This window comes from Ranitomeya imitator, chromosome 4 (assembly GCF_032444005.1).
Source record: "Ranitomeya imitator isolate aRanImi1 chromosome 4, aRanImi1.pri, whole genome shotgun sequence".
In the NCBI taxonomy this organism is placed as follows: Eukaryota; Metazoa; Chordata; class Amphibia; order Anura; family Dendrobatidae; genus Ranitomeya; species Ranitomeya imitator.
This window is the reverse complement of record NC_091285.1, coordinates 149,835,316-149,979,494: the sequence shown is the minus strand read 5'-3', so window position 1 is coordinate 149,979,494 and position 144,179 is coordinate 149,835,316. Positions and strand designations below refer to the sequence as shown.

The 144,179-nt window shown below is 45.0% G+C and overlaps 1 protein-coding gene across 1 annotated transcript; it reads right to left on the bottom strand.

Moving 5' to 3' along the window:
• Positions 1 to 64,442: 64,442 nt before the first annotated feature.
• NDFIP1 (Nedd4 family interacting protein 1) lies at positions 64,443 to 125,386 on the bottom strand. Its single transcript, XM_069764045.1, has 8 exons — positions 125,143 to 125,386; positions 84,296 to 84,383; positions 81,342 to 81,472; positions 80,332 to 80,419; positions 78,510 to 78,634; positions 75,841 to 75,907; positions 75,105 to 75,210; positions 64,443 to 67,487 (listed from the first exon to the last, which is right to left on the bottom strand). Exons 1-7 carry the CDS (start codon positions 125,173 to 125,175, stop codon positions 75,107 to 75,109), a joined length of 636 nt encoding a protein of 211 aa, XP_069620146.1. The 5' UTR covers positions 125,176 to 125,386; the 3' UTR covers positions 64,443 to 67,487; positions 75,105 to 75,106.
• Positions 125,387 to 144,179: the final 18,793 nt, after the last annotated feature.

Genomic DNA, 144,179 nt, shown 5'->3' with positions numbered 1-144,179 from the left:
AAGCCAGAAACAGTTTACAATTATTTTTGAAACTCAGAAATTTTGCTCTATCTCCAGAAAACAAATCAGGAATAGGAATTCTTGGTTCTAACATAGAATTCTGAACCACAAAGTCTTGAATATTTTGTACTCTTGCAGTGAGATGATCCACACATGAAGACAGACCTTTAATGTCCATCACTACACCTGTGTCCTGAACCACCCAAATGTGTAGGGGAAAAAAAAGGCAAAACACAGTGCAAAGAAAAAAAAATGGTCTCAGAACTTCTTTTTTCCCTCTATTGAGAAGCATTAGTACTTTGGGCCTCCAGTACTGTTATGAATAGGTAATTCAGAACCACAATGGACCTTGAAGTTCAGAGCACACAAAGTGACCTGACAATAACCAAAAGAAATAGGACAAGCTCTGAGACGTGGGAACTCTGCTGACCGCAATCCCTAATCCTATCCAACCACACTAGAGGCAGCCGTGGATTGCGCCTAACGCTCCCTATGCAACTCGGCACAGCCTGAGAAACTAGCTAGGCCTAAGATAGAAAAATAAGCATACCTTGCCTCAGAGAAATACCCCAAAGGAAAAGGCAGCCCCCCACATATAATGACTGTGAGTAGAGATGAAAATATAAACGCAGAGATGAAATAGATTTAGCAAAGTGAGGCCCAACTTACTGAACAGACCGAAGATAGGAAAGATAACTTTGCGGTCAACACAAAACCCTACAAACAACCACGCAGAGAGGCAAAAAGACCCTCCGCACCGACTAACGGTACGGAGGTGCTCCCTCTGCGTCCCAGAGCTTCCAGCAAGCAAGAAAAACCAATTAAGCAAGCTGGACAGAAAAAATAGCAAAACAAAAATAACACAAGCAAAACTTAGCTTATGCAGAGCAGACGGCCACAGGAACGATCCAGGAGGAAGCAAGACCAAAACTAGAACATTGACTGGAGGCCAGGAGCAAAGCACTAGGTGGAGTTAAATAGAGCAGCACCTAACGACTTCACCACATCACCTGAGGAAGGAAACTCAGAAGCCGCAGTACCACTCGTGACCACATGAGGGAGCTCTGCCACAGAATTCACAACAGTTATGGCATTTGTGGATTCAGGCGCTGCCCTGAATTTGATGGACTTGGAGTTTGCCAGGCGCTGTGGTTTTTTCTTGGAGCCCTTGCAGTATCCTATTCCATTGAGAGGAATTGATGCTACGCCTTTGGCCAAGAATAAGCCTCAGTACTGGACTCAATTGACCATGTGCATGGCTCCTGCACATCAGGAGGATATTCGCTTTTTGGTGTTGCATAATCTGCATGATGTGGTCGTTTTGGGGTTGCCATGGCTACAGGTCCATAATCCAGTGTTGGATTGGAAATCTATGTCTGTGTCCGGCTGGGGTTGTCAGGGGGTACATGGTGATGTTCCATTGTTGTCAATTTCGCCTTCCACTCCTTCTGAAGTCCCTGAGTTTTTATCAGATTACCGGGATGTATTTGAAGAGCCCAAATCCGGTGCCCTACCTCCTCATAGAGATTGCAATTGTGCTATTAATTTGATTCCTGGTAGTAAGTTTCCTAAGGGCCGACTGTTTAATTTATCTGTGCCAGAGCATGCCGCTATGCGGAGTTATATAAAGGAATCCTTGGAGAAAGGTCATATTCGCCCGTCGTCATCACCGTTGGGAGCAGGGTTCTTTTTTGTGGCCAAGAAGGATGGCTATTTGAGACCTTGTATTGATTACCGCCTTCTTAATAAGATCACAGTCAAATTTCAGTATCCTTTGCCGCTGCTGTCTGATTTGTTTGCTCGGATTAAGGGGGCTAGTTGGTTCACCAAGATAGATCTTCGAGGGGTGTATAATCTTGTGCAAATTAAACAGGGAGATGAATGGAAAACAGCATTTAATACGCCCGAGGGCCATTTTGAGTACTTGGTTATGCCATTCGGGCTTTCTAATGCTCCATCTGTGTTTCAGTCCTTTATGCATGACATCTTCCGAGAGTACCTGGATAGATTCATGATTGTATTTTTGGATGACATTTTGGTCTTTTCGGATGATTGGGAGTCTCATGTGAAGCAGGTCAGAATGGTGTTCCAGGTCCTTCGTGCGAATTCCTTGTTTGTGAAGGGGTCAAAGTGTCTCTTTGGAGTTCAGAAGGTTTCATTTTTGGGCTTCATTTTTTCCCCTTCTACTATCGAGATGGACCCTGTTAAAGTTCAGGCCATTTATGATTGGACTCAGCCGACATCTGTGAAGAGCCTGCAGAAGTTCCTGGGCTTTGCTAATTTTTACCGTCGTTTCATCGCTAATTTTTCTAGTATTGCTAAACCGTTGATTGATTTGACTAAGAAAGGTGCTGATGTGGTCAGTTGGTCCTCTGCAGCTGTAGAGGCTTTTCAGGAGTTGAAGCGTCGTTTTTCTTCTGCCCCTGTGTTGTGCCAGCCAGATGTTTCGCTCCCGTTTCAGGTCGAGGTTGATGCTTCTGAGATTGGAGCAGGGGCTGTTTTGTCGCAAAGAAGTTCTGATGGCTCGGTGATGAAACCATGTGCCTTCTTTTCTAGAAAATTCTCGCCTGCTGAGCGCAATTATGATGTTGGCAATCGAGAGTTGTTGGCCATGAAGTGGGCATTCGAGGAGTGGTGACATTGGCTTGAAGGAGCTAAACATCGCGTGGTGGTCTTGACGGATCACAAGAATTTGACTTATCTCGAGTCTGCCAAACGGTTGAATCCTAGACAGGCTCGATGGTCGCTCTTTTTCTCCGGTTTTGATTTTGTGGTTTCATACTTTCCGGGATCTAAGAATGTGAAGGCTGATGCCCTGTCAAGGAGTTTTGTGCCTGACTCTCCGGGTGTTCCGGAGCCAGCGGGTATTCTTAAAGCGGGGGTAATTTTGTCTGCCATCTCCCCTGATTTGCGGTGCGTGCTGCAGAAGTTTCAGGCTGATAGACCTGACCGTTGTCCTATGGAGAAACTGTTTGTCCCTGATAGATGGACTAGTAGAGTGATCTCTGAGGTTCATTGTTCGGTGTTGGCTGATCATCCTAGAAAATTTGGTACCAGAGATTTGGTGGCTAGATCCTTTTGGTGGCCTTCTTTGTCACTGGATGTGCGTTCTTTTGTGCAGTCCTGTGGGACTTGTGCTCGGGCTAAGCCCTGCTGTTCTCGTGCCAGTGGGTTGCTTTTGCCCTTAGCGGTACCGAAGAGGCCCTGGACGCATATTTCCATGGATTTTATTTCTGATCTCCCTGTTTCTCAAAGGATGTCGGTCATTTGGGTGGTTTGTGATCGCTTTTCTAAGATGGTCCATTTGGTACCCTTGTCTAAATTGCCTTCCTCCTCTGATTTGGTGCCATTGTTTTTCCAGCATGTGGTTCGTTTGCATGGCATTCCAGAGAACATCGTCTCGGACAGAAGTTCCCAGTTTGTTTCGAGGTTTTGGTGGTCCTTTTGTGCTAAGATGGGCATTGATTTGTCTTTTTCTTCGGCTTTCCATCCTCAGACTAATGGCCAAACCGAACGAACTAATCAGACTTTGGAAACATATCTGAGATGCTTTGTTTCTGCTGATCAGGATGATTGGGTGTCCTTCTTGCCTTTGGCTGAGTTCGCCCTTAATAATCGGGCCAGCTCGGCTACTTTAGTTTCTCCTTTTTTGTGTAATTCTGGTCTCCATCCTCGTTTCTCTTCAGGGCAGGTTGAGCCTTTGGACTGTCCTGGTGTGGATACGGTGGTGGACAGGTTGCAGCAGATTTGGACTCATGTGGTGGACAATTTGACATTGTCCCAGGAGAAGGCTCAACGTTTCGCTAACCGCCGGCGCTGTGTTGGTCCCTGACTTCGTGTTGGGGATTTGGTTTGGTTGTCGTCTCGTCATGTTCCTGTGAGGGTTTCCTCTCCTAAGTTTAAGCCTCGTTTCATTGGGCCATATAAGATTTCTGAAGTTCTCAATCCTGTGTCATTTCGTTTGGACCTTCCAGCTTCTTTTGCCATCCATAATGTGTTCCATAGGTCGTTGTTGCGGAGATACGTGGCGCCTATGTTTCCCTCCGTTGATCCTCCTGCCCCGGTGTTGGTTGAGGGGGAGTTGGAGTATGTGGTGGAAAAGATTTTGGATTCTCGTGTTTCGAGATGGAAACTCCAGTACCTGGTCAAGTGGAAGGGTTATGGTCAGGAAGATAATTCCTGGGTTTTTGCCTCTGATGTTCATGCTGCCGATCTAGTTCATGCCTTTCATTTGGCTCATTCTTATCGGCCTGGGGGCTCTGGTGAGGGTTCGGTGACCCCTCCTCAAGGGGGGGGGTACTGTTGTGAATTCTGTTGTCGAACTCCCTCCTGTGGTCGTGAATGGTACTTCGGCGAGTTCTGTCCATGGACTCCCTCTGGTGGCTGTGAGTGGAGCTGCTGCTTCTGGGGTTCCTTACACAGGTGACGTGGTTTATCCTTTGGTTGGCTGCTCTATTTAACTCCACTCAGATCGTTACTCCATGCCAGCTGTCAATGTTCCTGCATTGGTTCAGTTCGCTCTTGGATCTTTCTGGTGACCTGTCTTCTCCAGCAGAAGCTAAGTTCCTGATAGTTATTATTTGTTCATTGTTTCCTTGTCCAGCTGTTATCATGATTTTGTCTTGCTAGCTGGAAGCTCTGGGATGCAGAGTGGCATCTCCACACCGTTAGTCGGTGCGGAGGTCTTTTTGCACACTCTGCGTGTTTTTTTGTAGTTTTTTGTGCTGACCGCAAAGATACCTTTCCTATCCTCTGTCTGTTTAGTAAGTCTGGCCTCCCTTTGCTGAAACCTGTTTCATTTCTGCGTTTGTGACTTTCATCTTTACTCACAGTCAATATATGTGGGGGGCTGCCTTTTCCTTTGGGGAATTTCTCTGAGGCAAGGTAGGCTTATTTTCTATCTCTAGGGCTAGCTAGCTCTTAGGCTGTGAAGAGGCGTCTAGGGAGTGTCAGGAATGCTCCACGGCTATTTCTAGTTGTTGTGATAGGATTAGGGCCTGCGGTCAGCAGAGCTCCCACATCCCAGAGCTTGTCCTGTGTGAGTTTAACTATCAGATCGTGCCGGGTGCTCCTAACCACCAGGTCCATAACAGAACCCTATTCCTTTAAGGGGCATTGATGCTACACCGTTGGCTAAAAATAAACCTCAGTTTTGGACACAGCTAACCATGCGCATGGCGCAAGCCCATCAGGAAGATTGTCGTTTTCTGGTGTTGCATAATTTGCATGATTATATTGTGCTGGGTTTTCCATGGTTACAGCTACATAATCTGGTGTTAGATTGGAAATCTATGTCTGTGACTAGTTGGGGTTGTCAGGGGGTTCATGGTCACGTTCCTTTGATGTCAATTTCCTCTTCCCCCTCTTCTGAAACTCCTGAGTTTTTGTCAGATTTCCAGGATGTATTTGATGAGCCCAAATCCAGTTCCCTTCCACCACATAGGGACTGTGATTGTGCTATTGACTTGATTCCAGGTTGTAAGTTCCCTAAGGGCCGACTTTTCAACCTGTCTGTGCCAGAACATGCCGCCATGCGGAGCTATATTAAGGAGTCTTTGGAGAAGGGGCATATTCGGCCATCTTCTTCACCATTGGGAGCAGGTTTTTTTTTTGTTGCCAAGAAGGATGGCTCCTTGAGACCCTGTATTGATTATCGCCTCTTGAATAAGATCACGGTCAAATTTCAATATCCGTTGCCTTTGCTTACTGATTTGTTTGCTAGGATCAAGGGGGCTAGTTGGTTTACTAAGATTGACCTTCGAGGGGCATATAATCTTATTCGTATTAAGCAGGGTGACGAATGGAAAACTGCATTTAATACCCCCAAAGGCCATTTTGAATACCTTGTGATGCCATTCGGACTCTCTAATGCTCCATCTGTGTTCCAATCCTTCATGCATGATATCTTTCGGAGTAACTTGATAAATTCATGGTTGTATATTTGGATGATATTTTGATTTTTTCCTATGATTGGGAGTCTCATGTGAAACAGGTCAGGATGGTATTTCAGATCCTCCGTAATAATGCTTTATTTGTGAAGGGGTCAAAGTGCCTCTTTGGAGTGCAGAAGGTTTCTTTTTTGGGCTTCATTTTTTCTCCAGCATCTATAGAAATGGATCCGGTTAAGGTTCAGGCCATTCATGATTGGATTCAGCCCACATCTGTGAAGAAATTCTTGGGCTTTGCTAATTTTTATCGTCGTTTCATTGCCAACTTCTCCAGTGTGGTTAAACCTCTGACTGATTTGACGAAGAAAGGCGCTGATGTGACGAATTGGTCCTCTGCGGCTGTTTCTGCCTTTCAGGAGCTTAAACGCCGATTTACTTCTGCCCCTGTGTTGCGTCAGCCGGATGTTTCTCTTCTATTTCAGGTTGAGGTTGACGCGTCTGAGATTGGGGCAGGGGCCGTTTTGTCTCAGAGGAATTCTGATGGTTCCTTGATGAAACCGTGTGCCTTCTTTTCTCTGAAGTTTTCGCCTGCGGAACGCAATTATGATGTCGGCAATCGGGAGTTGTTGGCTATGAAGTGGGCATTTGAGGAGTGGCGACATTGGCTTGAGGGGGCCAAGCACCGTATTGTGGTCCTGACCGATCATAAGAATCTGATTTACCTCGAGTCTGCCAAACAGCTGAATCCTAGACAGGCTCGATGGTCCCTGTTTTTCTCCCGTTTTGATTTTGTGGTCTTGTACATTCCTGGTACTAAGAATGTTAAGGCGGATGCCCTCTCTAGGAGTTTTTTTCCTGATTCCCCTGGTGTTCTTGAGCCGGTCGGCATTCTGAAGGAAGGGGTGATTCTTTCTGCCATCTCCCCTGATTTACGACGGGTTCTTCAGGAGTTTCAGGCTGATAAACCTGACCGCTGTCCAGTGGGGAAACTGTTTGTTCCTGATAGATGGACTAGTAAAGTGATTTCTGAGGTTCATTGTTCTGTGTTGGCTGGCCATCCTGGGATTTTTGGTACCAGAGATTTGGTTGGTAGGTCCTTTTGGTGGCCTTCTTTGTTGCGGGATGTGCGTTCTTTTGTGCAGTCCTGTGGGATTTGTGCGCAGGCTAAGCCTTGCTGTTCCCGCGCTAGTGGGTTGCTTTTGCCTTTGTCGATCCCTGAGAGACCTTGGACGCATATTTCTATGGATTTTATTTCAGATCTTCCGGTTTCCCAGAGGATGTCGGTTATCTGGGTGGTTTGTAACCGGTTTTCTAAGATGGTTCATATGGTACCTTTGCCTAAATTGCCTTCCTCTTCTGATTTGGTTCCATTGTTTTTCAGCATGTGGTTCGTTTGCATGGCATTCCGGAGAATATTGTGTCCGATAGAGGTTCCCAGTTTGTTTCTAGGTTTTGGCAGGCCTTTTGTGCTAGGCAGGGCATTGATTTGTCTTTTTCTTCCGCATTTCATCCTCAGACAAATGGCCAGACCGAGCGAACTAATCAGACTTTGGAAACTTATTTGAGATGCTTTGTGTCTGCTGATCAGGATGATTGGGTGGCTTTCTTGCCATTGGCCGAGTTTGCCCTTAATAATCGGGCTAGTTCTGCTACCTTGGTTTCGCCTTTTTTTTTTGTAATTTTGGTTTTCATCCTCGTTTTTCTTCAGGGCAGGTTGAGCCTTCTGATTGTCCTGGTGTGGATTCTGTGGATGACAGGCTGCAGCAGATTTGGGCTCATGTGGTGGACAATTTGGTGTTGTCTCAGGAGGAGGCTCAACGTTTTGCTAACCGTCGTCGGTGTGTTGGTTCCCGGCTTCGGGTTGGGGATTTGGTCTGGTTGTCTTCCCATCATGTTCCTATGAAGGTTTCTTCCCCTAAGTTCAAGCCTCGGTTTATTGGTCCTTATAGGATTTCTGAGATTATCAATCCAGTGTCTTTTCGTTTGGCCCTTCCAGCTTCTTTTTCCATAATGTGTTCCATAGATCTTTGTTGCGGAAGTATGTAGTGCCCGTTGTTCCCTCTGTTGATCCTCCGGCCCCGGTGTTGATTGATGGGGAGTTGGAGTATGTGGTTGAAAAGATTTTGGATTCTCGTTTTTCGAGGCGGAGGCTTCAGTATCTGGTCAAATGGAAGGGTTATGGCCAGGAGGATAATTCTTCGGTTGTTGCCTCCGATGTTCATGCTGACGATTTGGTTTGTGCCTTTCATTTGGCTCGTCCTGATCGGCCTGGGGGCTCTGGTGAGGGTTCGGTGACCCCTCCTCAAGGGGAGGTACTGTTGTGAATTCTGCTCTTGGGCTCCCTCCGGTGGTTATGAGTGGTAGTGCTGCGGTAGTTGGATCACAGCATTTATCAGGTGTATCTATTTTTTGCAATTTGGGCTGGGCTATATAGCCTTGCTTGATCCTTTAGTCAGTGCCAGTTGTCCATTGTTTTTGGAGGATTCACATCTCTTCTGGTCTCTCGCGTTTGCTGTGCTTTTCTTCAAAGATAAGTCCTGGCTTTGTTTTTGCTGTCCACCTGCTGTGGACCTTATAGTTCTGTGCATTTTCATGTTTTTACCAGAACCAAACCAAAGAATGGTAGCCGTGCGGCACTAGAACCACAACCATTTTTTCTTCTGATATTTTCATGTTTTTGTCTTGTCCAGCTTAGTCTGTGAAGGATTTTTTTCAGCCTAGCTATTTCTCTGGAGATGCAGATATACCCTCCATGTCTTTAGTCAGATGTGGTGTTTTGTATTTTCTGTGGTGGATATTTTCTAGTGTTTTAATACTGACCGCATAGTACTCTGTTCTATTCTTTCTTTTTAGCTAGTTGTTGTGAATTCTGTGGCGGAGCTCCCTCCTGTGGTCACAAGTGGTACTTCGGCTGATTCTCTCTGGGAGCTTCCGTTTGTGGAGGAAACTGGTACTGCTGCTTCTGAGTTTCCTTCCTCAGGTGATCTGGTGAGGTCGTTAGGTGCTTCTCTACTTAACCCCACCTAATGCTTTGATTCATGCTTCCTGTCAATGTTCCAGTGTTGGACTTGTGTTTCTCTGGATCATTCCTGTGGCCTGCTGCTCTGCATAGCTAAGTGCTTCTTTGCTATTTGTTGCTATTTTTTCTGTCCAGCTTGTCTATTTGTTTTGCTGGAAGCTCTGGGACGCAAAGGGTGTACCTCCGTGCCGTTAGTTCGGTACGGAGGGTCTTTTTGCCCCCTTTGCGTGGTTTTCTTTAGGGTTTTGTGTAGACCGCAAAGTTATCTTTCCTATCCTCGTTCTGTCTAGAATATCGGGCCTCACTTTGCTGAATCTATTTCATCCCTACGTTTGTCTTTTCATCTTACTCACAGTCATTATATGTGGGGGGGCTGCCTTTTCCTTTGGGGTATTTCTCTGAGGCAAGGTAGGCTTATTTTTTCTATCTTCAGGCTAGTTAGTTTCTCAGGCTGTGCCGAGTTGCATAGGGAGCTTTAGGCGCAATCCACAGCTGCCTCTAGTTGTGTTTGGAGAGGATTAGGGATTGCGGTCTGCAGAGTTCCTACGTCTCAGAGCTCGTTCTATTATTTTGGGTTATTGTCAGATCACTGTATGTGCTCTGACCTCCATGTCCATTGTGATACTGAATTGCCTCGCATAACAGTACAGAAAGCCAAAAGTACTAATGATTCTCAATAGAGGGAAAAAAGAAGTTCTGAGACCATTTTTTTTTCTTTGCACTGTGTTTTGCCTTTTTTTTCCCCTAGACATTTGGTTGGTTCAGGACACAGGTGTAGCGATGGACATTAGAAGTCTGTCTTCATTTGTGGATCAGCTCTCGGCAAGAGTACAAAAGATTCAAGACACTATTGATCAGAAATCTATGTTAGAACCAAGAATTCCTATTCCTGATTTGTTTTTTGGAGATAGAACTAAGTTTCTGAGTTTCAAAAATAATTGTAAGTTATTTCTGGCCTTGAAACCTCGTTCCTCTGGTGATCCTGTTCAACAGGTTTTGATTATTATTTCTTTTTTGAGCGGCGACCCTCAGGACTGGGCATTTTCTCTTGCGCCAGGAGATCCTGCATTGAGTAATATCAATGCGTTTTTCCTGGCGCTCGGATTGCTGTACGATGAGCCTAATTCAGTGGATCAGGCAGAAAAGAATTTGCTGGCTCTTTGTCAGGGTCAGGATGAGATAGAGGTATATTGCCAGAAATTTAGAAAATGGTCAGTGCTCACTCAATGGAATGAATCTGTGCTGGCAGCTATGTTCAGAAAGGGTCTCTCTGAAGCCCTTAAGGATGTCATGGTGGGATTTCCTATGCCTGCTGGTTTGAATGAGTCTATGTCTTTGGCTATTCAGATCGGTCGACGCTTGCGTGAGCGTAAATCTGTGCACCATTTGGCGGTATTACCTGAGCTTAAACCTGAGCCTATGCAGTGCGATAGGACTTTGACCAGAGTTGAACGGCAAGAACACAGACGTCTGAATGGGCTGTGTTTCTACTGTGGTGATTCCACTCATGCCATCTCTGATTGTCCTAAGCGCACTAAGCGGTTCGCTAGGTCTGCCACCATTGGTACGGTACAGTCAAAATTTCTTCTGTCCGTTACCTTGATCTGCTCTTTGTCATCATATTCTGTCATGGCGTTTGTGGATTCAGGCGCTGCTCTGAATTTGATGGACTTGGAATATGCTAAGCGTTGTGGGTTTTTCTTGGAGCCCTTGCAGTGTCCTATTCCATTGAGAGGTATTGATGCTACGCCTTTGGCCAAGAATAAGCCTCAATACTGGACCCAGCTGACCATGTGCATGGCTCCTGCACATCAGGAGGATATTCGCTTTCTGGTGTTGCATAATCTACATGATGTGGTCGTGTTGGGGTTGCCATGGCTACAAGCCCATAATCCAGTATTGGATTGGAAATCCATGTCGGTGTCCAGCTGGGGTTGTCAGGGGGTACATGGTGATGTTCCATTTTTGTCAATTTCGTCATCCACCCCTTCTGAGGTTCCAGAGTTCTTGTCTGATTACCGGGATGTATTTAATGAGCCCAAGTCCGATGCCCTACCTCCGCATAGGGATTGTGATTGTGCTATCAATTTGATTCCTGGTGGTAAATTCCCAAAAGGTCGACTGTTTATTTTATCCGTGCCTGAGCACACCGCTATGCGCAGTTATGTGAAGGAATCCCTGGAGAAGGGGCATATTCGCCCGTCATCGTCGCCATTAGGAGCAGGGTTCTTTTTTGTAGCCAAAAAGGATGGTTCGCTGAGACCTTGTATAGATTATCGCCTTCTTAATAAGATCACTGTTAAATTTCAGTACCCCTTGCCTTTGTTATCTGATTTGTTTGCTCGGATTAAGGGGGCTAGTTGGTTCACCAAGATTGATCTTCGTGGTGCGTATAACCTGGTGCGAATCAGGCGAGGCGATGAATGGAAAACTGCATTTAATACGCCCGAGGGTCATTTTGAGTATCTAGTGATGCCATTCGGACTTGCCAATGCTCCATCAGTGTTTCAGTCCTTTATGCATGACATCTTCCGAGAGTACCTGGATAAATTCCTGATTGTGTACTTGCATGACATTTTGATCTTCTCGGATGATTGGGAGTCTCATGTGAAACAGGTCAGCACGGTTTTTCAGGTCCTGCGTGCTAACTCTATGTTTGTGAAGGGATCAAAGTGTCTCTTTGGTGTGCAGAAGGTTTCATTTTTGGGGTTCATCTTTTTTTCCCCTTCTACTATCAAGATGGATCCTTTTAAGGTCCAAGCCATCCATGATTGGACTCAGCCGACATCTCTGAAAAGTCTGCAAAAGTTCCTAGGCTTTGCTAATTTTTATCGTCGCTTCATCTGCAATTTTTCTAGTATTGCCAAACCATTGACCGATTTGACCAAGAAGGGTGCTGATTTGGTCAATTGGTCTTCTGCTGCTGTGGAAGCTTTTCAAGAGTTGAAGCGTCGTTTTTCTTCTGCCCCTGTGTTGTGTCAACCTGATGTTTCTCTTCCGTTCCAGGTCGAGGTTGATGCTTCTGAGATTGGAGCAGGGGCTGTTTGGTCGCAGAGAGGTTCTGATTGTTCTGTGATGAAACCATGCGCTTTTTTTTCCAGGAAGTTTTCGCCTGCTGAGCGGAATTATGATGTGGGCAACCGAGAGTTGCTGGCCATGAAGTGGGCATTCGAGGAGTGGCGTCATTGGCTTGAAGGAGCTAAGCATCGCGTGGTGGTATTGACTGATCATAAGAACCTGACTTATCTCGAGTCTGCTAAGCGTTTGAATCCTAGACAGGCTCGTTGGTCGCTGTTTTTCTCCCGTTTTGACTTTGTGATTTCGTACCTTCCGGGCTCTAAAAATGTGAAGGCAGATGCTCTGTCTAGGAGTTTTGTGCCCGACTCTCTGGGTTTATCTGAGCCGGCGGGTATCCTCAAGGAAGGAGTAATTGTGTCTGCCATCTCCCCTGATTTCGGCGGGTGCTGCAAAAATTTCAGGCTAATAAACCTGATCGTTGTCCAGCGGAGAAACTGTTTGTCCCGGATAGGTGGACAAATAAAGTGATCTCTGAGGTTCATTGTTCGGTGTTGGCTGGTCATCCTGGAATCTTTGGTACCAGAGAGTTAGTGGCTAGATCCTTTTGGTGGCCGTCTCTGTCGCGGGATGTGCGTTCTTTTGTGCAGTCCTGTGGGATTTGTGCTCGGGCTAAGCCCTGCTGTTCTCGTGCCAGTGGGTTGCTTTTGCCCTTGCCGGTCCCGAAGAGACCTTGGACACATATCTCTATGGATTTTATTTCAGATCGTCCCGTCTCTCAAAAGATGTCAGTCATTTGGGTGGTCTGTGATCGCTTTTCTAAGATGGTCCATCTGGTACCCTTGTCCAAGTTGCCTTCCTCCTCTGATTTGGTGCCATTGTTCTTCCAGCATGTGGTTCGTTTGCATGGCATTCCAGAGAATATTGTTTCTGACAGAGGTTCCCAGTAGAGTTGAGCGACCTTGACCTTTTTAGAGTCGAGCCGGGTTTCGCGAAACCCGACTATCTCAAAAGTCGGGTCGAGTGAAATCGGCCGATTATGACGTAAAGTCGGGATCGACCGAAACACGAAACCCAATGCAAGTCAATGGGGCAGCATAGTCGGCAGTGAGTGGGGGCCAGGAAAACACCTAGAGTGCCCATTTTAATGTCAAAACCATCCATTCTTCTTAATGAAGCTTGTCAAGCGTAATTTACCTTATAATAATTGGAAGGCATTTGAAATTGGGGGTCATTTGGCTAAAGTTGTGGTGGGTAGGGCTGGTTCAAGTAATTAGTGGGCCCAGGAAATCTGGACCACGTCACGGCAGTGGAGCAGGGAGAGGTAAGTATTTCAACTTTGCAAGTGCTGTGAACCTGAGCAAGCAGGGGGGGCCCACTCGTTGGCATTGGCACTGGCACAGGGCCCCTCAAAGTACAGCGGTGTGTTTGCACGGCGGGGGCGCCTCCCACCGGCAGCAACACTTTTGCGTACTATGAGAGGCCCTGTGCCAGTGACGTCGCCAACTAGTATTCCTCCCCCCACCTGATGAAGGAACCTGCACTTTCATCTGCACCTTCCTCTTTGTCCCCGTGTAAGGTGGTATGGTATGCGGGAAGAGCAACCTGACTTTCAGCAGGGTCACAATGTTGTTGTGTAGCGTGCACGGGGAATGTTGCGTTATGGGTCAATGTACCAGCAGACTCATCTATCACTGGCTGGGCAATGGGCAGGATGAGGAGGAAACACAGATATAGGCCCAAATAATAAAGTGGGCTAAATGCAGTTCAAAATTGGTAACACAGGAATAACCAGGGGGCATTGCAGTGGAGGACAACTGGAATGAGAGGCTGACACAGAGAGTAGGCCCAAATCAGTAAGTAGTCGAAATGCAGTTCAAAATTGGCAACCGTAGTAAACAGGCGGCACAGCTTTGTTCAGTGGAGGAGAACAGCAAGGAGTGGCAGACACCGATAGTAGGCCCCAACCCAACTAGTAGGCCAAATGCAGTCTAACATTAACAACTACTTAACGAGCGCCTGAAAACAGAATTTCAGGACAGGAAACCAGGAGAACAGCAAGGAGCGGCAGACACTGTTAGTAGGCCCCAAACCAACTAGTACGCCAAATGCAGTTGTTCCATTTAACCACAATTTAACGAGAGCCTGAAGATAGAAGCTCAGGAAAGGCAACCTGGAGAACACCTTGGAGTGGAACACACCATCTCTCTCCACCCCATACCCATTTTGTAGGCCTAATGCTGTGTAGTTTTCTACAACTACTAAACGAGAGTCGGAAGATCGAAGCAATGGCGAGGAAACCTGGAGAACACCTTGGAGTGTAACACACCATCTCTCTCCACCCCATACCCATTTTGTAGGCCTAATGCTGTGTAGTTTTCTACAACTACTAAACGAGAGTCGGAAGACCGAAGCAATGGCAAGGCAACCTGGGGAACACCTTGGAGTGTAACACACCATCTCTCTCCACCCGATACCCATTTTGTAGGCCTAATGCAGTGTATTTTTCTACAACTACTAAACGAGAGTCGGAAGACCGAAGCAATGGCAAGGCAACCTGTGGAACACCTTGGAGTGTAACACACCATCTCTCTCCACCCGATACCCATTTTGTAGGCCTAATGCAGTGTAGTTTTCTACAACTACTAAACGAGAGTCGGAAGATCGAAGCAATGGCGAGGAAACCTGGAGAACACCTTGGAGTGTAACACACCATCTCTCTCCACCCCATACCCATTTTGTAGGCCTAATGCTGTGTAGTTTTCTACAACTACTAAACGAGAGTCGGAAGACCGAAGCAATGGTAAGGCAACCTAGGGAACACCTTGGAGTGTAACACACCATCTCTCTCCACCTGATACCCATTTTGTAGGCCTAATGCAGTGTAGTTTTCTACAACTACTAAACGAGAGTCGGAAGACCGAAGCAATGGCAAGGCAACCTGGGGAACACCTTGGAGTGTAACACACCATCTCTCTCCACCCCATACCCATTTTGTAGGCCTAATGCAGTGTAGTTTTCTACAACTACTAAACGAGAGTCAGAAGATTGAAGCAATGGCAAGGCAACCTGGGGAACACCTTGGAGTGTAACACACCATCTCTCTCCACCCGATACCCATTTTGTAGGCCTAATGCAGTGTAGTTTTCTACAACTACTAAACGAGAGTCGGAAGACCGAAGCAATGGCAAGGCAACCTGGGGAACACCTTGGAGTGTAACACACCATCTCTCTCCACCCGATACCCATTTTGTAGGCCTAATGCAGTGTAGTTTTCTACAACTACTAAACGAGAGTCGGAAGACCGAAGCAATGGCAAGGCAACCTGGGGAACACCTTGGAGTGTAACACACCATCTCTCTCCACCCGATACCCATTTTGTAGGCCTAATGCAGTGTAGTTTTCTACAACTACTAAACGAGAGTCGGAAGATCGAAGCAATGGCGAGGAAACCTGGAGAACACCTTGGAGTGTAACACACCCTCTCTCTACACCACGGAAGGGCTGATTCTTAGGAAGGAAGGCTGTCGGAAAGAAGCAGGGCGCGTCCGAGGGTGATTATATTCTTATTAGGTATATACTCACCCTCGGACGCGCCCTGCTTCTTTATTTGTAATGAATGTTTATTTGCAATGTGGTTTTGACTTACTCTATTTTTTTGGTAAATAATGATTTTATTATTTTCATTGTTTTGCATCTTCTTGGCAATAATATAAAGAAGACGCGACAGGACAACACTCGGTGGATGCCATATCTGTGTTTTAAATTGAAAAAAACTTTCAGTTAACTACTTGCAGGAGAAAGTTATTGTAGCTGGTGGCCATTTTTAGTACTGTACCAGATTTTTGTTGTATGTGTTTGTTTTTAATGTTAAAATGTCTGCATTTGATATCTCTCCAGTATTTTCTTTTTTATAAGCAAAATACTTATTTTTATATTTTCTGATGTTGGTTCAAGGGGTACACGGGCAGCAGTAGACAGGTCAGTGGAGGCCTAGTGGAAGGAGGGACCGCAGACAGGCTTCGAAGCCCTAACATAATAAATTGGGCTGGCTGTAGGCAATTTAAAATTGGTTCCAGGGGAACCCGGGCAGTAGACAGGTCAGTGGAGGCCTAGTGGAAGGAGGGACCGCAGACAGGCTTCGAAGCCCTAACATAATAAATTGGGCTGGCTGTAGGCAATTTAAAATTGGTTCCAGGGGAACCCGGGCAGCAGTAGACAGGTCAGTGGAGGCCTAGTGGAAGGAGGGACCGCAGACAGGCTTCGAAGCCCTAACATAATAAATTGGGCTGGCTGTAGGCAATTTAAAATTGGTTCCAGGGGAACCCGGGCAGCAGTAGACAGGTCAGTGGAGGCCCAGTGGAAGGAGGGACCGCAGACAGGCTTCGAAGCCCTAACATAATAAATTGGGCTGGCTGTAGGCAATTTAAAATTGGTTCCAGGGGAACCCGGGCAGCAGTAGACAGGTCAGTGGAGGCCTAGTGGAAGGAGGGACCGCAGACAGGCTTCGAAGCCCTAACATAATAAATTGGGCTGGCTGTAGGCAATTTAAAATTGGTTCCAGGGGAACCCGGGCAGCAGTAGACAGGTCAGTGGAGGCCTAGTGGAAGGAGGGACCGCAGACAGGCTTCGAAGCCCTAACATAATAAATTGGGCTGGCTGTAGGCAATTTAAAATTGGTTCCAGGGGAACCCGGGCAGCAGTAGACAGGTCAGTGGAGGCCTAGTGGAAGGAGGGACCGCAGACAGGCTTCGAAGCCCTAACATAATAAATTGGCCTGGCTGTAGGCAATTTACAATTGGTTCCAGGGGAACACGGGCAGCAGTGGCCTGGTCAGTGTAGTAGTAGTGGAAAAACGGGCCGCAGACAGGCTTCGAAGGCCTAACATAACAAAAATTAGGATGTAGGCAATTTACAATTGGTTCCAGGGGAACACGGGCAGCAGTAGACAGGTCAGTGGAGGCCTAGTGGAAGGAGGGACCGCAGACAGGCTTCGAAGCCCTAACATAATAAATTGGCCTGGCTGTAGGCAATTTACAATTGGTTCCAGGGGAACACGGGCGGCAGTAGACAGGTCAGTGGAGGCCTAGTGGAAGGAGGGACCGCAGACAGGCTTCGAAGCCCTAACATAATAAATTGGCCTGGCTGTAGGCAATTTAAAATTGGTTCCAGGGGAACCCGGGCAGCAGTAGACAGGTCAGTGGAGGCCTAGTGGAAGGAGGGACCGCAGACAGGCTTCGAAGCCCTAACATAATAAATTGGGCTGGCTGTAGGCAATTTAAAATTGGTTCCAGGGGAACCCGGGCAGCAGTAGACAGGTCAGTGGAGGCCTAGTGGAAGGAGGGACCGCAGACAGGCTTCGAAGCCCTAACATAATAAATTGGGCGGGCTGTAGGCAATTTAAAATTGGTTCCAGGGGAACCCGGGCAGCAGTAGACAGGTCAGTGGAGGCCTAGTGGAAGGAGGGACCGCAGACAGGCTTCGAAGCCCTAACATAATAAATTGGGCTGGCTGTAGGCAATTTAAAATTGGTTCCAGGGGAACCCGGGCAGCAGTAGACAGGTCAGTGGAGGCCTAGTGGAAGGAGGGACCGCAGACAGGCTTCGAAGCCCTAACATAATAAATTGGCCTGGCTGTAGACAATTTACAATTGGTTCCAGGGGAACACGGGCAGCAGTGGCCTGGTCAGTGTAGTAGTAGTGGAAAAACGGGCCGCAGACAGGCTTCGAAGGCCTAACATAACAAAAATTGGGATGTAGGCAATTTATAATTGGTTCCAGGGGAACACGGGCAGCAGTAGACAGGTCAGTGGAGGCCTAGTGGAAGGAGGGACCGCAGACAGGCTTCGAAGCCCTAACATAATAAATTGGCCTGGCTGTAGGCAACTTACAATTGGTTCCAGGGGAACACGGGCGGCAGTAGACAGGTCAGTGGAGGCCTAGTGGAAGGAGGGACCGCAGACAGGCTTCGAAGCCCTAACATAATAAATTGGGCTAGCTGTAGGCAATTTAAAATTGGTTCCAGGGGAACCCGGGCAGCAGTAGACAGGTCAGTGGAGGCCTAGTGGAAGGAGGGACCGCAGACAGGCTTCGAAGCCCTAACATAATAAATTGGGCTGGCTGTAGGCAATTTAAAATTGGTTCCAGGGGAACCCGGGCAGCAGTAGACAGGTCAGTGGAGGCCTAGTGGAAGGAGGGACCGCAGACAGGCTTCGAAGCCCTAACATAATAAATTGGGCGGGCTGTAGGCAATTTAAAATTGGTTCCAGGGGAACCCGGGCAGCAGTAGACAGGTCAGTGGAGGCCTAGTGGAAGGAGGGACCGCAGACAGGCTTCGAAGCCCTAACATAATAAATTGGCCTGGCTGTAGGCAACTTACAATTGGTTCCAGGGGAACACGGGCGGCAGTAGACAGGTCAGTGGAGGCCTAGTGGAAGGAGGGACCGCAGACAGGCTTCGAAGCCCTAACATAATAAATTGGGCTAGCTGTAGGCAATTTAAAATTGGTTCCAGGGGAACCCGGGCAGCAGTAGACAGGTCAGTGGAGGCCTAGTGGAAGGAGGGACCGCAGACAGGCTTCGAAGCCCTAACATAATAAATTGGGCTGGCTGTAGGCAATTTAAAATTGGTTCCAGGGGAACCCGGGCAGCAGTAGACAGGTCAGTGGAGGCCTAGTGGAAGGAGGGACCGCAGACAGGCTTCGAAGCCCTAACATAATAAATTGGGCGGGCTGTAGGCAATTTAAAATTGGTTCCAGGGGAACCCGGGCAGCAGTAGACAGGTCAGTGGAGGCCTAGTGGAAGGAGGGACCGCAGACAGGCTTCGAAGCCCTAACATAATAAATTGGGCTGGCTGTAGGCAATTTAAAATTGGTTCCAGGGGAACCCGGGCAGCACTAGACAGGTCAGTGGAGGCCTAGTGGAAGGAGTGACCGCAGACAGGCTTCGAAGGCCTAACATAAGAAAAATGTCAATACAATGGTATTGACAGTGCCAGGCATTGAAGGATGTCAGCGCATAGACTAAACATTGGTGGAGCTGTGAGAGAAAATTTTGCAAGTGGTAGAGCACTGTTTGACCTGGGGGGGACTGTCTTGTGGCCGGCGGTACAGGCCCAGGGCCCCTCATATTACAACGGTGTGTCTGACGTTGGGCGCGCACCACCACCGCCAGACACTTTATTGTACTATGAGGGACCTAGTGGCAGTGCCGTCGACCAAAAGCGGGCACACCCACCTCTTCAGACAAACAGTACTCTCACGGGTGCTGGCGCCAAGTGGCGATACCACGGCCCCGTGTGGGGACTTTGGCCATTTAGGGAGGTGTTAACATGTCGGATGCTGGACAATCAGGTGCTGCAAATTACGAGATTGGAAAAGTCGTTCAGAATAGTCCACAGGCAAGACCTTTACATAGGAAAGCTAGGTGTCAGCCGGGCAAGGTGGGGCAAAAGATTTCGAAATCCAGTTGTGGTTCATTTTAATGAAGGTTAGATCATCTACATTTTGGGTAGCCAGACGAGTCCTTTTTTCTGTTAGTATTGAACCTGCAGCACTGAATACTCTTTCTGATAGGACACTAGCTGCCGGGCAAGCAAGCTCCTGCAATGCATATTCTGCCAATTCTGGCCAGGTGTCTAATTTTGATGCCCAGTAATCAAATGGGAATGACGGTTGAGGGAGAACGTCGATAAGGGATGAAAAATAGTTAGTAACCATACTGGACAAATGTTGTCTCCTGTCACTTTGAATTGATGCTGCAGTACCTGTCCTGTCTGCGGTCATAGCAAAATCACTCCACAACCTGGTCAGAAAACCCCTCTGGCCAACGACACTTCTGATTTCTGCCCCTCTAACACCTCTGGTCTGCTGGCCCCTGCAGCTCGTGTTAGAACGATCACGGGCGCTGTGTGCAGGGAATGCCAGAAGCAAACGGTCAACAAGAGTTGATTGTTTGGTTGCTAATATTAGTTCCAAGTTCTCATGTGGCATTATATTTTGCAATTTGCCTTTATAGCGAGGATCAAGGAGGCAGGCCAACCAGTAATCGTCATCGTTCATCATTTTTGTTATGCGTGTGTCCCTTTTGAGGATACGTAAGGCATAATCCGCCATGTGGGCCAAAGTTCCAGTTCTCAAATCTGTGGTTGTGCTTGGTTGAGGGGCAGTTTCAGGCAAATCCACGTCACTTGTGTCCCTCCAAAAACCAGAACCCGGCCTTGCCGCGCCAACAATTTCCACTGGCCCCGGAAAAGCTTCCTCATTAAAAATATAATCATCCCCATCATCCTCCTCGTCCTCCTCCTCCTCTTCGCCCGCTACCTCGTCCTGTACACTGCCCTGGCCAGACAATGGCTGACTGTCATCAAGGCTTTCCTCTTCCTCAGCTGCAGACGCCTGATCCTTTATGTGCGTCAAACTTTGCATCAGCAGACGCATTAGGGGGATGCTCATGCTTATTATGGCGTTGTCTGCACTAACCAGCCGTGTGCATTCCTCAAAACACTGAAGGACTTGACACATGTCTTGAATCTTCGACCACTGCACACCTGACAACTCCATGTCTGCCATCCTACTGCCTGCCCGTGTATGTGTATCCTCCCACAAAAACATAACAGCCCGCCTCTGTTCACACAGTCTCTGAAGCATGTGCAGTGTTGAGTTCCACCTTGTTGCAACGTCTATGATTAGGCGATGCTGGGGAAGGTTCAAAGAACGCTGATAGGTCTGCATACGGCTGGAGTGTACGGGCGAACGGCGGATATGTGAGCAAAGTCCACGCACTTTGAGGAGCAGGTCGGATAACCCCAGATAACTTTTCAGGAAGCACTGCACCACCAGGTTTAAGGTGTGAGCCAGGCAAGGAATGTGTTTCAGTTGGGAAATGGAGATGGCAGCCATGAAATTCCTTCCGTTATCACTCACTACCTTGCCTGCCTCAAGATCTACAGTGCCCAGCCACGACTGCGTTTCTTTCTGCAAGAACTCGGACAGAACTTCAGCGGTGTGTCTGTTGTCGCCCAAACACTTCATAGCCAATACAGCCTGCTGACGTTTGCCAGTAGCTGCCCCATAATGGGAGACCTGGTGTGCAACAGTGGCAGCTGCGGATGGAGTGGTTGTGCGACTGCGGTCTGTGGACGAGGTCTCGCTTCTGCAGGAGGACGAGGAGGAGGAGGAGGAGGGGGTGCGAATGGCTACAGCCAACTGTTTCCTAGACCGTGGGCTAGGCAGAACTGTCCCAAACTTGCTGTCGCCTGTGGACCCTGCATCCACCACATTTTCCCAGTGTGCCATGATGGAGACGTCACGTCCCTGGCCATGCCTACTGGTCCATGCATCTGTTGTCAGGTGCACCTTTGTGCTCACAGATTGCCTGAGTGCATGGACGATGCGCTCTTTAACATGCTGGTGGAGGGCTGGGATGGCTTTTCTGGAAAAAAAGTGTCGACTGGGTAGCTCGTAGCGTGGTACAGCGTAGTCCATCAGGGCTTTGAAAGCTTCGCTTTCAACTAACCGGTAGGGCATCATCTCTAACGAGATTAGTCTAGCTATGTGGGCGTTCAAACCCTGTGTACGCGGATGCAAGGCTAAGTACATCCTTTTTCTAACCATAGTGTCATGTAGGGTGAGCTGGACTGGAGAGCTGGAGATCGTGGAACTAGCGGGGGTGCCGGTGGACATGGCAGACTGAGAGATGGTGGGAGATGGTATTGTTGCCGCCGGTGCCCTAGATGCAGTGTTTCCTACTACGAAACTGGTGATTCCCTGACCCTGACTTCTTTGGCCTGGCAAAGAAACCTGCACAGATACTGCAGGTGGTGCAGAAAATGGTGGCCCTACACTGCCGGAAGGGATGTTGCGTTGATGACTAGCTTCATTGGCCGAGGGTGCTACAACCTTAAGGGACGTTTGGTAGTTAGTCCAAGCTTGCAAATGCATGGTGGTTAAATGTCTATGCATGCAACTTGTATTGAGACTTTTCAGATTCTGCCCTCTGCTTAAGGTAGTTGAACATTTTTGACAGATGACTTTGCGCTGATCAATTGGATGTTGTTTAAAAAAAATGCCAGACTGCACTCTTTCTAGCATCGGATACCTTTTCAGGCATTGCAGACTGAGCTTTAACCGGATGGCCACGCTGTCCTCCAACAGGTTTTGACTTTGCCACGCGTTTTGGGCAAGATACGGGCCCGGCAGATGGAACCTGTTGCGATGTTGATGCCTGCTGCGGCCCCTCCTCCTCCACTTCAGAACTGCTGCCGCCTGCACCCTGTTCCCCCAATGGCTGCCAATCGGGGTCAAGAACTGGGTCATCTATTACCTCTTCTTGTAGCTCGTGTGCAACTTCGTCTGTGTCACCTTGTCGGTCGGTGGTATAGCGTTCGTGATGGGGCAACATAGTCTCATCAGGGTCTGATTCTTGATCAGCACCCTGCGAGGGCAATGTTGTGGTCTGAGTCAAAGGACCAGCATAGTAGTCTGGCTGTGGCTGTGCATCAGTGCACTCCATGTCAGATTCAACTTGTAATGGGCATGGACTGTTAACTGCTTCACTTTCTAAGCCAGGGACGGTATGTGTAAAGAGCTCCATGGAGTAACCCGTTGTGTCGCCTGCTGCATTCTTCTCTGTTGTTGTTTTTGCTGAAGAGGACAAGGAAGCGACTTGTCCCTGACCGTGAACATCCACTAACGACGCGCTGCTTTTACTTTTACCAGTTTCACGAGAGGAGGCAAAAGAGCTAGAGGCTGAGTCAGCAAGATAAGCCAAAACTTGCTCTTGCTGCTCCGGCTTTAAAAGCGGTTTTCCTACTCCCAGAAAAGGGAGCGTTCGAGGCCTTGTGTAGCCAGACGACGAACCTGGCTCCACAGCTCCAGACTTAGGTGCAATATTTTTTTTCCCACGACCACCTGATGCTCCACCACTACCACTACCCTCATTACCAGCTGACAATGAACGCCCCCGGCCACGACCTCTTCCACCAGACTTCCTCATTGTTTTAAAAACGTTACCAAACTAACGGTATTTGTTGCAGTCACACAACTTACACGGTGAGCTATAACTTCAGTATGATTTAGCTACCCCTTTACAGGTGGGTGAGACCACAACGAAAATCAGGCACAATGTTACACACTCTGTTGTTGGTGGCAACAAATGAGATGCCACACACGCAGGACTGTCACTGAAGCGCAAATGTAAATATTAATCTCCCACTGATTTGTGTTTTTTTTTTTTAAAAAGGAGACTTTAGAAAAAAAAAAAAATAAAAAAAAATGATTTTTTAAGGAAGAATTTATAAACCAAATAAAATGAAATGATTTTTTCAGGGAGAATTTAGAAAACAAATAAAACATAAAATAGCCTTTCTAGGGCCCAGTGAGTGAGAGAGGACGCACACAGGAGTCAGGAGTGGCACACAAGCCCAGAGGCCAATATTTATCTCCCACTGATTGATTTAGTGATTTTTTCAGGTAGATTATGGAACCCAAATCAAGCAAAAAAATTAATAGGCTTTCTATGGCCCACAATTGGAGAGAGAGAGATGGCACACCCAGGAGTCAAGACTGGCACACAAGCAGAAAGGGCAATATTAATCTCCCACTGATTTGTTTTTTTTTTGTTTTTTTCAGGGAGACTTTAGAAAAAAAAAATACAAAAAAAATGATGTTTTTCAGGAATAATTTAGAAACCAAATAAAATAAAATGATTTTTTTCAGGGAGAATTTAGAAAACAAATAAAACAAAAAATGGGCTTTCTAGGGCCAACTGAGTGAGAGAGGACGCACACAGGAGTCAGGAGTGGCACACAAGCCCAGAGGCCAATATTTATCTCCCACTGATTGATTTAGTGATTTTTTCAGGTAGATTTTGGAACCCAAATCAAGCAAAAAAATTAATAGGCTTTCTATGGCCCACAATTGGAGAGAGAGAGATGGCACACCCAGGAGTCAAGACTGGCACACAAGCAGAAAGGGCAATATTAATCTCCCACTGACTTGTTTTTTTTTTTTTTTTCAGGGAGACTTTAGAAAAAAAAAAAAAATGATTTTTTTTCAGGAATAATTTAGAAACCAAATAAAATAAAATGATTTTTTCAGGGAGAATTTAGAAAACAAATAAAACAAAAAATAGGCTTTCTAGGGCCCACTGAGTGAGAGAGGACGCACACAGGAGTCAGGAGTGGCACACAAGCCCAGAGGCCAATATTTATCTCCCACTGATTGATTTATTGATTTTTTCAGGTAGAATTTAGAACCCAAATCAACCAAAAAAATAAATAGGCTTTCTATGGCCCACTATTTGTGAGAGAGATGGCACGCTCAGGACTGGCACACAAGCCCAGAGGCCAATATTAATCTCCCACTTTTTTTTTTTTTTTCCAGGGAAAATTTATAAACCCAATAAAAAAAATAATAAACAGGCTTTCTATGGCCCACTATCTGAGAGAGAGAGATGGCACGCTTAGGACTGGCACACAAGCCCAAAGGCCAATATTAATCTCCCACTGATTGATTTATTGATTTTTTCAGGTAGATTTTGGAACCCAAATCAAGCAAAAAAATAAATAGGCTTTCTATGGCCCACTGAGTGATGGCACACACAGGAGTAAGGAGTGGCACACAAGCCCTGAGGCCAATATTTTTCTCCCACTGATTGATGTAGTGATTTTTTCAGGTAGATTTTAGAACCCAAATCAAGCAAAAAAATAAATAGGCTTTCTATGGCCCACTGAGTGAGAGATGACACAGACAGGGATGGCACTCTAGCAGAAATGCCAATCTTAATTTCCCACAAACAAACAAAAAAAAAAAGGAACTGTCCTTCAATTACTATCTCCCTGCAGTAATCTCAGCCAGGTATGGCAGGCAGCAATAAGGAGTGGACTGATGCACAAATTAAATAAAAAGTGTGGACAAACAAACAAGATAGCTGTGCAGAAAGGAAGGAACAAGAGGATTTGTGCTTTGAAAAAAGCAGTTGGTTTGCACAGCGGCGTACACACAGCAATGCAGCTATCAGGGAGCCCTTTAGGGCAGCCCAATGAGCTACAGCGCTGAGGGGAAAAAAAAAAAATGTAGCTTCCACTGTCCCTGCACACCGAAGGTGGTGTTGGGCAGTGGAAATCGCTACAGCACAAGCGGTTTGGTGGTTAATGGACCCTGCCTAACGCTATCCCTGCTTCTGACGAAGCGGCAGCAACCTCTCCCTAGGCTCAGATCAGCAGCAGTAACATGGCGGTTGGCGGGAACGCCCCTTTATAGCCCCTGTGATGCCGCGGACAGCAAGCCAATCACTGCAATGCCCTTCTCTAAGATGGTGGGGACCAGGACCTATGTCATCACGCTGCCCACACTCTGCGTTTACCTTCATTGGCTGAGAAATGGCGCTTTTCGCGTCATTGAAACGCGACTTTGGCGCGAAAGTCGCGTACCGCATGGCCGACCCCGCACAGGGGTCGGATCGGGTTTCATGAAACCCGACTTTGTCAAAAGTCGGCGACTTTTGAAAATGTTCGACCCGTTTCGCTCAACCCTAGTTCCCAGTTTGTTTCAAGGTTTTGGCGAGCCTTTTGTGGTAGGATGGGCATTGACTTGTCTTTTTCCTCGGCTTTTCATCCTCAGACTAATGGCCAGACCGAACGAACCAATCAGACCTTGGAAACCTATCTGAGATGCTTTGTTTCTGCCGATCAGGATGACTGGGTGTCCTTTTTGCCTTCGGCTGAGTTCGCCCTTAATAATCGGGCCAGCTCAGCTACCTTGGTTTCGCCATTTTTCTGCAATTCTGTGTTCCATCCTCGTTTCTCTTCAGGGCAGGTTGAGTCTTTGGACTGTCCTGGTGTGGATACTGTGGTGGACAGGTTGCAGCAGATTTGGACTCATGTAGTGGACAATTTGACCTTGTCCCAGGAGAAGGCTCAACGTTTCGCTAATCGCAGACGCCGTGTGGGTCCCCGACTTCGTGTTGGGGATCTGGTTTGGTTATCTTCTCGTCATATTCCTATGAAGGTTTCCTCTCCGAAGTTTAAACCTCGTTTCATTGGTCCTTATAAGATTTCTGAGGTTATTAATCCTGTGTCTTTTCGTCTGACCCTCCCAGATTCTTTTTTCATACATAACGTCTTCCATAGGTCATTATTACGGAGATACGTGGCACCTATGGTTCCATCTGTTGACCCTCCTGCCCCGGTTTTGGTGGAGGGGGAATTGGAGTATATTGTGGAGAAGATTTTGGATTCTCGTGTTTCAAGACGGAAACTCCAGTATCTGGTTAAATGGAAGGGTTATGCTCAGGAGGATAATTCCTGGGTTTTTGCCTCTGATGTCCATGCTCCCGATCTTGTTCGTGCCTTTCATGTGGCTCATCCTGGTCGGCCTGGGGGCTCTGGTGAGGGTTCGGTGACCCCTCCTCAAGGGGGGGTACTGTTGTGAATTCTGTGGCGGAGCTCCCTCCTGTGGTCACAAGTGGTACTTCGGCTGATTCTCTCTGGGAGCTTCCGTTTGTGGAGGAAACTGGTACTGCTGCTTCTGAGTTTCCTTCCTCAGGTGATGTGGTGAGGTCGTTAGGTGCTTCTCTACTTAACCCCACCTAATGCTTTGATTCATGCTTCCTGTCAATGTTCCAGTGTTGGACTTGTGTTTCTCTGGATCATTCCTGTGGCCTGCTGCTCTGCATAGCTAAGTGCTTCTTTGCTATTTGTTGCTATTTTTTCTGTCCAGCTTGTCTATTTGTTTTGCTGGAAGCTCTGGGACGCAAAGGGTGTACCTCCGTGCCGTTAGTTCGGTACGGAGGGTCTTTTTGCCCCCTTTGCGTGGTTTTCTTTAGGGTTTTGTGTAGACCGCAAAGTTATCTTTCCTATCCTCGTTCTGTCTAGAATATCGGGCCTCACTTTGCTGAATCTATTTCATCCCTACGTTTGTCTTTTCATCTTACTCACAGTCATTATATGTGGGGGGCTGCCTTTTCCTTTGGGGTATTTCTCTGAGGCAAGGTAGGCTTATTTTTTCTATCTTCAGGCTAGTTAGTTTCTCAGGCTGTGCCGAGTTGCATAGGGAGCTTTAGGCGCAATCCACAGCTGCCTCTAGTTGTGTTTGGAGAGGATTAGGGATTGCGGTCTGCAGAGTTCCCATGTCTCAGAGCTCGTTCTATTATTTTGGGTTATTGTCAGATCACTGTATGTGCTCTGACCTCCATGTCCATTGTGATACTGAATTGCCTCGCATAACAGCTAGTATGGCTTCCTATGCTAAATCCTGATTTAATTTCTGCGTATGTTATTTCCCTCTCCTCTCACAGTCAATATTTGTGGGGGGCTGTCTTTCCTTTGGGGATTTTCTCTGAGGCAAGACAGGTTTCCTGTTTCTGTCTTTAGGGGTAGTTAGTTCTTAGGCTGTGTCGAGGGGTCTAGGGAGTGTTAGATACCCCCCACAGCTACTTCAAGTTGCGCTGTTAAGTTCAGGGTTTGCGGTCAGTACAGGTACCACCTTCTCCAGAGTACGTCTCATGCTGCTCCAAGGCCACCAGATCATAACAAACAATGTCCCCAATTCTGACTCCAATACACTTATAATGTCCCATTTTCTGGCTGAAAATAATAATAATATTCCATTCTAATATTCCATTGAGCATATTATGGTCACATTATAGCAAAAATGTCTCCCATTTTGTCCCAAGACCGTAATAATTTCTCATATTCTAGTCCCAAAATGGTAACAATATTGCGCATTCTGGCCCTATACAGTAATAATATCCGTCATTCTGGCCCCGATAAAGTATTTATATCCATCTCTGTGCCGCCAATATTGTAATAACTCCACCCATTCTAGCCCCATATAGTAATAAAATACCCAATTTTGTCCCCAATTTAGTAATAACATTCCTTATTCTGGCCAATATGTAGTAAAGATTTTCTCCATTTGGTCTCAATATAGTAAAAATGTCCAATATTCTGGCCGCAATATAGTAATTATGTTCCATATTCTGTGCCCAGTATAGCAATAATATCCACATGACTGGCCCCACAATAGTAATAAAATCTCATATTCAGGTCCCAATATGGTAATAATGTCTCAAATTCCGGCCCCAATATAGGAACAACGTCCCTATTATGACAATGTTCTCGTAGCAATTAGATTTTTTTTTTTAAATGATTCTTGTTACTTATTCATTGCTCCAACAAAAAGCAGCTACTTCTTTTTCCTCTATAGCAGATGTACAAAGGGATGCCAACATTAATTGTTGGCCTCTAGTATAGTGGTGGTATGTATAGGTATTATGGTGCAGGGAACAGATGGCTCTCTACTCTTCTATAGCTTCATCTGGATGTGTGTTTGAGGATACACATGATCCAGCTAAAGATAGTGCCAGTGTAACAGGGATCTGGCCATGGGTGAGGGACTCATTTTCCACTCCTCAGACTGCTACAGAAAAATGAGGTCCTGATTCAGTGTGTGTGTCAATAAGGAAACCACCATAGTAGCTTGTAAACGCAAAGTCCTTTTTACTAACAACCAAACTGATATACAGAGAATAATAGGATGTGAGCTTGCCATGTTGTTCTGTACAATACAGAGGCACATTGCTGAGATACAGGTTACTCTACAGTAGAATTGCAGGATAGGTGGAGGACTTCCATTTTTTCCCAGTGTAGCTCCACTTTAAGCTGTGTTTATTTCTTTGGCTACTATTCCCACTTCTTGGGAATCAAGTAACGATGTGCCACTTTCTGTCACCTTACTCAGCGTAACTACAGCCCTGCAGCTTTCAAGACCTGGCCGACACTAGTGCAGCGCCCCAGAGTCTTGGTCGTTGCAGTAATGTTATTCTTCCACCAGGGGGGAGTGAAGTTATGTCTGAAGGCAATGAAGGAGATCTTCTGTCCAGGTATCACAACCACAACACACACTTCACACTCCAGTCTGCCAGGGGGAGCTATGCTTCTATCTACTAGGGCACTCCTCACACTTGGGTAAAACTGGTGGGTTGTTTAGGAAGTTAGACAGACAGTCCCGACCGAGTTTGGCAGAGGCTGGTTGGAGTGGGTTCCAGCCAGCTCCAGACTGCGGCCTGCGGAAGGCGAGGGTACACGGAGCTGCGCCTGCATCCCATGCGGCAGCTTCCCAAGAAAGAGAAATTGAAAGGAATTGTGTTGCAGTGAGTGAGAAACAAAGTCATAGCAAAAGGAGAGGAATATCAGAGGGAGACCAGCCAGGAGCAGGCTGCCTCCTTCCGAAGCGCAGTACATGTAGCCAGAACACCGAGGGAGTAAGGATCTCTATGCTTTACTTCAGAGACTGGCAGGACCGTTGATTCCATGTTGGCTGCCCGACTATATACCCAGGAGGCACGGTGGCAACTTGTGGGGCCCGGGGCATCTCTAGGGTCCCTATAAAAAGCCTCAGGCCATCAGTCATACGGGTTTGTCCTATCCGTCAGGGGGACAGAGAGAAAGGGACTTAACATCTGCAATAGTTGTGAGGGCCTCACCGAGTTGCTCAGCAGGGAGGAACTACAACACTCAGGCGCTAGAGGAAGGCTACTGAATTCCACCTGAAAAAGGGGACTCTGGATTTGTCTTCAGACCGGCTGGACTCTGCCTACCCTGTGGTCCCTACCCTGGACTGTGGATGCTGAAGCCTTCAGTAAAGGTAAAGAGACTGCAACCTTGTGTCCTCGTTATTCACTGCGCCTCACACCATCCACCAACCACCATCTACACTCTGGGAAGCCCTGGGGACATACTTCACCTGTGGGAAGGTATACCATCTAGCTGCCATAACATCACCCCAGCGGACCCCTAAACAGTGTCGGTCACCCTGACCGAATACCACAGGTGGCGTCACGAACATTATCCCTTTAAAGACCTTTCCCCCAATTTACAACGGACGTTCCCCTAGGGCCACGGACCGGGTCAGCCACCGTGACATCCCCACTGAGAACCGAAAGACCCGGTTCCGAGTAACCCCACTGCCCTACTGGGGGCGATCCGATCCACTAGTACGTTCCCCAGAATCCCTTAGGGAACTCCAAAAAGCTATTGGCTGAATATTTCCTGGACTCTCCTGCTTACAGAAGACCACTGCCACTGTTTGGTTCTTCTCTTGGTGTTTCTTGGGCTTTCTGCTCTCTTTGCTCACACACCAAGTGAAGATCACCTTTTCTGAGAGTGTCCTTTCCTCTTAATTTTTTCTTCACACTCACTACACAAATTGAAACCAGAAACTAACCCACAGGTCCCTATTACTCCTCCCCAACCCTGGGCTGGCCCTACAATTAACCCTGTGATACCCAACTAAACAGGAATTGTAACCACAGGCGGATAACACATAGAAACAGTACATTTAAAATAACAGGAGTTTTTCAGAGAGGTAAAACGTCATCCTCTCTACGATCACCAGCATCAACGGTCCCATCTGCTTTGGTCCCAGTTGCATCCTGCTCAGAGGCTCACAGAGGATTCCTTGGTCCCTCGGTGAGTCAGTCCAACTCTGTTTTCCAATATGTATTATGATAGCCTTGAGCTTTTGGATGCCATAGCTATGTTGATGTGCTGTGTAAAGGAGCAGAAAAAAAAGTTTAAAAAGGAAGATAAGGTCAACCATATATTTCCTATCTCTATATTGTTTTCTTGTATATTATGCATATACAGTGCAAAAGTTTTAGGCAGACATGGAAATGTTGCAAAGGATACTTTCAAAAATAGGAATGCTAATAATTGTGTTAAACATGTTCATTTTAATCAATTAACAAAATGCAAAGGGAATGAATAAGAAAGAAATCTAAATTAAATCAATATTTGGTGTGATCAGCCTTTGCCTTCAAAACAACATGAATTATTCTATGTAAACATGTATAAAGTGAGGATTTTTTTAGTCTTATAGTCAGGTGCTTGAATATCAAATTATATCAAACAGGTGTAAGATTATGATAATATTCACCTTTTTCATATGGAGTGTGAAACACTGTCATTAACTGAAACAGAAACATTTGTGTAGGAGAGAGAAAGGTAGGTAAGGAAAAGCCAAACTCTGCCACAAATGGGAGATAGTGGAAGTAACTTTCATGTCACAGCTCAAACACCATGGCAAGACTGAACACACAAGGTATCGCCAATGAAATATTTCAAAGCAGACTGGAGTTTCAAGATGTGCTGTTCAAGCTCTTTTAAAGATGCACTAAGAAACGGGCAATGTTGAGGTTTGCAAACACACAGTGGTCGGCCAAGGAAACATAGTGCAGTAGATGAAAGATGCTTCATGCTTGCTTCCCTTCTAAATCAGAAGATGACCAGGAGTGCCATCAGTTCAGAGCTGGCAGTAACCAGAGGGACCCAGTTACATCCATCTACCGTTCAGAGTAGTCTTTCCAAAAGTGGTCTTCATTGGAGAATTGAAGCCAAAATGTCACAGCTTTCACATGGAACCAAGGCTAAGTGACTCAACTATGCATGAAAACATAGAAACTGGGGTGGAGAAAAATGGCAGAAGGTGCTCTTGACTGATGAACCATGATTTGAAATATTTGGCTGTGACAGATGCAGTTTGTTCACCGAATGGCTTGAAATTGGTATAATAATGGCTCCAAGCAACAGTGAATCATGATGTATGTTTCTTGCAAGTTTGAGGTTGCATTTCAGCTAATAAAGTTGTTTTTTTTCAAAATTAATGGGTTTCTGTCACACATATGGGTAGTGGACCCAATGTACCACAGGCCGAGCTTACCTAGGAGGGGCATAGCTAAGTGACTACCTGGTTTTTGCTAGCCCTCGTGATGGTGGCGTTACACTTAAGCTACAGGTAGCTGCCAGGTACCACTCCTAGGCTGTCCATGGTACTGCAGCTGCTGACCCCACAGTCTCTGGCAGGACAGGATTCGGACACTGTTCAGACAACATGGGTTCTGCGTTACCTGGTAGAATGAACACCGTCTTGGAGTCACAAACAGGACTGGATTCGGATGCTGAAACAGGCTCTGACAGTACGGAATCTTGAGCGCTAACCAGGACAGATACTGATGCTGGTTCTAGAACTGGTTACAGGTAGGAGTACTGCAGAAGCGGTTCCAGGTTCAGGTATTGCTGATGCGGCTTCGGAGTTCAGGTACCGCAAGAGCAGAGTGAAGCTCAGATACTGCCGAAGTGGCTTCTAGGTTCAGGTATCGCCAGAGAGGTGTCAGACTCAAGTGCCAAAGGTGACGTGTCAGGGTTCATGTTAGGTGTTAGGATTCAGGTACCGAAGGTGCAGTGTCAGGTTTCAGGCACCACAGGTGCGCCTTCAGGGTTCAGGTACTGCAGATGAAGATTCAGGGATCTGGACTACACAATACGGGATATAGGAAAAGGTTCAAACTAATACAATACAGGATACAGGGACCTGGCAACTCACTAGTTGCACAAAACTACTAAATGGGGAATGTTGATCAGGCACCTCCGTACTAAGGAGCATGCCTTATATACTTGATGATTTCCAGCTATTGGCTGGGGGCATTTCCAAAGTGAGTGCACTGCCCGTTTAAGAATCAGGAAGGGAGCGCCACTGGGAGATCTGGGCTGAGTGAACAGGCCCAGGGGAACCACGGCACAGAATGAGAACACTGCCACACAGCCAGGGTGGTATGTCTGAATCCCTGTCAGTAGGAGGGAGAGGGAACATGTAGGGAAGCCGGTATTAGTGTTACAGCTCATTAATGCTAATAAATACAGAAAGATATCTATCATGCATATACAGTGGGTATGGAAAGTATTCAGACCCCTTTAAATTTTTCACTATTTGTTTCATTGCAGCAAATTAAAAAATGTTCATTTTTTCACATTAATGTACACTGCATCCCATCTTGACTGGAAATAAAACAGAAATGCAGAAATCTGCAAATTTAATAAAAAAATAAAACTGAAATATCACATGGTCATAAGTATTCAGAACCTTTGCTCAGACACTCATATTTAAGTCATATGCTGTCCATTTCCTTGTGATCCTCCTTCAGATGGTTCTACGCCTTCATTGTAATCCAGCTGTGTTTAATTAAACTAATAAGACTTGATTTGGAAAGGCACACACCTGTCTATATAAGACCTCATAGCTCACAGTGCATGTCAGACCAAATGAGAATCATGAGGTCAAAGGAACTGGCCAAAGAGCTCAGAGACAGAATTGTGGCAAGGCACAGATCTGGCCAAGGTTACAACAGAATTTTGCAGTACTCAAGGCTCCGGGAGCTCCGGTGGCTGGCCCCACCCCAGACCCTCCTCCTGCGATCACGTGCCGCAGGTCCTGCATGCCTGAGACCATGCCGTTCTGTGTCTGCAGGTGCAGTTTACCTGTCCTGTTCTGTGCAACATGGGACTTGCGTCCGGACCTTTACAGGTCGGTCACGGGGTCCCTGATATTATAACTTACCTCAACAGTAGCCTTCTGTGGTTAGGCTGCAGTATGGACCCGATGCGCACCCTGTCTGAACAGGTGAAGCACCTGTCTCAGATGCTGCACAAACTAAATCTAGAACAGCAAGCTCTGGCCCAGTCCCAACAGCAGATGACGGAGACGGTTCAGGGGGCTCTGTCCTCAGGAATTCAGGGGGCGGGGGCTAGAGAAGTTGCTCTGCTCCCCCCCCCCCAAACCCCCGGTTAAGTTACCTGATATGTTTTCTTGTAACAAAAAATAATTTAGAGTATTTAAGGTGGGCTGCAGGCTTTTCTTCTCTTTAAGTCCCCTGTTATGATTAGGTAATTCAGAACCACAATGGACCTTGAAGTTCAGAGCACACAAAGTGACCTGACAATAACCAAAAGACATAGGACGAGCTCTGAGACGTGGGAACTCTGCTGACAGCAATCCCTAATCCTATCCAACCACACTAGAGGCAGCCGTGGATTGCGCCTAACGCTCCCTATGCAACTCGGCACAGCCTGAGAAACTAACTAGGCCTAAGATAGAAAAATAAGCCTACCTTGCCTCAGAGAAATACCCCAAAGGAAAAGGCAGCCCCCCACATATAATGACTGTGAGTAGAGATGAAAATACAAACGCAGAGATGAAATAGATTTAGCAAAGTGAGGCCCAACTTACTGAACAGACCGAAGATAGGAAAGATAACTTTGCGGTCAACACAAAACCCTACAAACAACCACGCAGAGGGGCAAAAAGACCCTCGGCACCGACTAACGGTACGGAGGTGCTACCTCTGCGTCCCAGAGCTTCCAGCAAGCAAGAAAAACCAATTAAGCAAGCTGGACAGAAAAAATAGCAAACAAAAATAACACAAGCAAAACTTAGCTTATGCAGAGCAGACAGGCCACAGGAACGATCGAGGAGGAAGCAAGACCAAAACTAGAACATTGACTGGAGGCCAGGAGCAAAGCACTAGGTGGAGTTAAATAGAGCAGCACCTAACGACTTCACCACATCACCTGAGGAAGGAAACTCAAAAGCCGCAGTACCACTTGTGACCACAGGAGGGAGCTCTGCCACAGAATTCACAACAGTACCCCCCCTTGAGAAGGGTTCACCGAACCCTCACCAGAGCCCCCAGGCCGACCAGGATGAGCCATATGAAAGGCACGAACAAGATCGGCAGCATGGACATCCGAGGCAAAGACCCAGGAATTATCTTCCTGACCATAACCCTTCCACTTAACCAGATACTGGAGTTTCCGTCTCGAAACACGAGAATCCAAAATCTTCTCCACAATATACTCCAACTCCCCCTCCACCAAAACCGGGGCAGGAGGATCAACAGATGGAACCATAGGTGCCACGTATCTCCGCAACAATGACCTATGGAATACGTTATGGATGGAAAAAGAATCTGGAAGGGTCAAACGAAAAGACACAGGATTAAGAACCTCAGAAATCCTATACGGACCAATGAAACGAGGCTTAAACTTAGGAGAGGAAACCTTCATAGGAATATGACGAGATGACAACCAAACCAAATCCCCAACACGAAGTCGGGGACCCACACAGCGTCTGCGATTAGCGAAACGTTGAGCCTTCTCCTGGGACAAGATCAAATTGTCCACTACATGAGTCCAAATCTGCTGTAACCTGTCCACCACCGTATCCACACCAGGACAGTCCGAAGACTCAACCTGCCCTGAAGAGAAACGAGGATGGAACCCAGAGTTGCAGAAAAACGGCGAAACCAAGGTAGCCGAGCTGGCCCGATTATTAAGGGCGAACTCAGCCAAAGGCAAGAAGGACACCCAATCATCCTGATCAGCAGAAACAAAGCATCTCAGATATGTTTCCAAGGTCTGATTGGTTCGTTCGGTCTGGCCATTAGTCTGAGGATGGAAAGCCGAGGAAAAAGACAAAACAATGCCCATCCTAGCACAAAAAGCTCGCCAAAACCTCGAAACAAACTGGGAACCTCTGTCAGAAACGATGTTCTCTGGAATGCCATGTAAACGAACCACATGCTGGAAGAACAATGGCACCAAATCAGAGGAGGAAGGTAATTTGGACAAGGGTACCAAATGAATCATCTTAGAGAAGCGATCACAAACCACCCAAATGACCGACATTTTTTGAGAGACGGGGAGATCCGAAATAAAATCCATAGATATGTGTCCAAGGCCTCTTCGGGACCGGCAAGGGCAAAAGCAACCCACTGGCACGAGAACAGCAGGGCTTAGCCCGAGCACAAATCCCACAGGACTGCACAAAAGAACGCACATCCCGCGACAGAGACGGCCACCAAAAGGATCTAGCCACTAAATCTCTGGTACCAAAGATTCCAGGATGACCAGCCAACACCGAACAATGAACCTCAGAGATAACTTTATTCGTCCACCTATCAGGGACAAACAGTTTCTCCGCTGGGCAACGATCAGGTTTATTAGCCTGAAATTTTTGCAGCACCCGCCGCAAATCAGGGGAGATGGCAGACAAAATTACTCCCTCTCTGAGAATACCCGCCGGCTCAGACAAACCCGGAGAGTCGGGCCCAAAACTCCTAGACAGGGCATCCGCCTTCACATTTTTAGAGCCCGGAAGGTACGAAACCACAAAGTCAAAACGGGAGAAAAACAGCGACCAACGAGCCTGTCTAGGATTCAACCGTTTGGCAGACTCGAGATAAGTCAAGTTCTTGTGATCAGTCAAGACCACCACGCGATGCTTAGCTCCTTCAAGCCAATGACGCCACTCCTCGAATGCCCACTTCATGGCCAGCAACTCTCGATTGCCAACATCATAATTTCGCTCAGCAGGCGAAAACTTCCTGGAAAAGAAGGCGCATGGTTTCATCACCGAGCAATCAGAACTTCTCTGCGACAAAACAGCCCCCGCTCCAATTTCAGAAGCATCAACCTCGACCTGGAACGGAAGCGAAACATCTGGTTGACACAACACAGGGGCAGAAGAAAAACGACGCTTTAACTCTTGAAAAGCTTCCATAGCAGCAGAAGACCAATTGACCACATCAGCACCCTTCTTGGTCAAATCGGTCAATGGTTTAGCAATACTAGAAAAATTACAGATGAAGCGACGATAAAAATTAGCAAAGCCCAGGAACTTTTGCAGACTCTTCAGAGATGTCGGCTGAGTCCAATCATAGATGGCCTGGACCTTAACAGGGTCCATCTCGATAGTAGAAGGGGAAAAAATGAACCCCAAAAATGAAACCTTCTGAACACCAAAGAGACACTTTGATCCCTTCACAAACAAAGAATTAGCACGCAGGACCTGGAACACCATTCTGACCTGCTTCACATGAGACTCCCAATCATCCGAGAAGACCAAAATATCATCCAAGTATACAATCAGGAATTTATCCAGGTACTCTCGGAAGATGTCATGCTTAAAGGACTGAAACACCGATGGAGCATTGGCAAGTCCGAAAGGTATAACTAGGTACTCAAAATGGCCCTCGGGCGTATTAAATGCAGTTTTCCATTCATCGCCCCGCTTAATACGCACAAGATTATACGCACCACGAAGATCTATCTTGGTGAACCAACTAGCCCACTTGATCCGAGCAAACAAATCAGATAGCAGCGGCAAGGGGTACTGAAATTTGACCGTGATTTTATTTAGAAGGCGGTAATCTATACAAGGTCTCAGCGAACCATCCTTCTTGGCCACAAAAAAGAACCCCGCTCCCAATGGCGACGATGACGGGCGAATATGACCCTTCTCCAAGGACTCCTTCACGTAACTCCGCATAGCGGCGTGCTCAGGTACAGATAAATTAAACAGTCGACCTTTAGGAAACTTACTACCAGGAATCAAATCGATAGCACAATCACAATCCCTATGCGGAGGTAGGGCATTGGACTTGGGCTCATCGAATACATCCCGGTAATCAGACAAGAACTCTGGGACCTCAGAAGGGGTGGATGATGAGATAGACAGAAATGGGACATCACCATGTACCCCCTGACAACCCCAGCTGGACACAGACATTGATTTCCAATCTAATACTGGGTGTGAGGACAAGGTATAAAATCGGTAGTAGTTTCTCTGCCTTTTAGCACCATAGCTGAGAGAATTCGGCACCACTGACTGAATACCACATGGTCACTGTAAAACCCCCCTCTTTTCCCTGTCCTGCATACAACCAATCAGCCCTAGGATAGACACTGGGTAACCTGAAGCTGTGTGTGAGCAGGGTGTGGCCTTACACTGCAGGTGACCAATCATGCAAAGCCACCTGTGGTCCCTCCTCTCTTAGTCAGGAATGTCTTTGTCCTGAGAGTCTCACAACGTAAATATCTTGGAGACCTCAGTGAATATCATTAGTGATGTCCCAAGACTGGAGTATATAAGCCCCCACCCTTAACCCAGCCAGCAGTTGGAGTTTTGCTGCCTGGGGACTTGATCTATACTATGCATTGGGACATCTGCCTGCCGCATGGTTTTGCCTGAAATGAACTGAGAATATGTGAGTGTTACCTTTTCTTATTTACTCCCTGTTTGTTTTATAATTACCCTTGTACATATTTGCAATTGTCTCATTTGTAACATCTTTATAAACTATTTTTGAAAAGCACTGCCTACTTATTTTTAATGGGATATACTATTATATGTTAGTTCTTCTCCATGCTCTAAAAACCGTACCCTAAGTCTCTTGAAGAGAATTACGCTACTATTACTGTTGTGTTGGGTTAGCTTCGGACCCGTTTAATCGAAGCTGGTGGCAGTGATACCGATCGTGTGCTGACTGTTGGATTATGCTGAAGTGACTGCGCGTTGATAATTATTGTTCCTGCCTGAGTGGGAGTAGTTATCGCGTCGCTGCAGCGTGCCCAATAGCCAGTACATAGCAGGCAGCCTTTCTGGCGACTAATTACCCAGGGTGCAGTACCTAATCTGACCTGAGAATAAGGGGGGCGCCAGAGAGCTGCAAGTGTTAAGTGGAACTGTAAGCGGGATATACCTAAATCCCTGCAGTTCGTGGTATATAGAAAAGCAGTGGGGTACCTAGAATAAGCCCTGCTGTAAACTAAGAGGTCAATAGCCTTGTGTGTGGTTTTTCATCACATCGTGGAGTGGAGGGATAACTAAGATAAGCCCCCCTGCACATGTGATAGCCGTCTGTTGGCCTAAAGTCACCTCAATCTGTGACGTAGGGGTGACGGTCACGGTGTGAATCCTGACCCATTGGTGACAGCGGTCAGGGGAATCGTGACAATTGGTGGCAGCGGTGGGATATCTTAGAGCATTAGTGATTTGGTTTGAGTAATCATTCCTCTCACTAAAAACTTGCAGAAAGTTCTTGCGAGGACTCTGCGCAAATAAGTTTGGAGAACGAACTCAGTGCTTTTTAGTTGTGAGACAATTGCGTACTGGTAATTATCCCTTCCCTTTCTCTTCGTTTTTCTATCCTATCTTTTATTTGGCAACCATGGTTGTGCTGGGAGAAACCTTCTATGAGCAGCAGACCAGAGACACCCTTGTCGCTTTATGCAAGTCACAGCACATTGACTCTGCAAGCAAAAACAAAGCCCAACTGGTCGCAGATCTGGTGCAATGGGAAGCCGCTCGAGACCAATCTCAGAGCTCAGAGGCCGCAGAAGCCAGCACAAGCGAACATGGTGCTGCAGCAGAGGTCCAACCACTGAATGCTGGCCCTGTTAGCGATCCGGGCGAATTGGACCCCCACCTGCAGGCGGCCTTGAAAGAATTCCCCACTGACGACCATGAGGGACGTCGGCAGCTGATTCAGCAATACCGGCAAGAGGCCCGAGCTGAGAGAGAGGCCCGAGCTGAGAGAGAGGCCCAGCGAGCCGAGCGGCAAGCGGAGCGGGAGTACCAGCTGCAGTTAGCCCAACTGCAAATGCAGGGGTCGTCCCAGCCCAGCCGTGAGCCCAGCAGCGCTCAGATACCTAAGCCCCGGCCCGATCACTTCCCTGTTATGGAGAAGGACGGGGACTTGGACACTTTTCTGCGGGCCTTTGAGAAAGCCTGCAGGCAGTACCAGCTGCCTACAGATGAATGGGCCCGATACCTGACACCAGGGCTGAGAGGTAAAGCTCTGGAGGCGTTTGCTGCCCTCCCTCAAGAACAAGATGGTGACTATGAGGCCATCAAAAAGGCTTCGATAGCCAAGTACCAGCTTACACCCGAGGTGTACCGTAGAAAGTTCCGGACCCTCCAACGTGGCCCACACGACAGTTACAGTGATGTGGTGCATGGACTGGGGACCCACTTTGACCAGTGGACCCAAGGACTGTCAGTGACCACCTTTGCACAGCTGCGAGACCTGATGATCAAAGACCAGTTCTTTCATCTTTGCCCAGCTGAGGTGCGACAGTTCGTGATGGACAGAGAACCCAAAGACGTGACGAAAGCAGCGCAGATTGCCGATGCCTATGAGGCCAACCGTAGATCGGAAGCGCGGAAGCCGGTCACCACCAGCTGGAGAGGGGGTAAGCCTGCAACCAACACCCGTACCCCTGCCAGCCAACACACCAGAGGTCCTGGCCCTGTGGCCAACAACACCAGACCTACCACCGAACCTCGCAAGTGTTTCACCTGCAATCAGGCTGGTCATATCAGTACCTCCTGCCCAACCAAGCAGAAGAACACCCAAGCCAAGGCCCCAGGGCCTAATGCAGCAGTTCTTTTGGTGGGTGGTGTGGTTGGGAGGGTGTGTGACAACGTACAGCCCGTCACTGTGGGAGGCCATGTTGCTACAGGCCTCAAGGACACTGGGGCTGAACGAACCCTCATCCGACCCGAACTGGCGGCCCCTGAAGAAATCATTCCGGGGAAAACCCTAACTGTCACTGGGATTGGGGGCATCAGCTGTCCCTTACCAATGGCCCGGGTTTTTATTGATTGGGGTGCTGGGAGCGGGGTGAAGGAAGTGGGGCTGTCTGATAATTTGCCCACTGATGTTTTGTTGGGGACTGATTTGGGGAGGATGTATGCATACTACGTCCCTGACACCCCTCCCCAATCTACTAATGAGGGTAAAGTTAACCCTGATGATGATGATAATGGGAGATCGCATGTGTTACCTGACCATGCTTTATCTTGTGTTGATGCATCTACTAACGATTTTTTCCCTAGGATTGATGGTGAAAATGTTGTACCTGTGCCAGCTGAACCTGATAATGATTTTTCTGTGAAGGTTAATGTGTCCATAGGTACAGGCGTGCCCAGCCACGTCGCTCTGCGGAGTGAGACGGCTGAGGAACCCCTAACAGGGGCAAGTGTCGGTGCTACAGGAAATGGGGAGATGCATGGGAACCGTGAGGAAGGTGATGCCATGAAAGTGACCAGTGCCACCGAGGAAGGTAACTGGCCCATAAGTAGCACTGCCCCTGGAGTGTTGGGGGTGGATGGGGAGGTAGAGCCCATAGCAGCGCCGGCTGATGGGACTGTAGAAATCCCCGGGGAGACGGCCTACGTAGCTGCTGTCACCCGCAGTCAGAGTGCCCGGAACGCAGATAACTGTCAGCCTTCCGGACCCTCCTCAGTCATCACTGTGACTGAACCAGAGGTGGACCCAGAGCAGGTCCAAGAGGGTTCCCGTGGGGAAGGGACCCTGACGTCGCTTTTGGCTTCCCCTAGCCAGGAGTTTCAGGCCGCTCTGCACACAGATGCGAGCCTAGAGAGTTTGAGACAACTCGCCGAGACGCCCACCTCCGTGACTGATAAGGAGAGGGTGTTCTGGGAACAAGGAAGGTTATACCGGGAGACAGTACCCGGAGAATCACAAAAGGAGTGGTTGAGGGAAAGACAGCTGGTCGTCCCGCAGCAATTCCGGGGTGAGTTGTTGCGGATTGCCCATGAGATCCCGCTAGCTGGACACTTGGGGATCAGCAAAACTAAGGCCCGGCTGTCTCAACACTTCTATTGGCCTAAGATGGGGACAGAGGTGTCAAACTACTGCCGCTCCTGTATCACTTGTCAAAGAGTGGGGAAGGCGGGGCCTGCTCTTAAGGCTCCCCTGATCCCTTTGCCAGTGATAGAAGAGCCTTTCCAGAGGATCGCGGTGGACATTGTGGGCCCGCTGGCCGTCCCCAGCAGCGCTGGAAAGCAATACATCCTTACTGTGGTAGACTATGCTACCCGGTACCCAGAGGCAGTAGCTCTGTCGTCAACTAGGGCAGATAAGGTGGCGGATGCCCTGTTGGCCATCTTTTCACGTGTAGGATTTCCCAGGGAAATGCTTACTGATCAAGGGACCCAATTTATGTCTCGCCTAATGGAGGCTCTCTGTAAGAAAATGCAGGTGAAGCACCTGGTATCGAGTGCGTATCACCCACAGACCAATGGCTTGTGTGAACGCTTCAATGGTACCCTCAAACAGATGCTACGCATGCTGGTTGAGACTCAAGGGCGCGACTGGGAGCGGTACCTCCCACACCTGCTGTTCGCTTACCGAGAGGTTCCGCAGGCCTCGACGGGGTTCTCCCCCTTCGAGCTCCTGTACGGCCGGCGAGTTCGGGGACCCCTTGGGTTGGTAAGAGAATCCTGGGAAGAGGAGCCGAACCCTTCTGAAGTGTCCATAGTGGAGTATGTCATGCGCTTCCGTGACAAGATGCAGACCTTGACGCAGTTGGTGCATGACAACATGACGCAGGCTCAGGCTGATCAGAAGCACTGGTACGACCAGAACGCCCGGGAGCGGACCTACCACGTGGGTCAAAAGGTGTGGGTGCTGGTCCCCGTACCAACCGATAAGCTTCAGGCAGCCTGGGAGGGCCCGTACGTCATCCACCAACAGCTCAACCCGGTCACTTACGTGGTCACGCTTGACCACGCTCGGGGCAGGCGAAAGGCCTTTCACGTCAACATGATGAAGGCTCATCACGAACGTGAACCTTTCGTCCTACCGGTCTGCAGCTTGCCCGAAGACGGTGAGGAAGACACCCTCCTGGACATGCTGGCCCAAGCCAAGGCCAATGGGTCCATCGAGGATGTGGAGGTAAGCGCCTCGTTAACTGAACCCCAGCGGGTGCAGTTGCAAACCACACTGGAACCCTTCCGGGTCGTGTTCTCCAACCGACCTGGGAGGACTGAGTTAGCCGTCCACGAGGTGGACACCGGGAATCACGCCCCACTACGGCGAACACCCTATCGAATCTCTGACCAGGTGCAGCAGATTATGCGCCAAGAGATTGATGAGATGTTACAGCTGGGGGTGATTCGACGGTCAAAGAGTGCGTGGGCCTCACCTGTAGTTCTCGTGCCAAAGAAGGACCGGACCACCCGGTTCTGCGTGGACTACAGGGGGCTCAACGCCATTACAGCCTCTGACGCACACCCCATGCCGCGCATCGAGGAGCTGCTTGAGAAGTTAGCTGGCGCAGATTACCTAACAATAATGGATCTGAGTCGAGGATACTGGCAGATTCCCCTGAGCCCCGAGGCGCAGGAGAAGTCCGCCTTTATCACACCCTTTGGACTGTACGAGTCCACGGTCATGCCCTTTGGCATGAAGAATGCCCCTGCCACTTTCCAGCGGATGGTCAACCTCCTGCTTCAGGGACTGGAGACGTACGCCGTGGCGTACTTGGATGACATTGCCATCTTCAGTCCCTCCTGGAAGGAACACCTGCAGCATCTCGAGGAGGTGCTCAGGCGAATTCACCAAGCAGGACTGACTATCAAGCCGGGAAAGTGTCAGATGGGCATGAGGGAGGTTCACTACCTGGGGCACCGGGTAGGCGGGAACACCCTGAAGCCGGAGCCGGAGAAAGTGGGCGCGATCGTGAACTGGCCCACTCCCGTGACCAAGAAACAGGTGATGTCCTTCTTGGGCACTGCAGGGTACTATAGGCGCTTCGTAAAGCACTATAGTAGCCTGGCAAAACCTTTGACGGACCTCACCAGGAAGAAGCTACCCCACATCGTCAACTGGACAGATGGCTGTGAGGGGGCTTTCAAGGCGTTGAAAACCGCACTGTGCAACGCCCCTGTGTTAAAAGCAGTCGACAGCAGTCGACCGTTCTTGGTGCAGACCGACGCCAGCGAGTTTGGCCTTGGTGCTGTACTCAGCCAGGTTGACTCAGAGGACCAAGAGCACCCCGTGTTATACCTGAGCCGGAAACTTTTGCCGAGGGAAGTGGCCTACTCCACCATCGAGAAGGAGTGCCTGGCCATAGTCTGGGCCCTGCAGCGCTTGCAGCCCTACTTGTACGGTCGCCCCTTCACGGTGGTGACCGACCACAACCCTCTGCGCTGGCTGAACGCCATGTGCGGAACCAACGGCAGGTTGCTACGCTGGAGCCTTGCCCTTCAGCAGTTTGACTTCACCATTGAACACAAAACGGGCAAAGAGCATGGGAATGCAGATGGACTTTCCCGCCAGGGTGAACCTACTGAGGTGCTCATGGAGGCATACCGTGGGGTTCTGCCTCCCTAGCGCAGACCAAAAGGGGAAGGTGTGAGGACAAGGTATAAAATCGGTAGTAGTTTCTCTGCCTTTTAGCACCATAGCTGAGAGAATTCGGCACCACTGACTGAATACCACATGGTCACTGTAAAACCCCCCTCTTTTCCCCGTCCTGCATACAACCAATCAGCCTTAGGATAGACACTGGGTAACCTGAAGCTGTGTGTGAGCAGGGTGTGGCCTTACACTGCAGGTGACCAATCATGCAAAGCCACCTGTGGTCCCTCCTCTCTTAGTCAGGAATGTCTTTGTCCTGAGAGTCTCACAACGTAAATATCTTGGAGACCTCAGTGAATATCATTAGTGATGTCCCAAGACTGGAGTATATAAGCCCCCACCCTTAACCCAGCCAGCAGTTGGAGTTTTGCTGCCTGGGGACTTGATCTATACTATGCATTGGGACATCTGCCTGCCGCATGGTTTTGCCTGAAATGAACTGAGAATATGTGAGTGTTACCTTTTCTTATTTACTCCCTGTTTGTTTTATAATTACCCTTGTACATATTTGCAATTGTCTCATTTGTAACATCTTTATAAACTATTTTTGAAAAGCACTGCCTACTTATTTTTAATGGGATATACTATTATATGTTAGTTCTTCTCCATGCTCTAAAAACCGTACCCTAAGTCTCTTGAAGAGAATTACGCTACTATTACTGTTGTGTTGGGTTAGCTTCGGACCCGTTTAATCGAAGCTGGTGGCAGTGATACCGATCGTGTGCTGACTGTTGGATTATGCTGAAGTGACTGCGCGTTGATAATTATTGTTCCTGCCTGAGTGGGAGTAGTTATCGCGTCGCTGCAGCGTGCCCAATAGCCAGTACATAGCAGGCAGCCTTTCTGGCGACTAATTACCCAGGGTGCAGTACCTAATCTGACCTGAGAATAAGGGGGGCGCCAGAGAGCTGCAAGTGTTAAGTGGAACTGTAAGCGGGATATACCTAAATCCCTGCAGTTCGTGGTATATAGAAAAGCAGTGGGGTACCTAGAATAAGCCCTGCTGTAAACTAAGAGGTCAATAGCCTTGTGTGTGGTTTTTCATCACATCGTGGAGTGGAGGGATAACTAAGATAAGCCCCCCTGCACATGTGATAGCCGTCTGTTGGCCTAAAGTCACCTCAATCTGTGACGTAGGGGTGACGGTCACGGTGTGAATCCTGACCCATTGGTGACAGCGGTCAGGGGAATCGTGACACTGGGTTATGGACTTGTAGCCATGGCAACCCCAACACGACCACATCATGCAGATTATGCAACACCAGAAAGCGAATATCCTCCTGATGTGCAGGAGCCATGCACATGGTCAGCTGGGTCCAGTACTGAGGCTTATTCTTGGCCAAAGGCGTAGCATCAATTCCTCTCAATGGAATAGGACACTGCAAGGGCTCCAAGAAAAACCCACAACGCCTAGCATACTCCAAGTCCATCAAATTCAGGGCAGCGCCTGAATCCACAAATGCCATGACAGAATAAGATGACAAAGAGCAGATCAAAGTAACGGACAAAAGAAATTTTGACTGTACCGTACCAATGGTGGCAGACCTAGCGAACCGCTTAGTGCGCTTAGGACAATCGGAGATAGCATGAGTGGAATCACCACAGTAGAAACACAGCCCATTCTGACGTCTGTGTTCTTGCCGTTCAACTCTGGTCAAAGTCCTATCGCACTGCATAGGCTCAGGTTTATGCTCAGATAATACCGCCAAATGGTGCACAGATTTACGCTCACGCAAGCGTCGACCGATCTGAATGGCCAAAGACATAGACTCATTCAGACCAGCAGGCATGGGAAATCCCACCATGACATCCTTAAGGGCTTCAGAGAGACCCTTTCTGAAAATAGCTGCCAGCGCACCTTCATTCCATTGAGTGAGCACGGACCACTTTCTAAACTTCTGACAATAAATCTCTATCTCATCCTGACCCTGACACAGAGCCAGGAAATTTTTCTCTGCCTGATCCACCGAATTAGGTTCATCGTACAGCAATCCGAGCGCCAGGAAAAACGCATCAATATTACATAATGCAGGATCTCCGGGCGCAAGGGAAAATGCCCAGTCTTGAGGGTCGCCACGTAATAAAGAAATAATGATCCTAACTTGTTGAACTGGGTCACCAGAGGAGCGAGGTTTCAAAGCCAGAAACAGTTTACAATTATTTTTGAAACTCAGAAATTTTGCTCTATCTCCAGAAAACAAATCAGGAATAGGAATTCTTGGTTCTAACATAGAATTCTGAACCACAAAGTCTTGAATATTTTGTACTCTTGCAGAGAGATGATCCACACATGAAGACAGACCTTTAATGTCCATCACTACACCTGTGTCCTGAACCACCCAAATGTCTAGGGGAAAAAAAAGGCAAAACACAGTGCAAAGAAAAAAAAATGGTCTCAGAACTTCTTTTTTCCCTCTATTGAGAAGCATTAGTACTTTGGGCCTCCAGTACTGTAATGATTAGGTAATTCAGAACCACAATGGACCTTGAAGTTCAGAGCACACAAAGTGACCTGACAATAACCAAAAGACATAGGACGAGCTCTGAGACGTGGGAACTCTGCTGACCGCAATCCCTAATCCTATCCAACCACACTAGAGGCAGCCGTGGATTGCGCCTAACGCTCCCTATGCAACTCGGCACAGCCTGAGAAACTAACTAGGCCTAAGATAGAAAAATAAGCCTACCTTGCCTCAGAGAAATACCCCAAAGGAAAAGGCAGCCCCCCACATATAATGACTGTGAGTAGAGATGAAAAGACAAACGCAGAGATGAAATAGATTTAGCAAAGTGAGGCCCAACTTACTGAACAGACCGAAGATAGGAAAGATAACTTTGCGGTCAACACAAAACCCTACAAACAACCACGCAGAGGGGCAAAAAGACCCTCCGCACCGACTAACGGTACGGAGGTGCTACCTCTGCGTCCCAGAGCTTCCAGCAAGCAAGAAAAACCAATTAAGCAAGCTAGACAGAAAAAATAGCAAACAAAAATAACACAAGCAAAACTTAGCTTATGCAGAGCAGACAGGCCACAGGAACGATCCAGGAGGAAGCAAGACCAATACTAGAACATTGACTGGAGGCCAGGAGCAAAGCACTAGGTGGAGTTAAATAGAGCAGCACCTAACGACTTCACCACATTACCTGAGGAAGGAAACTCAGAAGCCGCAGTACCACTTGTGACCACAGGAGGGAGCTCTGCCATAGAATTCACAACAGTCCCCGCTCCTCTAGCGATGAAAGTCAGAAGGTGGGCATTGTCATATCTCTGCTTAGGAGTGCTCCGCAAGCCTGGGCGTTTTCTCCCCCTCTATGGCCCGAGAGAGTGTAGGTGGATGCATTTTTTTGAGGCCCTACACTCCCTGAGAGTCCCTGATGACTTCATTAATAAATTGTATGAATCATTGTTGAACCGCATGAATGCAGTCCTTCAAGCTCATGGAAGTCACACAAAATATTAAATATGACTCTAATAGCACCACAACTTCATTCACCAATGTTATGCAACATATATTTGTATTTTAAGTTTATTATTTGTTTGAATATCACATTACTTTCTATGGGCGACAAAACTTTTGTCTTGCCAAAATCTGACCATTCTGTGTCCATTAACTGATCAACATTTCTGCATTGATGCCAATTTATTTTCTTAACCTAAACCACATTTTGGAGGATTTCAGCTTTCAAAAGAATAATTTATACAACCAATGGATGAATTTAACATCAGGTTATAAGCTTTTATTTACATAACATGGATAAGCGACTTAACTTCTGTCAGGGAGTGTAGGCCACATGTACTATGAGCCTGATAGAGTGCGTCTGGCAGAGGATACGGTGATGAGTGTTTGTCAGGGGAAGCACTCGGCCGAGTGGTTTTGCTCAGAATTCAGATGTTGAGCTGCAGGGGTTTCGTTGGATGATGCTGCCCTCCGAGGCTTGTTCCGTAGAGGCCTGTCCGAATGTCTGAAGGTTGCCCTGGTGCTTCATCCTCCACCTGATTCCCTGGAAGATGCCATGACCCAAGAGGTTTGTATGGATTGCAGATTACAGGCAAGAGGTGTTACGCAACTGGAAGCATCATTGTTCCCCAGTGGAGGGAAAGCCGTGGCTATGAAGGTGGGGGCCATCGCTGTGAAAGACAAAGAGAGAAGACGTCGTCGTGAGAAGCAGCTGTGCTTCTATTGTGGAGAGTCGGGACACTGGAAGAGGGTTTACCTTTCCTGCCCTTCACCATTCAAGATGGCGGGAAACTATTAGGTCTGGGTGGTGGTGTTGGGAATGCCCTGGTTGCAATGCCATAACCCTATCTTCAATTGGGTGTTGGGGAGATTGTTCAATGGGGCTTTGTGTGAACCGTGGTTGTGAATCTGAATTATTATCTGAACCCTTTAAGTCTGTCTCTGTATCGTCTGTCGGTCTGGAGGGTATTCTGGAGAACCTGAAGGACTTCCAAGAGTGTTCTCCGAAAAGCGAGGCTGAGGTTTTACCACCACATAGACCCTTTGTTCCAGGGGCTAAGCTACCAAAAAGCCCATCTATTCAATTTGACTGGTCTTGAGTCTTTGGCCATGAAGGATTATATTGCTGAAAGTCTTTGGAAGGGGCAAATACGTTCTTCAGTCTCTCCTGTGGCTGCGGGTTTCTTTTTCGTTATAAAAAGATGGTGTTTTGCGTCCTTGCCTCAACTTTCGGGAACTCAACAAAATACTGGAGAGAAATACACACCCTCTTCCCCTTATCCCAGACTTATATAACCAATTATCAGGGGCCAAATGGTTCTCAAAATTAGATCTCCGAGGGGCTTATAATCTGATAAGGGTTTGTGAGGGGGACGAGTGGAAAACTGCGATCCTCACATCAGAGGGACTTTTTGAAAACCTGGTCATGCCGTTTGGACTTACTAATGCTCCCGCTATTTTTCAGAATTTCATTAATGTGGTATTTGCTGACCTTATAGGCTGTGTTATGCCGGAGGTGGCAGACTGTTATGCCGAAGGTGGCAGATACCAAGAGTGGACCCACTGGACCGTGATACCGAACCTCCCCTGAGCGAGCGCACCAGATTGAACCAACCAACTATACAGGGATAGTTTGGGAGCAAGCTCAGAGGCCTCGAGTACCACGGATGCCAGGACCAGGGGTCGGCTCGAGGTAAGCGAACAGAGACGGGACTGGAACGCGGGAAGAGAGAAAGAGCCGGGTAAGGAGCACGATAAGCAACCACAAAAAGAGGAAACAGGCAAGGGAGACCTAAGAGAAGAAGGTCAGCAGACTAATGAGGAGACTGAGGAGAAAATGGTAACAGGTTCCAGGAGGACACAGGGCAGAGCTGGAAACTGAAAAGGTAACAGGGAGGCAAGTGGTTAAGACACAGATACTGGGCAAGAGGAAATAGGGAGGCAAGGGGTTAAGACTCAGAGATCAGTATCAGTGTGGACATAAACAAGGAGCAGAGGGACAGGCCTGGTAATGGGAGAGAAACTCAACAATCAGGCGCTTCCACAAGGGCAGGGCGGCCTGAAATACCTAGTGCCAGCCCCCTATTGGCCCAGCAATACTGCCGGGTCAGGTTACAGTGCTGGATAAGAGGAAGGAATGTGCACGCGCTCGATCCCTCAGATGCATATGGGAAGAGACAGAGCGCGTGGCTGGCAGCAGGGAGGAAGCATGCCGACGTGCCCGAGCAGGCACGTGCCAGGAGCCAGACCTGAGAGAAGCCCGCAGCAGCACGGGAGCAATGAAGGAGGAGGAATCAGCAAGTGCGGCGCCGGCAGCAACAGCCCTGGGACCAGTGAGCATGGTGCTAACAGGCTGTTTTGTCATTATTCATTTGGATGATATTTTGGTGTTTTCCCCGGACAGTCAGACGCATTTGCAGCATCTTCATACTATTCTCCAAAGACTCAGGGAAAATCAGTTATTTGCTAAATTGGATAAATGTTTGTTTTTTGTACAAGAATTGTCTTTTTTGGGTCTCACTGTGTCCACTGAGGGATTTCGTATGGATCCCAGGAAGGTGCAGGCAATCGCTGATTGGGTTCAACCCCGAGACCTTAAGGGGATCCAGCGCTTCCCGGGATTCGCCAATTATTATCGCAAATTTATTAAGGGGTTTTCACAGGTGGTTAAACCTCTTACTGATCTTACCCGCAAGGGGACCGATGTAAAAGATTGGTCAGGGGCCCCCAAGGTGTCTTTTTTGGCATTAAAAAAATGTTTCATGTCCGCTACGATTTTGTTACAACCAGATACGTTCAAACCTTTTAATGTGGAGGTGGACGCTTCTGAGGTGGCGGTGGGAGCAGTGTTGTCCCAGGGACCTGCCACCTTGACTAATCTCAAGCCATGTGCCTTCTTTTCCAAAATTATGAAATTATGATGTGGGCAATAGAGAACTTCTTGCGGTCAAGTTGTCATTCACAGAATGGAGGCACTTTTTGGAAGGAGTGGCTCACCCAATTACTGTGATCGCGGACCATAAAAATTTGGGATATATTGAGTCAGAGAAAAGATTGACCCCTAGACAAGCTCGTTGGTCGTTTTTCTTTTCCCGGTTAAAGTTTTCTATTACTTTTCATTCTGATTCTAAGAATGTTAAAGCCGATGCCTTGTCCAGAAGTTTTGAGCCTGTGTCTCCCCCCGAGCCGCCGTCCTCCATTCTTCACCCCGGGGTGGTGGTAGCGCGGATCTCGTTTGAGTTGGAACGAGAGATTGTGGGGGCTCAGTCTTTGGCCCCTGCTTCCAAGCCAAGAGATAAATTGTTTGTCCCAGAGCAATTTCGGGCTAAGCTCCTTCAGGAATTTCATGAGTCTAGATTGAGTGCCCACCCTGGGATCGCAGCCACACGGGAGGCGGTGGCAAGGTTTTTTTTTGTGGGCCTCATTGGGTTCTGATGTAAAAAAATGTGTATCTGCATGTGTTGGGTTTGTGCACGTTCCAAAAGCTCTCGCAGCCGGTTGGCTGGGGAACTGGTGCCTTTACCGGTTCCTCAGAGGCCATGGACTCACCTGTCCATGGACTTCATTACCAACCTCTCTCTATACAGGGGTAAGACGGTGATATGGGTGGTGGTGGACAGGTTTTCTAAGCAAGCCCATTTTGTTCCTTTAGCCTCATTGCCCTCAGTTGAGACTTTGTCCAGATTGTTTGTTCAGCATGTAGTCCATTCGCATGGGGAAACCCTGAATGTTGTGTCTGACAGAGGTGTGCAATTTGTGGCTAAATTTTGGAGGGTGTTCTGTAAAAAATTGGGTATTTCTTTGTCTTTCTCTTCCGCATATCACCCGGAGAGTAATGGGCAGACAGAACGCACCAATCAGTCCTTGGAACAGATTCTTAGGTGTTTGACGTCTGTTAGGCTAGGTTCACATTGCGCTAGTGCAATCCGTTTAGCGGATATGCTAACGGATTGCGCTAATGCAATGTCCAAAAAGGGATTGCATTTGGCAATCCCGCTAGCACAGATGCCCGATCTGCGCTAGCGAGGAATGGACCCTGAACGCTGCAAGCAGCGTTCGAGGTCCGTCCGAAACTAACGGCACATCGCAGACGCATGCCAAAAATGGCATACGTTTGCGATGCGTTAGGGATCCGTTAGCACATTGCAGTCAATGGGTGCGCTAACGGATCCGTTACATAGCGTTAATTGCGACAATTGTGCCATGTAACAGAGTCCGTTAGAGGACACCCACTAATGCAATGTGAAACTAGCCTTAGGCAAGATGACTGGTACGATGCTTTACCTTTGGCTGAATTCACCTTCAAAAACTGGGTATGTCAGATCACTAGTATGTCCCCATTTCTGGTCAATTATGGCTTTAATCCTCATTTTGGGGAGTTCTCATGATTGGATTCCTGTTGTCCTGGGGCAGAGGGACCTGTTCATCGGTTAAGGGATCTGTGGGCTGAGGTACGGCGTAATATTTCCAGGGTTCAAAAGAGGTATAAGTTGTTTGCTGATAGAAAGAGAACTTTGGGTCACATGTTTCAGGTTGGGGAGAAGGTTTGGCTTTCCACACGGAATATCAACCTGAAGGTTCCATTGGCCAAATTAGGCACTAAGTTAATCGGGTCGTACGAGATTGTGGAAATAGTCAATACAGTAGCCAATAGATTGTGTCTTCCAGCCTCATTTAAATTGTCTAATGTGTTCCATAAATCTCTGTTAAAACCATTAGGGTCAGTCAAGGAAGATTCTGGGTCGGCACCCCCTCCGGTCTTGGTGAAGGGTCACAGGGAATGAGGTTGGGCACATTGTGGATTCTTGGCTTGTGCGCCGCTCTTTGCAGTATCTGCTGCACTGGAAAGGGTATGGGTCAGAGGATTGCTTGTGGGCTCTTGCTCATTTGGTGCATGCTGACAGTCTGGTTCGAGCATTTCATACTAAACATCCAGGGAGGCCTGGGGGCCCAGTGGCCCCACCGTTGAGAGGGGTGTACTGTCATGATCCTATGGAAGGATTTGAGCAGGAACCTCGGGAGTTAATGCTGGTGGCCTCCCTTTGGATAGGGGAGGGCTTTTTATAGCTGCGGGAGGCTTGCATCCTTGTCAGTTATACTTCTGCCCTCGGCTGAGTTAAGTGATACCTGTACGCTTGTGTTTGTGCCTTGTGCCTGCCTTGTGAGTTTTCATCCCGTTTTGACCCGGCCTGTCCCCCATGTCACACTTGCCTTGCCTGTTGATTGGGTTCTGTCTGTGGATTGTATGGTTCTCTGACCCCGGCTTGGTTTCTGTCTTCCCTTTAGGTTGTTCCATCGGCTCTGGTAATACCTGCTCAGCTTCTTGACACCCACTTGTACCCGATTACTCTTCTGTTTATACGCTTGTCGGCACCCCAGCTGGTCACTCCCCGGTTGTACCCTTGGTGCTCAGCTGATCACTCTGGGAGCTCTGGCGGCTGGCCCCGCCCCAGCCCCTCCTCCTGCGATCACGTGCCGCAGGTCCTGCACACCTGTGACTGTGCCGTGTGCCGTGTTTGCAGGTGCGGTTTACCAGTCCCGTTCTGCGCAATATGTCCGGACATGTCCTGGACAGGTCGGTCACAGGGTCCCTGACTAGAGCCTTGGTGAGAGAGGTAAAAAAGAACCCCAATATCATTGTGGCTGAGCTCCAGAGATGCAGTAGGGAGATGGGAGAAAGATCCACAAAGTCAACTATCACTGCAGCCCTCCACCAGTCAGGCCTTTATGGCAGAGTGGCCCGACGGAAGCCTCTCATCAGTGCAAGCCCAAATAGTTTGCTAAAAAAACACATGAAGGACTCCCAGACTATGAGAAATAAGATTCTCTAGTCTGATGAGACGAAGATAGACCTTTTTGGTGATAATTCTAAGTGGTATGTGTGGAGAAAACCAGGCACTGCTCATCACCTGCCCAATACGATCCCAACAGTGAAACAAGGTGGTGGCAGCATCATGCTATGGGGGTGATTTTCAGCTGCAGGGAAAGGATGACTAGTTTTCATTTAGGAAACATGAAAGCGGCAAAGTACAGAGATATCCTGGATGAAAACCTCTTAAAGAGTGATCTGGACCTCAGACTTGGTCGAAGGTTCACCTTCCAACAAGACAATGACCCTAAGCACACAGCTAAAATAACAAACGTGTGGCTTCAGAACAACTCTGTGACCATTCTTGACTGTACCAGCAAGAGCCTTGACCTAAACCCAATTGAGCATCTCTGGAGAGACCTGAAAATGGCTGTTCACCAACTTTCACCATCTAACCTGATGGAACTGGAGAGGATCTGCAAGGAAGAATGGCAGAGGATCCCCAAATCCAGGTGTGAAAAACTTGTTGCATCATTCCCAAGAAGACTCATGGCTGTACTAGCTTAAAAAGGGTGCTGCTACTCAATACTGAGCACAGTGTCTGAATACTTATGAACATGTGATATTTCAGTTTATCTTTTTTAATAAATTTGCAAAAATTACAAAATGTCTGTGTTTTCAGTCAAGAAGGGGTGCAGAGTGTATATTAATGAGAAAAAAATTAACTTTTTTGAGTTTACCAAATGGCTGCAATGAAACAAAGAGTGAAAAATTTAAAGGGGTATGAATACTTTCCATGCCCGCTGTACATGTAGTCCTAGAATAGACACAAAATAAAAATACATCAAAAGAATTTTGGTAAGTGCCATTAATATACAACTATTGAGTAAGATAGGCTTGCAAGGCTTCCTCCTCACAAATATGCCACTAAATCTGTTTTGCCGTTTTCCCACATGATGCTTCTACAGGTGCCTCTATATGTCTATCATGCAATACCATCAATGAGGCATTTGGTTAGTTCCAAATTTATTCTGCATCAGGACAACAACACTAAATATATAGCCAATATCAATAAGAACTATTTTCTTCAGCATAAAGAACAATGAGTCCAGGAAGTAATGATATAGCCCTGATCCCATGCTCAATGTGTCTCCCTGTGATTACATGAAGAGACAGAAGGATTTGTGAAAGCTGACATCTTCAACAAGATGTTTGGAACAATGTCACTGCTACTGCTAAGTTCCCTCAAAAACTGTGAAAGTGTACCTAGAAGAATTTATGTTCTTTTAAAGTCAAAAAATGGTCACACTAAATCTTGATTTGATTTCAATTACTCTTTTGTTAATTCGTTTTGCATTATTTTAATTGCTAAAAATAATGTACAGCGGGGGGGGGGGGGGGGGGGGATACTTAGTCAGCCACCAATTGTGCAAGTTCTTCAACTTAAAAAAGATGAGAGAGGCCTGTAATTTACATCATAGGTAGACCACAACTATGAAAGTCAAAATTGAGAAAACCAATCCAGAAAATCACTTTGTCTGATTTGGCAAGATTTATTTTTGCAAATTATGGTAGAAAAATAAGTATTTGGTCATTAACAAAAGTTAATCTCAATATTTTGTTATATATTCTTTGTTGGCAATGACAGAGGTCAAACGTTTTCTGTAAGTTTTCACAAGGTTGGTACACACTGTTGGTGATATGTTGGCCCATTCCTCCATGCAGATCTCCTCTAGACCAGTGATGTTTTGGGCCTGTCGTTGGGCAACATTGACTTTCAACTCCCTCCAAAGGTTTTCTATGGGGCTGAGATCTGGAGACTGGCTAGGCCACTCCAGGACCTTCATGTGCTTCTTACGAAGCCACTCGTTCGTTGCCCTAGCGGTGTGCTTGGGATCATTATCATGCTGAAAGACTCATTCACGTTTCATCTTCAATGACCTTGCTGATGAAAGGAGGTTTGCACTCAAAATCTCACAATACATGGCCCCATTCATTCTCTCATGTACACGGATCAGTCGTCCCAGTCCCTTTGCAGAGAAACAGCCCCAAAGCATGATGTTGCCACCCCCATGCTTCACAGTAGGTATGGTGTTCTTTGGATGCAACTCAGCATTCTGTCTCCTCCAAAAAGACAAGTTTTGTTTCTACCAAACAGTTCTACTTTGGTTTCATCACACCATATTACATTCTCCCAATACTCTTCTGGATAATCCAAATGCTCTCTAGCAAACTTCAGATGGGCCCGGACGTGTACTGGCTTAAGCAGAGAACACATGTGGCAGTGCAGGATCTGAGTCCCTGGCGGTGTAGTGTGTTACTAATGGTAGCCTTTGTTATGGTGGTTCCAGCTCTATGCAGGTCATTCACTACGTCCCCCATGTGGTTCTGGAATTTTTGCTCACCGTTGTGATCATTTTGACCACACGGGGTGAGATCTTGCATGGAGCCCTAGATCGAGGGAGATTATCACTAGTCTTGTATGTGTTCCATTTTCTTATTATTGCTCCCACAGTTGAGTTCATCAAACAAGCTGCTTGCCTATTTCAGATTCAGTCTTCCCAGCCTGGTGCAGGGCTACAATTCTGTTTCTGGTGTCCTTCAACAGATCTTTGGTCTTCACCATAGTGGATTTTGGAGTGTGACTGTTTGAGGTTGTGGACAAGTGTCTTTTATACTGATAACAAGTTCAAACAGGTGCCATTACTACAGGTAATGAGTGGAGGACAGAGGAGCCTCTTAAAGAAGTTACAAGTCTGTGAGAGCCAGAAATTTTGCATGTTTTTAGGTGACCATATACTTATTTTCTACCATAATTTGCAAAAAAAGATCTTGTCAAATCAGACAAGGTGATTTTCTGGATTGGTTTTCTCAATTTTGACTCTTAGTTGTGGTCTACCTATGATGTCTATTACAGGCCTCTCATCTTTTTATGTGGGAGAACTTGCTCAATGGATGGCTGACTAAATAAATACTTTTTTCCCCACTGTATTACTATTTCTATTCATAAAAGCATTTTTACTAACTTTTTTTCAAACCTGCCTAAAACTTTTGCAAAGTACTGTATATTGTTAATAAAAATACACTGCTCAAAAAAATAAAGGGAAGACTTAAACAACAGAATATAACACCAAGTAAATCAAACTTCTGTGAAATCAAACTGTCTATTTAGGAAGCAACACTGTTTGACAATCAATTTCACATGCTGTTGTGCAAATGGAATACACAACAGATGGAAATTATTGGAAATTATCAAGACGCACTCAATAAAGGGGTAGTTCTGCAGGTGGGGACCACAGACCACATCTCAGTACCAATGCTTTCTGGCAGATGTTTTGGTCACTTTTGAATGTTGGTTGTGCTTTCACACTCGTGGTAGCATGAGACGGACTCTACAACCCACACAAGTGGCTCAGGTAGTGCAGCTCATCCAGGATGGCACATCAATGCGAGCTGTGGCAAGACAGTTTGCTGTGTCAGTCAGTGTAGTGTCCAGAGGCTGGAGGCGCTACCAGAAGATAGGCCAGTACACCAGGAGACGTGGAGGGGGGAATAGGAGGGCAACAACCCAGCAGCAGGACCGCTACCTCAGCCTTTGTGCAAAGAGGAACAGGAGGAGCACTGCCAGAGCCCTGCAAAATGACCTCCAGCAGTCCACAAATGTGCATGTGTCTGCACAAACGGTTAGAAACCGACTCCATGAGGATGGTCTGAGTGCCCGACGTCCACAGATGGGGGTTGTGCTCACAGCCCAACACCATGCAGGATGCTTGGTATTTGCCATAGAACACAAGGATTGGCAAATTTGCCACTGGCGCCCTGTGCTCTTTACAGATGAAAGCAGGTTCACACTGAGCGCATGTGACAGACGTTACAGAGTCTGGAGACGCCGAGTAGAGCGATCTGTTGCCTGCAGCATCCTTCAGCATGACCGGTTTGGCAGTAGGTCAGTAATGGTGTGGGGTGGTATTTCTTTGGAGGGCCGCACAGTCCACCATGTGCTTGCCACAGGTAGCCTGCCATTAGGTACCGAGATGAGATCCTCAGACCCCTTGTGAGACCTTATGCTAGTGCAGTTGGCCATGGGTTCCTCCTAATGCAGGACAATGCCAGACCTCATGTGGCTGGAGTGTGTCAGCAGTTCCTGCAAGATGAAGGCATTGAAGCTATGGACTGGCCCGCCCGTTCCCCAGACCTGAATCCGATTGAACACATCTGGGACATCATGTCTCGCATCATCTACCAACGTTACGTTGCACCACAGACTGTCCAGGAGTTGGCGGATGCTTTAGTCTATGTCTGGGAGGAGAACCCTCAGGAGACCATCCGCCGCCTCATCAAGACCATGCCCAGGCATTGTAAGGAGGTCATACAGGCACGTGGAGGCCACACACACCACTGAGTATCATTTCCTTGTCTTGAGGCATTTCCACTGAAGCTGGATCAGCCTGTAACTTCATTTTCCACTTTGATTTTGAACATCATTCCAACTCCAGCTCATATTTAGGTTTCATTGTTCTCAACACATTCCAATATGTAATGAATAAAGATTTACAACTGGAATATTTCATTCAGTGATATCTAGGATGTGGGATTTTAGTGTTCCCTTTATTTTTTTTGAGCAGAAATGGTCCTCTTGGAACGTAATTTTTTTCTCCAAGCAAGAAAAGAGTCTTTATTTGATGTTTTATTACTTTGCCAGAATACTTTTAATCTATACTTTATTTTATGTTGTTTTTTTGCACTTGGTAAAGTAATTGTTGTGTGGCAACTATGTTAAGATGATCTTCATTTCCCTTAATTTTCCTTCTCTCCTCTTTCTCCCTAACCCTTTTCCTCTTTTCCTTTATTTGGTTACCTTCATTTCTTTCCTGTCCCATTGTCACGGATCCCTTACTCCGTGGTGTCACTAATTCGTCACGTGCCGGCTCTCAGCACGTGACTTGGGGTTGTGCCTGCAAGGGTTAAGGCCCCGTCACACATAGCGACGCTGCAGCGATACCGACAACGATCCGGATCGCTGCAGCGTCGCTGTTTGGTCGCTGGAGAGCTGTCACACAGACAGCTCTCCAGCGACCAACGATCCCGAGGTCCCCGGTAACCAGGGTAAACATCGGGTAACTAAGCGCAGGGCCGCGCTTAGTAACCCGATGTTTACCCTGGTTACCATCGTTAAAGTAAAAAAAAAAAAACGCTACATACTTACCTATCGCTGTCTGTCCTCGGCGCTCTGCTTCTCTGGTCTGGCTGTGAGCACAGCGGCCGGAAAGCAGAACGGTGACGTCACCGCTCTGCTTTCCGGCTGCCCGGCGCTCACAGCCAGACCAGAGAAGCTGAGCGCCGAGGACAGACAGCGATAGGTAAGTATGTAGCGTTTGTTTTTTTACTTTTAGGATGGTAACCAGGGTAAACATCGGGTTACTAAGCGCGGCCCTGCGCTTAGTTACCCGATGTTTACCCTGGTTACCAGCGAAGACATCGCTGAATCGGCGTCACACACGTCGATTCAGCGATGTCAGCGGGACCTCAACGATCAAAAAATGGCCCAGGCCATTCCGACACGACCAGCGATCTCACAGCAGGGGCCTGATCGCTGGTACGTGTCACACATAGCGAGATCGCTAATGAGATCGCTGTTGCGTCACAAAACTTGTGACTCAGCAGCGATCTCGCTAGCGATCTCGCTATGTGTGACGGGGCCTTTAATCTATCTCCCCTCTCCCAGTCCAGCAATCAACCTCTGTCCTATGCTGTAATGGGAGCATAAATCATACACCGACCCAGGCCACACACCCGCTCATACACGCTGCCACCACTCACCGAATACACGAGCGATGAGTCCCGGAAATATTATAATAATATATTAATAAGGACTGCTATATCCATTGGTCCTATTTTCCATAGAGAGCAGGCTCACTATTCCGGTATTAGTGGTGTCCCCTACGGCATCTTTTGCTTTTTGAATTGTTTATATGTTTTTTGGTTTTAATATATTTATAATAAAAATTGTTTTTATTGCCTACACATGGGATCTCTTCTGTTTCTCTACATGTAATTATGTGGGAATAGTAGTTTTTAATATCATAATTGCTTGTTTTTTGATTGGACCACGACCGCGCCCCCAATGAATATATTATTGCGCAGGCGTGTACTACGGAGGACAGAGAATGAACTTCAATCCAATATTTCGGCCAGCATGCATCCAGCGGGTAAGGAAAGGGTGATTCAAACACCCGAAAACTCCGCCCATATGACCCAAAACCGGTCCCGCCAAATTCAGGTGATAGGTTCCCTTTAACATGGTTATTTGCTGAGTGCATATTGTGAGGAAAAATGACACCAAAACTAAATTACATAATAAAAAATGAAAAATAAAAAGATCCCCTGCAGGAAGGACCCCATGCATAGCAACAGTTATGGTAACAATTAGGTAATAAATAATAAGTATCGTATATACTCGAGTATAAGCCGACCCGAGTGTAAGCCGAGGCACCTAATTTTGCCATGGAAAACTGGGTAAGCTTATTGGCTCGAGTATAAGCCGAATATGTATTGTCCCCTCATCCCTGTCCTGCTATGTGTGGTTCCCCCTGTTGTATGCATGGCTCCCCTCGTTGTATGCATGGCTCCCCGTCCCATCTTATATGCATGGCTCGACTCGGCTGCCCCATCCCATCCTTGTATGCATGACTGGGGTCCCCTGTCCCATCCTTGTATGCATGGCTCGACTCTGCTCCCCCATCATACTCACCCTCCTTGCGCAGTCGCTGCACGTCCCAGCATCTCTGTTGTCCTGATGAGGCAGCTCTTCCTGTGCTGAGCGGTTACATAGTACCACTCATTAAGGTAATGAATATGCGCTCCACACCTATGGGAGTTTATACATTTGCATATTCATTACCTTAATGAGCGGTACCACATGACCCCTCAGCACAGGAAGCGCTGCCGCAACAGGACAACGGAGATGCAGGGACGTTCAGCGATGGCGCAAAGAGGATGTGTATGATGTAACAGCCGCCAACTCCTGCTGCTGTTCCACTGCTCCTCTACCCCTCCCCCGCTGGCTTTCTGGACAATGACTCGTTTATAAGCCCAGGGGGGGCGTTTTCAGCACAAATAAATGTGCTGAAAATCTCGGCTTATACACAAGTATATACGGTACATATGGGGGAATATATCCAATATACAAACAGCAGGAAAACAAAAATAGCATTGATTAGCTCATTCACCAAGGAACCGTCACGTGAGTTACCACAGCTTTGTCAGGGGTCTTCGTATATGAACTGTGAAAAACATTCTTGTAAACCCGGCCTTATCTCCAGAGTCGTGGAGTCAGTGTCCATTTTGGTGGAGTTGGAGTCAGTATAAAATGGACAGACTCCTAAAATATATAATAAATTGAGTATAATAGTACAATGCAGGATGTGCTGTAAATGTTTTCATAGTAATTTGGGAAAGTTCTGAAATGTCCTATAAATGTCTGTTCTGTTCCTGATCTAAGGATCTGGGCTCCGCACTGCAGTACTTTGCTCTGCCCTCAACAGGGCAGGTAAAGTACACCTGCGCAGGAGCCGCGACAGGAAGCAAACAAGAGGACGTCATCGCATGAAGATGGGAAGCACCGAACCCAGACCTGCGATGCCCATCGGACCGGACCGTCCCTGGGTGAGTATAATCTAACTTGTTTTTCTTATCTTTCAGGTTACATTACAGAATGCTGTAGATAAGCCCCTGATGGTGGTGGCCAAAATTAGGTGACAGATTCCCTTTAAACAGTACCTCCTCCACTTGGGCAGCTCCATTGATTCTAGAAGTCAATTTTATTCTTTTTATATTTGTGGCCCTTCATTCTAATGGTATTCCCTCCCAAGAAATAATGATGGTGATTCCACGCCAGATGTCCCATGCTTCTGAACCAGTTAAATGAAAACCACTGTGACTTGTCAATAGAAAAGTACAATACATGGCAACAATTTTTGAATTATTATGGTGGGACAGTTGTTCTCTTCTATGAGTTTACATTGAGCTCAGGTACTTACATACTTTCTTTTGCTAGAGAAGGTGTCCTAAATGACATCATCTCCCTGGCCAAAGCCATTGAAATCATAAGTAGGTGCGGTTTCCTGAGCTCGCTCAATTGAGATACCGAAAATACACAAGACACAAACAAAGCAGGAAGACAAACAAAGTTAAGAAAACATTGCATTCAGATCTTTCAATTGCTTCCCATAGGAATCTTGTTGGTAGGACAACCTGTGTGACCTTTGTTAACAGCTTCTGTGAGCAAACAGCCTCCAGGTGTAAAAGATACCTTGGCTGTGCAAACCAAAATAACACATTTCACTAGGCGGGGTACATGAAATACATCCGGGGACTTGTAAAGGGATCAAATTGTTTTCCATTCTGTGCTGGTAGGGAAAACACTGAGAAGAGGTGTGTGCCAGGGTTCATATCCTACAAAAACAAGCTTTGGCTGGGTAGCCATTGTTAGTCTTCTACAAGTACACACATCACCATTTTCTTCATGACATAGCAGATTAAACAGCACAGATAGGCGTGTCAATGCAAAGGATGGGTTTATACAATTACATACGTACAAACGGAAGTTGGATGCGATGCATCATAAGAACTAGCAACAAATACTGTAATCACTCGAGTTACAATATTATTTACTTCTTGGAGAACCATAGCTAGTCGACAACTCTGTAACATGAGACCATAAATATGGAAAGAGTAGGAATTGGCTCCAATGTTCAAAATGTCACTCAAAATAAAAAAAAAATGAATGTAAATTAAAATCCTTAACCCCTTCATGACCGGGGGATTTTTCATTTTTCCGTGTTCGTTTTTCGCTCCCCTCCTTCCCAGAGCCATAACTTTTTTATTTTTCCGTCAATTTGGCCATGTGAGGGCTTATTTTTTGCGGGACGAGTTGTACTTTTGAACGACATCATTGGTTTTAGCATGTCGTGTACTAGAAAACGGGAAAAAAATTCCAAGTGCGGTGAAATTGCAAAAAAAGTGCAATCCCACATTGGTTTTTTGTTTGGCTTTTTTGCTAGGTTCACTAAATGCTAAAACTGACCTGCCATTATGATTCTCCAGGTCATTACGAGTTCAGAGACACCAAACATGACTAGGTTATTTTTTATCTAAGTGGTGAAAAAAAATTCCAAACTTTGCTAAAAAAAAAAAATAAAATAAATTGCGCCATTTTCCGATACTCGTAGCGTCTCCATTTTTCATCATCTGGGGTCGGTTGAGGGCTTATTTTTTGCGTGCCGAGATGACGTTTTTAATGATAGCATTTCGGTGCAGATACGTTCTTTTGATCGCCCGTTATTGCATTTTAATGCAATGTCGCGGCGACCAAAAAAACGTAATTCTGGCGTTTCGAGTTTTTTTCCCGCTACGCTGTTTAGCGATCAGGTTAATACTTTTTTTTATTTGATAGATCGGGCGATTCTGAGCGCGGCGATACTAAATATGCGTAGATTTGATATTTTTTTTATTGATTTATTTTGATTGAGGCGAAAGGGGGGTGATTTAAACTTTTATGTTTTTTTATTTTTTTCACATTTTTTTAAACTTTTTTTTTTAACTTTTGCCATGCTTCAATAGCCTCCATGAGAGGCTAGAAGCAGGCACAACCCGATCGGCTCTGCTACATAGCAGCGATCTGCTGATCGCTGCTATGTAGCAGAATTGCACGTGTGCTGTGAGCGCCGACCACAGGGTGGCGCTCACAGCGACGGGCAATCAGTAACCATAGAGGTCTCAAGGACCTCTATGGTTACAATATACAAGCATCGCCGACCCCCGATCATGTGACGGGGGTCGGCGATGACGTCATTTCCGGCCGCCCGGCCGGAAGCGGTAGTTAAATGCCGCTGTCTGCGTTTGACAGCGGCATTTAACTAGTTAATAGGTGCGGGCAGATCGCGATTCTGCCCGCGCCTATTACGGGCACATGTCAGCTGTTCAAAACAGCTGACATGTCCCGGCTTTGGTGCGGGCTCACCGCGGAGCCCTGCATCAAAGCAGGGGAGCTGGCATCGGACGGTATAGTACGTCCGATGCCGGTAAGGGGTTAAACTTAAATCCTTAAATATAAATGGTTAGGCCTGTGCTGCTGGAAGCTCTAAATCACATTCTACATTGAGGACAGAAGCTTCTTCAGCGTCCGTACGGAAGAAACATGTACCAGTTGAGATCTTGAAAAAGGTAGATAGCAGTATTTAGCGCCCGTGTCCCTGAAAGCTTCTCCCCTCCCTTGACAAGGACGTCGACGCACTCACTGCCACAGCCTCCGTCCCGCACTTCCTCCTCTGTCCTCTCAGCCTGCTACCCAGGGTCGTGCAGATCTGCCATGCGTGCAGATCCCCGGGCACTGTGCTTAGGTTGTGCACTCCTTTCCTTCTTAAAAGGGCCACACGTGCTGTGCTAAAGTGTTCCCAGCCAATGGCTGGAAAACATTTATTATTTAAGGCACCTCCACCTGCATGGAGGTGCCTGTGCAACATTGTTAGTTTGTTCCCAACACACTTTCTCAGGTCCCAGTCTGTTAGTACCCGCTGGAGTCTGCCCATCCCTAGCCCTAACTGCTGGTTCTCACCTTGTTCCTGTCAGTCCTTGCTAGTACTTTCCTCATCAGTATGCATTTCAGCTGGACCCGTTTGCACCTGCTGTGCCAATCTGTATGTCAGCCAAACCCGCCTATCTGTAATGCTCTGTACCAGCAAGGGTATTCTATATAGTACTTGGTGCTTATTCGGACTGTTAATGTAATTTTCTGTCCTTGACCATTCTTCTAGACTGACCACTGGATGGCCACGCTGCCTTGACCACTGACTATCTCACTATGAAATACCTGACTCCATCCTTAGTTCTAATTCTGGACGTTTTTTGATTCTCTCATTTTCTCTTCAGCTAGTGTATTTTTTTCATCAGCTCCCTCATACAATCAGCAGCTCCCCTGTAGATTCAATCTGGGGTCCCTTGTAGAGACAAGAGGATCGATCTGCAGAGGATCAAGTTCAAGTCGAATTTCGTGAAATTCATGGTTTCATGCGAATTTGAACACTTTCAGATAAATCTTGTGATTCGCAAATCACAGCGCTTTGTTTTCTAATTTTGTGGGAAAATTTGGTGAAGATGTTCAACTTGAATTTCAAGAGATCTGCTCATCTATAGTCCTTAACAGGAAAGACCAGATAAAAGTCAACTAACCAGGGAGCACCTTAGAACCCACCAGCGTGACCAACGCAAAACGATCCGGTGGAAGCCTCCATGGAGCTAATGGTACGGAATATGTAGTTTATGTGGTAATGCAGTGTATTGTAGAGAAGGCATATTTTCACATAACAGACTAGTAAAGACATATAAATAAGTATACGCTGAGAATTGCTACATAAGTGACATTTATTAATGTTCTGCTATATTTACATTTTTAACATAGTAAAATTTTAAAGTGAATTGCCCCACGGCAAATAAAGGTGCATATCGGTCTACACAAAATGCAACATTTTACTTACAGATTTTAAAATCACATGAAAGTACACATAAGTTATGTATGACCCCCACCCAATCCATAGCAGACAGCCTGACCCATGTTAAATAAAAAATACATCCAGCTACTTTAATTTTCCAGTCCGAGTGTGCAGGTTAAAGCCAATGATAGCAGAACGTGCCTTCAGTGGAGATGCCACCTTATTCTGACAGTGACCGCAATATAATATGAATAATCTACAACGATCTCTTAGATTCAAACAATTTCCTGCCTAGAATTGTAAAGTAATGGCTTCTCTACCCAAAAGGTTAATTAATATCTTAAACGTTAAATCTTAAATGTGTGGGAAGATGATAAAGACAGAATCAGTATATATGAAAGCTAATCAATCAATAGTTATTCTGGAAGTTATGTCAATTTCCACCATGTGTCTATTACAGGATAAATTAAAGGGCACAGACATCTGGACCGTTTCTAGTCCCACACAAGATTACAGAAGGATCATTAGCAGTGAAAGGGGAAACCAACCCTACTGCGATCTTCTAACATAGAGCCCTATCAGCAGATCACATCCTTGGCATCTTAGCGCTCACATACAGACAAACCGCCAATCTCATCCCCATATTCTATAAAGGGATTTGGGAACTCATATGGTGTCACCGGCATTCTGGAAACATCGATTCCTCCAGTGTGATCTGCTTAGAATTTCCCCATTAAATACAGTTTCATTAAGGTTTCTATTTCTATGAATTTGATTCCAGTTGCAATAGTCAAGCTCTTGGGATAACATTTTGTAGCATATGAGCTACTTCCAGCGCATCCAGTTAGATTTCAACATATGCTCCTCAAAAGTCATCAACTTCTGCTGACATACAGTATAAATGAAAAAGAAATGATTCACAGGGTACGCTATAGACAAAAATGAGATATCATGCTCGGTTCTTATGTCTGTTCAGACATTCTTATTGTCTCTTCCACTTTAGGAGCAGACAAACCTAATCCTATAATGGTAGTGCTGGAAGGGACCTCCAGGGTCTTCGTGTCCAACCGCCTGCTCAATGCAGGACTCACTAAGGCTACGTTCACATTTGCGTTGTGCGGGGCTGCGTCGGCGACGCAACGAACAACGCAAACAAAAATGCATGCAAAACGCATTGTTTTGTGACGCATGCGTCCTTTTTTGGCATGATTTTGGACGCAAAAAAATGCAACTTGCTGCGTCCTCTGCGCCCTGACGCTTGCGCCAAAATAGACGCATGCATCACAAAACACAAGACAACGCATGTCCATGCGCCCCCATGTTAAATATAGGGGCGCATGATGCATGCGTCGCCGCGGCTGCACCCGACGCAGCCCCGCAAAACGCTAATGTGAACGTACCCTAAACCATCTCAGACAGATGCCTGTCCAGCCTCTGTTGGAAGACTTCCACTGAAGGAGAACTCACCACCTCTCGTGACAGCCTGTTCCACTCATTGATCACCCTCATTGTCAAAGTTTTTTCTAATATCTAATCTGTATCTTCTCCCTTTCAGATCAGTTATGCAAAAAGAAGCAGATGGGCCCAATTAAATACTATTAACTTTTTCTTCTGTTCAAAAGCATGGAACCTTAAAAGGACCCCGTAATAATTGATGTAGTCCCTTTGCTTCCTTTTGTATCACTAATGCTACAGTCTGCTTCTGAAAACGGAAGAGACCAAGGGAATGTCTGAAAGGACATGTGAGCGGAGCCTTGCATGCAGCAGTTGTCCGTTTCCTTACTAGTCTGGAACCACACATGCAGTTTTGATGCAGTTTTTCAGTCACACTTAGGAGAGGAACCCAAAAGACAGGAAGATATAAAGGGAAGACGTGTATTTCTTTCTTTTGTATCCAGCCCTGATCAGAAAACTGCGGAGTGTGTGAGAGATACACAGTATTTGTTAATAGCCTGTACTCGAAGCATAGACAGCAATAACTAGTGAAGGTCACTGCCCCTGTTTGCTGCGTACTTTTCATTTTTAGGAGAAATATTGGGCAATATTGAACCCCTTTAAGAAAAAAATAGATATATTATATATAACTTCACATGGTTATTAATTTAAAGGACTGATCACTAAATAATTGCCAATGATTCATGAAGGACTGGTATAGCATTTCTAAACCTATCCTGGGCTTAGCAGCATGCACATTGAAAGTGAACCTTATACAAGAGGCCGCCATTTTTTTTTTACATTCATAAGATTGAAACCTCTCGACAATCACAAATATCAAATGCTGCGACCCCATGAATAACGGTTCAGCCCACTGTGCATATGTACATGGAGATGTATACATACTAGGAATAGCAGATCTTAATTTCAAACATCCTTCCGCTGCAAAAGCAAGTCTGGTATACTCTAGAGATTGCGCTGTGAAATTAAGAAGTCAATGTCTAAAACGTGTATGCTTTTCTTTTTTTTTTTTACCCCCAAAGCGGAACACAATACAATACACGAAAAACATCTGTACGGCAGTGGGATGAAGGACATGGAAAAACAAGGTAAAGCGAGACTGCCCTCTGCTGGCAGAAGGAGTGCAGGTCAATGTTGTCTTTGTGTGTTGCAAACAATATATAAGGCTTTATTAGTAATTCACAAACTCGATTGCAATAGCTTTGATTTCTACAGTAGCCACTAATGATTCCAGAAGAATAACAACAAAAGTCTGCAAGAACTATTCAAAGTTTACACCTAAAAACAAACAAAAAAGGAAATGCTTATTTTCTCCTTCCTCGACCACAGTAACTTTGCCTATTTAAGATGTTTAGCTATTTTAAAGAACTTTTCTTTTGTTACTTTTCTTTGATAAAGCAGATATTTTTTCACTCTTCGGGGTGTGGAATTACGAGCCTCTTCCTGCAGGTGCCATTGCTTTTCGTCACTTGGTTTTCTGGAGAGGCAGGAAGGCCGGGACGACAACACTGCAATGAGAATATGGAAGGTCACACCGATGATAGTGGCTATTTCCCTTACGCAGAGCAATCGGACGCGTCACAGAATGTTACAGGACACAGGGTTCATGTCACAGTCCCCTCCATATCATAGATTGTACGCTCTGAACTGTGCTGAGGAACAGATTATAGAAATATGGAAATGTAGGAGTAATAATTGTGGCCGACACGAATATACGACAATGGAAATCCAAACTAAAGAGATCCCCTAAAGTTAGCTGAACCCACCTACAACTGGGATTGGAGAATGGGGGTATGCCAGACTTTCCCCCAGACAGATGTTGGCATTCCATCACCTGATCCTTTTTGTTCTCAGTAGAGATACGCCGCTGCCAGAGGAATCGCTTGGCCGAGCGCAGAGTTAATAAATATGTTGGCATCAGAAGGGATACTCGTTGGCAACGGATCATTATGGGGACCTTGGGATGTCATCAGTGCATGTCAGAAAAGCATAGCATTGGAGACAATGAATGGGGACCTTCACTCTTTAACAAAGGCTAGGTGCAGACCACCGGGTATTCTCTCATCAGAGAATCGGGACGATTAGTCAAATCACACTCTGATCTACTCTCGGATAAGGAAAAAGATGAGAAAAAAGATCCCCATCTTCTCCATTCTATCCGTTTGTGGAAATAGGACTGCACTCAGATGTCATCCGAGTACAGTCTGATGTTTTCCACAGACTCATTTACCTGAATGGCCAAGTGCGTTCCGAATATCGGCTCAAACTTGGGCATTTATCTCTCAGTCTGAGGAAAAAATCTGATAGGTGCACAACCCCATAGAATAACATTGGTCCGGGTGCGGTCCGATATTTTGTTGAGTCGCAATTTGGACCGAAAATATCGTCGTCTGCAAGAGCCCTTAGGCAGATTATACATTGCAACCTGAACACTAATATTGCACCACAAATTTAAGCTGAAATGTCTGTGCAGCTTAAGCTTTACATTAAAAAATGTGCAGAATATATATTTTTTGGCAATACTACTAATATATATCATTATTAACCCCTTCACTCTGCAACCAGATTTTACGCTATTGTTTTTTCCTCCACTTCTTCCAAGAGCCACAACTTTTTTTCTTTATTTTTCCGTCCGTATGACAGCTTGATTTTTGTAGGAAGAGTTGTATTTTGAATGACGCCATTCCTTTTACCATTCGTTGTATAGAAAGGTGGGAAAGAAAATTCCAAGTGTGGTGAAATTGTGGGAAAAAAATTCAATTCCGACGTGTTCTTTTGCGTTTTGTTCTTATGGAGTACACTCTATGGTAACAGCTACTCTGAATCACAATTCTCCAGGTCAGTGCAATTGCAGCAATACCAAACTTCTCCGTGTAGAAAAAAAAATTCTGAAGTTTTAAAATATAATATATATATATATATATATATATATATATATATATACACACATACATACATACATACATATATATAATATTTTTTTTATTTTATTTTTTTTTCGCTTGTGCTGCCATTTTTTGAGACCCATAAGATTTTTGTTTTTTGACTGAGCTGGATGAGGACATGACACTTTGATTATTGTTTTTTTTTTGGGTGGGGGTTAGGGAACCCTACACTCCTGTCATTTTGATTCTTTTCTTCTATGTCATGGCGTTTACCTATCTGGTTAATTAATTTTGATAGACAAGAAGACCAGACTTTTATGGACAGACTGGTCTTTATTTTAAACAGGGAAATGGGGCATTTGATCTTTTAGATATTTTTTTATATTTGATAAAATTAAACAAAATGTACTTTTACTTTAGGTGACAGGAGCCTGCAATCGTCTGATCGCTTACACTATATACTGCAATGCTGCACTTGAAGATATACATTGTACATCTTATTTTCCTTTCAATATAGCTGAGCTTCAGAGGAGTACCAAGAGGGTGGCAACGGGCGCCTTCAGCAGGCCCCCGGCTACCAAAGTAACCCAATGGCACCCCATTACCGCATCACAGACCACTGATGGAAGCCGGTAAGTGCAACAAGCAACGCTCCTTCCATTTAAATGCCATAGTCAGGAAAATGACAGCGGCTTGTAAATGGTTAATAGTTCCGTGAGCTCATCCTTGGCCGTATATGCTAGAGACAGATTTCGGCAAGGTAATATATTCGGTATCTGACACGTGTGGAGAGAGCTTAGTTCCTGTGCCTCCTACATGTACGCGATATTGCACTAACCACCAACAGGTCATGTTTTCAGGATTTCCTTAGTATGGCCCAGGTGATAATTGCATCACCCGCACAGGCAAGAATTCAATCACCTGGGCAATACTAAGGAGATCCTGAAAACATGACCTGTTGGTGGCTCTTGAGGACCGAAGTTGGGGAAGACTGCACTAAGGGGTAAAGGTTTTCCTTCTTCGGAAAGCAATGTTTCCATGTTAGTTGAGACTTCTTAGCTCTTGATTTTTCATGCTTGTTTATAAAGTACAACGTCCATCTTACAATTCTAAACAAGGGGGACAGACTGGGACATTGATGGTTTACCAACATAATGCCAGCAAGCCCATCTGACTACTTCAGACTAGGAGAAATAACTGGGTTTGCTTCAGTTTAGTGCAACATCCACATCTAACAAAGATAGACTTTGTTGGACTCACCAGACTTTGTACAGAAATGCATATTACCAAAGCAGGAACTCAATGACTCCCTTATTAATGTCAGATAGTACCTCAACAGCCTACTAATACTATCTTTGATTCGACTTTCATGGCATAAAGCACAATGGTACCGGACAGCAAGTCTCAAAGTAATGAAGTCCTGATTCAAAAAGCAAAAGGCCAGAACCACACCATGAGGCTGTAGACCAGAACCATATCACAAGGTTACAGGCCAGAACCATGTCACAAGGCTACAGGCCAGACCCACATCATGAGGCTGCAGGCCAGAACCACGTCACGAGACTGCAGGCCAGAACCATGTCACAAGGCTACAGGCCAGACCCACATCATGAGGCTGCAGGCCAGAACCACGTCACGAGACTGCAGGCCAGAACCACGTCACAAAACTGCAGGCCAGAAGCACGTCACGAGGCTGCAGGCCAGGACCACGTCACGAGGCTGCAGGCCAGGACCACGTCACGAGGCTGCAGCCAGAACCATATCACGAGGCTGCCGGCCAGAACCAGGTCACAAGGCTGCAGGCCAGGACCAAGTCACAAGGCTGCAGGCCAGAACCACGTCACGAGGCTGCAGGCCAGAACCACGTCACGAGGCTGCAGGCCAGAACCACGTCACGTGGCTGCAGGCCAGAACTATGTCACGAGGCTACAGGCCAGAACCATGCCACAAGGCTGCAGGCCAGAACCACGTCACAAGGCTACAGGCCAGAACCACGCCACAAGGCTGCAGGCCAGAACCACGTCACAAGGCTACAGGCCAGAACCACGCCACGAGGATGTAGGCCAGAACCACGACACAAGGCTGCAGGTCAGAACCACGTTACGAGGCTGCAGGCAAGGACATCACAAGGCTGCAGGCCACAACCACGTCACGAGGCTACAGGCCAGAACCACGTCACGAGGCTGCAGGCCAGAATCACGTCACAAGGCTGCAGGCCAGAACCACATCACAAGGCACCACTTTACCACCAGGCCAGATCATGTCGTGAGGCACCAGGCCCAAGCCAAACCCAAGAAAGTAACCCCAAACCGAGGCAGTTGGCCCAGGCATGAGAAACTGAAGGGCAGGATATCTAAACTCCTTCAAGCTGATGTTAAAATCTCTTGAGCCAACTGAACCAATATCACAATCCCTACTAGGAGTTTTTCCAGACCAACCTAAAGGCATGTACACATGTTACATTTTTGATGCATTTTTTTCTGTGCTGTTTGGTCACAAAATCTGAAGTTTAGTGCATTAGTGCAGAGGTTGCACAGAAAGATGAGCCTAACTGTTGCATTCAGGACAGATTAGAGAATCCTTTTTAACATGATAACATTGCACTGTTGCTCTATTGCAGAGCTGGACATACTGCTGTCCGCAGGCCACATCCGGGGCCTTGGCTGTTCCAATCCAGCCCACAAACCGAGACAGCTAAAAGGCTAAAACAATGGCCCACAGACTGCACCATGCCTTCGCACTCCATCCGCTGCCACCCGCAATCCGCATCCTCGGGATACAGTCAACAGTGAATACATTGGTGGAGGATGAAGCCGCCAGGGCCTTCTTCCACCAATCAGCGTGTGCGACTGAGCCAGCAGATGCAATTACGTCACATCAGCACATCTACTGTACAGACAGTCAGTGCACTGGAGTCTGCAGACCACTGGTAGAATGGGAACAACGTGAGTATGTGTTATTTTTTTTTTCATATGTGTATGGGATGTTTGCATGTACATATGAGGCTATGTTGGGTCTCACACTATATATAAAGAGGCTGTGTGGGGACTCAAACTATATATAGAGGCTATGTGGGGGCTCACCCTGCATATATAGGCTATGTGAGGGCTCAAACCATATATATATGAGGCTATGGGGGCTGACACTGTATATAAGAGGCAATGTGGGGGCTCACATTGTATATAGGAGGTTATGTTGGGCTCATATTGTATGTAGAGAGGGTATGTCGGGTCTCAGAATGTATATAGGAGGCTATGTGGGGGCTCATATTGTTTATAGGAGGCCATGTGAGGGGTCACACTGTATATAAGGGGCTCACATTGTATATAGAGAGGCTATGTGGGGTCTCATACTGTATATAGAGGCTATGTAGGGGTCTCATACTCTATATAGTGAAAATATGTGGGTACTCACACTGTACACAGTGGGCTATGTGGGGGTTCATACTATATTTAGAGGGACTATGTGAGGACTCACACTGTATATAGGGGGCTCGCATTGTATATAGAGAGGCTATGTGGGGTCTCATACTGTATATAGGGGCTATGTGGGGGTCTCATACTCTATATAGTGAAGCTATGTGGGTACTCACACTGTACACAGTGGGCTATGAGGGGGTTCATACTATATTTAGAGGGACTATGTGAGGGCTCTCACTGTATATAGGGGGCTCACATTGTATATAGAGAGGCTATGTGGGGTCTCATACTGTATATAGGGGTTATGTGGGGGTCTCATACTCTATATAGTGAAGCAATGTGGGTACTCACACTGTATACAGTGGGCTATGTGGGGGTTCATACTATATTTAGAGGGACTATGTGAGGGCTCACACTGTATAAAGGGGGCTATGTGGTGGCTCATACTGTACATAAAGAGGCTATGTGGGGACTCAAACTATATGTAGGGGGCTGTGTGTGGGCTCTTATGGTATATAAGGGGCTGTGTGTGAGCTCATACGGCATATAGGGGGGTATGTCAGCTTACTTAATTGTGCGAAAAATTTAGTAATATAATTATTTTATATTAATAGTAATTAATGTTAATATTAGTAGAGCAGAATTCATTTCAGCCTATTGGCTTGGCCCTCTACAACTGTCACTGTCTATCACGTGGCCCCTCTGGAAAATTAATTGCCAACCCCTGCTCTATTGGGTCGAAATCTGGAGAACATGCAGAGCATTGAAGGACAAGTAACTGGTATGCTCACAAAGCTTTAACCCCTTAGTGACCGAGCCAAATTTTTGAAATCTGACCAGTGTCACTTTATGTGGTAATAACTCTGCAACGCTTCAACAAATCCCAGTGATTTTGAGATTGTTTTTTCGTGACATTATACTTTATGATAATGGTAAATTTTGTTCAACATTTTTTGTGTTTATTTATAAAAAATATCAAAAATTTGAGAAAAATGTTAAAAAATTAGCAATTTTCTAAATTTGAATGATTATCCCTTTAATCCAGATAGTCATACAACAGCAAACCATTAATAAATAACATTTCCCACATGTCAGCTTTACATCAGCACCATTTGTAAAATGTTATTTTATTTTGTTAGCATTTTACGAGGTTTAAAAATGTAGCAGCAATTTTTCATTTTTTCAAAGAAATTTACAAAATTTATTTTTTTAGGGACTTATCCATGTTTGAAGTGACTTTAGGGGTCCCATATATTGGGAAACCCACAAACGTGATACCATTTTAAAAACAGCACCCCTAAACATATTGAAAACTGCTGTCAGGTAGTTTATTAACCCTTCAGGTGCTTTACAGGAATTAATGCAAAGTGGTATGACAGAAATGAAAATGTGTATTTTTACCACCTAAATGTTGCTAACTGCTAAACAGATTACTACAGCCGTCAGACTCTAAGGCCGCTATTTGGCCATGAATTGCCATCGCAAACATCAGGACCACACAATCATGATCCGAGAGCACCAATTGGGATAAAGAGGAAGCCCCCACACTCTGTTAACCATTTATAATGATGTAGTCACTATTGACAGCAGCATCTAAGGGGTTAAACAGATTTAGATGGTGCAAATACTGATCGTGGCTGGTGCAGCAAGTTGTCAGCTATAGTGCACAACCGACAGATGCTGAATTGTCATCTGTATGGGGAGGCTATTCTCTTATATCTCAGGTCAGTTAAAAGACGTATTGGCGGTCATTAAGGGGTTAAATCATCTATGCTTTGGAACATGGCGTGTTATCTTGCCAGAAACAGCCACCATAAGATGGGTAGATGGACTTTACAACACTTCTCAGCTGGTATTAAAGGGCCTGTTCTGTGGTAACACAAAAAAAAAATCCATTTACTCCAAGGACGGCTGGCTGGTGGCTTTAAATCTATGTGACGCATACTGATCATACACTTCACAAAGTGTTCTCTCCCTCAGTCCTAGCGGTCACAGGATGCTTTTGTTTTGCACTGTATCATCATGAGCAGGAGTGCACAACCTGCAGCCCAGTGGCCACATGAAGCCTGACATGCCACTTTGTGTGGCCCCCTACAGTATCTGCCATGTCAGAGGGAAGAGGATTAGTACTACAAGGATGGACAAGCATGGATAGATTGCTGTGTAACACATGGGTGCCCAATACATCAAGAGAATAGGGTTCCCAGATTCCCTGCTTAGCACTCCAGATAGGTGAACGTGGGGGAGTGCTTCTCACTAATCTATTTTACGGAAAGGTGAAATTCAGCTACTTACTACAACACCCATAGTCTTCAACACAGTTCTAGGTGTGCAGGGTCTCCTTCTCTGTAGAGCACTGATTGGGGGGAGCACCCCCATTCTCCAAATGAGTTCTATAAGTGGAACCTGCGTCTCTTAGACATGCGGGGCATATACATTTGACATGTCATAAAAATCTCAACCAGTAGATTTCACTGCAGTCCTTGGAAGTAGTTCAATATGGCAAAGCGGCCCTTGGAGCAGAACAGGCTGTGCACCCTAGATCTAGAGACTATGGAGCATGAAAATCCCAGGGGAACACCAGTTTCTGACATACTGCCTGGCACCAGCACAGTCAGTCACTCAGATGACCTTTTTCCTAGTGTTTGGGACAATTACATGAACCTCTTGTCCAGGTCTGCAGTGGCTGATATATGCCAGTGGATGGGGCTATTGAGTGCCTTACATAACACTTAAGGGTTTACCTTATAAAGAGCCTACAACGTGCATTACCTAATACATACACAGTACCATTCACATACGATACATACCAATGACTTACCGTTAATAAATAAAGAGAACCCTAGTTCTGGGAAGAGTGGAAAAGTTTTCTGGCATCTTCCGAACCTTTGCATAATTAATAAATCCTCTAAGAAATAGGAGGAATCCTAGAAAAAAAAAAGATTGTATGTATATGAGGTTACATTCTCTGCAACATAATGGACATGCCAATCACTGCAAACAGGTCACTGATGAAGGCTCCAAAAGTATTAACCCCATGTGATCATATCTGTTGAGAAATCTTTCTAATGTATAAATCTGATATACAATACAAATGCACCCTTACTAGAAATATGGGGTCTGGCTAAGCTAGTGAAAAGATCTTGCTTCATTTGTAGAAGCCTTATGGCCAAAGCCATTTGCACATGGAGGCACCACCCATAGGGTGACCACAAACCACATCCCATCGCATTTGGTTTACAAATTGTGTGGCAATTGAGCATCATGGTGGGCAGTTTTGAAAGCTGCCAACAAGGTGTGGCGTCAGCAATCATCCTTTCACTTATTAAAGGCCAGGTTAAAAATGTGCAAATTATTGGTGCACTTATATGAATGCTCATATCAGGTATAAAAAAGTTACAAATGCAGTATGCGCCTTTTATTTGACTAAGCACATTTCTCGTCAAGGCCCTTTTTGATGTCATTGGTGCAAAATTACTAATTAGTAAATGCGGGTTCCGGTGTTCTGATATACTGGCACTTTCTGTAGAGTAAAATACTACAAGACTTGTACTTACCCAATACCAGGAACACCCACCAGAGCCAGTATTGCCCATCAAAATATCCAGGAAAGTAGGTGGAAAACTGTAAAGGAAAATAAAAAAGCAGCATGGGTACAACTTATTATTTTTACATGAAGAAATGCAGATCTCATAAATACTGTTTTATTTCTGTGCTTTGTTGTGTATAAATATGTGATTCTTCACATATGCCTGATGGTGAGACTTGAGGTGTCTCGAAAGCTTGCAATTTGTTACCATCTTCTCAGTTAGCCATTAAAACCACATATTTTTCTACCATCTATATAAGCAAATATGAAAATCTGAAGATTAACTTACACTACTTGCACAGTCTATGGACAGAATGCACTTCTAGTTGTGCTATATACATCTTCCCCACTAGAGGTCAGGCTTAGCCATAACAAGTCCTTAGTACAAAGGAAAGCAGAATGCTCATAAGGAAATGGGAGGCAGTGAGAGAAATGGGGGGCGCAACATGGACCCAAATGTAGCCTCATACAGAGATCCCTGCACAAGCCGTGATGTATAGACTGGACATGGAGCATATCTGCATTTGTACACTATTCTATTTGTATATTGTATATATGTATGGCGCTAATAGCCTGTGTATAGCATAACTGGGAAAACTGCGGCCTCGGACCACAGCCCTTTGGCTCTTGCTATCCGGTTCATGGTCCAGGACAGTCAGTCAATGGGCTGGAAAGAATGGCATACCACCCCAAAGTTGGGGTAGCCTGGTGCTGAAAGCCACTATGATCCCTTTGCCTTGTGTGACAATTTCAAGGGTATGCGCATCCCTAACAAAATGGCAAGGTGGCATCTGTTTTTTTTTCTTCTTATCAGTCGCTTGGGAGGAATATACTGTGTGGGGATTGTGGGGTCCGAATCTTACTGTGTATGGTGGACTGTTGATAAGGGTAAAAAGGCTAAACAACAGGAGCAGTATGATCGGGGGGGAGGGTTAAAAAACTTTATAAAAAGCAGTAAATTCTTTGGTTTTGGTTAGCGGTTACTGATGAGGATACATTACAATAAGCCCTATTGTAACATGTTTTAGCAGCAGCGGCTAGCCGACTTACATCATTCTCAATATGAAAGCGAACCTGTCAATAGTTTATAGTGCGTGATCCAATGCCACCATCTTTCTGTGAACCTGTGCTGCATCACACCAATGTATCCATCGTCCCATAACTCTCCCTGTATACCATCAAAAATACCTTTTACTTTCCCCAGAGCGGTATGTACGGTAAATGCTTTTGGTCCGGTCCATGGGCATCATGTCCTCAGTGTCTGTGCCGCCTCTGTCCTCCAGCTTTGATTGATGTCAATGATGTGTCCAGTGCCATTCACACAGCAGAAAGAGATCTCGCGCCTGCACATTAGCATGGTCAGCTAGCGCAGGCTAAGGTAATGCGCAGGTGCGAGATCTCTTTCGGACACGTCACCCATATCAATCAAAGCCAGAGGATGTCTTTTAGGGTGTAATGCAGTACAGGCGCTCAGAAAGCTGGTGGCAATGGTTCACACACTTCAAAAATGTTGACAGGTTCTCTTTAAGGTAATGTGTCAGCAGGTTTTTGCTATGTAATCTGAAGACAGCATGAGGTATGAGATAAAACACAGAATTCAACGATGTGTCACTTATCAGGCTGTGTGCTGTTGTTTACTTACAATGAAGGTTTTATCATTCGGTGATTATCATTGCTGGGACTAGGTCTCAAACGCCTGCTAGACCAACCACACCCCCTTCTGTGATAAGCAGCTCACTGTCAACAGACCATGTACATAAGAGAGCCTGGTGTGGGCAGGGCGGGCTTTCTCAGCTCTGGATATATTTAAGAATTCAGATTGTGTCACAACTGCTGCACCCAGTAAACTAAGCGATACATCGTTGGATTCAGGGTTTCTGTTTTCCTACATCAGGCTGCTCTCAGATGAGGTAGCTAAAACCTGACGACAGATTCCCTTTAAGTGATGAAATTTTATACTTATATAAAATAACAATAATAAAAATATATTGATCATAATTTCATATTGGTTGGGCCCTGCATAAAAGTCACCATTTCTCATGTGGCCGCTCGTACAAAATAATTGCTCAACCCTGTCCTAAAGAAAACCATTAGCATCACTAATATTAATAATCGGATGACATGCACTTTTTTGCTTTGTAACCTGCTACACAAAGAGGTGTACATCATGCAGTATTACAGTACAGAAGTTATGTAGGAGCACTGCCCAGAACATTATAGTTCAGCACTATGTTTCAGCATTCTCACATGTAAAGGGCTATGGAATAAATGGTGCTATAATAATAATAATAATTATCAGGAATGGTGACTGCTTTAGTACTTAGAACAATGCTGCACGTGATGACAGATGCAGCTAATTAAGTGAATGATTAAAATACCAATCCGATGATGACTCAGGGTCTAATCATTTTACCTAGTTTGCATAGCTTTACTAAATGCTTGGACTACACCTTTGTGCTGTGATTGGCTGAAAGTTTAGTTTGCCGCCAACGTAGTTATGTGATTAATATCCTGTGGATGTGTCACCAGGATTCTCCATACTAAACTCCAGGTGACTGAAGAGCTGAATATTCTCTACATGTGAATGTCTCCGGATAACAATTCTTTGGGTTTGGACATCCTTTCAATAACACTTACTCGCACAATTAAGATCCATTTAATCAAGGAGAGGCCAAATCCAGAAATGGCTCCGTATCTTCCAGCTGCTGAAGTAGTCAGACAGAATGAGAGGAAGAATCCGATCCAGTTGAAGAGGAATGCCACTGGGAATGGAAAACATACACTTCATACATTAGATATTAGGATAAGGTACCCTATTACCGTGCTCATTCACCTTATCATACATGGCAAGAGTCACACATAGAAAAATAATAGAAAAAAAACTGAAGTTATATTATAAAAAAAAATGTTCCCATGGGTTGGGTCTGATATCCTGCTATTGTAGCTCAGTCCCATTTACTTACAATACCTGGTGCAGTTTCTGGAAAAAAAAAATCAACTTTTTTATTGATCCGAGAAACCCCTAAAAAATAAAAAATATGATCGCCTTGTACGTGGGCCGTATCCACGTGATTTTTCTTCTAATCATCCTAGACGTACCTTTAAAGAGGAACTTATGGGAATACAAGTATGTAAAACAAACATTACAATTCCAGAGCCGCTTTCACTAGAATTCGGTTTTGTACTGTTCCTCTGTTATTCCTCCTGAATATCTCTGACTTTATTACCATTACTGGCAGCAATGAATGGACAGGGTCCTAAGTGTACAGGGACTCCCCTCCATCTAGTAAAACCCAGACAATTTATTACTAAATTTGTAGGAGAAATTACAGAGGAACAGAACAATGCCAGGCCTGGTTTTTGGGGAACAAGCTGTATGTACACCCGCTCATCAAGGCCTTGTATTGATGAATCGGGCCCAATGTTTTGGTTGCTTTTATTCTCTTTTAGGTGGAGGTGCGATTTTTATTTCTAAAGGGGATAAATGAGGGCTATCCAGATTTTTGTTATTTTTTTTTTTTTTTTCTCGTTTTTATTTATTTTTTGAACCAGCACTCACCTGATAGCTTGTTCTATGCACTGCAATACAGCAATAGGGCAGTCTAACGCAAAAATCAGTCTAGTTAGTTGGTCTTTAAAAGGAGTACCAACATGTCAGTGAAGGTGCACTTCAGAAACCCATCGGCACCCTAAAATCACATGGGTGGAGGGAGGTGAACTGGACGCCCCGGCACCATCACGTGCCTAAATACCTCCGTCAAAGACTGACAGCAGCATTTAAGGAATTAAATAGCAGTGAGAGGAACACAGGCAACATTTGCAATGTGCGAGTCACTTCCATATATCTGCACCCAACGTATAATAATAATAATCTTTATTTATATAGCGCCAACATATTCCGCAGCGCTTTACAGTTTAACAGTTTTAAACACAACAGTCATAAGTAACAACGTTAGCAATACAATAATTAAAGCAAAATAAGACGACCCTGCTCGTGAGAGATTACAATCTACAATGAGGTGGGGGAGATACAAAGTACAGGTGTGTATTTACAATGATGTATTTACAATGATGGTCCAGCCATCTTCAGGGAGAGGGGGATAGATGGGGCTAGTGAATGGGCTACACACACAAATATAAAATGAGTTTGATTAGGGAAAGTGATAGGCCGCTCTGAACAAATGTGTTTTGAGGTAGCGCCTAAAACTGTGCATGTTGTGGATGGTCCTAATTTCTTGGGGTAGAGCATTCCAGAGGATTGGCGCAGCACGGGAGAAGTCTTGGAGTCGGGAGTGGGAGGTACGGAACAGTGCAGAAGTTAGTCGAAAGTCGATTGCAGAGCGCAGTGGTCGGATAGGGCGATAGACCGAAATGAGGGAGGAGATGTCATGTCTGCATTGGGTTAAAGCAAAGGCAGATGCAAAGAAAGGGTATATGACATCTTAGTCAATATACTTACTGAAAAATGTGAGCATAAAAATTCCATCGTTTCCTATTCTGAGCTGGTCTGCATCATCAAAATCATCCCTCGCCACAAAATCATCATCCTGTACACAGAAAGTCACTTATTAGAACAAAGTGATAATCCAAGGAAGAAATCTTGACTGTCAAGATAACAAAACACATTAAAACAATGCGAGAGATTTATCATAAAAATGAATGAATTCACAAGAATGAAATTGGCCCAACTGCTACAGCCCTGGAAATATTGTAGGTGTAAATATAGTGTGCAACTTCCTAGGAGTGTTAGAGGTTTTTCGTCCAAGGAGCCAGCTTCCGTACAAAAAAGCTCTCTCGATACAGAAAGCTATGTTTTACAGCCTAAGAAATGAGCTAGGCATGGGGAAAGGAGTCTAGGTTTTGGCTCGAGTCCACTGGATGGCTACGCCAGGCTTCTCCCACTCAGCTTGGCTTACTTTACTTTAGAGGTCTCCCTTACACACAAATAGTGGAATAGCTGTCAATCTAGCCAAGCTAAGATAGACCCACCCAGCAGGCACTTACCACTGTGCCCGGACTACTCTAACCATGCCCGACTAGTTTCTCCATCTGCGCTTTCTCTTAATCGGCACAGCATTTTAGAGAAAAACAAAGTGTAGGAATCTCTGTCTTTTATCCTGGCAGTATTTCAGGCACTATGAAATGACCGACATGTTCACTTTAAGCATATTTAGACATCAGTATGTTTTTAATACTCATCTAGCGCATGTTTGGCTTCTCTAAGCCACTCCCTTTAAAGGGAACAAAATACATTTGAATGAATAGATCTTGGAATAATAATAATCTGATTATTTTCTGAGAGATTAACACATTAACACACATCCAATTGTGGAACGTAATATTATTCACAAAAGCGTTGACTAAAATTAATTTTGCTGCGGGAAAATCCCTGTAATCTATGCTATGTGGAACATTTAAAATTCCACAAATTGAGGTGAATAAAATAAAGTATTAGACCAGAAGACGTACTCTTCCAGGAACCAAGGGTATAGTGGCTTCTGCCTTAGTCCTTTCTGCTTCATCATAGCTAGGGAGCGATGTTGCCACATTGTATGACGGCGGTTTTGGAAATCCTGGCTCATCTTTATAGTCAAAAAATGCTGTAATGAAAGAAAACAAAAACACACTGATGGAATAAAAACATGTTAACACAAATATCCTCCAAATGCACATTTTTAGTAAATTCCTGCCAAGCGATAAAGAGATGTAAGCAATTTAATATGTATCATGTAAACACATTGGACTGACTAAGAAATCACCCACTTAAAAAACAAAAAACATGTTTTTATTAAGATATAGTTTAAAAATAGGTAAGGAGGAACACAGCTTTCACATTAGCTCTATGATCCAAAAAAAGTCACATTTTAGCCAATATAACCAAAAGTTCATAGAAAACCAGAGTAAGTTTACTGTATTGTTGATAGTTGTCCACAGTATTTATGGTGATCTGATCATCAGGGAATGATTAGATAAATATAAACACAACCATGATCAATAAATGGAGTTAAATCAAAAGGTAGCCTGACTAACATGAAAAAATCAGTTTGTAATGGGAATATAAATTAAACTGGTAAATATGATTGTATGTACGGTGATCATAACGCGCACCAATCGCACATGGAAATGCAGTCATAACGACCAACTACAGATCTATGAAAGTATAGTTACAGTACAGAGATGAAGTATAATTAAAGAAGCACTCCCACAAAAGTTTTTATCCCCATAATATATTGCAATCATCATATAGCACTGTGTACTCACAATTGCTTATTTTGCCATTCTACCCAGCTAATTCTTCATCATTTGTCAGTGGTTTTCAGCCTGGATGGTCGCATCTTGGCACCATCCAGGTTGAAAACTATTTATCCCCCAGACATGGATTACAGCATGGAACAGAATGATGACGGACAGGTGAAGGATATTATATTGTTTTTTATTTTTGTTTTATTACAGGAGACGAGGGATTCAGTGGAATTAGGCGTTAGGTGAGTATAACTGTGTTTGTTATTTTCAAATAAAAAAGTAAAAATGTGTTTTGTTTTATTTCAAATAAAATACTTTATTCTGGCTGTGTCTTTATTTAGCATACAACTATAGGATTAGTAATGGATAGGTGTCTTCTAGACGCTTCTCCATTACTAAGCCGTGGGCTTCATGTCACCAGACAATTTAAAGGTGACATTAACCCCACAATTATGAACCCCACTTGCCACCGCTACAGGGAAAGTGGGAAGAGCCGGGCAAAGCGCCAGAATTGGTGCATCTGATAGATGTGCCTTTTCTGGGCGGCTGTAGGCTGCTATTTTTAGGCTGGGGGGGATCAATATTAATTATTTATTTCAATATTTAAAAAAAAAAAAAAAAAAAAAAGGATGGGGACCCCTCTAATCTTGATAACTAGCCTTGCTAACGCTGACAGCTGAGGGTTTCAGCCCACAGCTGTCAGTTTTGCCTGGCTGGTTATCTAAAGTGGAACCCACACAGGTTTTTTGGAATTATTTATTTAGAGCACAGGCGCCAGCTGATGAAAACTCCTATCAGCCGCCGCCTACTCTCTGTTATTAGTTGCAGCAGGCGTAGCCTGATGGGAGTACTAGTCCCATCAGCCGACACCAGTGACCAGAGGTAAACTTTTTACCTCAGATCACAGCTGTGGGCTTACCCTGTCATATGACAGCATGGGAACCGCTGCTCTCTGACCAGTGGTGATGATTTTACTGCTGATCAGAGGCAGTGGATGTTCGGGACCCCCAATCCCGAACCCTACCAGTTGACAATCTCATCACAACTGCTGGACTCTGTAGTGGCAGAAAACAAACACTATTGGTTTAGTTTCCCTCTTCAAGCAGGGGGGTGGGAGACATGATGACTTCGGACACTTCCTGCACCTAACACCTTTCAATCAGCTGGACAAGAATCGGCTAAGGGTACCGTCTCACAGTGGCACTTTGATCGCTACGACGGCACGATCCGTGACGTTCCAGCGATATACTTACGATCTCGCTGTGTCTGACACGCTACTGCGATCAGGGACCCCGCTGAGAATCGTACGACGTAGCAGATCGTTTGAAACTTTCTTTCGTTGTCAAGTGTCCCACTGTGGCGGCATGATCGCATCGTGTAACAAAGGTGTGCACGATATTCTCCACCTCCTCTGCTGATTCTACATCGCAAATACATCATGAAATTATCGCTCCAGCGCCGTGCATTGCGAAGTGTGACTGCAGTCTACGACGCTGAAGCGATAATGGAGCGACGCTGGAGCGTCACGGATCGTGCCGTCGTAGCGACCAAAGAGCCACTGTGAGACGGTACCCTAAGGTTAAGGGATCTGCAGCATGGCTGAAGACAAGGAAAAGTGCATGGATGGATGGACATAGTGGTGAGTAATACTAATGCTAGAGTGCGCCAAGCTAACCCTTAAAAGGTACATATCTTGAATGGAGAACCATTTTTAATAGGTTTAAATTGCAAAAGTATTTCTTTCCATATCTTCAACATTAACTAAATGTTATACGTTGACCGTGCACACGTGTAATCATCCGTTCTCAGTATGGTTAGACAGGATCATGAGAGCCTCAATTCTCGACAGAGGTATTTGACACATCAATTACACAATAAAGGTCAATAATGTGAAAATCGCATAAATTGCGAATAACCATTAGCAAGTTAATGTAATCTATACGGTTAAAAATGTGGAAACTTGATATTAAACTGACACTATTATCTGTCTTCTGGTAGTCAGATAAGATCAGTAACAGATGACTGGTCTGAGTACAACGGTGCTTGTACTGATACTAATGTGTATGTTTCCTGCATAACAGAGGAAATCTTGGTTTTAGTGCTGTTCAATATTTCCTTTTTATACACATGTTTAACACATTATGACGCACAGTTCCTATAATGGAAACAAATGAATTCACCTGCGTTCTCTCCAGCGATGCTGCTATATGGAGGGGGAGCATCTGAGGAGGCCTGGGGACTTTCTACGGGTTCTTCTTCATTCTGTAACTGTGATTAGAAACATCAGTAAGGACTAAAACCTACACAAATGACTGTACAAAAGCATTGAAAGAGACATAAGAGGATAATGAAGGCCGCCACCACACCTGAATAGCTGCATAAGGAACAGAAATTTCCTTTGAAGCATCATGTCACGACCGAACATCATGCTTGTTTGGCACCTCCGTTACTGGTGCGATCATATTTTATGGTTTAAAACAGGACCCCATGAAATAGCCACCTCTGCATAACCCGACGGACTCCATCATCTGTCATGGAGGGTCCTATGGGTGTTGCTGGTCTTAATCACATACTATCATACAAGGCCTCTATATGCACAGCCCCAAGTTCACCACGTAGGGTCCAAATTCTTGTATGAAGCATATAGTAGAAATAAGAGCACTAAATGTATAATTTCATGTTATTTTTGTTCTATTCTATTGATATTTGCTTATGATATGATGCTTTTACAGAGCAGCTCTCTTCAAAAGCAATAGCAGCGTTGGCACTTAACCCATTCTTCCCTGCAGGACTACAGTATCTTATGTATTATTCAGTAACCTTAGCCTTTCATCTGAGAGCACTTAACAGAACAAAAGCCGTATATCAGGAATATGTTTTCTTCTTCCCTTACATTATCTAATCTCATCCATTTCCACCACAAATGAGGCAGCATATTATGGAGCAGGATGGGGCACTCCAATATAGCTACCGGCTTTCCAAACTGTGTGAGTGTTTGGAAGCAATGTTGGAAAGTAGATTTTAGAAATATTACCGGGGTCATTAAATAAATACATAAATAAATATTAATCAGAAAAAAAAGACACTGCAAAATGGCAGAAGGAAAACCAGACTGTTGTATGTGCGGCGCACAATAGTAAGGGCCGTATACTGTATATATTTTATGAATCCTGAAACAGCTTCACGTATAAAAGTTTATTGTTCTAAATTACATAATAAGTAACGCCCCTATGTAGAGCTAACTGCACATTGAGACAGAACCCTGCCAGGCCTGTTAACCAATGTGCTAATCATTTCACAGGAAAGATGTTATATATAGGATATCAGTAGAACAGCACATTACAACAGAAGCACATCTGCCTTATGTAACAGCTCTACCACCATTGCATGAGATATTTGTCTAGCTATCTAATATATCTATCTACACACATACAGTTACATCCAGAGATATTTGGACAGTGACACAAGTTTTGGTATTTTAGTCGTTTACAAAAGCATATTCAAGATACAGTTATATAATCAATCACATAGTTACATAGGTCCATCAAGTTCAACCTTTGGCCACCGTTTTTTTTGTCACCACATTAACTATAAGCAGCAGTGTTATAAGTATTGAGGAAATCATCCAGCCCTTTTGGTAAAAGCTGTTAAAAGTGTCTGCCATTACTACCTCTTGTGGTCAGAATTCCACATTCTGACTGCTCTAACTGTAAAGAACCCTTTCCTATTTATCTGGCGGAATCGCATTATTTCCGCCCGTAGTGCGTGCCCCCTGGTCCTTAGTATGGTCCTTGGAAGGAATAAGTCATGCGCCAGTCCTTTATACTGACCACACATATATTGATATGAGGTATATTTTTTCTAAGCTCAAAAGCTCTTTAATGGGCTTCATCGGCTATTCCCTCATTAATACATTGTCAATTAAGCAGGTAAAAGGTCTGGAGCTGATTCCAGGTGTGGCATTTGCATTTGGAAACTATTGCTGTGAACCCACAACATACGATTAAAGGAGATCTCAATAGAAGAGAAACAGACATTAGGCTGAAAATAATAAGAAATCAAGCAGACAGATAGCAGAAATGTTAGGGGTTGTCAAATCAACAGTTTGGTACATTCTGCAAATAAAAAAAAGCTTGTGACCTTGGGAACTCAAAAAGGATAGGACATTCACAGAAGAACACTGCGGGGATGATCGCAGAATCTTTTACATAGAGAAGAAAAACCCCTTCACAACATCCACCCAAGTGAAGAACACTCTCCAGGAAGTAGATATTTCAGTATCTAAGTCTTTCATAAAGACAAGACTTCATGGGATCAAATACAGAGGGTTCACTACAATGTGCAAATCATTAATCAGCCTTAAAAATAGCAAGACCAGATTAGATTTTGCAAAAAAAATCTAAAGAAGCCAGCCCAGTTTTGGAAAATCTTTCAAATGTCTCATAGCATTCTGTAATGCTGTAGATAAGCCCTCGATGTAACCTAAAGATAAGAAAAACAAGTTAGATTATACTCACCCAGGGGCGGTCCGGTGCGGTCCGATGGGCGTCGCAGGTCTGGGTCCGGCACCTCCCATCTTCATACGATGTTGTTGTGGCTCCTGCGCAGGCATAATTCTCTGCCCTGCTGAGGGCAGAGCAAAGTACTGCAGTGCGCAGACCCTGGGAAAGGTCAGAGAGGCTCGGCGCCTGCGCACTGCAGTACTTTACACTGCACTCAACAGGGCAAATCAGTACGCCTGCGCAGGAGCCGCAACAGAAGCAAGGCTGATGACAACATCGTATGAAGATGGGAGGCGCTGGACCCGGACCTGCGATGCCCATTGGACCCGAACCGGGACCACCCCTAGATGAGTATAATCTAATTATTTTTGTTATCTTTCAGGTTACATTGGGGGCTTATCTACAGCATTACAGAATGCTGTAGATAAGCCCCTGATGGCGGCTGCAGTTTATAGGGCCAAAATGAGGTGACAGATTCCCTTTAAGGCAGAAAAACCCACAAACAAGCAACAACTGAAATCAGCTGCCTCGCAAAGCATCTCAAAAGAGGAAACCCAGCGTTTGGTGATGGCCACTACTTTGAGACTTCAATCATTAACTACAGGATAGAAAAATGGTTGCAATTCTTAAAACGTTTTATAGGATATTTTTGATCAACACCGTTAATTACATCTGAAAATCTGTACTTCAATTGCATCTCAGTTATTTCATTTTAAATCCAGAACAGTGGCATGCAGAGCCCATATCATGGAGATTCGATCACTGTCCAAATATTTCTGGATCTAATTTTATATACACATACAAGAACCCAAACACCCAACCCCCCCACCCCAACACACGCATAGTATAATGAAGCCACAGAACTTCACCCACACAGTATGATGCCCTCACAGAACCCCACTTCACACACAGTATGATGACACTTCCCCCACCTTGGCTCCACACATACAATATGGGAGTCATTATACTGTGTGGAGGCCATCATATTGTGTGGAAGCAGTTGTATGAAGCCTCCCACATTATGATGACCACACAATCTCTCACAAACAGTATCAGGTCTCAATACACAGTATATTAACCCCACAGCATTATTATTATTATACATTTTTATAGCACCATTTATTCCATGGCGCTTTACATGTGAACGGCATCATGTCTTCACAGACGCTCACAAATGAAGGCCTCAACTGCACCCAACACAGTAGAATGACCACCACAGCCCCCCTTCACACAGTTTAACCCCACAAACCTCCACAGGTAGTATGATGGCCCCCCACGCAGTATGATAGCCTCTACAGACCCCCCACAGGCAGTATGATGGCCTCCACAGACCCCCACATGCAGTATGATGGCCTCTACAGACCCCCCACATTCAGTATGATAGCCTCTACAGACCCCCCTCAGGCAGTATGATGGCCTCCACAATTTTCTCCACAAGTACTGACTAAAAAAATAAATCATCCCTGTTGTTCCGAAGCAATGGTCTGTTATGTGCAATCCAATAGATAAGGGAAACCTAACAGAGCCATTATAAATGGCTACTGGGGAAAAAAAAAACAATGGATTAGATATGGATTTTGTTGCAAATGGATTCCATGACCCCAGTCTGAACGGAGCCTTAGATTTCAATGGAATATACAATATAATGGTTGGTACTCCTAGAAAGGGTATTGCACCAATTATAGTATTTTGGAAAAAAAAAATCAGTATTACCTCATTGTCCCTTCAGACTCAGTGTATAGCATCGATATATCCTGGTGATTTATGAACAGAGGGCCTTAATGAGACATTTTAACAGATTTGTTGCTTCAGAGTGGCACAACAAGACAGAGACGTGCCAAAGGACAAAGTAACTCCGCAGCTCTAAGTGGATTTCTGCCAAACCCTGCTGGGTTCTTTAAAGGGGGATATCTTACTGCTCGAGATTAGCTTTGCCAACTATTTATAGCCAGGCTTTTCTATTTCTCAGTGTTTTTGTGCACTGCTCCATTTACTAATGCCGCAAAGTTACGCTTTCTCACGGAAAAATGGGGCTTTTGTGCGAGAATGATGATAAACATATTAATATAGGTAGTTCAATCCCGCGTTATGCAATAAATGAATGACAGACAGTGAGCGGCTGCAGTAGTCACGTCTTTGTGTTGGGTGTCTAATAGTGATGGGCGAACCCCCCGATGATCGGTATCGGCGGGTTCGCCAGAGTTTTTTTTTAACAAAGCATAACATTAATAATAAACATTATAATTATACTTACTTGTCCAGCGACGCGTCCTCCCGTCACACTGTCACCCGGCCGCATTTGCTTCTGGGGCAGTCGGCAGTCTTCGGCTTTTTCCGGCAGTGTCCGTGCGGTGACGACACAATATGGTCTATGGTATAGTTGGAGTGTGTTCTTTTATCGTTTGAGTGTTTGCCGCCTGCTTCTGATTGGCCAGCATCAAACAGGGAGAAGTACACACCTCCAGTAAAACCTGTCCGCCTCTGGCCACGTTCACACGTTCAGTATTTGGTCAGTATTTTACATCAGTAATTGTAAGTGGTGACATGTTTCTGTTATACTTTTCCCCTGATCGTTCCACTCCTGATTTTGTCTCACGAATACTGATGTAAAATACTGAACGTGTGAATGTGGCCTTAGGCCGGCGTCACACTACCGTGTTTTACGGACGTAAGAAGGGTGCTGAAAATACGGATTGCTTACGGTACAATGCTTCTCTATGGCCCTGCTCCTATCTGCCGTATTTTACTGATCCGTATTATACGGTCTTCTACGGCCGTAGAAAATCGCAGCATGCTGCGTTTGTCACCATATTGCGCAAAAAATCCGCCAATTAAAGTCTATGGGGGCCAGAAAAATACGGATTACACACGGACCAGCAGTGTGACTTGCGAGAAATACGCAGCGGTGTTAGAGAGAAAAGCCGGTAATTCAGTGCGGTGTACAGTAAAATCACACTGACCGGTTAGAATAGAATAGGTAGAATAAATGTGTACACATAGAATAGGTATATATATATACTATATATATATATATATATATATATATATATATATATATATATATATATATATATATGTCATTGAGACACATATATGTATATTTATTAATATTTCATACAGCGCTAGATAGCTTTAAAGCCGGTAATTCAATTGCCGGCTTTTGCTATCTCCTTCCTAAACCCGACATGATATGAGACATGGTTTACATACAGTAAACCATCTCATATTCCCATTTTTTTTGCATATTCCACACTACTAATGTTAGTAGTGTGTATGTGCAAAATTTGGGCGCTCTATTAAATTTAAGGGTTAAATGGTGGAAAAAATTGGCGTGGGCTCCCGCGCAATTTTCTCCGCCAGAGTAGTAAAGCCAGTGACTGAGGGCAGATATTAATAGCCTGGAGAGGGTCCACGGTTTTTGCCCTCCCCCACCCCTGGCTAAAAACATCTGCCCCCAGCCACCCCAGAAAAGGCACATCTGTAAGATGCGCCTATTCTGGCACTTGGCCACTCTCTTCCCATTCCCTTGTAGCGGTGGGATATGGGGTAATGAAGGGTTAATGTCACCTTGCTATTGTAAGGTGACATTAACCCTTCATTACCCCATATCCCACCGCTACACGGGAATGGGAAGAGAGTGGCTAAGTGCCAGAATAGGCGCATCTTCCAGATGTGCCTTTTCTGGGGTGGCTGGGGGCAGATGTTTTTAGCCAGGGGGGGGCCAATAACCATGGACCCTCTCCAGGCTATTAATATCTGCCCTCAGTCACTGGCTTTACTACTCTGGCGGAGAAAATTGCGCGGGAGCCCACGCCAATTTTTTCCACCATTTAACCCTTAAATTTAATAGCTAGAGCGCCCAAATTTTGCACATACACACTACTAACATTAGTAGTGTGGAATATGCAAAAAAAATGGGAATATGAGATGGTTTACTGTATGTAAACCATGTCTCATATCATGTCGGGTTTAGGAAGGAGATAGCAAAAGCCGGCAATTGAATTACCGGCTTTCTGCTATATCGCGCTGAAGTAAATATTAATATATATATATATTAATATATGACATTATATATATATACAGTGGGGCAAAAAAGTATTTAGTCAGTCAGCAATAGTGCAAGTTCCACCACTTAAAAAGATGAGAGGCGTCTGTAATTTACATCATAGGTAGACCTCAACTATGGGAGACAAACTGAGAAAAAAAAATCCAGAAAATCACATTGTCTGTTTTTTTTATCATTTTTTTTGCATATTATGGTGGAAAATAAGTATTTGGTCAGAAACAAACAATCAAGATTTCTGGCTCTCACAGACCTGTAACTTCTTATTTAAGAGTCTCCTCTTTCCTCCACTCATTACCTGTAGTAATGGCACCTGATTAAACTTGTTATCAGTATAAAAAGACACCTGTGCACACCCTCAAACAGTCTGACTCCAAACTCCACTATGGTGAAGACCAAAGAGCTGTCAAAGGACACCAGAAACAAAATTGTAGCCCTGCGCCAGGCTGGGAAGACTGAATCTGCAATAGCCAACCAACTTGGAGTGAAGAAATCAACAGTGGGAGCAATAATTAGAAAATGGAAGACATACAAGACCACTGATAATCTCCCTCGATCTGGGGCTCCACGCAAAATCCCACCCCGTGGGGTCAGAATGATCACAAGAATGGTGAGCAAAAATCCCAGGACCACGCATGGGGACCTAGTGAATGAACTGCAGAGAGCTGGGACCAATGTAACAAGGCCTACCATAAGTAACACACTACGCCACCATGGACTCAGATCCTGCAGTGCCAGACGTGTCCCACTGCTTAAGCCACTACATGTCCGGGCCCGTCTGAAGTTTGCTAGAGAGCATTTGGATGATCCAGAGGAGTTTTGGGAGAATGTCCTATGGTCTGATGAAACCAAACTGGAACTGTTTGGTAGAAACACAACTTGTCGTGTTTGGAGGAAAAAGAATACTGAGCTGCATCCATCAAACACCATACCTACTGTAAAGCATGGTGGTGGAAACCTCATGCTTTGGGGCTGTTTCTCTGCAAAGGGGCCAGGACGACTGATCCGGGTACATGAAAGAATGAATGGGGCCATGTATCGTGAGATTTTGAGTGCAAACCTCCTTCCATCAGCAAGAGCATTGAAGATGAAACGTGGCTGGGTCTTTCAACATGACAATGATCCAAAGCACACCGCCAGGGCAACGAAGGAGTGGCTTCGTAAGAAGCATTTCAAGGTCCTGGAGTGGCCTAGCCAGTCTCCAGATCTCAACCCTATAGAAAACCTTTGGAGGGAGTTGAAAGTCCGTGTTGCCAAGCGAAAAGCCAAAAACATCACTGCTCTAGAGAAGATCTGCATGGAGGAATGGGCCAACATACCAACAACAGTGTGTGGCAACCTTGTGAAGACTTACAGAAAACGTTTGACCTCTGTCATTGCCAACAAAGGATATATTACAAAGTATTGAGATGAAATTTTGTTTCTGACCAAATACTTATTTTCCACCATAATATGCAAATAAAATGTTAAAGGGAACCTGTCACCCCGTTTTTTGAGATTGAGCTATAAATACTGTTAAATAGGGCCTGCGCTGTGTGTTCCTATAGTGTATGTAGTGTACCCCGATTCCCCATGTATGCTGAGAAATAACTTACCAAAGTCGCCGTTTTCGCCTGTCAATCAGGCTGGTCAGGTCGGGAGGGCGTGGTGACATCGCTGGTTCTTCCTCAGCTTTACGTTGGTGGCGTAGTGGCGTAGTGGTGAACAAGCAGCGCGCGATCTGCGCTGTCATCCCTTTCGTCGGTGGGGGCGGCCATCTTCCTGGGGCCGCGCGTGCGCAGATCGAGTGCTCTGCTGCACGGGGCTTCAGGAAAATGGCCGCGGGATGCCGCGCGTGCGCATTAGAGATCGCGGCGGCCATTTTCCCAAAGCCGAGATGCAAACTCGGCTTTGGGAAAATGGCCGCCGCGATCTCTAATGCGCACGCGCGGCATCCCGCGGCCATTTTCCCGAAGCCCCGTGCAGCAGAGCACTCGATCTGCGCACGCGCGGCCCCAGGAAGATGGCCGCCCCCACCGACGAAAGGGATGACAGCGCAGATCGCGCGCTGCTTGTTCACCACTACGCCACTACGCCACCAACGTAAAGCTGAGGAAGAACCAGCGATGTCACCACGCCCTCCCGACCTGACCAGCCTGATTGACAGGCGAAAACGGCGACTTTGGTAAGTTATTTCTCAGCATACATGGGGAATCGGGGTACACTACATACACTATAGGAACACACAGCGCAGGCCCTATTTAACAGTATTTATAGCTCAATCTCAAAAAACGGGGGTGACAGGTTCCCTTTAAAAAAACAGACAATGTGATTTTCTGGATTTTTTTTTCTCAGTTTGTCTCCCATAGTTGAGGTCTACCTATGATGTAAATTACAGACACCTCTCATCTTTTTAACCCTGCTGTTCTGTTCGGTCTGGGGAGACCTATTTTGAACTTTGGTATTTTTTGGGGTGTTCAAGATGCGGTTCTGAAACTTGTGGTTGATTGACTTAAATGAGGATGGGTCGGTCGGCCACGGGTTTCAGAGCCGCATCTTGAATATTTTAAAGAATATTGAAGTTCAAAGTCGGTCATTTTTGACCAACAGAACAGCAGGGTTAAGTGGTGGAACTTGCACTATTGCTGACTAAATACTTTTTTGCCCCACTGTATATATATATATATATATATATGACAGTGTATATGTTTTTATGATTTTTTGAGAACATGGATCCATTGTATGTCCGTATGTCGGTTTTGCAAGCCTGCGAGAAAATCTCGCAGTATGGATGCCATACGGATTACATACGGAGGATGCCATGTGCAAAATACGCTGGCACACCCTGCCTACGGAGGAGATACGGACCACTATTTTGGGGACTTTTCTGCGTATTACAGCCGTAAATTACGGACCGTATTTTTATACGCTAAGTGTGACGCCGGCCTTAGGGTAGAAGTCTGCAGTTACTATGTGAGTACACACACAATGAAGATTCCCCGGTAGAGGGAGTGGAGGGATCTTGACCGCAAGTATGTGATTTGCCTACAAGCAGGCACGTGCCCACTAGACCTGCGTGGCCTCGCCAAATACAAGTGTATAGAGCAAAGACAGACACGTCTAGCCAGGAGCTGTGAGTGACTGCAGACTTGTACCCTAAGGCTGGACAACCCTTTTGAAATAGATAACTCATTAAGTGTCATCTCAGTAACATATTCACAATGATTTAGTCTCCTCTGCTGCCACTATTACATCTTGTGTTCAGTTGAACTTGAAACATTAATGAAAGGTCCTCATAAAGGCTTGTCTTCAGGTTTCCTAGCATCTTTCCAGTTGGCTCTGGTAAGACAACCATTTGGTTTGCAATTTATGCAGAGGAAATCTTTGGCAAACAGTGGTCACATGCCATCATGTAACTTTTTGAAATGGAAATAATATAGCTGGCACAGATCATTTCCACCAAAAACACATTTGCTGAGAGCTAGACATCTGGTTCCCATACCTATGCATGAAACATAGGAAGTATGACAGATAATCGGTTTCACCGCTCACTAGGCCAAACTTGATACATCTCTGGACATATTCATGTAAGTATTGCTTTAGTAGTCACCACAGGCCTCTGGCACTGCTTACCTGGGCATAAAGCAATACAACTAAGCAATTAAATAATTTACTTTTTCCTAGATAAGAGAAGTCTTCATATCAAAGCACAAGTAAATGCTGACAACAATGACATTTATTAGGCCAGTGTTAATGCCTTAGGGACAGGGTGATGTTTTTGCGACCATGTTTGTTTCCTCCCTTTCTTCCATAAGCCATAACTTTTCTCTTTCTACACCTAGTCGTATCAGGGCTTGTTTTTTTGCAGGACAAGATGTAGTCATGAATGACACCATTCATTTTGCCATACAACTGAAAAACGAGTAAAAAATTTCACATGCGACAATATGATAAAAAACAAAACAATTCTGTGTGTCTCTTATTTTTACGGCGTTTATTGTGCACAAAAATGGCCTGGCAACATATTTCTTGAGGTTAGAGCAATACCAAACATACCATGGACCCGTAGAAGCGCCACTAAGGCGTGAAATGGCCGTAGTCCAGCAGGTTTTCACGATTCATGAAAAAACTCCCCTGACATCCGCACCTCCGCAAATATCAATGTAACCAATTTTAGGGATTAAAACCACATTTTGAAAGAAGGATCGGGTGAGTGCTGTTTCTCTTGTTACTTTTTCTGATACCAAGCATACCATTAGTGAATACAAGTAAAAAATTCTGAACTTTGTAAAAAATCCTTCTATATTATTTCTAAACACTCTTTTTTGGTGATTACTTTGTATGCCCGTTCATACTGCACCCACACACACAAATGATACACCATTTGAACGGTAAACTTGCCCCCTTCAGCAAGAAAATAGCTAAACAAACCACACATCCACAATGTAATCATAAAATACAGTTTAAACATTAATTTTCATAAATCTGCAGGTGGCACCACACTACCCCAAAGCACACTACCACAAAGCTGCTTACAGACATCACAAACAAATCCTAACATTTGCCTTGGGGGCTTTCCAGCTTGCCGAACTCCTTGCCCAGCCGATTTCAGGCACATTGGAGGATTGCACACTTCACTGCAGGTGAGCCACATATGCAAACACATTTGTAAACATGCACTGCCTATTCAATTGCACACTTGCTCCGTTTATACTCCACCGAAACACACAAATCATACACCATTTCAAAGGGCAAATTACCTGCAGGTGGCATTTGCCTTGGGGTCTTTCCAGCTTGCGTGAGTCACATATGCAAACACATTTGTAAACATGCACTGCTTTTTCAGTGATTACTTCGCCCCACGCACACAAATAATACACCATTTGAAAGGTAAACTTACCCCTTCAGAAAGAAAAGACACAAACAAACCACACATTCACATTCACGATTTGATCAATAAATACAGTTTAAACATTCATTTTCAGGAACCTGCATAAAAATAACCAGCACGTGGCAACATAACCTCAAGACATTTTTTTAGCCTCTACTTATCAAACCAATTTATTGTATTACCAATCTACATATGAAAATACCTCTCTGTGTTCATCATATCATTAAATACATTTACATTTGACCAGCTTGATTTTCTTGAAATTGCCTGCGCCCCCGACAACCAATGTGCGAAAATCTCGCACGGGCCAACTAGTAATAATAATTTTGTTTGTGTACCTATTTTTTGACATGTAAATTTTATATCCTTATTGGCAAGCACCTTATGAGATAAATAAATTTAAATATTATTTAAGTTATTACACATGTGGAAATTCAAAACGCGTAGAATAAAGCCACCATTCCTTTTCTTCAATATGTCCGGACTTCTATTTGTTCAGCTGCGCGGATGAAATCCACAAAATTCCTTTGTATGGTTCCTGACGTGGTCAATGCCTGACCCATGGATTTGCAGCAGCTGACGTTTATATGCTTTGCCAAAGGGGCAACAGGTGAGCAGTTTTCTGAATAACAGATTCTGAATCTATCAGATAAGACCCTATTTGCGCTTCTTTTCTCCTACAGTTCCCTTGATTCACACATTCAATATATGTATGCCAAAATCAGGAGTGGAACAATCAAGAGGAAAAGTACAGGGTAGGCCATTTATATGGATACTCCTAAATAAAATGGGAATGGTTGGTGATATCATCTTCCTGTTTGTGATACATTAGTATATGGGAGGGGCAAAACTTTTCAAGAAGGGTGGTTACCATGGTGGCCATTTTGAAGTCGGACATTTTGGATCCAACTTTTTTTTTCAATGGGAAGAGGGTCATGTGACACATCAAACTTGGTGTGCTGGGTTTTAATGTAACTTTATTTTTTCATGAGTTATTCACAAGTTAATGACCACTTATAAAATGTATTCAAAGTGCTGCCTATTGTGTTGGATTGTCAATTGCAAGAATACTCGGACTTTACATAATGTGGTGGTGCACCATCTTGGGTGTCAGGTCCGAGTATTCCTACATGAACAGTTTCCTGGAAAGTGGATTGGTCGTCGTGGGCCAGTTGAATGGCCACCAAGGTCTCCCGATCTGACCCCCTTAGACTTTTATGATTGGTGTCATCTGAAGTCAATTGTCTATGCTGTGAAGAAACGAGATGTGCAGCATCTGAAACAACGGATACTGGAAGCCTGTGCTAGCATTTCTTCTGCGGTGATGCTATCAGCGTGTCAAGAGTGGGGAAAGAGGGTTGCATTGACAATCCCACACAATGGATGAAAACTAAATCTCCGAGCACTAAAAAAATACTCGGAGGTCTCCCGAGCGTGCTCGGGAAATCTCGAGTAACGAGTATATTCGCTCATCACTAGTCACCACCCATCTTCAAAAGTTTTCCCCCTCCCATATACTAATGTGCCACAAACAGGAAGTTGATATCACCAACCATTCCCATTTTATTTAGGTGTATCCATATCCATTTTGCCATTTCAGGCAACGATCACACTCAATATAACATCATGCTGGGTAAAGTGGGTGCCAGTTGGCACTTAGTTCTGGGTAACATCATTATAACTGAATGCTTTAATTTTCATAGGATTATTACACTGATTCTTTGATGTTAAAATACCAAATGCCACAACAGATTACAGACAGAGCAGAGTATTTTATGCGTGACACAGTAAATAAAAAATAAAAAAAAAGCGAAGCGTACTGGGATTTTTCCCTACATTTCCACATACATACTGTATTTCACGCATAGAAGTCATCAACTATTTCCTCAATGTGCTGACTGCTGTGGGGAAGTTAGGAATCAATCTCTGGTGTTTACTGTAATTACAGGTATATGAGATCATTACCATGCAAACAAACGCCAGCTTCCACAGCCATATCCTCAGAGCAGCCAAGAGGGCTATTCCCAGGACTACTTTCTACCAGCTGAAAAATCCAGCACAATGACTTTACATCAGGCAGATTCTGATAGATGATTTCTTGGTTAACTTGTTATTTTTTACACTAGATAGTGGCCCGATTCTAACGCATCGGGTATTCTAGAATATGTATGTATATAGCAGCCACATAGTATATAGCACAGGCCACAACATATTCTTGAATACCCGATGCGTTAATACAGGCCACGCAGTATATAACAGTGGCCACGCAGTATATAACACAGGCCAAACAGTAAATAACACAGCCCACGCAGTATATAACAGTGGCCACGCAGTATATAACACAGGCCAAACAGTAAATAAGACAGCCCACGCAGTATATAACAGTGGCCACGCAGTATATAACACAGGCCAAACAGTAAATAACACAGCCCACGCAGTATATAACAGTGGCCACGCAGTATATAACACTGGCCATGCAGTATATAGCAGCCATGCAGTATATAACACTGCCCACACAGTATATAACACTGCCCACGTAGTATATAGCACAGCCCACATAGTGTATAGCAGCCATGTAGTACATAACGCATCCCACGCAGTATATAACGTTACCCACATAGTATATAACACTGCCCACGTAGTATATAGCACAGCCCACTTAGTGTATAGCAGCCATGTAGTATATAACGCATCCCACGCAGTATATAACGTTACCCACATAGTATATAACACTGCCCACGTAGTACATAGCAGCCATGTAGTATATAACGCAGCTTATGCAGTATGTAACACAGGCCACGTAGTATATAGCCATGTGGGCACTATATGCGTGATTAAAAAAGATTTAAAATAAAAAATAAACATATACTTACCTTCCGAGGGCCCCTTGTAGTCCTGGCGCCTGTGTGTGGTGCACACGGCATGCTCCAGTCTCAGGGTTGGTATGTGCGCCGGACCTGTGATGACGTCGCGGTCACATGACCGTGAGGTCATGGAAGGTCTCTCTCGCATACCATCATTGGCACCGGAACCTGCCGCTTGCACTGACGAGGACAGCGCGGCACGTCGGAGGGTGAGAATAACCTTTTTTTTATTATTATTATTTGTAACATTAGTTCTTTTTACTGTTGATGCTGCATACGTATATGCATGTCCACGTAGTATATTGCACAGCCCACGTAGTATATTGCCCACTCACGTAGTATATTGCCCAGCCACGTAGTATATTGCCCAGCCACGTAGTATATTGCCCAGCCACGTAGTATATTGCCCAGCCACGTAGTATATTGCCCAGTCACGTAGTATATTGCCCAGTCACGTAGTATATTGCCCAGCCACATAGTATATTGCCCAGTCACGTAGTATATTACCCAGCTACGTAGTATATTGCCCAGCCACGTAGTATACAGCACAGACACGTAGTATATTGCCCAGCCACGTAGTATATTGCCCAGCTACATAGTATATTGCCCAGCCACGTAGTATATTGCCCAGCTACATAGTATATTGCCCAGTCACGTAATACAGTTAGGGCCAGAAATATTTGGACAGTGACACAATGTTCGCGAGTTGGGCTCTGCATGCCACCACATTGGATTTGAAATGAAACCTCTACAACAGAATTCAAGTGCAGATTGTAACGTTTAATTTGAAGGGTTGAACAAAAATATCTGATAGAAAATGTAGGAATTGTACACATTTCTTTACAAACACTCCACATTTTAGGAACTCAAAAGTAATTGGACAAATAAACATAACCCAAACAAAATATTTTTATTTTCAATATTTTGTTGCAAATCCTTTGGAGGCAATCACTGCCTTAAGTCTGGAACCCATGGACATCACCAAACGCTGGGTTTCCTCCTTCTTAATGCTTTGCCAGGCCTTTACAGCCGCAGCCTTCAGGTCTTGCTTGTTTGTGGGTCTTTCCGTCTTAACCCCTTAGTGACAGAGCCAATTTGGTACTTAATGACCGAGCCAATTTTTGCAATTCTGACCACTGTCACTTTATGAGGTTATAACTCTGGAACGCTTCAACGGATCCCGCTGATTCTGAGATTGTTTTTTCGTGACATATTGTACTTCATGTTAGTGGTAACATTGCTTCGATATTACTTGCGATTATTTATGAAAAAAACGGAAATATGGCGAAAATTTTTAAAATTTTGCAATTTTCAAACTTTGTATTTTTATGCCCTTAAATCAGAGAGATATGTCATGAAAAATAGTTAATAAATAACATTTCCCACATGTCTACTTTACATCAGCACAATTTTGGAAACAAAATTTTTTTTTGTTAGGGAGTTATAAGGGTTAAAAGTTGACCAGCAATTTCTCATTTTTACAACACCATTTTTTTTTAGGGACCACATCACATTTGAAGTCATTTTGAGGGGTCTATATGATAGAAAATAATGAAGTGTGACACCATTCTAAAAACTACACCCCTCAAGGTTCTCAAAACCACATTCAAGAAGTTTATTAACCCTTTACGTGCTTCACAGGAACTGAAACAATGTGGAAGGAAAAAATGAACATTTAACTTTTTTTTGCAAACATCTTAATTCAGAACCATTTTTTTTATTTTCACAAGTGTAAAAACAGAAATGTAACCATAAATTTTGTTATGCAATTTCTCCTGAATACGCCAATACCCCATATGTGGGGGTAAACCACTGTTAGGGCGCACCGCAGAACTTAGAAGTGAAGGAGCGCCGTTTGACTTTTTCAATGCATAATTGGCTGGAATTGAGATCGGACACCATGTCACATTTAGAGAGCCCCTGATGTACCTAAACAGTGGAAACTCCCCACAAGTGACACCATTTTGGAAACTAGACCCCTTAAGGAACTTATCTAGATGTGTGGTGAGTACTTTGAACCCCCAAGTGCTTCACAGAAGTTTATAACGTAGAGCCGTGAAAATAAAAAATCGCTTTTGTTTACACAAAAATGATCTTTTCACCCACAAATTCTTATTTTCACAAGGGTAACAGGAGAAATTAGACCACAAAAGTTGTTGAGCAATTTATCCTGAGTACGCTGATACCCAATATGTGGGGGTAAACAACTGTTAGGGCGCACCGCAGAGCTTGGAAGAGAAGGAGTGCCGTTTTACTTTTTCAATGTAGAATTGGCTGGAATTGAGATTGGACGCCATGTCGCGTTTGGAGAGCCCCTGATGTGCCTAAACAGTGGAAACCCCCCACAAGTGACACCATTTTGGAAACTAGACCCCTTAAGGAACTTATCTAGATGTGTGGCGAGCACTTTGAACCCCCATGTGCTTCACAGAAGTTTATAACGTAGAGCCGTGAAAAAAAAAATTGCATTTTTTCTACAAAAATGATCTTTTTGCCCACAAATTTTTATTTTCACAAGGGTAACAGGAGAAATTAGACTACTAAAGTTGTTGTGCAATTTCTCCTGAGTACGTCGATACCCAATATGTGGGGGTAAACCACTGTTTGGGCGCACCGCAGAGCTTGGAAGAGAAAGAGTGCCGTTTTACTTTTTCAATGTAGAATTGGCTGGAATTGAGATCGGACGCCATGTCGCGTTTGGAGAGCCCCTGATGTGCCTAAACAGTAGAAATCCCCCACAAGTGACCCCATTTTGGAAACTAGACCCCCCATGGAACTTATCTAGATGTGTGGTGAGAACCTTGAATGCCCAAGTGCTTCACAGAAGTTTATAATGCAGAGCCGTGAAAATAAAAAATATTTTTTTTTTCCACAAAAAAGATTTTTTAGCCACCAAATTTTTATTTTCACAAGGGTAACAAGAGAAATTGGACCCCAAAAGTTGTTGTCCAATTTGTCCTGAGTATGCTGGTACCCCATATGTGGGGGTAAACCACTGTTTGGGCGCACGGCAGAGCTCGGAAGGAAGGAGCGCCGTTTTGGAATGCAGACTTTGATAGAATGGTCTGCGGGTATTATGTTGCGTTTGCAGAGCCCCTGATGTACCTAACCAGTAGAAACCCTCCACAAGTGACCCCATTTTGGAAACTAGACCCCCCAAGGAACTTATCTAGATGTGTGGTGAGAACTTTGAATGCCCAAGTGCTTCACAGAAGTTTAGAATGCAGAGTCGTGAAAATAAAAAATATTATTTTTTTCACAAAAAAGATTTTGTAGCCCCCAAGTTTTTATTTTCACAAGGGTAACAAGAGAAATTGGACCCCAGAAGTTGTTGTCCAATTTATCCCGAGTACGCTGATGCCCCATATGTGGGGGTAACCCACTGTTTGGGCGCACGGCAGAGCTCAGAAGGGAGGGAGCACCATTTGACTTTTTGAGCGCAAAATTGGCTGTCGTATTTGGAGACCCCCTGATGTACCTAAACAGTGGAAACCCCCCAATTCTAGCTCCAACCCTAACCCCAACACACCCCTAACCCTAATCCCAACCTCATCCATAATCCTAATCACTAACCCTAACCATAATCACAACCCTTACCCCAAAACAACCCTAATGTCAACCCTAACCATAACCCTAATCAAAACCCTAAATCCAACACACCCCTAATCCTAATCTCAACCCTAACCTCAAACCTAACCCTAATCCCAATACACCCCTAATCACAACCCTAACCTTAACCCTAATCCCAAACCTAACCCTAATCCCAAGCGTAACCCTAATGCCAACCCTAATCCAAACCCTAACCCTAATACGAACCCTAATCCAAACCCTAACCCTAATCCCAGCTCTAACCCTAACTTTAGCCCCGACCCTAGCCCTAACTTTAGCCCCAACCCTAACCCTAGCCCTAGGGCTACTTTCACACTTGCGTCGTTTGGCATTCCGTCGCAATCCGTCGTTTTGGACAAGAAACGGATCCTGCAAATGTGCCCGCAGGATGCGTTTTTTGCCCATAGACTTGTATTGCCGACGGATCGTGACGGATGGCCACACGTCGCGTCCGTCGTGCACTGGATCAGTTGTGTTTTGGCGGAGCGTCGGCACAAAAAAAGTTCAATGAAACGTTTTTTTGTACGTCGCATCCGCCATTTCTGACCGCGCATACGTGGCCGTAACTCCGCCCCCTCCTCCCCAGGACATAGATTGGGCAGCGGATGTGTTGAAAAACTACAGCTGCTGCCCACGTTGTGCACAATTTTCACAACGTGCGTCGGTATGTCGGGCCGACGCATTGCGACGGCCCCGTACCGACGTAAGTGTGAAAGAAGCCTAACCCTAAGTTTAGCCCCAACCCTAACCCTAAATTTAGCCCCAACCCTAACCCTAAATTTAGCCCCAACCCTAACCCTAAATTTAGCCCCAACCCTAGCCCTAACCCTACCCCTAACCTAACCCTACCCCTAACCTAACCCTACCCCTAACCTAACCCTACCCCTAACCTAACCCTAACCTAACCCTACCCCTAACCCTAACCTAACCCTACCCCTAACCCTACCCCTAACCTAACCCTACCCCTAACCCTAACCCTACCCCTAACCCTACCCCTAATTTTAGCCCCAACTGCTGTTCTCCTGCCGGCCGGCAGATGGAGACAGATGGCGGGCGCACTGGGCATGCGTCCGCCATGTTCTGCTGCCGGCGGCCAGGAGGAGCAGCAAGAGGATCCAGGGACCTAGGTGAGTATGCTAGGGTCCCCGAATCCCCCTATTTCTCTGTCCTCTGATGTGCGATCACATCAGAGGACAGAGAATTACACTTTACTTTTTTTTTTTTTTTGCGGTCGCCGGTAAACAGTTAATTACCGGCGATCGCAAAACAGGGGTCGGTAATACCGACCCCGATCGTGCTCTTTGGGGTCTCGGCTACCCCCGGCAGCCGAGAGCCCAAAGATTCTCCCGGTGCCGGCCGGCGGGCGCACTGCGCATGCGCCCGCCATTTTGAAGATGGCGGCGCCCACCGGGAGACACGAGGAGCATCGGGGGAGCTAGGTGAGTATTGGGGGGCCACCTGGGACCCCTTTTCTCTGTCCTCCGATGTGCGATCACATCGGAGGACAGAGAAATTAAAAAGAGATCGCTTTTTTTTTTTTTTTGCGATCGGCGGTAAACGGTTAATTACCGGCGATCGCAAATGCGGGGTGGGTTAAAAACCCCCCGAATCATGTTCTCTGGGGTCTCGGCTACCCTCGGCAGCCGAGACCCCGGAGAAAATCGGCCTCTGGGGGGCGCTATGGACTTTTTCCACAGCGCCGTTAATTAACGGCGCTGTGGTTTAAGTACCCTTAGCGGCCGCCGTTAAAAGGCGTATCGGCGGTCGCTAAGGGGTTAAGTCTGGATTTGAGCAAGTGAAATGCATGCTCAATTGGGTTTAGATCTGGAGATTGACTTGGCCATTGCAGAATGTTCCACTTTTTGGCACTCATGAACTCCTGGGTAGCTTTGGCTGTATGCTTGGGGTCATTGTCCATCTGTACTATGAAGCGCCGTCCAATCAACTTTGCAGCATTTGGCTGAATCTGGGCTGAAAGTATATCCTGGTACACTTCAGAATTCATCCGGCTACTCTTGTCTGCTCTTATGTCATCAATAAACACAAGTGACCCAGTGCCATTGAAAGCCATGCATGCCCATGCCATCACGTTGCCTCCACCATGTTTTACAGAGGATGTGGTGTGCCTTGGATCATGTGCCGTTCCCTTTCTTCTCCAAACTTTTTTCTTCCCATCATTCTGGTACAGGTTGATCTTTGTCTCATCTGTCCATAGAATACTTTTCCAGAACTGAGCTGGCTTCTTGAGGTGTTTTTCTGCAAATTTAACTCTGGCCTGTCTATTTTTGTTATTGATGAATGGTTTGCATCTAGATGTGAACCCTTTGTATTTATTGTCATGGAGTCTTCTCTTTACTGTTGACTTAGAGACAGATACACCTACTTCACTGAGAGTGTTCTGGACTTCAGTTGATGTTGTGAACGGGTTCTTCTTCACCAAATTAAGTATGCGGCGATCATCCACCACTGTTGTCATCCGTGGACGCCCAGGCCTTTTTGAGTTCCCAAGCTCACCAGTCAATTCCTTTTTTCTCAGAATGTACCCAACTGTTGATTTTGCTACTCCAAGCATGTCTGTTATCTCTCTGATGGATTTTTTCTTTTTTTTCAGCCTCAGGATGTTCTGCTTCACCTCAATTGAGAGTTCCTTTGACCGCATGTTGTCTGCTCACAGCAACAGCTTCCAAATGCAAAACCACACACCTGGAATCCACCCCTGACCTTTTAACTACTTCATTGATTACAGGTTAACGAGGGAGACGCCTTCAGAGTTAATTGCAGCCCTTAGAGTCCATTGTCCAATTACTTTTGGTCCCTTGAAAAAGAGGACGCTATGCATTACAGAGCTATGATTCCTAAACCCTTTCTCCGATTTGGATGTGGAAACTATCATATTGCAGCTGGGAGTGTGCACTTTCAGCCCATATTATATATATAATTGTATTTCTGAACATGTTTTTGTAAACAGCTAAAATAACAAAACTTGTGTCACTGTCCAAATATTTCTGGCCCTAACTGTATATTGCCGTCACGTAGTATATTGCCCAGTCACGTAGTATATTGCCCAGTCGCGTAGTATGTTGCCCAGTTGCGTAGTATATTGCCCAGCGACGTAGTATACAGCACAGAGCCATGTAGTATATTGTCCAGCCACGTAGTATATTGCCCAGCGACATAGTATACAGCACAGAGCCACGTAGTATACAGCACAGAGCCACGTAGTATATTGCCCAGTCACGTAGTATATTGCTCAGCCACGTAGTATATTGCCCAGTCGCGTAGTATATTGCACAGTGACGTAGTATACAGCACAGAAACGTAGTATATTGCCCAGCCACGTAGTATATTGCCCAGCTACATAGTATATTGCCCAGCCACGTAGTATATTGCCCAGCTACATAGTATATTGCCCAGTCACGTAGTATATTGCCCAGTCACGTAGTATATTGCCCAGTCACGTAGTATATTGCCCAGTCGCGTAGTATATTGCCCAGCGACGTAGTATACAGCACAGAGCCACGTAGTATATTGCCCAGCCACATAGTATACAGCACAGAGCCATGTAGTTTACAGCACAGAGCCACGTAGTATATTGCCCAGTCACGTAGTATATTGCCCAGTCGCGTAGTATATTGCACAGCGACATAGTATACAGCACAGCCACGTAGTATATTGCCCAGCTACGTAGTATATTGCCCAGCTATATAGTATATTGCCCAGCCACGTAGTATATTACCCAGCTACATAGTATATTGCCCAGTCACATAGTATATTGCCCAGTCACATAGTATATTGCCCAGTCGCGTAGTATATTGCCCAGCGACATAGTATACAGCACAGAGCCACGTAGTTTACAGCACAGAGCCACGTAGTATATTGCCCAGTCACGTAGTATATAACACTGCCCACACAGTATATAACAGTGGCCACGCAATATCTAGCACAGCCCACGGAGTACATAACACAGCCCACATAGTATATAACACTGCCTATGTAGAATACAGCACAGAGCCACGTAGTATATAGCACAGCCCACGGAGTATACCACACAGCCCACATAGTATATAACACTGCCTATGTAGTATACAGCACAGAGCCACGTGGTATCTAACACAGCCCATGTAGTATACAGCAGTGTGGGCACCATATCCCTGTTAAAAAAATAATTAAAATAAAAAATAGTTATATACCCACCCCTGGGATCCACCGAAGCTCCGGCGACAGGCGCGCGGCTGCCGCCATCTTCGGTTCCCAGGATGCATTGCGAAATTACCCAGATGACTTAGCGGTCTCATGAGACCGCTAAGTCTTCTGGGTAATTTCACAATGCATCGCCGGGAACGGAAGATGGCGGCAGGTGCGAGCAGCTCGGCGGACAACGGAGGGTGAGTATAGCAGGTTTTTTGTTTTTTTATTATTTTAAATATTACATTTTTTTACTATTGATGCCGCACAGGCAGCATCAATAGTAAAAAGTTGGGAACACACAGGGTTAATAGCGGTGTTAACGGAGTGCCGCGGCCGGAATTAACACTGGGTGAGTGGTGACCGGAGGGGAGTACGCGGGCGCCGGGCACTGACTGCAGGGGAGTAAGGAGCGGCCTTTTTCTTCCGGACTGTGCCCGTCGCTGATTGGTCATGGCTGTTTTGCCACGACCAATCAGCGACTTGGATTTCCATGACAGACAGAGGCTGCAACCAATGAATATCTGTGACAGACAGACAGATGGAAGTGACCCTTAGACAATTATATAGTAGATGATAATGCTAGAGGCCATCTTGTCTTATTAGCAATTAGCAGAATTCAGAGATCTGCTTTACATCAGCCATATTTTAGTCTGGAGATTCTCGGCTATTTACATCAGTAACTTATTTTATGATGACAAATCTGAGAATCACAATAATAACTAGATTGAGCTGTCACGCAACATAAAAGCTACACTGAGTGCCCCAAACCATGTATTGTTTAAAGGGTAGTCCAGTGAAAACCCGTTATCTATCCGCACCGATCAGCAGAATGGGGCAGTTTTGTTCTCTAAGGGACTGCAATCCGCTTATTCCAGCCACCCCATAGAGAATGAATGGTTTGGTAGAGCATGTGCTCTGCCACTCCATTCTAAAAGGCATAAAACTTTTGCTGATCAGTGGGAGTCCCAGTGGCCGATCAATAAGTTAACATTTGTCCTGTGGATAGGTTATAACTTGTTTTCACAGGACAATTCCTTTAAAAGGGAATCTAACAGCTGATCAGGGCTAGGAAAAGCCACCGGAAACCTGCCCTTTGGACAAGTCACCTGGGCAGTGTGATCCTTAGATGGCTTTTAAATGTATGTTTTTTGCAGAAATACTGCAGCACTTCAGAGTAAAACATGCCTGGCTGAAATTACACATCCAGTTTCTGATCCACATTGCCTGTTGTTCGAACACCATGTTAGATTTCCCTTACCTCTCCCGTTGCCTTCTAAATGCTGAGATCGCTTTTGATTGTGGCATTTAGGTGGTTAAATGGCCCCGGGCGAGTTCCTGGCAGTGACAGCCGAGGTTCAGCTTTCACTTAAGCCAAGCTCCCAGCTGCGATCGTGTCCGCATGATCGCAATGACATAAATTTACGTCATTTTGCGGGAACCCCTTCTCAACCATGCCATAAACTTATGTCAAATGTCGTAAAGGGGTTAAGGGGACCTGTCAGCTCTCCTGGCGTGTCTCCCTGGTGGATTCCGGTATTCCCCATGAAATAATTCCGGAGCATATTTTCCTGTGGTGCTGCTCCTGACGTCTGATAATGGCTGCAGCGCTGACGTCACGTCAACAGCACTGCAGCCAACACCTGAGCTCAGCGGCACTGCCCATGTAGGCGAAACACCGCACTCAAAACACTGAGCTCACCACCGGGCAGCCGGGCTCTCGACACAATGTCACCGCTGACACCGAAAGCAGCGCAGGGGACACACTGGTGGGCACAGGGACTCGGAGTAAAACCAAGTTTGTTTTAACAAACCGAATATTCATGGGTAATGGAAGAGAAACATCACAATGCGGAGTTACAGGAGTGGATAAACTGACATTTCACAGATGGTGACATGACGCTGAAATATTCAGATCCTCACAAGATGCTAGGATCCTGGGCAATCAGCTCTAATCTGCAGGGGAATAGAGCGGAAAGCATTACATTTCACTGCGGTACCAGCACCGGAGACATGAAGAATTAATCAGGTCCCAGCATTCATTATTCCCTAAAAGGCCGTTTAAAATTGGGATTTCATGAGAGCCCCATACTGATGCCAGCGAGTACAGCCAACTGTAATCTAACATGCATGGGGGCCCTGAACCAGATGAGGGGTCATCAGGTTTAGGCCCCCCATTCACATTATATCACTTTTTAAGGCCTGGACAGACCAAGGATACTAGATAGCCAATTACTAGATTCCTATAAACAGGTGAATATTAAGGTACCTTAGTAAGTGTGGAACGTGGCATTCTTCGCATACAATACTCCTTCCAAGCTAGCAGAACACAAAGCTATGCAGAGAGTGGTAAAGCTTCAGACCATGCATTAGAAGAATTGGCGTAATGACAGCATCATTGTGAAAGTATGGTGTTTCCATGGATGGCTGTGATAGCAGAGATAGCATGTACTAATTGTTGCCAGTTATTTCTAAGTAAGGGTCTTGAAAGAGATGGCAGGGAACACTCAGATTACTTGGCTGATCTATACTGCCGACATAATAATGGCTATCAGCATAAGAAAACCCTATTAATAATTTATAGAGAAAAATTCTGAGAGTTCACAATAAAAAATGAGGTATAGAGAATAGCAGATAAGTGGTGTCTAGTTAGATGCAGTGTGAGTTTTATAATTCATCAAGACTATGTCCACTGAGCCATCCGATGTGCCTCTGATGGTGCACCGTCAAGTCACCGCAGCCAATGAGGCCCCAAGAAAGTGCAAGGACGTGGCCTCCAAATCACTGCTTTGCCCCAGTCTTTTCGCCTGCCTTCAGGGGTTTGGAAGCCAATCGCACATTATTTTTTTACAAGAATGAAGACAAACGCCTACAAAGTCATTTGTAAAGTACCATAACTTTCCATGGTGGTCAAAATGATAAAAAAAAAAAAGTAAGTCTTTGGGCTCATTTTTGATCAGATAGCACAAGGACGGCACACTGACCAATGATATTCAATGTGACTCTTCCGATGAATCATTTTTCTCTCGAAACTGTCAGTGAGCAAAAGTAGGAAAAATGAAATAAAAATCGCAAGTCTTTGGTAGCATAAAAAATGGAATCCCACACAGAACATCCTTGTGGCATCCAATTTGTACTGATACATTTTTTTTTAAACCTAGGAAACTGTATAAGGTCATGTACGTTTTACGGAAATTTACGGACGCAAAACAGACATATGGCTTAAAGGTACCGTCACACTTAGCGACGCTGCAGCGATACCGACAACGATCCGGATCGCTGCAGTGTCGCTGTTTGGTCGCTGGAGAGCTGTCACACAGACCGCTCTCCAGCGACCAACGATGCCGGTAACCAGAGTAAACATCGGGTAACTAAGCGCAGGGCCGCGCTTAGTAACCCGATGTTTACCCTGGTTACCATCCTAAAAGTAAAAAAAACAAACACTACATACTTACCTACAGCCGTCTGTCCTCCAGCGCTGTGCTCTGCACTCTTCCTGTACTGTCTGTGTGAGCACAGCGGCCGGAAAGCAGAGCGGTGACGTCACTGCTCTGCTTTCCGGCTGACCGACGCTCACAGTCAGTGCAGGAGGAGTGCAGAGCACAGCGCTGGAGGACAGACGGCTGTAGGTAAGTATGTAGTGTTTGTTTTTTTTACTTTTAGGATGGTAACCAGGGTAAACATCGGGTTACTAAGCGCGGCCCTGCGCTTAGTTACCCGATGTTTACCCTGGTTACCAGTGAAGACATCGCTGAATCGGTGTCACACACGCCGATTCAGCGATGTCTACGGGGAGTCCAGCGACCAAATAAAGTTCTGGACTTTCTTCCCCGACCAGCGACAGCACAGCAGGGGCCTGATCGATGCTGCCTGTCACACTGGACGATATCGCTAGCGAGGACGCTGCAACGTCACGGATCGCTAGCGATATCGTCTAGTGTGACGGTACCTTTATATTATATGAGGGTGCATTCTCAAGATCAGTAAACCCTGCGGGTGAAACGCTGCATACATCCGCATCGTCCATCCCGCAGCAGCCAGATGTTACAGCATAGTGGATGAGATTTCATGAAATCCCATGCCCGCTATGCGTGCACTGATGCCACAGATCACCCATGGAGACGGACATGCGGCGCATCTTTATAGACTGCAGCATGTGTATCTATCTCGCAGTCTTCAATGAACACATGCGGAATCACCTGTGTTCAAAAGCTGGCAATGCTTTGGACACAGCGGACAAGTGCTGCGTCCAAAGCGCTGCCGATTACTGACCATGTGCACCAGGCCTAATAGTTTTATAACATACAGACATATATCAGACATAGGGGGAGTCCTGTCACTGAGGCCTGGTGCACTGTCATGTGAGACAATAAGAGGATGTACACACCAGGCCTTTTAGGAAAAATGGCATAACCGCCAAGTTTTGTAAGCAGAAGACACTTCGAGAAACTACTGGCAGCTAGGGTCTATTCTGATGCCTTTGCGGTAGAGTTTTGCAGCTGGTATGGTTCACCTGGTGGTCTATGGAAATGTTTGTGCATATCACGGAGACATGTATGACAAGCAAGATCACACTTGTGGTATATACAGAACAAGAGTGTTGTAAGCGGCTGTGTTTGTATATGATGTATATATAGAACATGACCCTATAGATGGTAGTACACATCATGGATATGGAGCATATATAGAGAACATGACCCTATAGATGGCAGTGTCCGTACATTTATATATAGAATATCACCCTATAGGTGGTAGTGTCCGTACATGTACATGGTATATACAGTATTATATATAGAACATGACAATACAGTACAGTTGTGTTTGTCCCTTCATGATTTCCTATTCTATTTCATCTTTGTCACGCTTAAATGTTTCAGATCACCAAACAAATTTAACGTTAGGCAAAGATAACACAAGTAATCACAAAATGCAGTTTTTAAATGAAAGACTTTATTATTAAAGGGAAAAAGAAATCCAAACATACAGGGCCCTGTGTGAAAAAGTGATTGCCCCCTCAACCTAATAACTGGTTGGGCCACCCTTAGGGTATGTGCACACATTGCGGATTCCCTGCGGATCCGCAGCGTTTTTTGAGGTGCAGAAACGCTGCAGATCCGCAATTGATTTACAGTAAAATGTAAATCAATGAGAAAAAAAAAACACTGTGCACACTTTGTGGAAAATCCACTGTGGAAACGCTGCGGTTAAAAAGAAGTAGCATGTCACTTCTTTTTTGTAAATCTGCAGCGTTTTTGCACCCATTCCATTATAGAAAACCGCAGGGGTAAAAAACGCAGCAAATCCGCAAGAAAACCACAAAAAAGCACAAAAAATGCTGCGGAACCGCACAAAAAACGCAACAAATCCGCAGGTGCGTTTTCTGCCAGGAGAGGCAGAATCCGCACCAGAAATTCCTAAGCCTAATCCGCAACGTGTGCACATAGCCTTAGAAGTAACAACTGCAATCAAGGGTTTGCGATCACTGGCAATGAGTCTTTTACAACTCTGGAGGAATTTTGGCCCACTAATCCTTGCAGAATTGTTGTAATTCAGCCACTCTGGATGGTTTCCGAGCATGAACTGCCTTTTAAGGTCATACCCAGGGCTGTGGAGTCTGTAAGTCAAACATCCGACTATGACTGTCTCCTCAATCTCCCTGACGTCCAACTCAGACTCCACAGCATTGGTCACTACTGAGCATATACATAAAGCGCAGCACAGATTCATGTCAACTAAATTCCTAGATCCTTAGATCAGGAACATTTATAGAACATTTCATAACTTTACAAAATTGTTATGAAAAAATTTACATCACATACCGCATTGAACTACTGTACTCAATTCTTAGGTCCTGAAGCAGCAAAACAGCCCCAGACCATCACACTACCACCACCATATTTGACTGTTGGTATGATGTTCCTTTTCCAAAATGCGGTGTTACTTCTACGGAAGATGTAATGGGACATACACCTTCCAAAATGTTCAACTTTTGTCTCGTCAGTCTACAGAGTATTCTTCCAAAAGTCTATGGGATCATCAAGATGTCTTCTGGCAAAACTGAGACGCGTTTTTATGTTGTTATTGCTCAGCAGTGGTTTTCATTGTGGAACTCTGTGTAACGCTCGCACCCAGACTGGTTGGCACGGGGGTGCGGGGGTGTGGCCCCACTGGACCACAGACCAGACTTCCCTGGAAGGGGCGTAGCTAAGTAGCTTCCTAGGTGTTCCCTGGAGCCTCTGATGGTGAGGACAGACTTGTGCGGCAGGTACCACTCCAGGGTGGAGTCTGACTGTGGATGCTGATCCCACCGGGAGACAGGACACAGGCAGACACAGCAGTGACACTGGCTGATGGACGGGTACGGCAGAGGCCCTGACGCGCAGACTGGCTTGACAGAGATACTGGCAGGCAGACGGGCACAGCTGGCACTCTGGCAGACAGGCGGGCACGGCTGGCACTCTGGCAGACAGGCGGGTGTATGGAGACAGGTAAAATCCTGTTCAGACTGGAGGGTATATGGAAAGAGGTACGGACCTGTTCGGACTAGTGAATATAAAGAGACAGGTAAAGACCTGTATGGCAAGTTGCAGAACAGAGATAGAGCAAGGCCGCAAGAGCAAATGCAAAGCAGAACCACAGAAGGTGGACTTAGGAGCAGGAGGCGGAGCCAAGAACAGAAATGTAGGAAAGAGCAGAGAAGAAGACTGAGCTAAGAGCAGAGAAGAGGAAGATGGAGCTAAAAGTAAAGAGGGAGAAGGCAAAGAAGGAGAGGGAGGAGCTAAGAATGGAGACGCTAGAGGCGGAGCCAAGAGCGGAGACGCTGGAGGCGGAGCCAATAGCAGAGACACTGGAGGTGGAGCCAAGTGTGGGAAGGCACAGAGCCACAGGTTGTGGTGAGCAAAGCAGAGGAGCACAGAACCACAGACAGTGGCAATCAGAGCAGAGTGACAGTGCAGAGATACACACAGCAGAGTGGGAATGGCAACAACCAAAGCAGGAACAGGAACAGACATAAACCAGAGTTCAGACAGGAACGGACATAGACCAGAGTTCAGACACAGAAGTAATGGAACACAGATTCAGACCAGGGTACTATGCCCCACTGGGTGGCGGACACAGAGACTGAACCAGACACCTCAGCAGCAAAGTACTGACTGAGGAAGTAAGTTTGCTCCGGTGTCCTCCAATGGATGAGGACACCTTAAGAATCAGAGGCCTCTAGGCTATTGGCCAGAGACACCTTAGGGAGGTGCACACAGACTGAATACGAAACAGGAGTTGCTGGCGCTGCCCCCTTATACACACAGACAGAAAGTGTACACAGAGCAAGCGGCCTTGAAGCACACGGCATGGAGCCGGCAGCAGACAGATCTCACAGCATGGCACTGGGTGAGTGAGTTGATGTAACAGGCAGGTGGGGTATGGAAGGCCATGCAGTGATGTCGGCAGGGTTGTTACACTCTGCCATGCAGGCAATTTTTTCTCAGTCTCTTTCTTAGGGCTTGTTTCCATTTGTGAGAAACACGTCCATGTTTCGCATGTGAAAACCAAGCTCTGGTGCCGGCACTTGGGAGCGGAGCGTGCAGCTCCATGTGTTGCTATGCGGCCGCACGCTCAGCTCTGGAGTGCCGGTGCCAGAGCTTGGTTTTCACATGCGAGACACGGACGTGTTTCTCGCAAATGGAAACAAGCCCTTATGGTGGACTCATGAACACTGACTTTAACCCCTATCTGACCTCGGACGGGATAGTACGTCCAAGGTCAGATCCCCTGCTTTGATGCAGGGCTCCGCGGTGAGCCCGCATCAAAGCCGGGACATGTCAGCTGTTTTGAACAGCTGACATGTGCCCGTAATAGGCGTGGGCAGAATCGCGATCTGCCCGCACCTATTAACTAGTTAAATGCCGCTGTCAAACGCAGACAGCGGCATTTAACTACCGCTTCCGTCACATGATCGGGGGTCGGCGATGCGTCTCCATTGTAACCATAGAGGTCCTTGAGACCTCTATGGTTACTGATCGCCGGTGGCTGTGAGCGCCACCCTGTGGTCAGCGCTCACAGCACACCTCCATTTCTGCTACATACCAGCGATCAGCAGATCGCTGCTATGTAGCAGAGGCGATCAAGCTGTGCCTGCTTCTAGCCTCCCATGAAGGCTATTGAAGCATGGTAAAAGTTTAAAAAAAAGTTGAAAAAAATGTTAAAAAAATAAAAAAATATAAAAGTTTAAATCACCCCCCTTTCGCCCCAATAAAAATAAATCAATAAAAAAAATATAAAATCTACGCATATTTGGTATCGCCGCGCTCAGAATCGCCTGATCTATCAACTAAAAAAAAGCATTAACCTGATTGCTAAACAGCGTAGCGGGAAAAAAATTCAAAACGCCAGAATTACGTTTTTTTGGTCGCCGCGACATTGCATTAAAATGCAATAACGGGCGATCAAAAGAACGTATCTGCACCGAAATGCTATCATTAAAAACGTCATCTCGGCACGCAAATAAGCCCTCAACCGACCCCAGATCACGAAAAATGGAGACACTACGGGTATCGGAAAATGGCGCAATTTTTTATTATTTTTTTTAGCAAAGTTTGGAATTTTTTTTCACCACTTAGATAAAAAATAACCTAGTCATGTTAGGTGTCTATGAACTCGTACTGACCTGGAGAATCATAATGGCAGGTCAGTTTTAGCATTTAGTGAACCTAGCAAATAAGCCAAACAAAAAACAAGTGTGGGATTGCACTTTTTTTGCAATTTCACCGCACTTGGAATTTTTTTCCCGTTTTCTAGTACACGACATGCTAAAACCAATGATGTCGTTCAAAAGCACAACTCGTCCCGCAAAAAATAAGCCCTCACATGACCATATTGACGGAAAAATAAAAAAGTTATGGCTCTGGGAAGGAGGGGAGTGAAAAACGAACACGGAAAAACGAAAAATCCCAAGGTCATGAAGGGGTTAAGGCCTACAGTTCTTTGGATATTGTTGTAGTGTCTTTTGTGACCTCTTGGATGAGTCATCACTGTGCCCTTGGAGTAATTTTGCTCGACCGGCCACTACTGGGAAGGTTAACCACTGTTCCATTTTTTTGCCATTTGTGGATAATGGCTCTCACTGTAGTTCACTGGAGTCTGAAAGCTTTAGAAATGGCTTTATAACCTTTTCCAGACTGATAGATCTCAATTACTTTCTCATTTGTTCCAGAATTTCATTTTGTCAGGCTATATATATATATATCTATCATGATGCTATAGGTGGCAGTGCATGTAGATGTATATGGTATATATATATATATATTTAAAACATGATGCTATAGATGACAGTGCATGTACATTATATCTTATATATGGTATATATCAAATATGATGCTATAGGTGACAGGGCACCTACATGTATATGGTGAATATATAGAACACTAGCTGAAGAGCCCGGCATTGCCTGGGCATAGTAAATATCTGTGGTTAGTTATAGCACCTCACATCTCTTATTTTCCCATCACGCCTCTCATTTTCCCAATCACATCTTTCATTTTCCCCCTCACATCTCTCATTTTCTCCCTCACACCTCTCATTCCCCCCTAACACTTGTCATTTCAACCTCACATCTGTCATTTTCTGATCACTCCACTATTTTTCCTCACTCCTCTCATTTTGCACTCATACCTTTTCATTTTCACCTCACACCTCTCATTTTCACCTCATCACCTCAGTATATACATGTTTGTCATCTCCCTTATATATAGTATACATCTGTATGTCATCTCCTGTATATAGTATATACCTGTATGTCATCTCCCCTGTATATAGTATATACATGCTGTGTGTCATCTCCCCTATATACAGTATATACCTGAATGTCATCTCCTTCTATATATAGTATATACCTGTATGTCATCTCCCCTGTATATAGTATATACCTGCTGTGTGTCATCTCCCCTATATATAGTATATACCTGAATGTCATCTCCTTCTATATACAGTATATACCTGTATGTCATCTCCTCCTGTATATAGTATATACCTGTGTGTCATCTCCCCTGTATATAGTATATATCTGTGTGTCCTCTCCTCCTGTATATAGTATATACCTGCATGTCATCTTCTATATATAGCATATACCTGTATGTCATCTTCTCCTGTATATAGTATATACCTGTAGGTCATCTGCTCCTGTATATATATACCTGCATGTCATCTCCTCCTGTAAATAGTATATACCTGTATGTCATCTCCTCCTGTATATAGTATATACCTGCGTGTAATCTCCTCCTCTATACAGTATATACCTGTGTGTCATCTCTCCTGTATATAGTATATATCTGTGTGTCATCTCCCCTGTATATAGTATATACCTGTGTGTCATCTCCTCCTGTATATAGTATATACCTGTATGTCATCTCCTCCTGTATATATATGTACCTGCATGTCATCTCCTCCTCTATATAGTATATACCTGTATGTCATCTCTCCTGTATATAGTATATATCTGTGTGTCATCTCCCCTGTATATAGTATATACCTGTGTGTCATCTCCTCCTGTATTAGACCTCGTTCACACGTTATTTGCTCAGTATTTTTACCTCAGTATTTGTAAGCTAAATTGGCAGCCTGATAAATCCCCAGCCAACAGGAAGCCTTCCCCCTGGCAGTATATATTAGCTCACACATACACATAATAGACAGGTCATGTGACTGACAGCTGCCGTATTTCCTATATGGTACATTTGTTGTAGTTTGTCTGCTTATTAATCAGATTTTTATTTTTGAAGGATAATACCAGACTTGTGTGTGTTTTAGGGCGAGTTTCGTTTGTCAAGTTGTGTGTTGAGTTGCATGTGGCGACATGCATGTAGCGACTTTTGTGAGATGAGTTTTGTGTGGCAACATGCGTATAGCAACTTTTTGTGTGTCGAGTTGCATGTGACAGGTTAGTGTAGCAAGTTGTGTGCAGCAAGTTTTGCGCATGGCGAGTTTTGCGCGTGGTGCCTTTTGAGTATGTGCAAGTTTTGTGTGAGGCAACTTTTGCATCTGTTGCAACTTTTGTGCATGTGGCAATTTTTCTGCGTGTGCAAGTTTTGCGTGTGGCGAGTTTTCCATGAGGTGAGTTTTGCACTTGTGGCGAGTTTTGCAAGAGCCTAGTTTTTGCATGTGGCGAGTTCTGCGCGTGGCGAGTTTTGAGTGGCGACTTTTGTGTTTCGACTTTTATGTGGCGAGGTTGGTGTATTTGTGGTGAAATGTGTGCTGAGGGTGGTATATGTGTTCAAGCACGTGGTAGTGTGTGGCGCATTTTGTGTGTTTGTTCATATCCCTGTGTGTGGTGAGTATCCCATGTCGGGGCCCCACCTTAGCAACTGTACGGTATATACTCTTTGGCGCCATCGCTCTCATTCTTTAAGTCCCCCTTGTTCCTTTCATTTTTTCCCATTATGTAGATAGGGGCAAAATTGTTTGGTGAACTGGAAAGCGCGGGGTTAAAATTTCACCTCACAACATAGCCTATGAGGCTCTCGGGGTCCAGACGTGTGACTGTGCAAAATTTTGTGGCTGTAGCTGCGACGCCTCCAACACTTTTCCTTTCACTTTTTCCCCATTATGTAGATAGGGGCAAAATTGTTTGGTGAATTGGAAAGCACGGGGTTAAAATTTCACCTCACAACATAGCCTATGATGCTCTCAGGGTCCAGATGTGTAACTGTGCAAAATTTTGTGGCTGTAGCTGCGACGCCTCCAACACTTTTCCTTTCACTTTTTCCCCATTATGTAGATAGGGGCAAAATTGTTTGGTGAATTGGAAAGCACGGGGTTAAAATTTCACCTCACAACATAGCCTATGATGCTCTCAGGGTCCAGATGTGTAACTGTGCAAAATTTTGTGGCTGTAGCTGCGACGCCTCCAACACTTTTCCTTTCACTTTTTTCCCCATTATGTAGATAGGGGCAAAATTGTTTGGTGAATTGGAACGCACGGGGTTAAAATTTCGCTTCACAACATAGCCTATGACGCTCTCAGGGTCCAGACGTGTGACTGTGCAAAATTTTGTGGCTGTAGCTGCGATGGTGCACATGCCAATCCCGGACATACACACATACACATACACACACATACACACACACATTCAGCTTTATATATTAGATGATGCTATAGATGACAGTGCACGTACATTATATTTTTTATATATGGTATATATCGAACATGGCGCTATAGGTGAAAGTGCGCGTACATGTTTTTGGTGTATATACAGAACATGGCGGTGTAGGTGGCAGTGCACGTACATGGATATAATGTATATGGTATATATATAACATGACGCTATAGATGGCAGTACACGTACATGGTGTATATATAGAACATGCCACTATAGGTGGCAGTGCGCGTATATGTATATGGTGTATATACAGAACATGACGGTATAGGTGGCAGTGCACATACATGGATATAATGTACGGTATATATATATATATATATATATATATATATATATATATAAAACATGACGCTATAGGTGGCAGTGTGCGTACATGTATATGACATATATATACGCACATATACATGTATATGGTATGTATACCATATACATGTATAAGGTATATACATGTACACGTACATTATATCTTGTATATGGTATATAAAGAACATGATGTATAGGAGACAATGCTCCTACATGTATATATAGAACATGATGGTATAGGTGACAGTGTGCATACATGTATATGGTGTATATACACTGCTCAAAAAAATAAAGGGAACATTTAAACAACAAAATATAACTCCAAGTAAATCAAACTTCTGTGAAATCAAACTGTCCACTTAGGAAGCAACACTGTTTGACAATCAATTTCACATGCTGTTGTGCAAATGGAATAGACAGCAGATGGAAATTATTGGCAATTATCGAGACACACTCAATAAAGGAGTGGTTCTGCAGGTGGGGTGCACAGACCACATCTCAGTACCAATGCTTTCTGGCTGATGTTTTGGTCACTTTTGAATGTTAGTTGTGCTTTCACACTCATGGTAGCATGAGACGGACTCTACAGCCCACACAAGTGGCTCAGGTAGTGCAGCTCATCCAGGATGGCACATCAATGCGAGCTGTGGCAAGGTTTGCTGTGTCTGTCAGTGAAGTGTCCAGAGGCTGGAGGAGCTACCAGGAGACAAGCCAGTACACCAGGAGACGTGGAGGGGGCTGTAGGAGGGCAACAACCTAGCAGCAGGACCGCTACCTCAGCCTTTGTGCAAGGAGGAACAGGAGGAGCACTGCCAGAGCCCTGCAAAATGACCTCCAGCAGGCCACAAATGTGCATGTGTCTGCACAAACGGTTAGAAACAGACTTCATGAGGATGGTCTGAGTGCCCAACGTCCACAGATGGGGGTTGTGCTCAAAGCCCAACACGGTGCAGGATGCTTGGCATTTGCCACAGAACACCAGGATTGGCAAATTCGCCACTGGCGCTCTTCACAGATGAAAGCAGGTTCACACTGAGCACATGTGACAGACGTGACAGTGTCTGGAGACGCCATGGAGAGCGATCTGCTGCCTGCAACATCCTTCAGGATTACCGATTTGGCAGTGTGTCAGTAATGGTGTGGGGTGGCATTTCTTTGGAAGGCCGCACAGCCCTCCATGTGCTCGCCAGAGGTAGCGTGATGGTCATTAGGTACCGAGATGAGATCCTCAGACCCCTTGTGAGACTATATGCTGGTGCGGTAGGCCCTGGGTTCCTCCTAATGCAGGATAATGCCAGACCTCATGTGGCTGGAGTGTGTCAGCAGTTCCTGCAAGATGAATGCATTGAAGCTATGGACTGGCCCGTCCATTCCCCAGACCTGAATCCGACTGAACACATCTGCGTCATCATGTCTCGCGCCATCCACCAACATCACGTTGCACCACAGACTGTCCAGTTGGTGGATGCTTTAGTCCACGTCTGCTCAGCTTTTTTTTAGTGGTACTTTTGTCCACCATCAAATCCCCCTTGTAATATTAAGTAATCTAGCTCTGAGGGTCCTATCTAAATGTCAATAAAACATGACCTTTATTGGTAACCATAAAAATTGATTCTGGACCATCCACATAAATGACAAAAACAAAAAACAAAAACATAAAAGTGCGCGTGCTCATAAGTGCTCAATTAAAAATTGGTTTGGTCTCACCAAATCTCGTTGTCCCATATCGATTCCATCATGAACAGGAGCAAAGATATGCACCTACTTGCATTAAATAGCAGGGGGAAGAGGATGTCTATTCTTCCCTGTCGTGCCCCTGCATTGCTCCAGTCCTGACAAGGATAGTCCCCAAATATATGCTGTTTGGGGTACCCACCACCTCTCAAGAAATGTATGTATTTTTCCCTACGCGTTTCCTCCCCAATAAGGATTCATCAGGGGAATCTCATGATAAATATTGAAGAGTGGGATCTCTTATAAATAATCTTATAATTCAAAAATATCAATGGGAGCTCTGCAGTGGCAGATATCCCCCTCACTAGGTGTGACCGTTGCATCATCAACCCTATTGTAAATGTGGCAGGAGATCCCTCAGGAGACCATCCGCCGCCTCATCAGGAGCATGCCCAGGCATTGTAGGGAGGTCATACAGGCACATGGAGGCCACACACACTACTGAGCATCATTTCCTTGTCTTGAGGCATTTCCACTGAAGTTGGATTAGCCTGTAATTTGATTTTCCACTTTGATTTTGAGGATCATTCCAAATCCAGACCTCCATGGGATATTAATTTTGATTTACATTGATCATTTTTATGTTTTATTGTTCTCAACACATTCCACTATGTAATGAATAAAGATTTACCACTGGAATATTTCATTCAGTGATCTAGGATGTGCGATTTTAGTGTTCCCTTTATTTTTTGAGCATTGTATATAACATGACAGTATACGTGGCAGTGCACATACATGGATATAATGTATATGGTATATATAGAACATGACACTCTAAGTGACAGTGTGCGCACAAGTATATGGTATATACAGAACATGACGGCATAGGTGAGTGTGCGTACCTGTATATGGTATATATAGAACATGATGGTATAGGTGACAGTGTGCGTACATGTATATGGTATATATAGAACATGACGCTATAAGTGACTGCGTACATGTATATGGTATATATAGAACATGACGGAATAGGTGACAGTGTGCGTACATGTATGTGGTATATATAGAAAATGATGGTATAGGTGACAGTGTGCGTACATGTAAATGGTGTATACAGAACATGACGCTATAAGTGACTGTGCGTACATGTATATGGTGTATACAGAACATGACGGTATAGGTGGCAGTGTGCGTACATGTATATGGTGTATACAGAACATGACGGTATAAGTGACAGTGTGCGTACATGTATATGGTATATACAGAACATGACGCTATAAGTGACAGTGTGCGTACCTGTATATGGTATATATAGAACATGACGGTATAGGTGGCAGTGCACGTACATGTATATGGTATATATAGAACATGACGCTATAGGTGACAGTGTGCGTACCTGTATATGGTATATACAGAACATGACGGTATAGGTGGCAGTGCACGTACATGTATATGGTGTATATACAGAACATGACAGTATAGGTGACAGTGTGCGTACATGTATATGGTATATACAGAACATGACCAGTGGCTGACTGGCAAATTTTAGCCTGGGGGGCAAGCACACAGCAGTGGCCCATGAGTAGCGGCTCATCCTTAAAGGGGTTGTCGGATCTTATGCTACATGTCTACAGACACTATGTGTGAATCCTCATATCATGCGCTATGAAGATTCTCTGGTGCCGGCAACAGGTGGTCTTGTGACTGCAAGCATGCGATATATATATTCCCAGCCACATTTCGACTAGACTGTTTTGGGCCTTGTTCAATACAGTTGCATTAGGCCATGCAAGTCTGGTCGGCATGTGACCGCATGTATGCAAATCACAAACTTACAGCCACACACCCGCCAAATGACCACAGCACTGCCAGCAATGTGAGAAGCACAAGTCTGCAGTCCAAAGAATGACAGAGTGAATGCACCAATGGCACACACACACATGCACAGCCCCACTGTATAATGACACACACATGCACAGCCCCACTGTATAATGACACACACAGCCCCACTGTATGACACACACACGCACGCACAGCCCCACTGTATAATGACACACACACACAGCTACACTGTATAATGACAGACAGCCCCACTGTATAATGACACACACGCACAGCCCCACTGTATAATGACAGGCACAAGCACAGCCCCACTGTATAATGACAGGCACACGCACGGCCCCACTGTATAATGACACACACACGCACGGCCCCACTGTATAATGACACACACACTCTCACACAGCCCCCCTCTGTATAATGACAGGCACACGCACAGCCCCACTATATAATGACAGGCACACGCACGGCCCCACTGTATAATGACACACACACACACAGCCCCACTGTATAATGACAGGCACAAGCACAGCCCCACTGTATAATGACAGGCACACACACAGCCCCACTGTATAATGACAGACACACGCACGGCCCCACTGTATAATGACACACACACGCACGGCCCCACTGTATAATGACACACACACTCTCACACAGCCCCCCTCTGTATAATGACAGGCACACGCACAGCCCCACTGTATAATGACAGGCACACGCACGGCCCCACTGTATAATGACAGGCACATGCACGGCCCCACTGTATAATGACACACACACACACACACACACCCATTGTATAATGACAGGCACACGCACGGCCCCACTATATAATGACAGGCACACGCACGGCCCCACTGTATAATGACACGCACACGCACGGCCCCACTGTATAATGACACACATGCAGCTCACAGATGCACGCAGCACACACACGCACGCAGCTCACACACACGCACGCACGCAGCTCACACACACGCACGCACGCAGCTCACACACACGCACGCAGCTCACACACACACGCACGCAGCTCACACACACGCACGCAGCTCACACACATGCACGCAGCTCACACGCACACATGCACGCAGCTCTCACACACGCACGCAGCTCACACACACACGCACGCACGCAGCTCACACACACACGCACGCAGCTCACACACGCACGCACGCAGCTCACACACACACGCACGCACGCAGCTCACACACACACGCACGCAGCTCACACACACACACACTCTCCTCATACACACACACAGACACTCTCCTCTGTGGTGCAGGGGCGGCTGATGTCCATGTGCAGCTCTTCAGTTTCTCCTGCTCACAGCTCTGCACTGTCCCGGCACTTCCCCCATCTCTCCTTCTCTGCCGGGATAGCAGATAAGAGCAGGAGAAGCCGGAGCTCCGTGCACACACAGGCCGGTATGCCGGTATGCTGACCTTTCATCTTGGCTGCTGGCTCTCTCCCTCAGAGTGGCAGTGGCGCATAGGAGCTTGCTCATCACATACCCCTGCAGCCTGCATGTCAGGGCTGCTGGCGTGATGACACCATCGCGCACTACAGGTGCGCTATGTATTAGTCACTGCCAGTCCTCCAGCGGCCCTGTGCAGCTGCTTAGACACCGGCCCGGGGGGCATATGCATTTCTGCCACCTGGGCCAGCCCGCGCCTGCTGCCAGTCCTCCAGCGGCCCTGTGCAGCTGCTTAGACACCGGCCCGGGGGGCATATGCATTTCTGCCACCTGGGCCAGCCCGCGCCTGAACATGACGCTATAAGTGACAGTTTCCGTAGATATATATGGTATATACAGAACATGACGGTATAGGTGGCAGTTTCCGTAGATATATATGGTATATACAGAACATGACGGTATAGGTGGCAGTTTCCGTAGATATATATGGTATATACAGAACATGACGGTATAGGTGGCAGTTTCCGTAGATATATATGGTATATACAGAACATGACGGTATAGGTGGCAGTTTCCGTAGATATATATGGTATATACAGAACATGACGGTATAGGTGGCAGTTTCCGTAGATATATATGGTATATACAGAACATGACGGTATAGGTGGCAGTTTCCGTAGATATACATGGTATATACAGAACATGACGGTATAGGTGGCAGTTTCCGTAGATATACATGGTATATACAGAACATGACGTTATAGGTGGCAGTTTCCGTAGATATACATGGTATATACAGAACATGACGGTATAGGTGGCAGTTTCCGTAGATATACATGGTATATACAGAACATGACGGTATAGGTGGCAGTTTCCGTAGATATACATGGTATATACAGAACATGACGGTATAGGTGGCAGTTTCCGTAGATATATATGGTATATACAGAACATGACGGTATAGGTGGCAGTTTCCGTAGATATATATGGTATATACAGAACATGACGGTATAGGTGGCAGTTTCCGTAGATATATATGGTATATACAGAACATGACGGTATAGGTGGCAGTTTCCGTAGATATATATGGTATATACAGAACATGACGGTATAGGTGGCAGTTTCCGTAGATATATATGGTATATACAGAACATGACGGTATAGGTGGCAGTTTCCGTAGATATATATGGTATATACAGAACATGACGGTATAGGTGGCAGTTTCCGTAGATATATATGGTATATACAGAACATGACGGTATAGGTGGCAGTTTGCGTACATGTATATTGTGTATAAATATCACATGACACTATTGGTGGCAGTGCCCATACATGGATACAATGTATACGGTGTATATGGTGGCAGTGCACGTACATTATATCAGGCCCGGTATATACGGTAATAACCCTCCGCACACAGGAATACACGGACTCCTCTCGGACACCCTGGTTTCCGGGTGTGAGGCTGCAGGAGAACAGCTCTGGGGCCTAGTACATGGCGGCTCGTCCTCGGGCTCACACACAGACACCTCCCGCCCCTCCACATACGAACCTGCTGGTATCTACTGCTGCTCTGCTCCGACATGTCAGCTGGAGATGACCCGGCAGAGGCCAAATAGTGACCCGAGAGCGAAGAGAACAAGACGGCGGCGGCCGAGGAGAACAGATGGTGAGAATGATCCAGATAACACTGCCCAATGGAGGGAGGAGGGAGCGCGGCGAGGAGGAGACTGGCTGAGGGGAAGCTGCGCTCAGCGGCCAGCACTGTGTGTGCACTACATACTATATACAGGATACACTGCATACAGCCTCTGTGTGTATATATATATATCTACTGTATACAGTCTGTGTGTGCACTACATACTATATACAGGATGCACTGCATACAGCCTCTGTGTGTATATATATATATCTACTGTATACAGTCTGTGTGTGCACTACATACTATATACAGGATGCACTGCATACAGCCTCTGTGTGTATATATATATATCTACTGTATACAGTCTGTGTGTGCACTACATACTATATACAGGATGCACTGCATACAGCCTCTGTGTGTATATATATATCTACTGTATACAGTCTGTGTGTGCACTACATACTATATACAGGATACACTGCATACAGCCTCTGTGTGTATATATATATCTACTGTATACAGTCTGTGTGTGCACTACATACTATATACAGGATACACTGCATACAGCCTCTGTGTGTATATATATATATCTACTGTATACAGTCTGTGTGTGCACTACATACTATATACAGGATACACTGCATACAGCCTCTGTGTGTATATATATATCTACTGTATACAGTCTGTGTGTGCACTACATACTATATACAGGATACACTGCATACAGCCTCTGTGTGTATATATATATCTACTGTATACAGTCTGTGTGTGCACTACATACTATATACAGGATACACTGCATACAGCCTCTGTGTGTATATATATATATATCTACTGTATACAGTCTGTGTGTGCACTACATACTATATACAGGATACACTGCATACAGCCTCTGTGTGTATATATATATCTACTGTATACAGTCTGTGTGTGCACTACATACTATATACAGGATACACTGCATACAGCCTCTGTGTGTATATATATATCTACTGTATACAGTCTGTGTGTGCACTACATACTATATACAGGATACACTGCATACAGCCTCTGTGTGTATATATATATATCTACTGTATACAGTCTGTGTGTGCACTACATACTATATACAGGATACACTGCATACAGCCTCTGTGTGTATATATATATCTACTGTATACAGTCTGTGTGTGCACTACATACTATATACAGGATACACTGCATACAGCCTCTGTGTGTATATATATATATATATCTACTGTATACAGTCTGTGTGTGCACTACATACTATATACAGGATACACTGCATACAGCCTCTGTGTGTATATATATATATCTACTGTATACAGTCTGTGTGTGCACTACATACTATATACAGGATACACTGCATACAGCCTCTGTGTGTATATATATATATCTACTGTATACAGTCTGTGTGTGCACTACATACTATATACAGGATACACTGCATACAGCCTCTGTGTGTGTATATATATCTACTGTATACAGTCTGTGTGTGCACTACATACTATATACAGGATACACTGCATACAGCCTCTGTATATATATATATATCTACTGTATACAGTCTGTGTGTGCACTACATACTATATACAGGATACACTGCATACAGCCTCTGTGTGTATATATATATATATCTACTGTATACAGTCTGTGTGTGCACTACATACTATATACAGGATACACTGCATACAGCCTCTGTGTGTATATATATATATCTACTGTATACAGTCTGTGTGTGCACTACATACTATATACAGGATACACTGCATACAGCCTCTGTGTGTATATATATATCTACTGTATACAGTCTGTGTGTGCACTACATACTATATACAGGATACACTGCATACAGCCTCTGTGTGTATATATATATCTACTGTATACAGTCTGTGTGTGCACTACATACTATATACAGGATACACTGCATACAGCCTCTGTGTGTATATATATATATCTACTGTATACAGTCTGTGTGTGCACTACATACTATATACAGGATACACTGCATACAGCCTCTGTGTGTATATATATATCTACTGTATACAGTCTGTGTGTGCACTACATACTATATACAGGATACACTGCATACAGCCTCTGTGTGTATATATATATATCTACTGTATACAGTCTGTGTGTGCACTACATACTATATACAGGATACACTGCATACAGCCTCTGTGTGTATATATATATATCTACTGTATACAGTCTGTGTGTGCACTACATACTATATACAGGATACACTGCATACAGCCTCTGTGTGTATATATATATCTACTGTATACAGTCTGTGTGTGCACTACATACTATATACAGGATACACTGCATACAGCCTCTGTGTGTATATATATATCTACTGTATACAGTCTGTGTGTGCACTACATACTATATACAGGATACACTGCATACAGCCTCTGTGTGTATATATATATATCTACTGTATACAGTCTGTGTGTGCACTACATACTATATACAGGATACACTGCATACAGCCTCTGTGTGTATATATATATCTACTGTATACAGTCTGTGTGTGCACTACATACTATATACAGGATACACTGCATACAGCCTCTGTGTGTATATATATATATATATCTACTGTATACAGTCTGTGTGTGCACTACATACTATATACAGGATACACTGCATACAGCCTCTGTGTGTATATATATATATCTACTGTATACAGTCTGTGTGTGCACTACATACTATATACAGGATACACTGCATACAGCCTCTGTGTGTATATATATATATCTACTGTATACAGTCTGTGTGTGCACTACATACTATATACAGGATACACTGCATACAGCCTCTGTGTGTGTATATATATCTACTGTATACAGTCTGTGTGTGCACTACATACTATATACAGGATACACTGCATACAGCCTCTGTATATATATATATATCTACTGTATACAGTCTGTGTGTGCACTACATACTATATACAGGATACACTGCATACAGCCTCTGTGTGTATATATATATATCTACTGTATACAGTCTGTGTGTGCACTACATACTATATACAGGATACACTGCATACAGCCTCTGTGTGTATATATATATATCTACTGTATACAGTCTGTGTGTGCACTACATACTATATACAGGATACACTGCATACAGCCTCTGTGTGTATATATATATCTACTGTATACAGTCTGTGTGTGCACTACATACTATATACAGGATACACTGCATACAGCCTCTGTGTGTATATATATATATCTACTGTATACAGTCTGTGTGTGCACTACATACTATATACAGGATACACTGCATACAGCCTCTGTGTGTATATATATATCTACTGTATACAGTCTGTGTGTGCACTACATACTATATACAGGATACACTGCATACAGCCTCTGTGTGTATATATATCTACTGTATACAGTCTGTGTGTGCACTACATACTATATACAGGATACACTGCATACAGCCTCTGTGTGTATATATATATATATCTACTGTATACAGTCTGTGTGTGCACTACATACTATATACAGGATACACTGCATACAGCCTCTGTGTGTATATATATATCTACTGTATACAGTCTGTGTGTGCACTACATACTATATACAGGATACACTGCATACAGCCTCTGTGTGTATATATATATATCTACTGTATACAGTCTGTGTGTGCACTACATACTATATACAGGATACACTGCATACAGCCTCTGTGTGTATATATATATCTACTGTATACAGTCTGTGTGTGCACTACATACTATATACAGGATACACTGCATACAGCCTCTGTGTGTATATATATATCTACTGTATACAGTCTGTGTGTGCACTACATACTATATACAGGATACACTGCATACAGCCTCTGTGTGTATATATATATATCTACTGTATACAGTCTGTGTGTGCACTACATACTATATACAGGATACACTGCATACAGCCTCTGTGTGTATATATATATATCTACTGTATACAGTCTGTGTGTGCACTACATACTATATACAGGATACACTGCATACAGCCTCTGTGTGTATATATATATATCTACTGTATACAGTCTGTGTGTGCACTACATACTATATACAGGATACACTGCATACAGCCTCTGTGTGTATATATATATCTACTGTATACAGTCTGTGTGTGCACTACATACTATATACAGGATACACTGCATACAGCCTCTGTGTGTATATATATATATATCTACTGTATACAGTCTGTGTGTGCACTACATACTATATACAGGATACACTGCATACAGCCTCTGTGTGTATATATATATATCTACTGTATACAGTCTGTGTGTGCACTACATACTATATACAGGATACACTGCATACAGCCTCTGTGTGTATATATATATATATATATATATCTACTGTATACAGTCTGTGTGTGCACTACATACTATATACAGGATACACTGCATACAGCCTCTGTGTGTATATATATTTATCTACTGTATACAGTCTGTGTGTGCACTACATACTATATACAGGATACACTGCATACAGCCTCTGTGTGTATATATATTTATCTACTGTATACAGTCTGTGTGTGCACTACATACTATATACAGGATACACTGCATACAGCCTCTGTGTGTATATATATATCTACTGTATACAGTCTGTGTGTGCACTACATACTATATACAGGATACACTGCATACAGCCTCTGTGTGTATATATATATCTACTGTATACAGTCTGTGTGTGCACTACATACTATATACAGGATACACTGCATACAGCCTCTGTGTGTATATATATATCTACTGTATACAGTCTGTGTGTGCACTACATACTATATACAGGATACACTGCATACAGCCTCTGTGTGTATATATATATATCTACTGTATACAGTCTGTGTGTGCACTACATACTATATACAGGATACACTGCATACAGCCTCTGTGTGTATATATATATATCTACTGTATACAGTCTGTGTGTGCACTACATACTATATACAGGATACACTGCATACAGCCTCTGTGTGTATATACCGTATATACTCGAGTATAAGCCGACCCGAGTATAAGCCGACCCCCCTAATTTTGCCACAAAAAACTGGGAAAACTTATTGACTCGAGTATAAGCCTAGGGTGGAAATGCAGCATTTACCGGTGAATTTCAAAAATAAAAATAGATCATTATTTCCCCATAGCTGTGCCATATAGTGCTCTGCACCGTTCATATTTCCCCATAGGTGTGAACCATATAGTGCTCTGCACCGTTCATTGTGCCCCCTAGCTGTGCCATATACGGTGCTCTGCACCGTTCATTGTGCCCCATAGATGTGCCATATACGGTGCTCTGCACCGTTCACGGTGCCCCATAGCTGTGCCATATACGGTGCTCTGCACCGTTCACTGTGCCCCATAGCTGTGCCATATACGGTGCTCTGCACCGTTCACTGTGCCCCATAGCTGTGCTGTGCCATATACGGTGCTCTGCACCGTTCACTGTGCCCCATAGCTGTGCCATATACGGTGCTCTGCACCGTTCACTGTGCCCCATAGCTGTGCTGTGCCATATACGGTGCTCTGCACCGTTCACTGTGCCCCATACATAGCTGTGCTGTGCCATATACGGTGCTCTGCACCGTTCACTGTGCCCCATAGCTGTGCTGTGCCATATACGGTGCTCTGCACCGTTCACTGTGCCCCATAGCTGTGCTGTGCCATATACGGTGCTCTGCACCGTTCACTGTGCCCCATAGCTGTGCTGTGCCATATACGGTGCTCTGCACCGTTCACTGTGCCCCATAGCTGTGCTGTGCCATATACGGTGCTCTGCACCGTTCACTGTGCCCCATAGCTGTGCTGTGCCATATACGGTGCTCTGCACCGTTCACTGTGCCCCATAGCTGTGCTGTGCCATATACGGTGCTCTGCACCGTTCACTGTGCCCCATAGCTGTGCTGTGCCATATACGGTGCTCTGCACCGTTCACTGTGCCCCATAGCTGTGCTGTGCCATATACGGTGCTCTGCACCGTTCACTGTGCCCCATAGCTGTGCTGTGCCATATACGGTGCTCTGCACCGTTCATTGTGCCCCATAGCTGTGCTGTGCCATATACGGTGCTCTGCACCGTTCACTGTGCCCCATAGCTGTGCTGTGCCATATACGGTGCTCTGCACCGTTCACTGTGCCCCATAGATGTTCCACATAAATTTGTGCCGCCGCTGCCGCAATAAAGAAAAAAAACCACATACTCACCTCCCTTGATTGCAGCTCCCGGCGTCTCGTTCCGGCGCCTCCATCTTCCCGGCGTCTCTGCTCTGACTGATCAGGCAGAGGGCGCCGCGCACACTGTATGCGTCATCGCGCCCTCTGCCTGAACAGTCAGAGAGCAGAGACGCCGGGAAGATGGAGGCGCCGGCCGGGAAGATGGATCGGCGCCCGGCGGCTGGAACGAGGACAGGTGAATATAACATACTCACCTAGTCCTGGCGATCCTCGCGCTGTCCCCTCCTGTCTTCGGCGCTGCAGATTCTTTCTCTATCAGCGGTCACCGGCACCGCTGATTAGAGGAATGAATAGGCGGCTCCACCCCTATGGGAGGTGGAGCCGCTTATTCATTTCTGTAATGAGCGGTCCCACGTGACCGCTGAAGAGAGGAAGAAACTGCAGCGCCGAAGCCCGTGGGACGGCAGGGACAGCGCGAGGATCGCTGGGACTAGGTAAGTATGCCTCAGCGCCCTCACCCCCTCACCCGCCGACCCCACCGCTACCGTGACTCGAGTATAAGCCGAGGGGGGCACTTTCAGCCCATAAATTTGGGCTGAAAATCTCGGCTTATACTCGAGTATATACGGTATATATATCTACTGTATACAGTCTGTGTGTGCACTACATACTATATACAGGATACACTGCATACAGCCTCTGTGTGTATATATATATCTACTGTATACAGTCTGTGTGTGCACTACATACTATATACAGGATACACTGCATACAGCCTCTGTGTGTATATATATATATATCTACTGTATACAGTCTGTGTGTGCACTACATACTATATACAGGATACACTGCATACAGCCTCTGTGTGTATATATATATATCTACTGTATACAGTCTGTGTGTGCACTACATACTATATACAGGATACACTGCATACAGCCTCTGTGTGTATATATATATATATATCTACTGTATACAGTCTGTGTGTGCACTACATACTATATACAGGATACACTGCATACAGCCTCTGTGTGTATATATATTTATCTACTGTATACAGTCTGTGTGTGCACTACATACTATATACAGGATACACTGCATACAGCCTCTGTGTGTATATATATTTATCTACTGTATACAGTCTGTGTGTGCACTACATACTATATACAGGATACACTGCATACAGCCTCTGTGTGTATATATATTTATCTACTGTATACAGTCTGTGTGTGCACTACATACTATATACAGGATACACTGCATACAGCCTCTGTGTGTATATATATATCTACTGTATACAGTCTGTGTGTGCACTACATACTATATACAGGATACACTGCATACAGCCTCTGTGTGTATATATATATCTACTGTATACAGTCTGTGTGTGCACTACATACTATATACAGGATACACTGCATACAGCCTCTGTGTGTATATATATATATCTACTGTATACAGTCTGTGTGTGCACTACATACTATATACAGGATACACTGCATACAGCCTCTGTGTGTATATATATATCTACTGTATACAGTCTGTGTGTGCACTACATACTATATACAGGATACACTGCATACAGCCTCTGTGTGTATATATATATATCTACTGTATACAGTCTATGTGTGCACTACATACTATATACAGGATACACTGCATACAGCCTCTGTGTGTATATATATATATCTACTGTATACAGTCTGTGTGTGCACTACATACTATATACAGGATACACTGCATACAGCCTCTGTGTGTATATATATATATCTACTGTATACAGTCTGTGTGTGCACTACATACTATATACAGGATACACTGCATACAGCCTCTGTGTGTATATATATATCTACTGTATACAGTTTGTGTGTAGATACATATACAGTGGGGCAAAAAAGTATTTAGTCAGTCAGCAATAGTGCAAGTTCCACCACTTAAAAAGATGAGAGGCGTCTGTAATTTACAGCATAGGTAGACCTCAACTATGGGAGACAAACTGAGAAAAAAAAATCCAGAAAATCACATTGTCTGTTTTTTTAACATTTTATTTGCATATTATGGTGGAAAATAAGTATTTGGTCAGAAACAAAATTTCATCTCCATACTTTGTAATATATCCTTTGTTGGCAATGACAGAGGTCAAACGTTTTCTGTAAGTCTTCACAAGGTTGCCACACACTGTTGTTGGTATGTTGGCCCATTTCTCCATGCAGATCTCCTCTAGAGCAGTGATGTTTTTGGCTTTTCGCTTGGCAACACGGACTTTCAACTCCCTCCAAAGGTTTTCTATAGGGTTGAGATCTGGAGACTGGCTAGGCCACTCCAGGACCTTGAAATGCTTCTTACGAAGCCACTCCTTCGTTGCCCTGGCGGTGAGCTTTGGATCATTGTCATGTTGAAAGACCCAGCCACGTTTCATCTTCAATGCCCTTGCTGATGGAAGGAGGTTTGCACTCAAAATCTCACGATACATGGCCCCATTCATTCTTTCATGTACCCGGATCAGTCGTCCTGGCCCCTTTGCAGAGAAACAGCCCCAAAGCATGATGTTTCCACCACCATGCTTTACAGTAGGTATGGTGTTTGATGGATGCAACTCAGTATTCTTTTTCCTCCAAACACGACAAGTTGTGTTTCTACCAAACAGTTCCAGTTTGGTTTCATCAGACCATAGGACATTCTCCCAAAACTCCTCTGGATCATCCAAATGCTCTCTAGCAAACTTCAGACGGGCCCGGACATGTACTGGCTTAAGCAGTGGGACACGTCTGGCACTGCAGGATCTGAGTCCATGGTGGCGTAGTGTGTTACTTATGGTAGGCCTTGTTACATTGGTCCCGGCTCTCTGCAGTTCATTCACTAGGTCCCCCCGCGTAGTTCTGGGATTTTTGCTCACCGTTCTTGTGATCATTCTGACCCCACGGGGTGGGATTTTGCGTGGAGCCCCAGATCGAGGGAGATTATCAGTGGTCTTGTATGTCTTCCATTTTCTAATTATTGCTCCCACTATTGATTTCTTCACTCCAAGCTGGTTGGCTATTGCAGATTCAGTCTTCCCAGCCTGGTGCAGGGCTACAATTTTGTTTCTGGTGTCCTTTGACAGCTCTTTGGTCTTCACCATAGTGGAGTTTGGAGTCAGACTGTTTGAGGGTGTGCACAGGTGTCTTTTTATACTGATAACAAGTTTAAACAGGTGCCATTACTACAGGTAATGAGTGGAGGAAAGAGGAGACTCTTAAAGAAGAAGTTACAGGTCTGTGAGAGCCAGAAATCTTGATTGTTTGCTTCTGACCAAATACTTATTTTCCACCATAATATGCAAAAAAAATGATAAAAAAACAGACAATGTGATTTTCTGGATTTTTTTTTCTCAGTTTGTCTCCCATAGTTGAGGTCTACCTATGATGTAAATTACAGACGCCTCTCATCTTTTTAAGTGGTGGAACTTGCACTATTGCTGACTGACTAAATACTTTTTTGCCCCACTGTAGATATTTACTATATACAGTCTCTGTGTGTGTGTATACAGTTTATGTGTGTATAGCCACATATGTATACTGTATACAGTCCCCTTGTGTAGATACATATAGATATACTAGATGGTGGCCCGATTCTAACGCATCGGGTATTCTAGAATATGCATGTCCTCGTAGTATATTGCCCAGCCACGTACTATATTGCCCAGTCACGTAGTATATTGCCCAGTTACATAGTATATTGCCCAGCCACGTAGTATATTGCCCAGCCACGTAGTATATTGCCCAGCCACGTAGTATATTGCCCAGTCACGTAGTATATTGCCCAGCCACGTACTATATTGCCCAGCCATGTAGTATATTGCCCAGTCACGTAGTATATTGCCCAGTCACGTAGTATATTGCCCAGTTACATAGTATATTGCCCAGCCACGTAGTATATTGCCCAGTCACGTATTATATTGCCCAGTCACGTAGTATATTGCCCAGTGACGTAGTATATTGCACAGCCACGTAGTATATTGCACAATCACGTAGTATATTGCCCAGTTACGTAGTATATTGCACAGCCACGTAGTATATTGCCCAGCCACGTAGTATATTGCCCAGCCACGTAGTATATTGCCCAGCCACGTAGTATATTGCCCAGCCACGTAGTATATTGCCCAGTTACGTAGTATATTGCCCAGCCACGTAGCATACTTCCCAGTCACGTAGTATATTGCCCAGCCACGTATGTAACAGGTTAAAAAATAAATAAACATATACTCACCTTCCGAAGACCCCTTGAAGTCCTGCCGCTTGTGTGCGGTGCACGCGGCAGCCTCCGGTCCCAGGGTTGGTATGAGCGCAGCACCTGTGATGACGTCACGGTTACATGACCGTGACGTCATGGCAGGTCCTTCTCGCATAGCATCCTTGGCACCGGAACCTGCTGCTTGCACTGCCGAGGACACCAGGCCATGTCGGAGGGTGAGAATAACCTTTTTTTTTATTATTCTTATTTGTAACATTAGATCTTTATACTATTGATGCTGCATACGCAGCATCAATAGTAAAAAGTTGGTCACACGGGGTTAATAGCTGCGTAACCAGAGTCCTTTACACCACGCTCCGGTAACGCTGGCATTAACCCTGTGTGAGGGCTGACTGGATGACTGGAGGGGAGTATGGAGCGGGCACTGACTGCGGGGAGGAAAGAGCAGCCATATTGCCGCCGGACTGCGGCCGTCGCTGATTGGTCGTGGCAATGGTTGTGGGCGTTTTGCCACGACCAATCAGCGACTTGGATTCAATGACAGACAGAGGCCGCGACCAATGAATATCCGTGACAGACAGACAGATAGAAGGACGGACAGAAAGACGGAAGTGACCCTTAGACAATTATATAGTAGATACTGTATACATTCTGTGTCTATAGCTACATATAGAGATATATACTGTATACAGTCTGTGTATATAGCTACATATAGATATATACTGTATACAGTCTCTGTGTCTATAGATACATATAGATATACACTGTATGCAGTCTCTCTGTGTAGATACATATAGATATATACTGTATACAGTCTCTGTGTGTATAGATACATATAGATATATACTGTATACAGTCTCCCTGTGTATAGATACATATAGATATATACTGTATACAATCTCTGCAATCTCTGTGTGTATAGATACATATAGATATATACAGTATACAGTCTGTGTGTACAGATACATATAGATATATACTGTATACAGTCTGTGTATATATAGCTATATATATATTATGTATACAGTCTCTGTATAGATACAAATAGATATATACTGTATACAGTCTGTGTGTAGATACATATAGATATATACTGTATACAGTCTCTGTGTATATAGCTGTATATATATACTGTATACAGCCTCTGTATGTATAGATACACTATCGTTCAAAAGTTTAGGGTTACTTTGAAATTTCCTTATTTTTGAAAGAAAAGCACAGTTTTTTTCCCAATGAAGCTAACATTAAATGATTCAAAAATACACTCTATACATTGTTAATGTGGTAAATGACTATTCTAGCTGCAAACATCTGGTTTGTAATGCCCATTTCCAACAACCATCACTCCAGTGTTCTTATTTATGGTACTTTGTGTTTGCTAACTGTTTAAGAAGGCTAATGGATGGTTAGAATACCCTTGAAAACCCTTGTGCAAGTACGTTAGCACAGCTGAGAACAGTTTGGCTGATTAGAGAACCTTTATACCTGACCTTCCTTTGAGCTAGTTGAGAATCTGGAGCATTACATTTGTTTGTTCCATTAAACTCTCAAAATGGCCAGAAAAAAAAGAACTTTCATGTGAAACTCGACAGTCTGTTCTTGTTCTTAGAAATGAAGGCTATTTCATGCGAGAAACTGCAAGATTTCCTACAACTGTGTGAACTACTCCCTTCAGAGGAGAGCACAAACAGGCTCTAACCAGAGTAGAAAGAGAAGTGGGAGGCCCCGCTGCACAACTGAGCAACAAGACAAGTACATTAGAGTCTGTAGTTTGAGAAATCGACGCCTCACAGGTCCTCAAATGGCAGCTTCATTAAATATTACACGCAAAATGCCAGTGTCAACGTCTACAGTGTAGAGGCGACTCCGGGATGCTGGCCTTCAGGGCAGAGTGGCAAAGAAAAAGCCATATCTGAGACTGGCTAATAAAAGGAAAAGATTAATATGGGCAAAAGAACACAAACATCGGACAGAGGAAGGTTGGAAAAAAAGTGTTATGGACAGACGAATCAAAGTATGAGGTGTTTGGATCATACAGAAGAACATTTGTGAGATGCAGAACAACTGAAAAGATGCTGGAAGAGTGCCTGACGCCATCTGTCAAGCATGGTGGAGGTAATGTGATGGTCTGGGGTTGCTTCGGTGCTGGTAAAGTGGGAGATTTGTACAAGGTGAAAGGTATATGGAATAATGAAGGCTATCACTCCATTTTGCAATGCCATGCCATACCCTGTGGGCAGTCCTTGATTGGAGCCAATTTCATCCTACAACGGGACAATGACCCAAAAAACACCTCCAAATTATGCAAGAACTATTTAGGGAAGAAGCAGGCAGATGGTATTCTATCTGTAATGGAGTGGCCAGCGCAGTCACCAGATCTCAACCCCATTGAGCTGTTGTGGGAGCAGCTTGACCGTATGGTGTGCAAAAAGTGCCCATCAAGACAAACCAACTTGTGGGTTGGGCTTCTGGAAGCATGGGGTGAAGTTTCTTCTGATTACCTCAGCAAAGTAACTGCTAGAATGCCAAAGGTCTGCAATGCTATAATTGCTGCAAAGGGAGCTTTCTTTGATGAAAGAAAGTTTGAAGGAGAAAATTATTATTTCAAATTAAAATCTTTTTTTCGAACCTTGTCAATGTCTGGACTAGATTTTCAATTCATTTGGCAACTCATTTGATTAATAAAAGTAAGAGTTTTCATGGAAAACACAAAATTGTCTGGGTGATCCTAAACTTTGGAACGGTAGTATACATATAGATATATAATATTCAGAAAAATTCCCATGCTACAGTTCAAGTCTACGATGCTATGTTCCCCTGCTTTCCATTAATTTCCCAGTTTTTACAAGCAGGTGCAACAGCTGCATTATCAGTGCTCCTGGTTGTAAAATTATTTAACCCCTTCAGATGGATTTACAGCGTGGGACATGACTGAGCATCGGAGAGGTATGGGATATTGTTGCTTTTTTTCTTTTTTTTTTCTTTTACAGAACGAGGGTCTTTAGGTGGATTAATCGTACAATAAAGATTTTACAACCCCATGAGTGTTTTTATTTAATTAAAATAATTTATTCTTCGTGTGTGTGTATTATTAACCCTTTACTACTATTCGATTAATAATGGATAGGTGTCTTATTGACATCTCTCCATTATTAGCCAGGCTTAATGTCACCTTACAATAGCAAGGTGACATTAACCCTTTATTACCCAATATCCCACCGCTACTTGGGAGTGGGAAGAGAGAGCCTAAGTGCCAGAATAGGCGCATCTTACAGATGTGCCTTTCTGGGGTGGCTGGGGGCAGATGTTTTTAGCTAGGGGGGCCAATAACCGTGGACCCTCTCCAGGCTATTAATATCTGCCCTCAATCACTGGCTTTCCCACTCTGGCGAAGAAAATTGCGCAGGAGCCCACGCCAGTTTTTCAGTGATTTAACCCTTTATTTTAACACCGTTCTGTAATTTGCTGCTCCCATCCATATGCCCCATACGCTGCTCCATAAAGGTTGATAGCCCCATAAGATGCTCCATAGTATATGCCTCATATGCTGCTGCATTATGGTTGATGGCCCCCATAAGATGCTCCATAGTATATGCCCTGTACACTGCTCCATAAAGGTTTATGGCCCCCATAAGATGCTCCATAGTATATGCCAGGGGCGGACACAAGCAGCAATGGGCCCCTGTGCAGGAAATACATTCGGGGCCCCCCTCATGCATGTACACTGTATATAAAATACCTATAATAACATATGTGTATACACAGCAGTATACACACACATATTAGCCCTATAAACAGACAGCAGTATACACACAGCAGAAATGACACACACTAGCCCTATATACACACACAGCACTGCAGTATACACACACAGCAGTATACACACACATACTAACCCTATATATACACACACACAGCAGTATACACACACATACTAGCCCTATATATACACACACACAGCATTATACACACACAGCAGTATACACACATATACTAGCCCTATATATACACACACACACACAGCAGTATACACACTAGTCCTATATACACACACAACAGTATACACACATACTAACCCTATATATACACACACACAGCAGTATACACACTAGCCATATACACACAGCAGTATACACACATACTAGCCCTATATATACACACACACAGCAGTATACACACACATTCTAGCCCTATATATACACACACAGCAGTATACACACACATACTACCCTATATATACACACACAGCAGTATACACACATACTAGCCCTATATATACACACACACACAGCAGTATACACACACACATTCTAGCCCTATATATACACACACACAGCAGTATACACACATACTAGCCCTATATATACACACACACAGCAGTATACACACACATACTAGCCCTATATATACACACACACACACACAGCAGTATATACACACATACTAGCCCTATATATACACACACACACACACAGCATTATACACACACAGCAGTATACACACACATATACTAGCCCTATATATACACACACAGCAGTATACACACATACTAGCCCTATATATATATATATATATATATATATATATATATACACACACTCACCAGCAAAATATATATATATAATAATAATAATAATAATAATCTTTATTTTTATATAGCGCTAACATATTCCGCAGCGCTTTACAGTTTTGCACACATTATCATCACTGTCCCCGATGGGGCTCACAATCTAAATTCCCTATCAGTATGTCTTTGGAATGTGGGAGGAAACCGGAGTGCCCGGAGGAAACCCACGCAAACACGGAGAGAACATACAAACTCTTTGCAGATGTTGTCCTTGGTGGGATTCGAACCTAGGACTCCAGCGCTGCAAGGCTGCAGTGCTAACCACTAAGCCACCGTGCCGCCTATATATATACACACACACAGCAGTATACACACACACACACTAGCAATATATATACACACACAGCAGTACACACACACTAGCAATATATATACATACAGCAGTATACACACACACACACTAGCTATATATACACACACACTAGCAATATATATACACATAGCATTATACACACACACTAGACAGATCAACATCCATCACATGGAATATGTACAGTACCTACAGAGAGTGCAGTTGCAGGGAGCTGGTCAGGCCCAGAGGAAATGAGCAGGGGAGACATGGAGCCTGTCTAGACTGTCAATCAACTCTCATCCCTGCAGACTCCCGGCGGGCCAGGCCTTCTCCTATCTCCTACCTAGAGTAGTAATTCCTCCTCCCCCTATTTTCACGTGTATCCACTATCCCAGTCCTGCCGATCACTGAGGCTCTGGGAAGAATGTGTACCTGCACAGCAAGGAGCCACAAGCAGAGACGCAGCTTCAGTGACTCCCTCACTCCTCTCTTCCAGCGTCTGCCGCCCCTCACCACACTGCACCAGTGACAGCCGGACAGCAGCGTAATGACGGCTAACAGGAGAGGTCAGGCAGGGGTCCCCTTTTGACCGCCATATCACGTGTGCAGCAGAGCGGGCCCCCTGCTTCTCCTGTTATCAGTAATCCTGCCGCCGGCTGTCATTCACCGCCCTGCTTTCTCGGTCCTTCAGGGGCCCCCTCCGGCTCTGGGCCCCGGTGCAGTTGCACAGGTTGAACCGGCGGTATGTCCGCCCATGGTATATGCCCCGTACACTGCTCCATAAAGGTTTATGGCCCCCATAAGATGCTCCATAGTATATGCCCCGTACACTGCTCCATAAAGGTTTATGGCCCCCATAAGATGCTCCATAGTATATGCCAGGGGCGGACACAAGCAGCAATGGGCCCCTGTGCAGGAAATACATTCGGGGCCCCCCTCATGCATGTACACTGTATATAAAATACCTATAATAACATATGTGTATACACAGCAGTATACACACACATATTAGCCCTATAAACAGACAGCAGTATACACACAGCAGAAATGACACACACTAGCCCTATATACACACACAGCACTGCAGTATACACACACAGCAGTATACACACACATACTAACCCTATATATACACACACACAGCAGTATACACACACATACTAGCCCTATATATACACACACACAGCATTATACACACACAGCAGTATACACACATATACTAGCCCTATATATACACACACACACACAGCAGTATACACACTAGTCCTATATACACACACAACAGTATACACACATACTAACCCTATATATACACACACACAGCAGTATACACACTAGCCATATACACACAGCAGTATACACACACATACTAGCCCTATATATACACACACACAGCAGTATACACACACATTCTAGCCCTATATATACACACACAGCAGTATACACACACATACTAGCCCTATATATACACACACAGCAGTATACACACATACTAGCCCTATATATACACACACACACAGCAGTATACACACACACATTCTAGCCCTATATATACACACACACAGCAGTATACACACATACTAGCCCTATATATACACACACACAGCAGTATACACACACATACTAGCCCTATATATACACACACACACACACAGCAGTATATACACACATACTAGCCCTATATATATACACACACACACACAGCATTATACACACACAGCAGTATACACACACATATACTAGCCCTATATATACACACACAGCAGTATACACACATACTAGCCCTATATATATATATATATATACACACACTCACCAGCAAAAAAAAAAAAAATATATATATATATATATATATATATATATATACACACACACAGCAGTATACACACACACACACTAGCAATATATATACACACACAGCAGTACACACACACTAGCAATATATATACATACAGCAGTATACACACACACACACTAGCTATATATACACACACACTAGCAATATATATACACATAGCATTATACACACACACTAGACAGATCAACATCCATCACATGGAATATGTACAGTACCTACAGAGAGTGCAGTTGCAGGGAGCTGGTCAGGCCCAGAGGAAATGAGCAGGGGAGACATGGAGCCTGTCTAGACTGTCAATCAACTCTCATCCCTGCAGACTCCCGGCGGGCCAGGCCTTCTCCTATCTCCTACCTAGAGTAGTAATTCCTCCTCCCCCTATTTTCACGTGTATCCACTATCCCAGTCCTGCCGATCACTGAGGCTCTGGGAAGAATGTGTACCTGCACAGCAAGGAGCCACAAGCAGAGACGCAGCTTCAGTGACTCCCTCACTCCTCTCTTCCAGCGTCTGCCGCCCCTCACCACACTGCACCAGTGACAGCCGGACAGCAGCGTAATGACGGCTAACAGGAGAGGTCAGGCAGGGGTCCCCTTTTGACCGCCATATCACGTGTGCAGCAGAGCGGGCCCCCTGCTTCTCCTGTTATCAGTAATCCTGCCGCCGGCTGTCATTCACCGCCCTGCTTTCTCGGTCCTTCAGGGGCCCCCTCCGGCTCTGGGCCCCGGTGCAGTTGCACAGGTTGAACCGGCGGTATGTCCGCCCATGGTATATGCCCCGTACACTGCTCCATAAAGGTTTATGGCCCCCATAAGATGCTCCATAGTATATGCCCCGTACACTGCTCCATAAAGCAGCCTACGCGAAACGCGCGTAGGGGCTGGCGCTGCCATCTATACACCACGACTAACATGGGTGAGGTCCAGTCCTATATACTGTTGTAGGTTACACTGTTCATAGGGATTGTCTATGTGCTTTTACATACAGAAGGACTCGGTTAGTGAACTTGTGACCTCTGGTCGTATACTCTGGGTGTGATATTTGGTGCCTGTTACCTATGTCCGTTAATCACAATATTATTCAATTACGATTATGAGTTTTCTATATGTCATTTGATTATTTTATTGTTATGAGTACAAATAAATGATGGATTTTATACACCTTTAAATGGCAGTTTGGTGACTCCTTCTCTGATTATATGTGCATTGCCTAGGAGTCTTTTCTGTCCGTCTTTGGACTTATATGTGGCTCTGTTCATATTAATAATAATAATAATCTTTATTTTTATATAGCGCTAACATATTCCGCAGCGCTTTACATTTTTTGCACACATTATCATCACTGTCCCCGATGGGGCTCACAATCTAAATTCCCTATCAGTATGTCTGTGGAATGTGGGAGGAAACCGGAGAACCCGGAGGAAACCCACGCAAACACGGAGAGAACATACAAACTCTTTGCAGATGTTGTCCTTGGTGGGGTTCGAACCCAGGACTCCAGCGCTGCAAGGCTGCAGTGCTAACCACTGCGCCACCGTGCCGCCCATATTATATTCATATTATTTATATCCATAAAGGTTTATGTCCCCCATAAGATGCTCCATAGTATATGCCCCGTACACTGCTCCATAAAGGTTTATGGCCCCCATAAGATGCTCCATACTATATGCCCCGTATACTGCACCATAAATGTTGATGGCCCCATAAGATGCTCCATTGTATTATATGCCCCGTATGCTGC

What these genes read in the sequence shown, in the direction of transcription:
- NDFIP1 (XM_069764045.1), bottom strand. Translation starts at nt 125,175, where the DNA reads ATGTCGGAGCAGAGCAGCAGTAGATACCAGCAG. An exon ending in TACCCTTGGTTCCTGGAAGA is followed by an intron (nt 80,420 to 81,341) that starts GTACGTCTTCTG and finishes TTCTGTGTACAG; the next exon opens with GATGATGATTTTGTGGCGAG. An exon ending in AATGGATCTTAATTGTGCGA is followed by an intron (nt 75,908 to 78,509) that starts GTAAGTGTTATT and finishes TTTCCTTTACAG; the next exon opens with TTTTCCACCTACTTTCCTGG.